This window comes from Limanda limanda, chromosome 8, assembly GCF_963576545.1.
Source record: "Limanda limanda chromosome 8, fLimLim1.1, whole genome shotgun sequence".
Classification (NCBI taxonomy): domain Eukaryota; kingdom Metazoa; phylum Chordata; class Actinopteri; order Pleuronectiformes; family Pleuronectidae; genus Limanda; species Limanda limanda.
In genome coordinates, this window is record NC_083643.1 from 28,972,910 (window position 1) to 29,106,054 (window position 133,145).

General features: G+C 39.8%; 4 protein-coding genes across 6 annotated transcripts in view; 3 read left to right on the top strand and 1 right to left on the bottom strand.

Moving 5' to 3' along the window:
* dnajc24 (DnaJ (Hsp40) homolog, subfamily C, member 24) overlaps positions 1-4,330 on the bottom strand; it is a 6,312-nt gene extending 1,982 nt beyond the window's left edge. For both annotated transcript variants that reach the window (XM_061076182.1, XM_061076181.1), the window contains exons 1-3: positions 4,269-4,330; positions 2,778-2,881; positions 2,107-2,242 (exon numbers count right to left, since the gene is read on the bottom strand). In XM_061076182.1, coding sequence (XP_060932165.1) covers positions 2,107-2,242; positions 2,778-2,879 — 238 coding nt within the window. In that variant the 5' untranslated portion in view covers positions 2,880-2,881; positions 4,269-4,330. The remainder of the gene's footprint in view (positions 1-2,106; positions 2,243-2,777; positions 2,882-4,268) is intronic.
* A 46,356-nt stretch (positions 4,331-50,686) lies between these two features.
* ripor1 (RHO family interacting cell polarization regulator 1) lies at positions 50,687-102,381 on the top strand. Of its 2 annotated transcripts, none has more exons than XM_061077049.1 (24): positions 50,687-50,728; positions 82,787-82,910; positions 86,263-86,415; positions 87,101-87,179; positions 87,950-87,973; positions 88,560-88,613; positions 88,958-89,107; positions 89,328-89,391; positions 90,090-90,133; positions 90,569-90,694; positions 91,069-91,217; positions 91,305-91,437; positions 92,954-93,079; positions 94,284-94,456; positions 94,603-95,314; positions 95,710-95,846; positions 96,940-97,060; positions 97,317-97,452; positions 100,039-100,200; positions 100,286-100,444; positions 100,574-100,770; positions 101,254-101,337; positions 101,526-101,616; positions 102,255-102,381. In XM_061077049.1, the coding sequence occupies exons 2-24, from the start codon at positions 82,813-82,815 to the stop codon at positions 102,350-102,352; spliced, it is 3,270 nt and encodes a 1,089-aa protein (XP_060933032.1). In that variant the 5' UTR covers positions 50,687-50,728; positions 82,787-82,812; the 3' UTR covers positions 102,353-102,381. The 2 variants fall into 2 exon arrangements, with proteins under 2 accessions (XP_060933032.1, XP_060933031.1); XM_061077048.1 differs by lacking the exon at positions 50,687-50,728 and adding an exon at positions 71,705-72,042.
* A 5,775-nt stretch (positions 102,382-108,156) lies between these two features.
* ctcf (CCCTC-binding factor (zinc finger protein)) lies at positions 108,157-121,499 on the top strand. The gene is made up of 16 exons (XM_061077050.1): positions 108,157-108,226; positions 110,942-111,089; positions 111,225-111,358; positions 111,530-111,622; positions 111,808-111,987; positions 113,933-114,145; positions 114,242-114,404; positions 115,849-116,019; positions 116,144-116,277; positions 116,773-116,893; positions 117,085-117,234; positions 117,333-117,493; positions 118,109-118,291; positions 118,403-118,538; positions 118,632-118,868; positions 119,497-121,499. The coding sequence occupies exons 2-16, from the start codon at positions 110,954-110,956 to the stop codon at positions 119,742-119,744; spliced, it is 2,460 nt and encodes an 819-aa protein (XP_060933033.1). The 5' UTR covers positions 108,157-108,226; positions 110,942-110,953; the 3' UTR covers positions 119,745-121,499.
* Positions 121,500-123,158: 1,659 nt separating this feature from the next.
* Positions 123,159-133,145, top strand: part of carmil2 (capping protein regulator and myosin 1 linker 2) — a 51,794-nt gene continuing 41,807 nt past the window's right edge. Inside the window, exons 1-11 of the mRNA XM_061077299.1 lie at positions 123,159-123,186; positions 124,842-124,945; positions 126,961-127,011; positions 127,356-127,415; positions 127,501-127,622; positions 128,775-128,872; positions 129,162-129,232; positions 129,386-129,459; positions 129,550-129,625; positions 130,818-130,906; positions 131,496-131,590. Of these exons, the coding sequence (XP_060933282.1) occupies positions 123,159-123,186; positions 124,842-124,945; positions 126,961-127,011; positions 127,356-127,415; positions 127,501-127,622; positions 128,775-128,872; positions 129,162-129,232; positions 129,386-129,459; positions 129,550-129,625; positions 130,818-130,906; positions 131,496-131,590 (868 nt within the window). The remainder of the gene's footprint in view (positions 123,187-124,841; positions 124,946-126,960; positions 127,012-127,355; positions 127,416-127,500; positions 127,623-128,774; positions 128,873-129,161; positions 129,233-129,385; positions 129,460-129,549; positions 129,626-130,817; positions 130,907-131,495; positions 131,591-133,145) is intronic.

A 133,145-nucleotide genomic window follows, 5' to 3' on the forward strand; every position in this document is an offset into this window, starting at 1 on the left:
GGGCTAGGGTTGCACAGGGCTGGTGCCAATCCCAGCTGATGTTAGATGAGAGGTCAGGTTAACCCAGGACTAGGGATGGGCATTCGATTAAATTGTCTTAATCGATCGTCGGGAGATTTAATGACGAATTTTCGAGTAATCATTAATATTTTTATATTCAAAAATTCACTAGTTATAGGCTATATAAAAATGCAGTGAAAAAAAAAAAAAAAAAACGTGTTTCCTCATTCAGATCTTTATTACAAGATGAACAAAATATGCGCTGCCGTAACCTCAAGCAGCGGAGCCGACAGCTAGAAGCCGGTGCTACTAAACACTAATAATATAAAAAACAAGCATGTTAAACAATAACTTAACCACAAATATATAATACTTAGGTCTGACAGGTTTTGCCACATGTAACTCAAAACGATCAAACAAGGCACCGAGTCGAGAAAGCTTCATAAAAATAACTAGTAACTCACATACAACTTCAGCACCAGCCTACTGACTTGTGTTGAGAAAGATGACATGTTAACATGCTCTGGAGTCAGACGCGAACGCAGCCTGGTGACCGTCAGTCCAGCCGCTGAAACAGAGGACTGACGTCGCCGTGATACACAGGTAGCTCCGTGCTAACTGGGCTAGCCTGGGGAACCTTATTCTCTGCTCGTTGTGCATCGCAGATCCCCCGTGCTAACACCGAGTTGATGCTAGGTTGAGAGTGAGACCGAGAGCAGGATGCTCCGCCATTAACCAGGGTCGGACGTGCGTTCTTCAAGTGGTACATCATTTGAGTCGTGGCCGAGTTGTACTTAAACACAGCTTCGCAGTGTTTGCAGTGAACCAAGTCATTGTTTAATTCTAAATGGTCCCAAGCTAAACTTCGCCGTGACTTCTTCGTGTTTACTTTGGAAATGGTAACACGGTAACTCGCAGGTAACTGAGTAGGTCTGTGGCGTTTTTTTCAAACACTGCCCCCCGTGGTCAAATGTGTAATTACCCAATTAATCGATGAAAACATTATTTCATCGAGGAAATTCTTAATGATCAATTAATCGATCGTCGATTAATTATGCCCATCCCTACCCAGGACAAATAAAAAGTAAAGATTTGGAACAGGAAGTGAAATGGCTTATCAGCCACAAGACTTTAATATATTTTTGTTCACAGACTTATTTTTCACAGATCACTCCTGAGGGAAGAGTCATTATCAAGTTGTACAGTCTGACAGTGATAATGACTTTGACCCATGAATAATTAGTGTTAACTAGGCCTGGGTTTTAATTAGCATGATGAATAATTGCAGCTGCACTAGTGATAATTTGAAATAGGATAAATGAAGAAGAGGCCGAAGCTTTCAGGGAAAATGTACTCATATAAACCAATGGAAAACAAAAACATATTTTATTTCTTTCAGTTTTTTTATCAGCAGGATCCTTGATCGTTGGATCATCTCTCTTGACATAACTGCTCTCTTCTGATTACCCAATCTGTTTCTGTTTAGCAGTTTGTAACTTTTTTTAGTTAAGTGCTATATGATGAACTTTTCTTATTATACATGAAGTATTTGTATATCATACAACTGGTCTGTGTGTTATGCTAGTTGAGACTAATGTAGCCTGGACTGTGCAACAGAGATGAGGAGCAGACTAGAGGTCTAACACCACACACCCAGATTTTGTTTTAAATTTAAAACTTTTCACATCCCAACTAACGCTGCCCTGATCAAGTTAGAACATTTTTTTTGTTTTATACAATTTTTATTTACATTTGCAGTGGGACTTCCCAACACAACAGATTTGAAGTGTTTAATATTGTCTTTTTAGTTTTTCTTAAATTTAGATAAATGGTCTGTGGGACAACATATATGTTTATATAACATATAGTATTTCTCAAAGTAATCTATTGTAAGCTGGTGCATAAATGAATCAAATATTTGTATAAAATCAATCAAAGATTTGTATAGGCACTATTATCATACCCAGCTAGAATTTTAGTGCAGTATACCTTCATAAGGTAGGTTGTCCGCCTACTGTACTGTGTGTCTGCATTAGCACCAAGATTCTCTGGGTATTATTCATATATATTTCCCATGCATTATCCCAGTGAATCATGACTTCCTACCTCTCCTCTGCAGGTCATAACGTCTCCTGGTGGCCTCGTCGCTGAGGATCCTCCAGGCTGCATCAACTTCCAGAAACTTCTTTGCACCAGACTCAGCTTCTGAAGAACACTCACCCCTAAGACGGTCTGGGTGGTACTGTACACATACGCACATACACACAAACATTCATACTAAAAAGGCTGTAATTTTGAAACTGACTTGATTGTTCAAACTTGTGGCTACTGATGGCTCATTAGCTACAGCTGAAATTCAGAATGTGTTTTAACGCTGAACACAGACGTTGTTGGATTTTAGTTTCTAATATTTTACCATGTAATTATGTCTTTATAGCTACTGTGAACAGGATAGATGTGTGTGTGTGTGTGTGTGTGTGTGTGTGTGTGTGTGTGTGTGTGTGTGTGTGTGTGTGTGTGTGTGCGTGCGTGCGTGCGCTCTATTAGGAAATACTTGAGAAATATATAAGAATTTGGGTAAAAAAACCAACTAATTTTTCACATTTCAACAGTAGCTGATTCTTCTTTTTCATTAGTCAGATGTGACTTGTGTTTGGGCTTAGCTTGGACTGCGTCTGTTCCTTTTATATGATTGATTCAGACACTGTAGAAACACTAGTATGTAGCAGCAGGTGCTTTTTACTATCAGGCAGCCAGACAGGTGCGTGGTTGTTTACCTGTAAGGCCAGCTGCTGGTATCTGTGTCTGAGCTGCTGGACTGAGTCTGAGGGGCCGGCTCCCAGGACAGCATACAGGTCCTTCTTTTCTGCTTCACACATCCCTGCTCAAGGACAACACTAACATCACACTAATGCATCAACACAAAGCTCTGCTGACCGAGCTTATGCATCACAGGGTTGACAGCTGCTTGTGGTGCATATATAAAGTGACAACCATCTGTTTAAAACCTGCCTGATCAGTGCAGGGTACAAAGGTCATTGGCCACTATAAATGCACTCCTTTAAAACACAAAGTATTTGTAAATGGCAGAACTTCAAATGACTTTAAAGTAGAGACAATCATGAGATCTAATATCTAAAGCTGTTTTCAGACATAACATGCACAAGAACTCCAGAGACTTTGGTCCAGACCTTCTCAGGTCAGTTTGCTTTTCACAAATGCTTGTACACAACAGCAAAAAATCCGACACACAAATCAGTGCATATCTGAAAGCCCCTTAAGTTACATATCAAGAGGCATCACTTGGTCATTTTACACTCCTTCAATGTGTCTCATATACAAAACAATAAAAATTTCTAGATTTCTCATTTCTTCTTCATTGAGTGAAAAAACGACTCAAAACTAAACCCACATTTACAAAACTGCTGAATGTTTGATTATGACCAGGATCCTATATTTACAGTTATTCACTTTTATCTTCTTTCTAATCGTATGTAATGTCTTTGTTACAAGGGCTATACAAATAAATGTGTTGTTGTTATTATTGTTATTATCATTAATGAATGTGAATCACTGTTATGAAACACAATCATATACAACTTCTAAGTCAGTTCCTGTGATAGAAGCTTCTGAAATGAACGATGTTATATTTAAACGCTCATAGGGCTGATTTTGACATGAGACAAACGTGATCACTAGAAGTTTCCACATACAATTTGGTCGGGAGGAGGCGCAGCGAGATTTGATGGAGCCGCCTCGCGATTCTCTTTCTCTCTTTCTCTCTCTATTCTCTTCTATCGACACTGATTCCTCGACGGTAAACCCCGTAAGATATCTGAATATCTTTGATTTATGACCTAAGGCATCAGGGCTCCATCTGATTGGCAAAATATATGAATCTGCAAGGAAACAATTTATCACAGTTCAAGCTGTCCTTTGCGATACATATATGTTGACAGACCATCACATGCTGTCAGCACGGCCGCCAGGGACAAGCTGGGGCTCAGTATCTAGTTAAATAAATACTTAATACTGTTTTAATTTCACAAGAAGGTCAACAGATGGACATAATAACTGTTAGTTGCCGTCCTTTGCATAAATCACAATAGGAAAATGCCGAAAGTATTAAGTCTACGACCGTGAACTTATGAGCCCTCCGCTTAACGTTCCGGGGTACTATGACGTTCAATAGTGACGTAGACATGTTTCATCATGTCTTCATCTTTCTCTGCTCAGAGTCTCACTTAACTCAAAAACACGTCTCTCACCTGAGATACCATAGTGTGTGCAACTCTATTATGAGTCCCCTTAGAAACAAGCTGTGTTACTGGAGTTCCGCAGCAGACGACTTCCTGTTGATTTTTCTTGTCCTCTTTGGAATAAAAGTTCGACCGAGAATTAGGGAAATATTGGAGAAAGAAATCGGACATTTCGAGAATAAGGTTTCAATTTATTGAGAAAGAAAGTCATAATATTATGAGAGTAAATTCAGTATTCAATAAGAAAAAAGTCATACAAGAAAAAAAACTTAAGCAGCAAGGAGAGCCCAAGCTTGTAAATTGAACTACTCCTGGATTGAACATGTTGAACCAATCTCATTGTTTGTTGAGAAACTAAGGACCCCCTTTGACTATCACTCAGATGTAAGCAATAATAACCCCACAGTCGACCACTACATGTCACTGTGAGGCATTTTCCTCAAAGCCCCTGTGGTTCTTTCATCAAAGAACACAGTTCTTGCACAATCCATCCACAGTCCTGATACTTGAGGTATGATGCTGATGTGAAAAAAGATTCTACACTAAAGTATAACAAGATGTTTCACATTCCTCATTTCCACACTGGGGATAGACAGATCTTCTGATATTAATGCATTATACCACATAGATGAAAATGATGACTAATATAATGACTATATCCTCAAAATCTCATATTTTGGGGTAAGTGCCTCTAACAATTTGTAAAACTACAGGAGGCCCTGATTTTTTATTTGGTTTGTTTTTTTGAAAATTAAAACAAAGAAAAGCCAGTAGTCTCATGAAAATAGTTGACATTATGTTTAAATCAAGATGTGTTATTTGTTAATTTTCCTTTGCCAAAATGTCAAAAACCAATTTCATCATATGTGTTTATTTTTTCTTCCTGTAAACCAGTTTCAAATATTTGATGACTCATTGTGCGCTCAGGGGCACATGCTTATTTTGCAGCCACTGAAAATGCACCGCTGGCTCTAGGTCTCAACTCAACATATATGGCAACACACCCACAAAGGATTTGACCACTTTGTCTTCTTGTGTTGCATCCCTGTCCAAATTATCGATTAAATCCACAGGCGAAAGCGGTGGTGAGACAATCACTACAACAGGAAGTAGGTTGTTGTCATGGCATGTTGGGCTGTTACTGTAAATCTATTTACTATTGTAAATATGTACCAGTCCCAGCTCCAATTCAGTGTTTTTACTGGAAACTCAAGTATGAGGAATCATACAGGACTGTTTTAAGGATTTAACGGACAAGATGAATATTTTGATGTATGGAGACTGGGAGTTTTGTAAGAGTGGTCATTAACATTTCTATCTTCATATTGACAAGCTATTCTTTTTAGGCTACTTCACATATAAGAGCTTTATCTTCCAACGGTAAACTGATCCAAAAAACACTACTATTAAGTTTAAACATTTGTACTCATTTAGCATCAGGACCACATAATGTTTGTCATCTATTTCGTGCGGAAGCTGAGATCTTTCAACGAGTGCAGCAAGATGTTGGAAATCTTCTATCAGTCTGTTGTAGCCAGTGCACTGTACTTTGCTATGGTCTGCGGTGGAGCAGCATTGGAGCCGGTGACACCAACAGACTTACTGTGACAAGCTGATTAAGAAGGCTGGCTCCGTCATTGGCTGCAAACCAGACTCTTATGAAGTGGTGGTGGAGAAGAGGGCACTGTACAAACAGTACTCCATTATCGACAATCACGAGCACCCTCTCCACCACCTAGTGGACAGACAGCGGAGCACTTTCTCCAACAGACTGTTTCAGCTCCGCCTGCTGCAAGCACAGATACAGGAAATCTTTCCTGTCCACAGCAATAGGACTGTACAACTTCTCACTTCTGTCAAAAGGTGAATATTCAAAACCATGAGGCCTATAATTTCTGTCCACACCAAAACTATCTGATTATTCCTGCAATAACTGAAATTTTTGCACATACTATATTCATATTAATTTTTGACTGCACATCTTTTAGTTATATTTATTTTATTTAGTAATTTTCTAAAACAACTACTGTAATTGTGCATGCTTGTCTCTTTAATCATCTTTTGCATTTGACTTTTTGTTCATTGTTCTATGTGCATTGCCCTTGACATGCTGCTGGGATACAATAATTTCAAAAACATTTTGATCAATAAAGTATATTTATCTATCTATATCTTTCTATCCGAGTCATGTACATTCTAACTTTGTCCAAATCAAACAATGGCAAGATTGCAACAAAACCATTGTTTTTTCTGGGAAAACAATGGATGGATAACATGAGATTTGAATATATTCTAACTATGATCTCGGCTTTCACCCTGACCTTTACCAGTATGCCAGCTATGATCATAGTGTTGAATTGCACTGCCAAACCTGAGAAATAGCAGCCAGGAAAGAGCAGCACAGGAAAGAGCAGCACAGGACCACATGCTGGGAAATCTGCCTTGACAATACTGAATAGCATAGATCTGTTAATTGAAATGGGAACAGAATAGATGAGGTGACAAATTGACACCTTTATGATCTGACTTCCTGTCTGTCACTCACTTACAGCTCCAGATCACTAGTGGAGGGGGAGGACAAGATAGACAAGGGGTGACTGACATTGTTGTGCAGTTCATTATTTCTTCGTTTTGTGGAAATTAAGGCTCAATTAGCCATGTGACAAAATATTCAGTGTAACAAAAGGGGGCTGTGGTTATCACTTTATTAATTACAAAGATTTATATTGTGTGATAAAGTTTGGCTTAACTACCCAGAAATGAACCCTGTCTTTACGAAGCTGACACTGTGTCAAAGGTGTTGACCTAACTCTGTGCTCATTTGGAGACTGCATTTAGAGGCAGAGCACTTCAAGACTTGGATAAATCATGTGAAAGCCATTACAGAATCCTTAATGTAAAATACAAACAGCTTTAATAGGTGTGGCGAGCACTGTGACCTTCCCTCTAGAAAACTGAGGCACTGGCAGAGATCAGCTTAATCTCATCCTTCTGCATAGAAATCACAGAAGGTTGGTAGCAAAATTAAAAAGGCAAGTTGTGTGGACAAGGAAAATTGATTATTGGCAGTGATTTCTGATATACCTGATTGCCTGAAGGGTAATTGCTTTGCACTACAGGAAAGAAGAAGAGATGTGTCAAAAATTAAACACTACTATAAATAGTAATATCAATAAATAAGTAGAAATACATATGAGCATAAAGTAATGTGTATGGTCGAATCTCCAGGGATCTGCTCCTTCAAATACTTCCTGGTGAAAGACAGCCTTGGGTTTAATATATTTGGGAGTGTGATAAAGAGTGAAGTTGGTATAAATTTCTGAGCAAGGAAAACCTAATGTAGTATGCAAACACTTTGTCTTATCTACAGAATTATTCATGGCCTGGCTCCTCCTCCACTCAGTGATTTTGTTGGGCAGCAAGAAAATATAAATCAGATAACAAGAGGAGTCAGAAGAGGAACCTACGTCATCGCTTTCAGTCAATCTTCCTCCTCAATTAAAGGAGAGGAAGCTTGGAATTCTGTATCAGTCCACATCCGGGAATTACCATCAATACCTTTGTTCCATGACCAAAGCATCAGACTCAAAGTCAAATTAAAGCTCATGCTTGTCATTGTATTTTCGTTTTTTGATATGCTTCTGAGATGTATAACCTGACAGCGGATTTATAAAAGAAAATCCAAGCAAGTCATGGGCATTTCATACACAGATCGTATCACCAACGACGACATTGACAGCATAATCAGCAACAAGTCGGACGGTTTGGAGAAATGGTGGTGGAATAAATTGGTACACAGCTCAGTGCAGTGCCCGCATGGCCCTGTTACAGGATCAGCAACATTAACAGTAAGGATCTATATATATATATATATAATACTAATTTGTATTGAATGAAACAAATAAAAATATTTAAATGTCCAAAAAGAGTCCAGCACCTATGTGTGCGTGCATGCATGCATGTAGCTATGCGTGACTGCTGACTAGCACTCTCAGATGTAGAGCAGCTGTTCATTAGAAATGTGTGAGCTCAAGAAAACACACTGAAGTTAATAACAGCAATCTCTGGCTCATTAAGACAGAAAAGAACAACCAGGCAAAGACGAAACCAACACACACACACACACACACACACACACACACACACACATGCCCGTCTACCTGCTTGTGATCACAAAACTGTGGTTAATTACAAAAGACAATAAAAATGTGATAAACAAGCAGAACAATGCATGCAGCTACAGCATGTCAGTCAGACAGAATCACTGACCCACACGTTCGATTCCTTCTCTGCACCTCGTCCGACTACACAAACAAATACACACACACATCCACAGCACATGGAGAACAGCTGCTCATTAGAAAGGTGTTAACTAAAATAATAATCATCAACATTTTAAAAAACAACTACATGAAGAGCTCTCTTGTTAACTGAATGCACTGTTGCTGTTATTGTCTATTAATAGAAACAAATGCACACCAATCACAAACTTATTAAGTTAATACTGCTTCATTTAAAATTGTTGTGTTGGACAAAAAGGCTCAGAGGTCTGAACATATCTGGATTCCTAAGTATTACAAAGCAGAGGGAAAAACCCAGGGGTGACCTGATTTTTAGTCTCGTAAGCAGCATGGCTATGGGACGAAGGGATCTCAGTTGTTTGATTCATTACTTCCGTTAATGACTTTTAACTCGCCACATAAAATTGATTTAAATTGAGCTTCAAGTTTTGTCCCATTCTCTTTGTATGTTTCCACTTTTGGATTTACCTGTCAAATAGTTTTCAGAAAGTCAAGGAAATGTTGTGGATTAGGGTTAGGGCTAGGGGTAGGGGTTAAGTGCATTGATAGATCGTTGTTGGACTTTTAGACCATTTTCACCTGCATTAATATACCTTTTGGCTGATCTAATTAAATTTGATAGAGCTTGACCATTACATTACGTTTCATTTAGCTGACGCTTTAATACAAAGCAACTTACAATAAGTGCATTCAACCATGAGAGTACAAAACCTGAACAACAAGAATCGAGCAATTACAATTTCCTTGAAGAAAGCCAAACAAGCAAAATAAGTGCTACTAAATATTGTGTTTATTTTTATTTTATAGTATAGTCAGAAGAGATGTGTCTTTGTGTTTGCGACGGAAGATGTGTAGATGTTATGCTGTCGTAATGTCAACGGGGAGCTGGTTCCACCACTTAGGAGCCAGGACAGCAAACAGTCATGATTTTGTTGAGCATTTAGCTCGCAGTGAGGGAGCCGATTGGCAGATGCAGAACGGAGTGAACAGGGCTGGGGTTTAACGTTTAAACATGTCCTGGATGTAGACTGGACCCTATCTGTTTCGCAGCGAGGTACACAAGCTCTAGTATTTTGAAACGAATGCGGACAGCCACTGGTAACCAGTGAAGGGAGCGGAGGAGCGGAGCAGTGTGAGTGAATTTAGGTTAAAGACCAATTGAGCTGCTGCCTTCTGGATGAGCTTCAGTGGTCGGTTGGCACTAGCAGGTAGACGTGCTAGGAGGGAGTTGCAGTAGTCTAGGCGTGAGATGACCAGAGCCATGGACCAGAACCTTCTCAGTGAGAAGGGGATGTATTCTTCTGATGTTGTGCAGCATGCATCTCAGGAACAGGTTGTTGCAGTAATGTTGGAATTAACGGAAAGTTTACTATTGAGTGTCACACCCCTGTTCCTAGCAGTCTGAGTGGGGGTTAACATGTAGTTGTCAAAGTTAATAGTCAGGTCATGGGTGGGAGAGCCTTTCCCTGGAAGTAAAAGTAGTTCAGTCTTGTCAAGGTTAATTTTCAGGTGGTGTGCAGACATCCAATGAGCGATGTCAGTCAGACAGGCAGAGATTTGTGCTGCTACCTGTATTTCAGATTGGAGAAAAGAGAAGATTAGTTGTATGTCATCAGCGTAGCTGTGATAGGAAAATTAATATGAGTGAATGACAACGCAGAGAGGTCTAGAAGGATGAGGACAGAGGAGAGAGAGGCTGCTATAGCAGTGTGAAGTTGCTCAGAGACAGCAAGGATGGAAGTCTCAGTTAAGTGGCCTGCCTTGAAACCAGACTGGTGTGGATCAAGAAAGTTGTTCCGGGGAAGGAGGAGAGTTGATTAAAGATAACCCGTTTGAATGCTTTGGGAAAAAAGGGAAGAAGAGACAGGTCTGTAGTTGTTTACTTCAGATGGGATGAGGGTGGGTTTCTTCAGGAGAGGTTTTACTCTTGCCTCCTTCAGAGAGTTAGTGAAACAGCCAGTTGACAGGGAAGTGTTGATAAGATAGGTGAGAAAAGCAAGAAGGTCGGGAGCAATAGACTGGAGAAGTGAGAAGGGATGGGGTCAAGGTGGCAGGTGGTAGGGCAGGCGGAGGTTACCAGTATATGAACTTATGAGACAGGGGGGTGAAAGAGGAAAGCAAAGGGGATGAAGATGAAGTTGATGGAAATTGAATTACAGTATGTGGATTTGAAACATGAGGAGCGTATGTTATCAATATTTTTTGTTAAGTAGTTGACAAATTTGCTTGGTAGAAGGGTGGAAGAAGAAGGGGGACTGGGGGGTCAAGGAGGTTGGAAAAGAGAACAGCTTTTGGGGGTTTGAAAATGAGGCTTGAATATTTAGTTTGGTAGAAAGAGCTTATGGCTGCAGAAATAGAGGCAGAGAAAAAGGAGAGATTTTCGCCATTTCCTTTCTGATTCTCACATAGTGGCTCTGTCGGCGCACACCAAGTCAGACAACCACGAAGCTGGGGAGGACTGAGAAAGAGTCAGTTGAAGGGATGGCTGATAAAATAGAGGAGGCCAGAGAGGAAGGAGAGAGGGGGATAATGTTGCGACAGACAGGTAAAGAGTCTGTTGATATGTTAGGGTTGTCAGTTTGTGAGAGTTGGAGAGAGTGGTGTTACAGTGAGGTTAGATATAGAACAATTTTGGTGAAAATATAGTCAAGGTGGTTACCAGCTTTGAGAGTAGGATGGGAAGGACTGAGTGAGCGAGCAAAGGAAGAAAGTAAAAGTAATAGGGCTTTTCTGTCTGGATGTTGAGGTCACCCAGAAAGACAAGTGGAGGGCCATTTTCTGGGATGTCGGTATAGTAAGGAGGACGTCTAATTCTTCCAAGAAATCTCCCAAAGGACCTGGTGAACTGTAGAGAACAACAATTGTTAATTGTACCGGATGATTAACTGTCACAGCATGAAATTCAAAAGACAGTGGGGTAAAATGTGGCAGTAGAGGTATAAATGCACTCAAGATACAATGAGGACTGATTGTGATCCAATCGCACATTCCTAACCCCACATGCATTTGCATATCTGCCACAGCATAAGTTTAGCAAAACTCACATGTTAGATGACAGCCAACTGTGAGGCCCACTTGAGCTGTAAGTGATAACATATCTGTATTTTCAGGTCTTGAAACAAAACCTAGTCTTTTTAGACACGAATATCATTGCACACATTTAAATCACACATTCACAGATCTATGCAAACTCACCGATTTATCTACATATCATCTCCATACACTTACATACAAATCTCATGATACATTAATAGATTTTTAACATGTTTACAAATCTGATTACATACACAGAATTTCTAAATACACATTTGCAGATAACTACATATTCACAAATGTCAGCACACATTTGCAGATTTTTTTAAACATTTAAAAATCTGATTCAAACACAGATTGAGATGTAGTTAGACACAGTTCTCCACACACACATGCACACAACTGGCTATACAGAAAGACAGAGAAAAAGTTATTGTCAAGCTGACTCCACTTGTGCCCTTTTCGAGATCAGGTATAGTGCGCTCATTATTTTATGTATGCAAAGTGTGGAAACTACTCGCACATTAGAAAATTACTACAACAGTCTTTTCTTCCTCAGTGGTGAGGAGCAGTCACAGATAAATGAGCATATGAAGACCTGCTGGAAGTTTGCAAGAATATTGTTACACAATTTGAGCTGATTTTGCGTTGCGAGCAGGCAGCGGGTACCAAGAGAAGGTGCTGGGGGGTGACATGATACTAGTGACTGAAGCAGAGAATTAGAAGTTAGCGGTTTGGCTGTGAACTAGCATTGAAATATCTATATAAGTTTCATGATAATTCATTAATTTACTCACTACAGCTTCAGTATCTTTCAACCCATATGAAAGGACTGACTCAGCACCAATGTCACACACTTCCGGTGAGAGACCCCTCTTATTGTTGTTACTTAGTGTTCAAAGCTGCATAGATCCACCTCACAGTTATAAGATAATACCCCCTTGGTATTTCATAGACATTTGAGGACCCCACTTCACTGCTCTGCTTGTCTACGTGTAAAAGTCACTACACGCCACTGCTTTTGGCACTTTCATATCTCAGCTACAAGCTGATATATATATGATGCAATGGACAGCCAAACATGCTGTGTGCTGCCTAACCTTTCCCTACACTGCTGAGTCCACCCTGACTCACAAAGCCCACCTCAACTCAACTACGCACAAACTAAACTGTAAATGCAGGTGACTGCAGACTACCAGTGCATGGAAACACACTGAAGTGGAAAAATACCTCATCTCATCTTCACCTCAGCTCAGTGCCATGCACACACACACACACACTGTCTGCCCGCCACCTGCTTCACTTGCGTGTGTGTGTGTGTGATTGATGATGGGTCGCATCTTACTGTGCTCTGAAACACTTCACTGATTTAAGCTGCTGAACCAGCAAGAGACTGTCTGTGCATGTGTGTGTGTGTCGCAGTGACACTGAGCCAGAGAAACACAGCTGGTCAACAGAAGTTCCCAGTCAGCTGCTTCCTAAATAAAGTGTTGGCCCACTTCCGAACACAGAGTGCCTGCCAACTATGTTAGCCTGTTGTTACACTTGTGTAGCTCATTGTACATGTTTCAAATTGTAAAACTTCACAATAAAGGAATGTGAATACATGTGAACCATTTTTTAAACATTTAATTTAATGTGAGGCTAAAGTTGGATATTTTCCTAGTTCTAGTTTGGTGCACCAAGTCTAGCTCTCTTTGGCTCTCATAGCTCTTCAAATCTTAATTTTCTCTCTTTGCCATTTCAAGATTAGCCGGTAGATTCAATAAGCTTGTTAGAGCTTGTTAACTATATGGTATGATTTGTAAAAGGGTTAGGGTTAGTCACCCTTGAATCCAAGTGAATGGTTGTGCCAGATGTGATGAAATGCCCTTTGGGCATGACTGATATTTTGAATTCAAACAAAGCAAGGTCATGTGACCTTTCTACATTTGACCACCAAAATGTTATCAGTTCATTTTTGACTCCACTTGAATGTTTGTACAACATTTTATGAGATTCTTTCAAGCCAATCTTAACATATCAAAATAAAGAAAAACATCAATATACTTTGTTCAGTTCATTCTTGAGTCCAAGTGAATATTTTTACCAAATTTAAAGAAATTCCCTTCTGGTATTCTTGAGATATTGTGTTTACGAGAAAGGAAAGGATGGACAGATGGATGGACAAACAACCCAAAAACATAATGCCTCCAGCCACTGGCTTTCTCCAGCGTGGAGGCATAAAATGGCCAAAGCATGTACCATGGACAATATGGTGAAAAGTGAAGAGCTGGTAATAACATCCGTCCTGAGGGATCTGTTTACACTTAGCAGTAAAATGCGTCTTGTAAATGAATGTGCGCAGTTAAGAAAGTTTTTACCAATTTACCAAAATAATCAATCAATGTGTGTTGGACAGAATTTGTGGCGCTGGGTACAAACAAATCAATGTATTGTCGCTGATAAGCATAAAGAATAGTTTCATAATGCAGCAGATCAGATGTCCGCTTAGTAGGTGTTCCTGAAGCACAGGACAGATTTGCATTTACACAGCAAGAGAAGTGTGGCAACATGCGTCCACTTCCTTGTGATCAGATCTCAGGTCACATCAAGAATGCGTTGGGTTGTGTTCAGACCTGAACTTGTCAGAGAGAGAGAAACAAAGGACACATAAGAAACACAAGGGAGGGGAGAACAACACGGAAACTCAAGAAAAAAAAGAGCGGAGGAAAGCAGGTAAACTAGTGAAGTCAGGTTGAGAAAATGTCTATTCTTGGTATAGTGTTATTACAAATTTCTTAACAATGTCACACAGATTTATATATGTAATGTCACGAATGATAACTAAACGCTGCAAGCCGCATTGACATGGTTCCTCAACTGAGTTATACGTTTAGTAAATGTCTAGTAAAATTAAACTAATCTGAAAATAAACAACAAACATTTTCTGCTAGACAGACTTATACGTTGTGGGGAAAAGACAGCTAACGGCAGTTTCTCTAGGATTCTTTGAGCATTCAACTTTATTGTTGTTTGAGCCATGGTTTTGCTACTTGAAGTTACATGAAGCCATTTTTAAGACAACAGGCAATGAGTGATTCTCAAAACATAATGTCTTTAATGTCTGTTACAAGGGGTAGTTATGTCTCATTTGTAGGACTGCGGTGCTTCAGTTGAGCTGAGTTCAGTAGCTGGAAAGTGTAATATGGAGCCTAATTGTATTCAAAAATAGCTTTCTGAACACCAAACATTATGACTTCATCTCTGCAAATTAAGCCTTGATGTTTTTTTCTCCTGTAATGTCACCTAGTATTTTTTTGTAATGTCACACATCTGTGAACGTGTTTGTCCTTTAGTATGTGTGTGTGTGTGTGTGTGTGTGTTGGCATGAGTGTGTTCTCAGATTCAGTGTAACGTGTCAATGTGTGTGTTGAAGCATAAGTGTGGGGCATGTGTATGTATTCATCCATGCAGTGAATTAATTCCAAGTGTGTGTGTTTTGAAGCATGGACTGTATTAATTGTTAGTACTGTATGTGTGAATTCAAGTGCAGCTGAAGTTCATAGAAACTCAAACAAGGAGGAGCAACTTTAAAGCCAAACTCCTCATCTCCAACTACTCCATGTAAACTTTGTTGTAGATAGTTTAAGTGAAGGTGCACAAATGTCGGATGTGCGAATATGTCCATAACACATATTCGCAGATGAATGAAATCGAAAGAAGGATTATTTCCATACATTTGATGATCATTTTTGCTTTTCTAAGAATCCCCCCCTGTGATGTCTTCAATCCACTAGATATTCCATGGAGGATGATACCTAATGAATTTCGAACTACCTGGTAAAAATGCGAACATGAAAATCTAAATTGCACTTTTCTGTGACGATCCCAAATAATGAACCTTGTTGATTTAAATGACCCCATGATCTTTCCTCTAGCACCACCCTCAGGATAAATTTATGTTTGCATGTGTATGCCCACTGATTACCCTATGAATAGTAGAAAGATTGTATGCTCACACATCAGGAGCGATAGTCAGAGTCATACTGTTCGTTTTTACCTTATGTCCTACTCACACTTAAATATCTGTCTGCAGTTGGCAGATTTATCTGATCTGGAGCACCTGTGGCCCATTGTGTGAAGGTTGCATAAGTCTTGCCTGCCTAAGCAGTTTCCCTCACCTTCTCTCCCCAGGCCCTTCACATTCAGGTTTGGTTCTGTTCTTTTAGGTTATCAGCATGTCTTCTTTACACCCTACAACACTTACTTTACTGACTTCCACATTTCATATGTTAACTCTTGATTTGGCATGGTAATTTGTTTTGATTTGGGTTACCAATAAAACATTCTTTAATTGATACACAGGCATGTCTCGCTTTTTGTTCTGGCCACTAGAGCCGCCTCATGACATATGGGCGCTCGTCCATTAAGGTGGTCTGGTTCAAAGTTTGTTCGTGCATGTGGTGGCAGCTGCCACATGGTGTTCGTACACGCTGATCCTTTGGTCCAACTGAGTGGTGGTTTTGGAGGTGTGTTTTGTTAACAGGGCTGAAAGGAGCTTTGCTTTTGCCCTGTTTTGTGGGAAGATACACCATGTGTTCTCTGGTAATTGTTTGTGACCCGATGTGGGATTGCCATGTGCGTTAGTTATCTTTTGACATCTATCTCGGGGGTATATCCGTGTGGTCTATTTGTGGGGTTACCTGCTTGCAGGTATCTTTACATCCTATGGGATTTGTGCTTAATCTATCCACTGCAGAACCACATGAAGACCAGGGGCTGAGTCTTTAGTAAGTTTGGTTAGGCAGTCAGGGGGAAATTCTCTAAGGATGTTGGCCTACAGTGCATGTCTGGCAGTATCGGTAGGTGGTAATTATGGCTTCCTTGTCTGGGTTTTTTGATGTACCTTTGGTGGCAGTTGTGAAGGGCTGTAAGAAGGATGAGCTCGTTCAAATAGCTGACTAATAAGGCATTATGGTTGCAGAGAAGAATCGTAAGGAGGAGATTAGGAGAGTGGTGCTGTCATCTTTGTTTGAACAAGGTGTGTTACAGGAGAAAGAGCTTTGGGCGGCCGCAATGGAACCAGCTCCCATGCCTGTGTCAGTGTTAATGGTAGTGCGGACGGCTGGTCTAACCTTTGAGCAGCAGAAGGAGCTGTTAGTGATGCAGTTTGAACAAGAGTTTGGCGCTTAAAAGTGGGCAGAAGGAAGAAATAGAGTTGGAAAAAATAAGGCAGAGCACTGAAAGAATAAAATTGGAGTTAGGGCTTATTAACAAGGGCAAGGGCCGAAATCTACCAGCCCCTTCAAAGTGACTGTTTGATTACAAACAAACTAATGAAGCACTTGTCGACCATCAGATTATTGCATCTTGTCCCCGCAACTAGTCATTTTCTGCTCAGTTCTCTCATCACTGTGCTCACTGAGGTGGTTTCAAAGTGATTCTCTCTAATTGCTAATCTGTCTCTGAAAGGGGCTGCAGTAAATAAAAGTTTTTGTCTAACTTTCTAATTATTTATCTGACTTCAATATTGTTACTGTGAGTGAATGACCTTCCTTCATATCATCATGACACCGAGAGCTGAGACGCGGAGAATGTCAATTTGATGTTTGATCACTTTGTGCTATGAAGTGGATTACAAATCGTCTAGTGTCCAGCTCCTTGCTTCTATATAAAATTTCTCTAGTACTAAATAACATTGTTATTATTGACCTATGTCTTTCTTATTAAGGGGTAATGGTAAAGAGCTGCTTACAGTTGCAGAACAGTTGCTTAATGATACTAACTGTAACAATTACTTTCAATTTATTGTCAGAAATTAAACGATTTGTCTGACTTGGATATATTAAAATCTGGGTTATTTTTTCAGAATTTCTAAGTGTAGGGACTAAAGCAATGGCTTATGCATGAAGATTTGAGAGTTGTTGGTTCTTGTCTTGCTCTTGATTTTATTTCCCATTCATTCCCCATTTTAGTAGTGACATTTATTTGGAAAATGTGCTGTTTATATTAATATTGTAACATAATATATAGTATATAAATATGAATTAAGGAACATTTATTCTAGGCTCTTGCTTTTTGAAAAGAAAAGCTACATTTTTCATGGTCATGGCCTGGTCATGGCCTCTGTGACGTCAGCTACCAGATAACTGACAAATTAGCTACTACAATATATTATCCCGGCAATTGATTCATTAGATCTGCATGTAAAGCAAATCCAGCAGCTAAAAAAACAACACTTCTCTCATAAAACTGTAAGGCTGACAAGGACAACTTGGTTTCAGCACTAAGATTTGTCCTCATAGTCTGTACACCAGGGTTTGGCAAGTAAGACAGCTATAGGGCAATTTTTCAGAAACCATTAGATGACGGGAAGGAACATTATCAAAGGCTAAAAAAGGCTCAAATGAATTGAATATCAATACACCTAGAATGTTGCTTTGGATATTTACGATAAAAATAAAGAAAGGATCTCAGTAAACGGACTCTCTTTTTTCTAGAAGAAGAAACAGGAGATCTGGCATATGAGTTGTGTACTACATTCGAATGTATTTAAGTAAGTATGTATGTAAGTATGTAAAAAAGCACTAACTTTTCATCACAAAGTTTTTTTAATGTTTCTTTTTTTATCAACCTTTACTATTGAAAAACCTCAAAATGTGTATTTACATGTGGATGGATACGGCTATTGTCTATTTCATGAAGTGTTGCAGTTATGTAAGCTAAGATAAATGAAGAGACCGTTTCCCACCGAGGACCAGTGTTTTCATACACAAACTTTCTGACAGCTCTAAGGACTTTGACTCATTCACAGACTGATTGACACATTCTCTCTTCTTTCTCTCTCCATACGCACACACGCGCGTGCACACACACAGACCTAATGAAGTGTAAACGATATTCTCTCCAGACCATTGCAACAAGAGAGGAATTTGCACTTTATGAAACTGTCGCTACATGTGACACACACACACCTCACAGATTTAAAAGGTGTCATTTGTCCGCTTCAGTAACCAAGGTGAATATTCAGCCTGACAGCTCTAAGAAAAAAGAGAGAGCAGAGAAGAGATGAGCCATTGTCAGGAAGAAAGAAAGAAAGAAAGTAGTTATTAGACCCATACTCTCCCCTCATGGTCATATAGAAAACAGCAGTCTTGTACGTCGTAATTTTATCTATCTATTTATCTATCTATCTATCTATCCGCTGCATTTCTTGGTGGCACTGGAGCATCAGTTGAGAGACAAGCCTTGTGAGCCACGTTTATCATAGAAATTACTTCAGAAGAGGATTTAGCCTCTCAAGAGCTACAGAGTCAGAACCGACTGATCTCATCTTCCCCCTCTCACTCTCGCCAAGCCCTAGGGGGTCCGCGGAGGTACTGCAGGGGGGTCGCGAAATCTTTGGTTGATTAGGCAATTTTTAAAAAAATTTATAATTTTTTTTTTTTTTTTTTTTCACGAATTTAAATGTCTTTCAATACACATTAACATGCATCCAACATATTGTGAGGCTGATTTGACCATCTGCCTGACAACCTCCATCCATCCAAGATTAGATAAGTTGTGTGCTACCAATCAGGGTCCGACATCTCACTAATGTGAGAGTATGTGTGCCATCCACAGATAGCTTGAGGATTCACGGTCTCTTCTACATGTATGTTTAATGTTTAATAGCTCAGTGTTGTATGCAAGATGTACCGTGCATACAGAAAGTATTCAGACCCCTTTAAATATTTCACTCTTTGTTTCATTGCAGCAATTTGCAAAAATCAAAAAAGTTCATTTTATTTCTCATTAATGTACACTCAGCACCCCATCTTGACAGAAAAAAACAGAAATGTAGAAATTTTTGCATATTTATTAAAAAAGATATAAAAGAAATATATATATATTTAACTCACATGCTGTCTATTTCTTCTGATCCTCCTTGAGATGGTTCTACTCCTTCATTGGAGTCCAGCTGTGTTTAATTAAACTGATTGGACTTGATTAGGAAATCATGGGAGAAGAGCCTTGGTGAGAGAGGTAAAGAAGAACCCAAAGATCACTGTGGCTGAGCTCCAGAGATGCAGTAGGGAGATGGGAGAAAGTTCCACAAAGTCAACTGTCACTGTAGCCCTCCACCAGTTGGGGCTTTATGGCAGAGTGGCCGGAAGGAAGCCTCTCCTCAGTGCAAGACATATGAAAACCCGCATAGAGTTTGCCAAAAAACACATGAAGGACTCCCTGACTAAGAGAAATAAGATTCTCGGGTCTGATGAGACCAAGATTGAACTTGTTGGCCTTAATTCTAAGCGGTATGTGTGGAGAAAACCAGGCACTGCTCATCACCTGCCCAATACAATCCCAACAGTGAAACATGGTGGTGGCAGCATCATGCTATGGGGGTGTTTTTCAGCTGCAGGGACAGGAAGGAAAGATGAAAGATACTTGGCCAAGTACAGAGATATCCTGGAAGAAAACCTCTTCCAGAGTGCTCTGGACCTCAGACTGGGCCGACGGTTCACCTTCCAACAAGGCAATGACCCTAAGCAGACAGCTAAAATAACAAAGGAGTGGCTTCGGAACAACTCTGACCATTCTTGACTGGCCCAGCCAGAGCCCTGACCTAAACCCAATTGAGCATCTCTGGAGAGACCTGAAAATGGCTGTCCACCAACGTTCACCATCCAACCTGACGGAACTGGAGAGGATCTGCAAGGAAGAATGGCAGAGGATCCCCAAATCCAAGTGTGAAAAACTTGTTGCATCATTCCCAAGAAGACTCATGGCTGTACTAGCTCAAAAGGGTGCTTCTACTCAATACTGAGCAAAGGGTCTGAATACTCATGACCATGTGATATTTCAGTTTTTCTTTTTTAATAAATTTGCAAAAATGTCTAAATTTCAGTTTTTTTCTGTCAAGATGGGGACTGAGTGTACATTGATGAGAAATAAAATGAACTTTTTTGATTTTAGCAAATGGCTGCAATGAAACAGAGTGAAACATTTAAAGGGGTCTGAATACTTTCCGTACCCACTGTTTAAATATATGAACCCGTGTAATATTTGACTAGCTTAGTATTGAATGCACAATATCAGGGTAGTTATGTTTATACATGGCACTAGGCCCAGTTTAATATAAAACACAATTTTATACAATATATAAAGTAGGGGGTCCCTGCTCCATCTCTCCACCTGTTTGGGGGTCCTTGGAATGAAAAACATTGAAGACCCCTGGTATAGCGTCTTAATGAACCAACAACGATTTGTTCATCTTTCACATTTACACTTACTTTTAATTCCTTATCAAACTGTATTTATTTCGTTATAAGTGTTGTTTTCATCTCTCTATCTATCTATTTATCTATCTATTTATCTATATATCCTTAAATCCATCCATCCATCCATTCGTCTATCCATCCGTCCGTCCAAGTTTGTTTGTATTTCAGACAGAATGATAATCATTGGACAGCCTAATACCTTCTGAGGTTAAATGATTTGGAAAAAGCATTGGCGCCCTCAAATGATGCACATGTCCAAACATATAGCGCAGCCTGTTTGTGTGTTTGTATGTGTGCATGTGAGTGTGTTTGTGCCCTATAATGTTTGCTTGACTGGCTGCATTTTGACTTGACAAGGCTCTTTGTCCTTTTGAATGAACACACACACACACACACACACAGACGCACAGACGCACACATCCACATGTCACTGCAGGAGGTGAGAGAACAACCTTTTAGCTAATGAGTTTTTTTTCATTCCTCACGTATACTCTGGCACTCTCTGCCCCTACAGATATTTCTCCCATCTCTGTCTCTTCTCTGTCAGTCTCAGTTGCAGTCTTTGTCACTCTCTGTTTCTTTTGGATTAAAATAACTTCATATGATATGTGGACATTGTGAAGTACATGTACATTTTTTGTACTTGCTTATTGCCAGTCTGGTCTTTATAAATAAATGGGTCCTTTGATAATTGGTTTGGGAAGGAAATGGAAAACAGAATGATTAGATTGGAGCTCTCACAATGAGCCAATCATTAACAAGGTGCTGTTTATATCTTTAGCACTAGATTTGGCTACCAAACCTTTTAGGTAACAAACAGAATTATGTCACATTAAATTAACTGGCGCCAATACTCTCTCACCACAAATTTGTGGAGTCCACTATTTTTGCAACACTGGGTGCTGACCCAGAGTATGCCGGCAAAGGGCAAGAAACCAGTTTTAAAGTATTTAATGCATTCAGCATCTTTCTTAGCTCCTTAACGATACACACAATGAGTTTTAACAACAAAAACTTAACATACATAAGTGACAAAAAAAGTCATCACTCTTTTGAGTCTCGATCTACCAGGCTGATTGAGGAGCCACAGAAATTGCTCTGTAGACAGAGCTAAGTCACACTGAAGTCAAAAGGACAGATTTCATGACAGGACCGGTCACATGACTCCATTACTTTAGGTAGATCTCCCTCCAGTAACACTCTTGTGAAAAAGCCAAGAGTTCTACAATTTTGATTAGTTTAATGAGCCGACACAGTGTATTGAGTATAATCTGTGTATATGACCTTTTCGATGATGACTGGTCATCTGTTTGACACATCATAAATATTTGATGTTGGCTGACCCGTAAATACATGTCTGTTGACACTGACAAAATGAGCTTGAGAGATGATGGGAATAGAAAACCAGTGTGTGCAGTCAGGCTTTGTGAAAGTGAAATAAGACTGAGAGACTGAAGACATACTAACAGCTCCCAGAGCCTCCAGTGTCAGTACAATCAATAAACAACAGAACTAAGAGACTTGAGTGGTGGCACTACATCTAAGGTCAACAGGTCATTCAAATAAACCGTTTTTTGTTCTTGAAAACATTAATGGCTCCATATTCTCAACTTATTTAATATTTTTGAATTTGTTTATCAATTAAAGGATATGTTTATATTTTTAAATAAATAAATAATAAATGAGCACTGTGTAGTTGTGACATCACCAAATCTCCTAAAAAGTCCAAACATCACATTTCAAGGCATTGTTTCTGAATAGGGGCTGTGTGCAGTTCTTCGTGGATAAAGCGCTTTAACTTTCACATCAATTATTTTGCACCCAGACCTTTTGGTGGAAATCTTACTTTCTACAGTATGTTACCAAAATTAACCCAGTGCAAGATACCAAGTATTATTTATTGATAGATCCCGGACACTTTGACGTGGCCATGGTGTATGAAGAAAGTTCAGTTCAGTACTACTGTACTCTCTTTACCAAATAAAGGGTTGTGGGCATGGTTTGGGCCCTTAGCAAGAGAGAGGCGTTGGTGAACTGGTGCACTGGGAGCATTGCCAGGTGAGTTGATTGGCACAGATGTATGGAGTTGTCTAATCGTGCTCTCCTTTTGAATGCAGTAGCGACTGGACTAAGGGAGAGACAAGCTGCATGCACACAGAAAGAGATAGATCACATTGTTATTGTTTAGTAGCGGAGCTGTGCATAAAGGCAGATGGATCCCACAGCAAACTGGAGCATAGACGAAGTAGCCCCTTAGCTTTTGGGCTGGGGAAGGATGAGTCTATTCAGTTACCACAAAGTGAATAAGATGTCATGGTTTTGATGCTTACCCGCTTTCCTGGGTCGATGAACTCATGATCACAGCTTGCTTTGTCACGACATTGGATTTGACCAATTGTCAAAAGATTGTTTTCTCCATTCCAAACTGGGAGTAACGCTTCCATTTGTCCGCTGTTCCTAATCCATTTACTATCCTGTCAATGGTTTCTCCTGATGCCTGTTGGTTTTCTGTTATTGATCTGGCTAATGTCTTTTTCAGCATTCTTGTTCAATACTGGTTCAGTTTCCAGTTCAAAGAAGAGAGTTGTCAAGGCTATTGTGAATCTCGTACCATCTTTAATGAGGCGCTGTTACGAGGCGACGTAAACTGGCTCGTCGTTATTACCTGCTACTCCTACGCTCAATGCTAGGTCCTTCACATTCGCCCTGCAACATTTAATTAATTCCCTGCGGTGTATGCAGTTTACTTGAATTGTCTGCCTTACTTACCTATGTGTAGGCATACTAACTGATTAGGGAAGGCATGGAGTATTCACGCTCTTCAGCCGAACTTGCCGACATCTTCCACCAGCGAGCTTGGAAACATGACGCAGTATGTTGGGCGTCCCATGCGGCCTCCCCAGGCTCCGAGCTCGGCCAGCTCAGACACTGTGTGGAATGTCAGTCTTTCCCTGACATGTGTGACATGCTCCACACCTAACAGTACACCTAAACCCCTAGAATAAATAAATAAACAAACCTCCTACTGAATCTTAACAGTCTTGAACTATTGGCCCTTCCAGAATGTTCTGCTCTGTTGCAAAATGTTGATGATTTAATGATCTAAAGCACACATGAAAAATGTGACAGATATACAGTTACTTTTCTAAAACATTTAGCCGCTCTAGGTTGTGGTTCCTCTATGTCAGAAACGATATGCTAGAGTGCGTCCAATGGGATTACGACCCGAATTGACGTCATAGTCTCGGGCGTTAGCTAACGCTAGCTCCGGGGGGACAGCTGTCTCCTAGCTCCGGGGAGCCGTCTCCTAGCTCGGGAGAGAGTCTCCGCGGTCTCCGCCTCGACGATCGGCATGTTCTTGGCCATTTAGATGTCTGACGGGTCACGAGCTAACGCTGGGGAGCTGGCTGCTAAGTGGAGCTATGGCTGCTAACTGGAGCTATGAGCAGTGAGCAGTGGGCTATGGGGCTCCAGCTCCCACTGCTCCCACTGCGGGGCTGCGCTGGGGTGCTGGGGCTCTCGCAGCCAGGCTTCGGTCCACCTGACTCTGGTTCAAAACGATATGGTTGCAAGATTGTATCTTCGTCTCTAACACTCAAAACAGGTCAATCTGAGGTAAAAAAAGGTGCTGTTTTAAGTGATCCTTGTGGTATTTTGACCAAATAAGCTACAGACATTTCATTAAGACCCCAAGGAACCATATCAACTGTTGTAAAATGGGCATAATATGGCCCCTTTAAACTCTGTATAAACTTTTGTGATCATTGTTTGATCAAAAGTGAGGAGTCTAATGGAAAATTATACCATTATACCACACTATATGTTATCTCTGCTTTTCTATACTAATTCTGCTTGTGCCCTGCCTCACAGCAGATGAACTCAGTATTAGTCTCCGAAAGTTCTGGACATCAGAGCCACAAATCTGAACTAACTAACTGTGCTTGAACTTGAAAAAGGCCCCTGTTCTTTGTCTTATCTCCTGTGATTTTACTTTTCACTTGGTTCGCACACACACACATCTGCTATTCACACACACACACATCACCCCTTCACCGAATCTGCATAAAAGCCCAAGCCTGCGAAAGATTTATTTTTCATTCCCTCTGCAGAATGCTCTTCGAATACTGTATGATTGTCTGACCTTCCTTGCAAGGAATAGAATACACTGAAAGACCATTATTCTCAGATCTCTTCATTTCAGAATTCTCACCAGGTCAAATCTTCATAACACCTGCAAGGGTGCATCAGATCCGTTCCAGTGGATGGAGCTGATGGTATTTGAGAAGATGAAGCCACGAGCACACAGGTGTGCACACAGTCTATGTGGTGACTGTGTGCTGAAATAATAAGAACAAAAACTAAAAGCTCTGTTTTGTGTTTAGTGCCATGACAACCCATCACAGTAACGTCTTGTGTCACAATGGTCGATTGATAATGATTGTCCTCGAGAAAATGATATTATCATCTAAGTTACTTCAGAACCTTTGATATATCTATAAATGCCAAATAGGGAAGTCTAGCTAGTAGATACAGTATGTGTAAAAGGAAAATATCTGTAGAAAGAAAGTGTGAGAACTGACCTTTGAAGACTCACTCAACATTAGTAGCAACAGTAAAGTAGTGCTTCACTGTCCAGTTGTCTCAAGACTGTTGCCCCTCTGACCTACTGAGGGCATATACATTGTGACAACGGTGTCACCATTATTTTCAGATTGAAAAATGTTTCTTGAACAGGTTTATCTATTATGTATAACCATATCTAGATGTGGTTCAGTCAGTAGAGAAGCAACTACAACATACTGATGTTGATAATTTTATAAGACAGACCTTAGATCTTATAAACACACCGCTTCTAACAACTGGACTCTTGATGTGGTGTAAATAATGGGAAACTGTGGTCTACACTTTGCTTAAAAATATGTTAACAGTATGTTGGCTATTTTCAAATGTGTGTTCAGTTAGTACTTACATAAGTGTACATATTAGAAAAGACCTATAACACCACAAAACACTACTGTTCGCAGCCCTTTGTCTCCCCATATAATGTCTGTGGCATGGAATATGTAGGCATCCATATAAGATGCACTATAAGATACCACAAATTTTACTCTAAAATACAATATACTAAATCTGACTTTTATGCAGCCAGTGCCTCTAGTTATCCCTGCAGAGTACCCAAAGAAAGACAAATATGGAGGGAGTAGGAGAACAGGTGCACATACAGAGGCAGAGTAATGAGGACAAGGCTAAAACTTGGTGGCAAGTATTGTGGTCTAAAATCGGGGGAAATAGTGATAGAAAAGTAAGGAATCAAGACAGATGAAACAGAGTGCTTGATAGAGTGAAGGAGATGGAGGAGTTGATAATAGTGTTTCTGACAGAGGGAGGGAGAAAGGCGAGGTGGAGTTGCTAATAGTGTGTGTGATGCTGGTATTGATCACTAACACAGACAGAGAGGTGGGATGTGACACCATGACCTGACACTGTGGCTAATCGAAAACTAATTCCCTGTCTCCATCATCATCATCTTCATCGACATCCTCACATGAACACGATGGCAGCTGTGAACGGCCTTCGTCCAGTCGCTATTATCTTTGTAAGAACGTCATCATAAGGGAACACATCAAGAAAAAAGTCTAAGAATTTGTTTTAAAACTTTTTCAACCAGCGACAACTTTTAGCACTGTAGTGTTCTATGAACACAGAGCGTCATCTATTCTTCTTTGTGGTCTGTGGAACGTGCTCTATTTTATTTTCATGTCTTTATATTTATATTTTAATTCCTTACTGGAACACATGCAACAACATAAACAAGGCAACATCAACTTCTTCATTCAGTCATTACATACTCTCATACTGATACATTTATAATGTTTATAATATATAAACATTATAAATATAATATATAATATGTATAATGTCTGTAGTTCTGACCAGTGGCTCCATCAGTTATATATGGGAATACAGTGACATCACAAAAAATAGTGTAGCAATACACATGGGAGTCACATGATAGTATTAACTCCCCTCAAAGCTATGGTTTGATTCAGAACTCTGCTTTGTGCAGGAAAATAGATTCAATCATTTGATTTTTAAGAATATTAATGCAAGTTGATATCAGAACTGTTCACCAGCACAACTTGAGGAATAGACACAATGGTGGGGTTTACCTCAAAAGCTACCTGTCTGTCTCCATCTCTCTACTACTTGTGTTTCTATCTGTCTGCTATCTGTCTGTCTCTATTTCTTTGCCATCTGTCTGTCTGTATTTCTCTGCTGTCTCTCTGTCTCTATCTCTCTGCTACTTGTTTGTCTCCATCTCTGTGATACCTGTAAGTGTCAATCCCTCTGCTACCTGTGTGTCTCTATTTCTATATGATATCTGTCTGTCTCTATCCCTCTGCTACCTGTCTGTCTCTACCTGTCTGTCTCCATCTCTCTGCTACCTGTCTATCCACCATATACCTGCTGTCTGACTCTATCTCTCCATTAGTAAAGGTGTCAGCTCAGGTCGATATTAAGCGCGGGTACAAATGGTAACGCCCACCTCTCTGAAAACATCCAATCATAGACCTGATGACTCCCAGCAAACCTTTGACCCCTTTCCATGCTCAGGAGAAATGTGTGTGTGGGTGTGTGTGTGTGTGTGCGTATGTGTTTGCGTGTGTGTGTGTGTGTGTGTGTGTGTGTGTGTGTGTGTGTGTGTGTGTGTGTGTGTGTGTGTGTGTGTGTGTGTGTGTGTGTGTGTGTGTGTGTGTGTGTGTGTGTGTGTGTGTGTGTGTGTGTGTGCATGAGAGACAGTGAGGAATGACAGATTACTGTGTCAATACATGATTTTATTTGCTCGGGGGCAGATTGCAGCTTTCTTGAGTTGAAAAGGTGTTTTGAAGCAGCTCTTTGTAGCGAGGCAGCGCACATACAAACGCTATAATCAGGTCCCTTTATCAGAACAATGTGTGGTCACAGTAATGAGCAGAAATCACAGGGTAAAAGCCTCAGCACACAATCAATACCGACGGCAGAGACAGTGAGAGAGGCAGACAGATGAAAAAGACTTCACTCACAGTCTCAGTGGACAGTCTTTGAGCCCTAAGAGCAACACTATGGGACATTACGTGGATAATTTTCTCTGCATAGTTGCTAATATCATTGCTGATGCACAATTAAAACCTGTCAAAACAACATCCATGAATACACTTATTTATTTTAGTGACAAATTAATAGATTCATAATTAAACATATAGTGACCTTTATTCAAAAATTGGTAATGTTTAGTGTCTGCTCCAACTTTCAGGTCTTTTAAACTGAAGTTGTTCCGTGTGTCACTGTCTTTTTTTACGAAACACCTGGGGCTCTGTAACATTTATTCTCATATTTTATGTATCATTATATCTGAGCTGATATTTTTTGTCAATTTTCTGATTCATAATAAAGATTTCTTTGTCGTAGCTGAATGACCTTTTTATGTCTTTCTTGTACACGGCCAAAAGATTGTCTGTCTACCATATCTCTATAAATTAGGGCAGGTGAAATGCATGATGATACATATTGCTTTTATGCAGACTGCCTGTCTCTATGCAGTTTTGGATAATATGAGTCCACCATACAGGGTACAATAATGATGAAACCTATTATGGCTTGTTTTGAGCAATATTATATTTTTTTTATTTTGGGGGGAAATAACAATACTAAAGACAGTGATATTTGAACCACAGAAGTTAACAGAGATGCCAGAGAATATGTAAATAAGCGGACCAGCAACTGTGGTGAGGAGGAAACTCACCACAGTAGCATAGAAACTCTACGGCCACTAATGTTTTGGTTCCATGCCCAATAGTGTTTTGGTGGTGTAAATGCAGATTTGCAAAACTGCACATACACCCAAGCCAGACTACCAACGTCGTAGGCCCCGTGCTTAGGCTACGTGTGAACGTACAACGCAGAACCATGAATCGGCCTTGATTTAGGAATGCATGCTGTGCAACATTTCAAGCAATACCGTTACAAGGCATACACAGTAGCAGAAACTCACTTTAACAATATTTTTGTCTTGTTATGTATCAGTGCAAGCTCAATGACGCTGACAGAAAGTGCAGGAACTTATATGTTGATATGAGTGTAGTCTGACTTGGACTGGGGGAGGATATCAGTCCTATAATCTTAGTCTTAAATGTTTTTAGTTGTTGTGATGAAGAGAATGATTTCTGTTTAGCTTTATCAAGACAAGTGCAACAGTGCCAAATTTAGAAGGCAAGTGCATACATCCACCAAGGCCCAATAGTCTCCTTCATTTCAATAAGCGGAACCACATTTTTTCAGTCCCCTAAATATACCTGATGTTTTTTACTGTCAAGATCCATGAAATAGTCCCTGGTAAAATTTGTGAAACTGTCTAAAATTCAGGTTCTTTCATGACCAGTGCAGCATTCTTCCACCATGTTCTATGGTGGTCCATCCAGCATGATCCTGCTCACTAACAAATAAACAAACAAACACAGATAAAAAAAACCTGCATTGCGGAGGTCATAAGAACAGAACTCAGTGGCTGTTGAGCTAGCACAATGCTTATGGGAAGGTGAATGAGGTCGAGTAGCGGACAAAGCTCACAGATGACACAACCTATCAGCTTCACCTAGTGGCATCTTGTTTTACTACAGCTCCTACAAGTGACCCAGTGAAGTGGGGTAGTAGTTCAGTCTTTTTGAAGTTACAGTAAAATCTAGTTCTCCAAAATTATCTGAGATTTCTAAATAAACAAAAAATGTAGTCTGGTTTGAGTATTGCAGTTTGTTTTGTAAAGCAGAAGAAACCTTTTAACATCTTTGTTAAAATGTTGATGTTAATCAGAATAAATGCAGTTTAGTATCTGGTTGTGTGTTCGAGGACACCATGGGGCCATCATCATCCAGTTCATTCATGAATACTCTGCAAGGACTAAGTGATATGGTGACCTATATGAGCAAAGCTCATAACATAGTACAGATTCATTGGGCTTTATGTAAGAACATGTTCTTATTTTTATTCTAAATTTCCGTTCCATTAGTTCGTATGGTGAGTTTGTATGAACATGCCAAGTCAGATTCAATAAACATTTATATTTTTAGCGTATTTCAAGTGTTTAAATACATAAAGATGGTTTTAAAACAAATACACAAAGTGAGTGTGAATAGACAGAAATCAGCAATAGGTTTAAAAGAATTCCAATGTCAGTTTTATAAGAGGCTGACATTAAATGGCTTCTGCTTGAGGAGCCCTGTAATGGTTGCTCATTGCTTTACTCTGACTGAGTTGGTCTGTCATCATCCAGGGCCCTGAATAAAAGGAGTACACCTCTGCCTCCCTCATCTGTTAATGTCAGAAGAATTATATGTAGAAACCCAAGGTTATTTAGTTGGTGCCTCTTATAAATCCCCTTTTTTGACTTGTATTAAAAATGAAAACTCTAACACCTAATAACATCTGGCTTTCGTCTGCAATGTATTTATTTATCATTCACTCCCAAGTCAAATGAAGCAGCAGTGGACACAGGATTTTATCGGCTAAGGTTCCAATCTGCTAAAATGGAAACATGACACCTGGGTAGGTCTGCAAATTTGGCAGGCAGCAATTTCAGAGAGCATTTAAGTTAAAAGCTAGGTGTAAATGGTCTCATTTCGAGTAAATTTGAATGTCGGGGCTTGCGGACACTTGAATGACACCACACGAGCAGTATGGAGGCATGTTATGATTCTTCTGTTGTATTATTACGTCTGAAGTGTAGGTCACCATTGACTTCAATTGTATTGAATTTGGCTGCAACACTGTTCACCCCTCAAACTCCAGAAGTGTTTCGTGGACTAAAATTCTTCACCCACCCCTCCCTCGGTATAGTGGTGAGGAGATAGTGAGTGAATTTTCATTTTTCGGTGAACTATCAGTTTAACTGCTATTATTTTTTTCAAGCATTGCGTATCAGCTGTTTTAGAGGTCTTTTAACCAACACAATCTTTAGAACCAAGTTCAACAATTTTTGAAAATAACTGCTCTGTAATTGAGGTAAATTAAAAGCACACAGAAATTAAACAAACATTGTACTTCGAAAACAAAGGATTGTATTAATTTTGTTACCATGATGGGGACCTGAACCCACGACTCCAGTGAATGTCGAAATAAAAATACAAATTATTAGCACAATAATCAAAAATAATAATGAAATATCACTTGTTCAAATCGCACCAAATTCACCACTGCACTTCCCCAAGTAATTTGCAATAGACATGCCAAGTTTGAAGTTGATAAATCCACATGTAGACAGACAGTCAGAGAGAGAGAGAGACAGACAATTGTTGAATTAGGAGATAGATTGTTTTTAATGATGTCTTAACCTTTTTTCATAGGGGCTGATTCTGACAATTAAAGCTGCTACTACCACTTGTTACCGCTCACCAAAAGTTACATAGAAAATTAACAAATGTTCTGAATGAGGAATGGAAATTAAATCAGCTCAATTCTCATTTCCTCATTTCCCTCAGTCTTCTTCAAGCTAAATTGAATTCAGTTCCAAGAGTGACAATGTCTCAGCCAAAATATTATTTTAAGGAATGGGACTGTGCACTGTGACCAAACTTTTAAGACTAATCTTGATACTAACGCTCACAAATACTATGTGTAAAACTAAACAATATTTATATTTTAACTTATTACAATAGCTCTAGAATGAGACTCGGACCAGAATTAACTGTAAAAAACATCAGACCAACAGTTGTAAATAATGAATGTTTATGGCAGAGGAGTGACTGAAGGGATGTTTTGTTGAGATCAGTGTTAATTTTGGCAGCTATTTTTGATTTAGTCTTAGTCTTAGTCTTTTGACGAAAATGCATATTAGTTTTAGTCTAGTTTTAGTCATTTTTATCCTTCTTAGTTTTAGTCTAGTTTTAGTTGACGAAAACAAATTACATTTTAGTCTAGTTTTAGTAGACGAAAACAAATTACATTTTAGTCTAGTTTTATTCACATTTAATAGCCACATTAAACTCCTTATCTTCCCTTCTCAGGTCCAGGGACCCCCTGTGTTGTGTCTACAACTGCGTACTAGTCTAGCTTGCAGTACTTAGGTTGTCCATTAGATGTCCCTCCTATAGGTCTACAGCAGGGGTCGGCAACCTTTACTATCAAAAGAGCCATTTTGCCCCCTCTTGCCCCAAATAAAATTTGTCTGGAGCCGCAAAACATATTAATAACAAAGCTGATAAAATTGTATATAAAGTTATACTATACTAATCTGTAGATTATTGCATTTATGAAATTATAGAACAACAATAAAGAAAACTGTTGACATTTTATTTATTTTTACCTGTTACAACAAAGGGAAACACCAAATGCTTATGAAGAGGAGAAGAAAATACACAGGCAAGTGTAGGCCTACTTTGAAATAAATTAAACGCAGAACTATGTAGGGTTATTTGAGTCATCCCCATATTTGTGGGAAATGTATGAAATAAGAAGTACCCTATTTTGAAATAAATAAAAACATATAGCTGCAGCCTATATATTTTAGTTGGCGTTGGCGAAATGTGAAAACAAAAAGTGAAAGCAGATCAGACCGGAGGAGGAAACTGAAGCTCGGTAGAAACCAACTGCAGCCTCTGCTCTGATCCAGAAGATGCGGCGCTGATCTCAGAGCAGCTGAGACCAGAGGAACTCTGTGTTTTCACTGTTTCCAGTTACAAGAAGCAGCCGGTCAGTCAGCTGCTTCACGTGAACGAGCTCTGATCTCACTGTCTCTCTGAGCGAGTGCGCTGCGGCAGGGGGCGGAGCCGCGGGACCGGAGCGCTACCTGGCAGCACACACACACAAGCACACACACACAGACACACACACTCGCCGCTCTGGGTACTTCATGACGGCCTGATACGATTATGTTTTTAAAAATTGTTGTGACTTAGTCAACCGCCAACATTTTCGTTTCGTCTCGTCTCGTTAACGAATATTAAAATAGATTTCGTTTATTTTCAAAGATCCATTTCGTTACGTCTTCGTCTCGTCTTAGTCATGGGAAAATGGTAAATGGATTTGTATTTATATAGCGCTTTTCTAGTCTGATGAAGACCACTCAAAGCGCTTTACAGTACAGTTTCACATTCACCCATTCATACACACATTCATACAGTGCATCTATTTGCAGCACTTAGTTATTCTATGGGGGGCCATTCAGGGTTCAGCATCTTGCCCAAGGACACTTCGGCATGCAGATGGTTCAGACTGGGGATCGAACCGCCGACCTTCAGGTTGGAGGACGACCACTCTACCCCTCAGCCACAGCCGCCCTAAAAGGGGCGTTAACGAATATTTTTCGTTATCGTTATCGTCAACGAAATTAACACTGGTTGAGATGCCGCCCTGCAGGGGGCAGCTGTGCAGTCAGTAAGCAGGATAAGCACTACATCACCACAGGAGAGGAAAAAGAGGCATGTTAATTAATGAGCTCAGATAATACATCAATAATAGGGAAGCACGTGATGTTACTCAGAAAGTTTATAACAGTAGAATTCTCCCCAACTCAAACACAGTTTTCACTTGCCTGGACCGGAAGAGACCTCTCGGCTTCTCGGCTGAAAAGGGGACTAAATTCATGTGTGTGTCATGCTTATACAGAAGGTGACAGTATTTCACTAAAGATAATATACATGCCATGGATACATGCATTTTGCTTGTTTTCCATATTCCACTTATATGTATTATAGAAAACACACACTATTTACTATTGCTAATACATAAAAAGTATTATTCTCATTAATTTATGACACTACTACTTTTACTACTAAAAACTTGCAACACTTTGCCACATCTTATACTATTTATAGGTTACTAATAACAATGTTTTTAAAATTGCTACTGAAAACAGAAACAGATTTACTCTGTACAACTATATTTACTATACAATACAGACTTTAATTCAATATTTTCAGTTCGATCTGAATGCTTTACTCTTAGTTATGGATGTGTCTGGATTCCATCCTGGCTGACCTCTCAGGGCTGCTCACCTGTTGTAACTGCAACCTGAGTAGAGACGCTAAGCAGGGTGTTTTGTATCAACTCTTTTCTTTAATTTCTTTAATAACTTTTTGCTTTTTAAACACTTAGAGGGAAAGGGCTGTCATGCTCGTCTCTTATTTATTGATTTTTCATCTACTTTAACACAATGCAATCTTACATTTTAACTTGTAGGCTTACAGAACATTTTAACCTTAGTTTTAATCTTTTTTGCTGGATTTTAGATTTTCCAAAAAACAGGACACTAAGTGAATGGATTTTTATCAGATAAAGCTTACTCTTCCACTAGCTCACCACAAGGATGTGTGCTATCTCTTTTGTTTTTTATCCTTTATGCAAATATGTGTCAGAGTTATTTTAAAGATAGGATCATTTTAAAGTAGGCGGATGACTCTATGATTGCGAGTCTGCTTCAGGCAAATGAGAACAGCCATGGATCAGTTGTTGAGCACTTTGTTAAGTGGTGCGAGGAGTCATTCCAACTTAACATATAAAAAACAAGTATATGGTCAATGATTTTATAAAACTTGCCCACACACACCAAGGCACATTTATCTAAGATCAAACTGTGGAATGTGTGCAATCTTACAAATATCTTGGGACTATTGTTGACTCCAAACTGAACTTTGAAGCAGACAGTGAAGCTTTGTGCAAAAAAAGGGCACCAGCGTTTGTACTGTCTAAAGAAAATTTATTTTTTTAATATTGACAAAACCATGCTGACGCTATTTTATCATTTTTTTATTAAGTCTGTTTAATCATTTTCTTTGGTGTCATGGTTTGGTAACCTGTCTTTGATGGATAGAAACAGACTCAGAGTCAGGTTGTGAAATGGTCAAGTCGGCTGATTGATGAGCCTCAGATTGGCCTAGAGTCCCTGTACACCAGTGTTTATTCTAATCAATGCTGCAAATACCCTTATCTTTCTGATGTTCTCCTTAACACGTGACATCTATTGCACTTCTGTCCGTCCTGGGAGAGGGATCCCTCAAATGTGGCTCTCTCTGAGGTTTCTACCTTCTTTATACCCTGTTAAAAGTTTTTTGGGATAGTTTTTCCTTACTCTTGTTGAGGGTTAAGAGCAGATGATGTCACACCTTGTTAAAGCCTGTAAGGAAAATGTAACATGATGTGACCACAATAGGATCATGTTTATTTCCCCTCTGATTGATCATTATGAATCTCATACAATGTAACCTTGATCATGCTGTATCCTGTACTACTGAATGAATCTTGGCCTGACTTTAACTTGGCATTGTTGTTTTCATGTGATCAGAAGATCCCAACGTTTGACATTGTAACAACCCCAACCTGAGTGGGAGGGGTTAGCCAGATGTATAAAGACAAAGAACTGTTTTCCATCGTGGTGCATATTACAAACTAACCTTTGTCGTATGCACCATATTCGAGCATTAAAGGTGACAATACTGTAAGAGATTTGTGTCTCGTTTCCTCGTTGTTAAGTTGGATTGTAGAAATTGCCATGTTAAAGCCCTATGAGACAAATTGAGATTTGTGACTATGGGCTATACAACAAAAATTTGATTGATTGATAGATTGAATGACTTGGAGATATACCTGCAGAACGTTGAACTTTGCTATGAAATCCACAAGAGCATCAGGTGCATGTGTCTTCTGCATTTCATGCTTTTTCCCTGTGAAAGATTGAAAGATTAGATTATTATATTGTTTCTTATGTTGTACTGTAACATGGTTTCATCTAATATTTGCATTGCATTGTCAATAATTAGTCATCACACATTGGATATGTATTGTGTCACCAGATAAAGCTAAATAGAAGTTCCTAACTCAGTACGGGCCTCTCTCCAGTCAAATATTTAATAACATATTTTTAGATCTCATGTTTTCTCACTTGAACATCATTGAACAGTTTGCCCTCTCACTTTGGCAGTTTCCATGTTATATGCAGTTATTGATGTTAGCTCATCGTGTGACTTTGTGTCACACAATGAGCTTACACTCCACGGACATTATCATAGACAGAGACCCTTGAGGGTGAATATACAGTACAAATGACAAAGCAGGATTGAAACAGGTGGAGGCAGGAGGAGCATGTTCTTCGAATATGTCTTTTAATTATGGCATTGCTCATGTCGATTATCGTGTCAGTGTGGTTACACCACTTTCCTCTGAAATATCTCAATAACTTGATTGATCGTCATGAAGGTAAAGCCATTCGATTCTGACTTAGCTGTGTCATGGGGTTACACCATGCCCTGTAATGTTGCATTGCATCATTATCATTAGCTGTAGCATTAGCCATCATGTTAACATATTAAGCTGGCATTCACAAGCAGTTAAATAATTTAATCTTGCTATACTGTACATACAGTTGCAATCAGAAATATTCAACCCCCTGACCTCAATAGACATTATAGTGATGTTGATGAAAGATAATGACAATAAATGACAAAAAACCTCATTAAACATGATATTTCATGGCTTCCGTGCTGCAACTGCCTCCTTTAAATCCCACCAAAGATTTTCAATCAGATTTAAATCTGGTGACTGAGAAAGCCACTCAAGGACGTTCCAGGATCTTTTTCTCAACTAAGCTTTGGTTGACTTGGAGGTGTGCTTGAGATCCTTGTCTTGCTGGAGAGCCATGATGCCATGTACACGATCAGGATTGCTAGTTCCTGCCGCAGAAAAACAGCCCCACATCATCTTTGACCAACCTCCATGCTTGTTGTTTAAATGTAAATAGAAGCAGAGCAGCACATCACAACACAAAGTGCAAGAAATAAGTACATTTCTACATTTAAAGATGATCATTCAACCTGTTTTTTTACCTTAAAGTATTAATTCTAAGTGTAAAATAAACATTTAAAATGATTGTTGAATATTCCACCAGCCGATATTGTTGGACATTCTAATATTGCAACAATGACGTCATTAACAGTACATACGGTGCCAATATTTCGAAAGCCTATTTTCCCGATGAACTCACTATATAGTGCTATAGTTATCATTGTATAATGAAGCAGGAAATAGCGAATGAGTGGTAGATTTCCGACCCAACCTTTGTACTACTGGCAAACAGTTAGTGGGAGACTCCAAATATATTCACCCTCAGTGTCTAAAGGAGAGGTATCGCAGGTCGTTCTTTCTGCAGCAGTGAGACTGTACAACCAGCTCTGCTCCCAGTGAAAACTACATGCAGCACCATTATGGACTGCACTTTAACACTTTAACTCTCAACTGTGCAATATTAACTGTGCTATATTCATATGTCTGTGTTATATCAACAGTTCATGTGAAATCCAGTCGTTGTACATATTTTCACTTTCTATATTTTTCCTGTCTTTACCCTATATATATTAGTTTAATTACATTCATATTTGTCTATATTTCTATTTTTTTTTTAATATTCCTTAAACTTAAGTATTGCATGTTACTTATTACTTGATGATGCCTTTTCGACTCTTGCTTCTGTAATACTGCAAATTTCCCCATTGATGGACTAATAAAGAATTATTTTATATATTCGTAGAAGGGGGAATCTGGACTGTACCACATGCAAGCCAGTGCAGAGGGGGGTTGTAACTACTGCTTAAGAAATGTATATTATATGGGGCCATACTCTGGTAATATTTCTGTGCAGGTTAGGTTTAATGAATGGCTGATGGGCAGAGATTTTTTTATTTTTAGATATTTGTTAATATGATTTATGGTTTGCACAGCTGCATCTTCCTTGACTTGTGACAACAATAAACTAAATCACCAGGTAAAGAATATTTCCTCATGTGCCACCATTAAAGATCATATTTATGCTTTTTACTGCAATATCTCAATAACTAACGACGACCCCTTTCAAGCTGAGACCTATTGACCCCATAAAAATCTCTTTGTTGTCCCCCACCAATGAAATCTGAATGTTATATTTGAGGACATGGTATGCCACTGAAGTACATTCTGGTCAGCCGAGAGGTTGATGTGGTTGTAGAAGTTTGATGATGAAGGAAAGGACCGCGGACCCAATACTTACAGTATAACAGAGTTTATTACACAGAAGTTTCACAGGTCAGGACGAGCTCCAGAGACTCGGAGAAATCACACAGCCAAATGGTGAAGTCTGACTTGCAGGGGTCGGACACACAGTATATATAGAGAGATTGGTTCCGCCCATGACTTCAGGTAAATGGCATCCCCCATGGGATCTCTGACTAAAGAGGGACATGTTTTTGTGTCCGAACATGAAGACACATTGGTCAAGAACATTCCTTCTACTCCCATCCATTAGCAAGTGAGAGGTCACTCTGAGAGTCAAAGGTCATTTCAAAAAGGTAGAGAACTTCTAAGATAAACATCTGGAGGACTCTCTGAGAATGTCTGAGAGTCCAGAAGGCAGGTATCATAAACGTAAGCCCGTAAGCATGTGCACAGATAGACCCCTAGTGGTGCTCAAGCACCAGCCCTTTTGCCCTGGAGGAGAAAAGTGCCCTTCTGCTGGAGCCCAATTTTTTCTTCATTCATCAATAATTAAGAATAAAAATTACTCTCTCATCAATTCCCCCCAATGTGTTTGATGTCTGACGGGGCATTTATTTGAGTTCTTGTGAGCATTTCGCCCCGACATTCTCCGCGGCGCTCACCAGCCCCCGCTGGCCCCTCCCTCCTCCTCCTCCTCCTCCTCCTCCTCATGCAGCTGAGGGCCAAACGGCTGCAGCCACTTCTCCTCTGACCCGCAGCATCAGACAAACAGGTAATGACGGTGTGTGTGCAATCCCCCGACGGTGTTTGGTGATAAATGAACCACAACATTAGCGCCGCTGAAAACATTACGTCGCAACTGGTCCGACGTTTCATTAAAAATAAAAAAAATAAAAACTCAAGAAATCCGTGATTTCAAAGCCTTTCCAGCTGTTTACTGACGTTTGTCATGTTTAATGGAGAGAGAGAGGGAGAGAGATACAGGCAGGCAGACAGACAGACAGACAGACAGGCAGGCAGACAGACAGACAGACAGACAGACAGACAGACAGACAGACAGACAGACAGACAGACAGACAGACAGACAGACAGACAGACAGACAGACAGACAGACAGACAGACAGACAGACAGACAGACAGACAGACAGACAGACAGACAGACAGACAGACAGACAGACAGACAGACAGACAGACAGACAGACAGACAGACAGACAGACAGACAGACAGACAGACAGACAGACAGACAGACAGACAGACAGACAGACAGACAGACAGACAGACAGACAGACAGACAGACAGACAGACAGACAGACAGACAGACAGACGGACAGACGGACAGACGGACAGGCGGACAGACAGACAGATAGGCAGACAGACAGACAGACACACAGACAGACAGACAGACAGACAGGCAGGCAGGCAGAGAATTTAAAGGCAGTTTTACTGTTCTACAAATTAGACAAGTTCACTAGTTTGTTTCATTTAAAATCGTAATTATTGAAATGAAAGGTAGGTCTTAAGTTGAGCTACATGACAGTCTGGTGAGGTATATTGTGGTATATTATTAGTGTAATGCTGCTTATACTTTCACTTTGTCAGAAAACAGTAAACAAAAATGTGTGTGTACTGTGTTGTCAGCTTTATAGAGATTATGTTTGTCACTCTTAATTATTATGCACATCATTGATTTATCTCATTTACAAAATTTGCATCATAATGCCAAGAAAAGAGAGATTCTAAAAGCAGAAGGACAGGGAACTGCAACAAGTAGCTCAGGGTAGCAGCTCTCTTTTATATTGGATCAGGCCATCAACTAGTAAAACAAATGAGGGAGAATCAGTAAGATTTTATTTATTTATTATTATTGTAAATAATTTTGGCGCTGGTTGCCCATTTTTTTGGTTTGAGCACCTGCCCCCCAAAATGTCTGTGCACGTGCCTGCCGCTATGTCTTGTGTTTATCAACCACCTGCTCATCAAACTCCACTGGCAACCCATGGCCGCCCGAAACCAATTCAAGTCACTGATGTTTGCCTGCAGTCTGCTGGGTCTGCAACCACACACTTGAACTCAAAGGACTTAAGCCACTTTTTAGTCAAGGACTTTGCTAACAATACAGAAGATCAAAATTTTATATTGTGAAACCTTACAACTAAAGTAACAATAAATCTGTCACAATTTGAAAAAAAATTATGGAACCAAGAAACAAAGTATGAATCGAAGCCTGACCAGCAGGGTGATACATTTAAAATTCTAAAAGAAGAATGAGGGTAATCATAACCCTCCATTCGCTTAAGACTAACCCTTTCATGATAACATCATCATTGGGGCATTTTCAAGTACTTAGAAAAAGAAGCAGCAAATTTACAAACATGGGACACAAATTTCACATTTGATAGGCAGCAGGTACTCAAACTGAATAGGAACAATTTATTAATTAGAACATTTGTTTTACAGAAAGGATACTGAAAGCTGCATTGCGCTAATTAGGTATCTTAAATGAAAATTGATTTTTGTGTGGACTTCATTATGCAAAAATATGTACCTTATAGTCATGTAGTCATTATAACTTATGATAATTATAATTTCAAGTGGATTTATATTCTTAAATTCAACAGATGACAAACAGCCCATTTTAAGTCAGAGTAATAAAACATTTTGTCTTTAAAATGAGGACAGATTTTCTTCTTTGTCATAGCATAACATATAATATCATGTCAGAGCATTCAGTCTATTTGAAATGCACAAACATTTGAGAGAAGATCAAAGCAAATATGTACCAAGAAAAGGAAAACTGAGACAAAAGGTTGTGTCACCTTTGTTTTATGTTCCTGAAGCCTATGTGTCTATTGCATTGGTGCCTTCGTATCCCACATAAGCTTCCCCTGGACTCCAACCCCCTTTCCTAAATGTATAATTTCTTTTAGCCCCTGTAATTACTTACTAAAGATGGCAGTGAGTAAATGCAAAGTTAGACTTCAAAGGGGTCCTTCAGAGGCTTTCTGGTGGCTTCTGTGGTCCTTTTCCCCATTTTCTTCCTCTGTTCTAATAGACAGTAAAGACAAGGAGTCCAATCATTAGATGGATCATACCCTGTCTGATACAACAGGCACCACTTGCAGTAGTTATAGCTGCGTCTGAGGTGTAGATTGTTGTTGTTGGGGCAGCAGTATTGGTGGCAGCAGTTGTTGTAGTCATTGCAGCAGTTGTAGTTGTTGCAGTAGTTGTAGTTGTTGGAGCAGCTGTAGTTGTTGGAGCAGTTGTAGTTGTTGGAGCAGTTGTAGTTGTTGGAGCAGTTGTAGTTGTTGGAACAGTTGTAGTTGTTGGAGCAGTTGTAGTTGTTGCAGCAGTTGTAGTTGTTGCAGCAGTTGTAGTTGTTGGAGCAGTTGTAGTTGTTGCAGCAGTTGTAGTTGTTGCAGCAGTTGTAGTTGTTGGAGCAGTTGTAGTTGTTGGAGCAGTTGTAGTTGTTGCAGCAGTTGTAGTTGTTGTAGCAGCTGTAGTTGTTGGAGCAGTTGTAGTTGTTGGAACAGTTGTAGTTGTTGGAGCAGTTGTAGTTGTTGGAGCAGCTGTAGTTGTTGGAGCAGTTGTAGTTGTTGGAGCAGTTGTAGTTGTTGGAACAGTTGTAGTTGTTGGAGCAGTTGTAGTTGTTGGAGCAGTTGTAGTTGTTGGAACAGTTGTAATTGTTGAAGCAGTTGCAGTTGTTGGAGGATACGTTTTAGCTGTCACAGCTGCAGAGGCTGAAACAAACAAGAATGGTATCCTTTATTTTCAGGAAATTAAAGAATAGGTATGTTGTTAGTCTTTGCTTTTTTGCTTGTTTTTAAATTAATTAAATTACTCATTCACTACAAGCTGGACTGTCTGAATTGCAGTTAAGTAAGTGGAATTACAACAACTTTTACATTTCAGAATGAAGTTTCAGAATCAGTTATGTAGATTTAAGAAATAATCCCTTTATGTAATACATTTTTTACGATTAGGGTTAACATAAATTAGGTGCATTATTCCGATCATCATCTGTATTAAATGAACTGTTATTTGTAATTGTAGTATTGTATTACTCTGTTTCATGTTTGCCACTACTCTCAGTCACTGTAAATCATAATCTACTATGATCAGATCTGAATGTCAAGTCAAATGTGTGAGGTCCTCAGGGTTTAAGGATTGTTGTGGTTTATCAAAGCTCAAAAATTTGAGGGGTGGAATGAATAATAACTGATAAAAATTGAGTTGATGGAAATGCATGTAAACTAGAATGGATCATTAAAAATCTACGTAAAATCAAAAAAATTAATAATGATTTCCAAAGTTATATGTTTAGTTTACCTCTTTAGTCTGTTTGTTGTAGTGCTATACTGTACATTTTTACAGTATAGCTTTCTCCTCTGAGGATCAATAAATAAGTTATTTAATTATATTAAACATTTAGCGTCAAAGTTAAACTCCTTCCTGAAAGTTGGTTATGGTGTAATTTCTTTAATTAGATTCAAATGAGGCTCTGTAGCTTCTGACAGTATCGAAGAAATGAAAAGTAGAGTTACCTGTGCTGGAGAGCGCCCATAAGAGAGTCAGAGAAAGAAGCAGCTTCATCTCGATGAACAGGTCAGTACCACAGGTTCCTTATACTACTCTTATCAGCAGAGTGATGCTTTATATACTTTGCAGGTATTGAATATGTTTACCTGTGATGCATGTCTAAATACCTCAGGGATTGGGCGTGTTCTCTTTTAAAGTTTGAGCATTTAGACTGTCAGTTCCTCTTTTGTCTGATGGAGAATCATGTCATCACAACTGAAAACACCCTTTTTAATGTCATCAGTGTAAACCTGTTCAGATTGTATTGCAAAAGTAGAAAGTAAAAATACGGAAACATGAACGGTTTTGTGTTTCGGGTTATGTCTTGCATCAGTGAATGAGCACAACTTGATATTTTGGCAACCAGTCTGTCCACTTGGTTAAATAACGGTGTTTATCATAATTTAAATGATGACTGTACCACCTCAGGTCACTTCTCCAACTACACTGTACAACATCAAACAGAAATTTAATGGAACCAACAAAAACTTTCCCAACATCTTAATGTAAATAAAGAATTTCTGTGGATTTCATGTTATGTGTACCTAAAATAATATTCAGAGCACCAAAAACAGCACTATTGAAGTGCTTCTCAGAGGACAAATAAACATAAGGTCTTTTGACTTGAATTGACCACAACGAACAAACTGCTGAAGGAAAACTGCCATTTTGCACATTTGGAGCCAGAGTCTGGATAGCAGCATCGTGGGATTGCAGTGGCAGCGAAGTCGTATCGTTAAACGCACTTGGCCAATTGGGAGTCAGTCTCAGCATCAATCAATTTGTTTCACCCCATTTTTAGAGCAACAAATAACGTAGTAGACACCGCTTACAGAGATATTGGTTTATTACTTTAAATGAATTGCATAAAGCTTCTGTAACACTCACTTACGCAAGCGTGCGCACAAACAGTGTCATCCAACACATGGGTAGACTCAGACTGGGTGACTTTGTAAACTAGGCAATGCATGGAGAGACAGAGGAGATGGAGGGGCTAGCTCAGTTTCGCTCGATTCGATTAGCAGTGACAGAACAATCGTAGAGACACAGAGAGACGCAGTAAATCACTGACAGAGTCAGTAAAACTGTTAATAATAACTATTTTACAGTCCAAACATGTAGGAAAAGACCCAAAATGTGGATTAATTGATCACTATAGCCTTACTTAAACAGCATTTGTATAGGAACAATTCTGTCCCAAGCATTGACCCATAAAAGGTTAATCGCTATATCCGTGATCATGACATCCAGTTTTAAGTGTAAAAGCAAACTTATTGTACAAATAAACACTTGAAAATTCACCAGTGTGATAATAACTACTTACAATCACAGCAGCCATCTTTGACAACCTTTTAATGTTACTTTAACTTTGTTCTTGGGCCCATGTCTTATCCTTTAACACATGCAGTCACAATGTATTACCTATACTGTAGCCAACAACACGATCTTTTGTCTACTCTTCCTGCCCTGAAACCTCTCACCAAATGCCTGAAAGAGTTCTGCAAACTCACGCTGCATATTCATATGTCCTCATGCAGTTGCACTTGCCAGAACATTCATTTATGGATGAGGGAAGTGAAACTAAAACTTCTGCTTTTAAACTTCAGGTTTTAAAACAGAAGTTTATTGGGACATTGGATTTTGACATTCAGGTCTAAAAGATACTTGATAATCCCCCTCATAATGCCAAATCATACAGCCAATTGATTTCACACAATTGATTTCTACTTGAGGTTTTCCCTTAATTTGCATAAATGTTTCAACTTTTTCCCTAAGATTGTAAAATATATTTGTGCATATTTGTGCAACTCAGCCATCACACCTCATTTCGGTAAAACCAGATGTCCATACTTTGTCTCAAGCTCTCTCATTGGCTCTGTGAACTGAGTTGTTGTTTTTAACCCTCAGCTTTTCATGTAATTGATGGTTAAATAAGGTGACAAATGCCAATTGTAGAGCATCCATGGCTTGGGATCCATCTGTATTAAGGTCACTTGTTTTCAATTGACCTTAATACAGATGGCAGTTCTCCCATTGTTTGTTCCCCTGGTACTGGTATTGTTTTGCTGTGTCCTTGAATGTTTTTTCCATCTCTAGTTCCTCATAAGTAAATGACTCTCTGACTTCCTTAAACAACACATATTACACTCAATAGGTATATAATTTTAATTACTTTACAGGCTCTAATGTTCAGAAAACACATGTAGTGTTCATTGCTGCTGCTCTTCCTTTCAGCCTTTCTCTGAAACACTTTGTTCCAGTCTCTTTAAGGACCCACCTGGCCCATTCTATTGTAAATGGTCAACCGCACTGGCCTTTACTTTCTCTGTATCTAGTTTTATTAGGAAGCGTGCCTGACCAGCTGCTAGGCGTGCATTATGAAAATGTGGAGATATATCGGAAATATTGGCCAGGCTACCGATGAGGCATTTCAGAAACTTCAGTATTTTCTGGGGAGGATAGGTGCTCCCGTTATTAGAGACTTTCGGCTTTTGAACTTTGCCAACATTTTCCATTCACAAAAAAATCTAAAACACACTATGGAAAAGAAACATTGAAAAAGCACATCTTTCCTTTGAGATTAACTTTTTTTGAGTGTGTATAACACAATCAGTGACATGTTGGTCACTCAAACGCCACTTCAAGCTTTTACTCTTTGTAACGCATGTGACCGTAGCCCTTCAAACCAGACACACTGACTTGACTTTTACTCCAATAAATAGTTAGATTGTCCATTTGAGAGCGTGACATTCTGCATCTACTTTTCTAACAACAACTTTGAACTAACTATTTATCTATACTAATAGTATTGTATATTTTATTCTAAACACATTTATTTGACCTCTCAAACACATTAAATGATGACAAACCTAGTGGCTGTGGAGTCAGTGGCAGGACAAACGTTAAATGTTAAACGTAAGGCTCAGATGTAACTGTGACTCTTGTATTTGACCTTTAACAGTGGATTTTTCCATTACTTTTAATCATTATCATCCATTGATGAATAAGATTCCTTGTAATCAATCATGTGTCTTAAAGAATTTGATTAAAACACAGTTCAGTTGATGATTGTTCTTAAGATTGTGCCATTTTGATGATGTGCTGTTACGACACTGCCACACCTGTTATTACCTCAGTGAGGCAAATTAAACGTACTGTCCATTTTCATCAGAAACATTTGTGTGTCACACAAACACCGTCACCCACTACATGTGGCCTTGACATTATGTCTTTGTGTATTATCACATTGAAATACCGACATGAATTTCACATGTGGACACATCATAGTTTATATGTGGAGCCTTTCCAGCCATGTAGTTCTGAAACTTTAGGGATTACATGTGATCACATGTTGGAGAACCACATTTAAATTTGTTGTTGTATTGTTATCAAAAGCAGCCATGTCATGTTGTGAACCACTGACTCCTAACAAATGCCAAATTGTATCGCTACAGTACACACCTCTTTTTTTACTTTTTAGATTTCAAACCTTCCTATATTTCTATAATTAATATATCTATATATATTTATATATGTGTGTGTGTGTGTATATATATATATATACAGTATATGTATGTATATCAACTCAATAGTATATATTTATAGATAGCTTCCAGGTGATGTGAACCACTGCCACCTAAACACTGCTGAGTTATATTATTTCCCTAGAGGACACATTACTTTTTGCTTCTGATATTTTGAATAATACAAAATGATATATAGTTTTAGGATCACTGAATTAATATAATTTTTTTTGTCAATAGCTTATGTCTCATGTTAACCACTGACCTCACCCAACCCTATGTGTTGTGTTAAGTATCCTAACCTAACCTTTTATTGGTCTCCACACCTAATCTAACAAACGCAAAGTAGCCTAACCTAACCCAAAGTAACCTTATCCACTCTAACAAAAATGTACCTTAACCAACACAGCCCAACCTAACCTGATTTAAGTAGCATTATCCAATCTAATCATACTCAACCTAACTTAAATCTTAATCCAACATTTAATATAATCGAACCTAATTTAATCTCACCTACCTCTGCTTATATAAAGTTTATCTTTAGCCTTATACTTAAAAGGACTTGCTTTTGCCTACTTTGTCGCCATCTTCTGGCAATTTACAACTTTACATAAGGTCAAGAGAAACACTGACGTCTGTGACGATAATGAAGGGACTCAAAGGGAAGACTTATATCAACAGGGCAAAAACAATGATCCTGACAGGAGTCTTTTCCCTCTTGAGGGTTTGGGGGCAGATGAATTTTCCCATGATGACAGAAACGTGAAGGGGTCAATTAAAAAATCCTGATATTCTGGCTCAGTTCTTGTGCTTATGTGTGCACATAACAGTATAGTAACATGCATTGCACGTGGCTTAGCCAAAGCACATAGTGTAAGGGGAGAGACCACCAAAATCCAGAAAAGATTGCAAGTGTTGTGATTAGCAATCCAACAGGTTATACATATACAGTACATAAGATATACACAACTTTATTATTCATGAACTACTACAATACCTTTGTTGGATAGAAGACATCTGCTCATTGATATTGTGTTATTTGGTGCCGTGACTGGGCTGCAGCTCTTAAAGGCATGCAACACAACATCAGGTAGGGTTTTTATTTATGGTCTGTATTTATATAGTGTTTTTATAGTCTTGATGACCACTCAAAGCACTTCACAGTACAGTTTGTTTGCCTTGTGCACACACATTCATACAGTACATCTATGGACACGTTTTTTTTCTTTGATGGGCAATTTGGGAAGTATTTGGTAGGATCTTGCCCTAAGAATCTTCTTCATGCAGATGGGAACGAGTGGGATCAAACCGAATTTCTGGTTAAAAGGATGACCTCTCTACCCCCTCAGCCACAGCCGCCCTATTAAGAATGAGGACATTTTCCTATGCATCTTCACCAGCAGATATTAAATGGAATTAGTGTTATTAAATAACTACAACCTATAATAGTGGTGGGAAACAGCTTAAGATGCACATGGCTCTCCTTGGTATCAACAGGATGCTATATCACAAGTCACAATTAGATGGCTGAAAAAATAATTATGCCCATATTTTGTGAAAATGCATTTAAGTGTGTGTAATTTCATTTGGTTTTCACATGTTTGGAAAAAGGGCTTGGTGTTCTACTGACCACTGCAGCAACAGCCTGGAAGTCACAGTTGTTGAGCTTAATAGTAAGTGGCCCATGGCTGCATATAGGGGATCTTAAGGTGACTGTTACAAAGAGCTAGTTACTTTCGCAGTGCACATATGAGAGCGAAAGCAGAATGGAGAGTAAATAATCCTATTAAAACTGTAGTGTTCCAGTATTTTAAAATGATAATTGGTGTAAAAAGTACCAGAAGTTACATGTTTCCTTAAAATCAACTCTTTCCTTTTTTTATCTACTCAGGTCTTAACCACATGGAAATTATTACCTTTGACCCTGACACCATGACATCTCTAGTGAAACAGGCTGCTGTGATTAGCAGATGCCTCCCAGTGTTTGTTTTTTAAGTGTATACATGATGTAGAGGTGAACAAACTCAGAGAAACAAAAACACATTGAAAATATACTCAAATATTGTTTTGACATGTTATTTACTTCTAATGCATTTTTACCTCCAGCATTATTCTTTGGTGACTTTCTACTCTATTTCATCATCTTGAATAAAATAAATTTATAGAAATAGAAGAAAAGGAAAGGAGGCAAAGAATATCACCCAGGGCAATGAACAGGTCAAATCACTTGTTTAAAGCTGAGGGGATAAATATGTCAAGTAACTGCAAGGGAAACAAGAGGAGTCAGTATTCAACATGTTTAGCTGAGAGAAAGACCTGCTCAGACCAAAATCGTCTGTCACTGGGACACGACTGAATAGGTTGGCTATTACAGAGTCCACATACTGCAGAGCATGCTTGTCTTAATAGTATGCTGGACACTCTATAGTGTACATGACAAACAGAAGTTATGTGACTGTAAAAAAATCAGACCAAGTTAAAGACCAAGTTAAAGTTTAACAGCAGTCTTTGTGCAAAAATTGATTTAGTTCACACTTATAAAAAAACATCTGTTTCCAAGGTCAAGCATGAAGTTTTTACACTCTACAAACTATTTATTTTAGGAAGTATATACCTGCTTGTTTTTATTTAATACATTTCAGTGCTGCTAATTCACTGTATGAATGTGTGTGAATGGCAAATTTAACTGTAAAGCACTTTGAGTGGTCATCAAGACTAGAAAAGCCCTATATGAAACCATTTACCAAACCATTTAATATTTAAAGGGACTGTAGCACAATTTCACTTTAGGAATCATTTGTGAATATGTTTGATTTACTTGTTTTGGATTATTTTTAGTGTCGGGGCAAATCAACAGAAAAGCACAAAGACTCATTGAATAGTTGAACACTAGAGGACAGCATGAGATAAAAGAAACTGTAACTTTGTACAGCATAATATTAATATTTCATATATGTTATTACGAAAAGGTAAAAAAAGATTGTAAGTTTTTCCATATTACCAAAACGAGTTGTTAAGTTGTTAATGTATACACTTGTTTTACCTCCATTCCCTTTGTTTGACTGGATCGATGATGAATTCAATAAATCAGTCACATATGAAAAGATGCTGTCCCCTTCACTTAGTGATTTTGGGTTAACACAAAGCCTATGTATGGGCCAAAATTCCAGTGAAGAGCAGGGAAAATTGGTGGGTTGGGAACTTGATACCTGGATATGGCAAGTTGAGGGCCATCCAGTAAGAGGCCCTATGCAAAGCCCTTAATGCTAACACCACATACCACCAATACTCAGTGGCTAGTGGATTTGAGAACAGACCACACCATTCTCCCAGAACAAGAGCCAATGATCATATCAATGGCAGAAATCAAATCAAGAGTGTGAAGTATAAAGAGATGGACAGTACTAGGCCCTGACATGATCCACAATCAAATTCCTTGTTCATGTACCACTGTGCAGTGTTAAGCCCAATCATATTTAATCATCTCACTTGTACGTACAGAAGCAAATGTTTGTGTTAATATTGTTGTAAATGTGAATGCCTTGCCTTGGATATTGTGACTTTGGGTTTACTGAACATTGAAGCTGAAGTTTATAATCTGCTGTCTGCATAGGATAGGACCAAATCCTATTTGTCCCATCAGGGACAGCTAACAGGTTAAATCTATTTTGTCTATCAATCAAACTGATAACTAACAGTCCCTCACTGTACACACAGCACCGCGCTTCAACTGCACTGATTAACTGATCCTAATAGAGGTGACCACTATATTGTAAAGTGTCCAGCAGATGGTGGCCTTGCACAACTTAGATGGAACAATCTTTTTTAACGTCTCCATCTCAAAAAGTTCTATAGAAAAGATTGGCCCAATTAACATCTTTTCGATTTAACTCTCAATAATGGGAGTCAAAAGATGATTGGCGCTGTGGAAAAGTGAAACTCAGACATTTATAAATATACATAATATAGCTTGAGCTAAAATACTTCTGAGGTAATGGAAGGTTGTTTTATTACATTTTACACAAAGGCAGGAACAAGAACAAAGGACTGCCTTGAGTTCCTCAACAAATAAGTGGAAATAGATCACGTCACCTCAAAAAGCTGCCCTTCTTATTCTTAATACATCTTACTGCCCATTGGAGTCCATATTTTCTTGTGGATGTGGAATTTTCATAATTGTATTATTATTTAATGTTTTTATTCTGAAACTTATTTATACAGTTAAACTGCATATGTTATTCTGAACATCCATCCAAAGTATACTCAGATAAATATACAGATGAAGAAGATGAAATACCTTTTCGATTAGCAGTTTACAGAAGGTACAATAATATCCTATTCATTCTAAATCCCTCTGATTACTTTTTTACTTGTTAAAGTCGATGCAAATTCGCTAAATAACTGGATGTCATATTTTCCTTGTAATTTACCCACCTCCGATAGTTCACGACCAATTCGCCACTGGAGCCAGTCTTGCCCGGATGTAAGGGACCCCGACAGTGTAGCGGTGGAACAGTTTGACATTTGCATCTGAAAGTGCCGACCGGAAGTTTTGCACGTTGCTCAGCTTGACGCAGCTGAAGTGCCCGCAGCACCGCTGACTGCATGGAGGAGGAAAGCTGCTCCGTGAAGCAGCACTGGGTGATTTGGAGCAGGACACAGTTCACTCACACACCGACGGACAACAGCTGTGTTCGGGACTGTGCAGGGGTTCGTTCCCCGCATGAGCGTCGACTTTTCTCTCATAAGGATTAAGAGAAGATTGGAGTGAGGAGAGGAGCCCGAGCCCCGCGGCGATCATGTAGGCTACGTTAATTCAAACTGTTTGTTGTTCTTTTACATCTCCTTATATCTAACTGCCTGTCTCTCCATATTGTTCACGTCTACCCTGGGTTAGTCAAAGTTACTGCTGGGGTTAGGTTGTTATTACATTAGTACTGGAAATCTCCTCAGTCTTAGTAGAAGTGGCTCTGCCGGCTGCAGTCTTGTCACCCCAACATGTCCTGTCCTCTCGCAGTGTTTCAAATCTGTTCATGGAGCAGGGGACTTCTGGCCTGAGTCAAGTGGTTTGTCAGTTTTTGTCTCTGTCACTCAGCAGCCTCAGTGTCTCTGTCACTCAGCAGCCTCAGTGTTTGTCTCTGTCACTCAGCAGCCTCAGTGTCTTTGTCACTCACTGGCCTCAGTGTTTGTCTCTGTCACTCAGCAGCCTCAGTGTCCCTGTCACCCAGCAGCCTCAGTGTTTGTCTCTGTCACTCAGCAGCCTCAGTGTCTCTGTCACTCACTGGCCTCAGTGTTTGTCTCTGTCACTCAGCAGCCTCATTGTCTCTGTCACTCACTGGCCTCAGTGTTTGTCTTTGTCACTCACTGGCCTCAGTGTTTGTCTCTGTCACTCAGCAGCCTCAGTGTTTGTCTCTGTCACTCACTGGCCTCAGTGTCTCTGTCACTCAGAAGCCTCACTGTTTGTCTCTGTCACTCACTGGCCTCAGTGTCTCTGTCACTCAGCAGCCTCAATGTTTGTCTCTGTCCCTCAGCAACCTCAGTTTTGGTCTTTGTCACTCACTGGCCTCAGTGTTTCTGTCACTCATCAGCCTCAGTGTTTCTGTCACTCAGCAGACTCACTGTTTGTCTCTGTCACTCACTGGCCACAGTGTCTCTGTCTCTCAGAAAACTCAGTGTCTCTGTCACTCACTGGCCTCAGTGTCTCTGTCACTCAGCAGCCTCAGTGTTTGTCTCTGTCACTCAGCAGCCTCAGTGTTTGTCTCTGTCACTCAGCAGCCTCAGTGTTTGTCTCTGTCACTCACTGGCCTCAGTGTTTGTCTCTGTCACTCACTGGCCTCAGTGTCTCTGTCACTCAGAAGCCTCACTGTTTGTCTCTGTCACTCACTGGCCTCAGTGTCTCTGTCACTCAGCAGCCTCAATGTTTGTCTCTGTCCCTCAGCAACCTCAGTTTTGGTCTTTGTCACTCACTGGCCTCAGTGTTTGTCTCCGTCACTCATCAGCCTCAGTGTTTCTGTCACTCATCAGCCTCAGTGTTTCTGTCACTCAGCAGACTCACTGTTTGTCTCTGTCACTCACTGGCCACAGTGTCTCTGTCTCTCAGAAAACTCATTGTCTCTGTCACTCACTGGCCTCAGTGTCTCTGTCACTCAGCAGCCTCAGTGTTTGTCTCTGTCACTCAGCAGCCTCAGTGTCTCTGTCCCTTAGCAGCCACAGTGTTTGTCTCTGTCACTCCGTGGCATTAGTGTTTATCTCTGTAAATTAAAAAACATTGGACTTTTTGGACAATTCATAAGACACCTATTCTACCATTTTGTCATTGCTGATCCCTTTTTTAATCAAAGTTGTTAATATTGTAATTTTGTTTATGTGTTTGGCTACACACAACATCTTTTGCACTTCTGTCCCTGATGGGAGAAAGATCCCTCACATGTGGCTCTCTGAGGTTTCCATGTTTTTATCCCTGTTGATAAGGTTTTTTGGTAATTTTTTCCTTACTCTTGGAGAGAGTTAAGGACAGAGGGTGTGTGTCTAATTTTATAATTTATTAATTAATTAATACTGAATATAGAAAATCTGCAGCTCCTCTGCATCCTCATACACCCAATGGTATGACATTTGACAAGATGTCTGTCTCTAGATAGAGTGACAGCATTCTGGGCATAGCTTTGAAATAGAGCACATGAATTCGTAGTACTCTGCCCTCAGAGACAAACACACAGCCCCCTTTTGATTATGTTCCAAAGGGGAAGGTGGTGGAATCCAAATGTTGCACTAGTAGGTGAGAAAAACCAACCCTGTCAGGCTGACTGTGGGAATGAAACAAATCACAAGAGCACACTCTCTGTTCTGCCCACTCAGAGCCAAGTGAACACCACAGTAAGTCCATTGTGCCACTCGAGGCCTCTCACTGTTTGAGGACCTAATTTAGCTAATGATCAGGCCTGAGCTAACATGTTCCATGAAACGGATACAGACCAGAGGGCAGACACTGTACTCACTCATCTGATTCTCATCTCATTCAAGATGTAGTGTGTTCATTCATAAAGCAAGATGGAGCCACTCATTTCAACCCTGCGCTTGTACACAGAACACAACAAGATGGTTTTGGCTGTAATGTAAAACAAAATGGTAAAAAGTGGAAATAGTTAAACAAGTTGAACAAAACAGCTGGATTTTATTAGGTATGCTTGTCATGTCTGTACTCAGCTTGGAGGCACATTTTTCTCATTCTAACTCAAACCCACATTCTCATCCTCATTCACACTCAGTTCGATCATTTGATTGAACGATTTTAACAATATGATACTAATACAGGCACATGGTGTGCATTTGCATCACACTCTGATCCATTGAACAAGATAATTCTGTGTATACGGGAGGGCAACGAATAGTTAATGAACTCATTCAGTAGTGTTAAAGTAATAAGTAATGAAATATCCAATAGGTAATGAACTGAAACAACGTAAATACATACACAGACAGCTCACTGAATGATTTAGCTGAAAATGACGAGTCCTACACCATGGCCTGCTGTCTCCAGAACACAGGCTAGCTGAACTTCTAAGGAGCGACATGTTAGACAGTGCTCTCTCTCCTCCCCCAGCATTAACATACAGCTGAGGGAATGTAGTAGCTTCAAGAAGAATGCTGTTTGGTAGAGTTGTTCGTGATGAGGGAATTTATGTCAAAGCCACTGAAGTTGTTTTGGAGGATTCTGGTGAAACAACTAGCTCACGTCATGTCACCCATCTGTATGGGGCCAAAAGGGAGGACATTACAATGATGAAACATCTTATTTATATAGCGTTAATAACAAGAAATATAAAATGCAAGTGTTGGGCTTTGTCATTGTTAAAGTTCAGCTGCAGTAAGTTACTGTTATCCCATGACTTACTCAAGTTAGACAGATTTCTGCTAGTGCCTGGAAACGGCAGGCTGCCAGTAGGAGATCATGCATGCTTTCATAACAAACCTATTCAGTGTGGTTCAAACAAAGTCTGGCATACAAGGCATGATTATGATCGGAGCCAAGACACCGACTTAGACACGACTAAGTCCTCAAAAGCCACAAGTTTACTCCACGTCAGCTGGTCCTTCATGATTGGATGGAGATTGATATAAATGTGCATTACTGCAATAGAATATAAACTATTCAACTATTCTAGTTGAATAGTTGATACTCAACTCCTCCTCCTCTACCAGTTTTGTAGCTCTATCTTATAAGATTGCTTTCATTTTAGTAGTCATGGGTAATGAACTCCAATAAAACCTCACGTAAAGGTAGGATCCATACGTGTGCTGAAACAACCAACAACCAACCAACCAACAATTATTTTCATATTCGATACTTCTGAATGTGATTTTCTTAAATAAGTGATAGATATATATATACAAGATCAGAAACTGGTGAAACATGCATTCAGATTGAGTTTTGTTGTTTGACCAACTGTCAAACTCCAAAGATCATGGTGGACTAAAACAATGGTCACAATCCACCATCATCATCCACTACCAATATCCTCGATCACGATCCATATTGTGGGTCAATCAATAGACCTTAAATGTGAATATTACAACTTGACCATTTTATTTGTATATGGCTGTCTTGATAATGCACACTTTAGCCATGATTGGATTTTCAAGCATTTAAAATGTATTTAGCACTTATTGTATTTATCAACAAATTTATTTTATCAAAATTCTTGTCAAATAATTTTTCAATCGAGTAATCAATTAATGATCCAATCCTTTCAGCTGTAGGAGGACAAATAGGTGCAAATTTTTTGCCACTGGGCTAAGACAGAATGAAGGAGGTTCATTTGGCCATGCTAATGAGCCTGCCCAGTTGGTATGCTATGTTGAGGTTGATGTGGAAGCTGCCAGTCAAACTTTCGACCAAACAAATGGCTTGAGACTTTTAAATGTGTTTTAATTACAACCGAATTGTAGTGCAATTGGTTTGAAGTCCAAAAGCAAAAGTCAGGCCAGAATTTAAGCTTCTCTCTGAAGCTCTCTATTTTTCTTATATTAACTGCTCCTGTAACTTTGCATGTGAATATCTCATGTCATCATTAAACAGGAACTCAGCCAACTTTCAACCCGCTTTGTATTGTTACAATATCGATTGTATATTCGGAGAGGCGGTGGACTAGTGGCAGAAACTTGGACTATGGGCAGAAAAGGTCTCTGGTTCTTCTTTAGTTCGATTCCACGGAGAAACAACAAAAAGACGAACCTGGATTGATCTGTCCAGAAATCCAAGAGGATTCTCCCTACCCTGTCTAGTGCCCCTGAGCAAGGCACCTTACTCCCCTAACATCTGCTCCCCGGGCCTCCACATTGTTGGGTATAGTCGGAACGTGAAGGGGACAGGGGAATAGAAACATCCTGGTCAAACTCAAACAGTTAGAACAGCATCTACAAGGTAATAATTCGATAGATAGGGAAGAATAACAAATTCGAAGTCTATTAAATGAGCCAGAATACACTGTGGAGGAACTACAACGTATGGAGGAGGAAGAGGCCATCCCTGAGAGTGAGGCAGCACCAGTCCACGTCTAACAAATTATCACACAATTTTATCGTTGCCTTAAAGTACGGCTTTTTAAAAATGTTTTTTTGTGTTCTATTATGCGTGTTTTTAAACAACACACCAGCTCTGTTGCCTCAAAATGTCCATCTCTATCCATCTCGCTCTCTTACACACGCACACACAATCCTTTGAAGTTAATGACTTCCTCTGGTGGAGTACACTTCCTTAAAAAACTAGACAAACATCCAATTAGTACACACAATTTCAAACATGGAAACACACACACATACACACACACACACACACACCACACGCACACACACACACACACAGACACACATCGACACACACACATGCGCGCCAGTGTGGACCGTTAAAGTTTTAATAATGAGAGTTAAAGACTTTGGCACTTTAGAGAGAGAGTGTTGTGAAGCATGTTCTATCAGTTGTGTTTTGAGGTCTGGAATATTTTTAGCCTGAAATGTGCAGGCTAAAACATGTCCTGTTTCAACTATAGATTAACTGTAGGTCACTGTCCCACACGGAAACTCTTAAACTAATGGTAAGATGGCTGCATTATGTTAGTAGAAAACCTTTTGAAATCACTTTTCTAGTCTTGGTGACCACTCAAAGTGCTTAAAAGTACAGTTTTACATCAACCCATTCACACAAACCTACATTTACGTGTATGAGCAGCACTGATCTCTATGAGAAGGGGCTGTTTGAGGTTCAGTATCTTGCCCAAGTACACTTCCGCATTCGTAATGGGGAAGACATATATACTGTCACAATTGAATTAGGGGTAAAAAAAACTGCCATCATATAGAGTAGAAGACATGATGTTGTTTTTATGTTTCATACACATTTGTCAGGAATTCTCTCCTGGAAGAGGAGCATAGTGTTGCACTTGGTTTGCTTGTTTGTATAAAGAAAAAAATAGTAGCAATTAAGAGGGAAGCCAAACAGTCACTGTGGGAACTGGGTTTGAATTTCATGATTGAGGTAGACCTGACCTGTGTCTTAGGATGGATTACCACTGAACATGGAGCACTTTATTCTAATTCTTACAGGTCTGACTGCCAGCTGAGGATTGTCAACACTTACAAAACGTTGCACTTGGTAAATAAGTTCATATAACAATATTATTCAGTATCATAAACTACAGATATCAGGAGTCAAACCAGTTACACCATTTGACAGGCATTATCATGGACACTTGTGTTAGCGCACAGCGTTGGTGTGAAGATTTCTTAAAGAAATGCTTACAATTTAGTTAATTGATCGATGTTTTCCTGGGGTCATACCATTCGACATTTGAAAGGATGTGTTATTGTGAATTTCACCTTTTTAAAGGTTCAGTATGCAGAATTTTGGGTAATCTAGTGGTGAATTTGCATGTTCAGATACATTCCCCCCCATCAGCCCTCTTGTAGAAGCCATGCTCATATGAACCCACACTGCTGGAAGCTGACTCGCTTGCTTACTTCACACTATTGTCTCTGCTTCAGTAGTGTATGTTGCTCTGGCTCGTGAAGACACAGTTAGAGCACTGGCAGGGTGTGTGCAGGCAGGCAATTAAGTTAAGCTGCTGTCAGACATGCACTGAACTCTGCAGTTCTGTCGTATTTTTTCCGGAAGACGTGCATGTGTCAATGCAAATGTCCAAGTAAGATGCTAGGCACTCTCTGTTGACTTTCTCTGCCTGGCCTCCTATAGTTTAAAGTCCGTAGAAATCCAGGAGAAGTCCATGTGTGAAGACTTGGCGATCACCTGCTGGATTCACCGCAAGTGAGTGGGGGTTATGATGACTCCTCTAACGTGTGACAGACGCAAACAAAAAAAAAATAAATAACTACTCCGGTTGAAAAAGCGATGACACACACATAGAACACACCGACGAAGATGTCATGAGAGTTTGTGGTGATAAGAGCTGACACCGGTTTCTGTGTTCTGTAAAAAAAAATCACGTGATCTCTGCAGCAGAGTTAATATGTCTCTTCCTGCCTGCCTCTGCCTGCTGCTCCTGGCTGTATATAATAATATTTCATACTTGCACATAGGTAAATTGCATCACAATTTGTCTCATATGGCTTCGTTGTCCTGTTATTTGTCTATTTCTGTACATTGAGCAACAAAAAAAAACGAGTCAAATTCCTTGTATGTGTAGGCATACATGGCCAATAAAATTGATTCTGATTTGGTGCTAATGTGAACCTCCAGCCGCCAGAAAGGCAGGCTCCGTGTAAACTCTGTTGCCAATTCTCCGAAATTTACCCGCAGGTCATGCCTGAAAACGGCTTAGGTGACAGACAGGTATGCCAACCAACCATTTTCAATTGGTCAGAATAAAATGATTGGTCATGTTTATAGTCCTCTAAGGACACAGACACTAGCTTATTTTCTTTTTTTCCCAGACTACTTTATTTATTGATGGCCAACTGGACGGGAAGAGGATTTCAACAGATAAGATACTTTTACCAACTGCAATGACTATATTGTGACCATCGAGTATAAATTGTCACGTGAATGTTTTAAGCCGTCAGCATGAAATTCTCTGAGTTTCACTTCTCTCGCTCTCTTCTCATTCCCCTCTCAGAGCAGACTGCTCACTCCCCCTCCCATCCAGAAAACTGTCCTGCGCGAATGCGTATTTTTGTATCAGGCGAAGAGGGAGACTCAGAGTGTGTGGAGAGAGAGGGAGAAAGAAAGTGAAGAGTCCCAGCGAGTTTCGGTATGGGGGATGGCATTTCTGTAAATTGTCTGAAGAAGTACAGTGCAGAGTTTGGTGCAATGTGGATATGCATTATGTTCTATATTAATAGAACATATAAACAAGCAATCTGCTGCAGTCAGTAGGGGCAGGGCAGAATGCTAACAGTCAGTCCTAGGACCATTTTCAATATCTCTTCTACGTAATTGAAAAATCTGTAGCATTGATCATCAACTGGGGTCAAAACCGTGGGTCAAAATCAACGCCAGAACATTTGGATAATTTAATAAGACTAGAGAAGGTCTATATGAATACAGACCATTTAAATTTGAAAAGTTGTGAGCTAAAGATTGTATCATATATAAATAATTTATAAATCACATACAGGAATCAAATTAAATATAATTTAAACAAAATTAAATTGAAAACATTGAAACATTAAGATCTTCATTGCAGATAAATCAGGTAGGATGAACACAATGTTTTCTATCTTCATTCTTCATCCACTGTTTATAAAAAGCTTTGCACACAACATCTAGGTAATAAACAATAAAAAGTAATTGTATTTTTTAGGCCTGTTTGAGGAAGCACTAATGCCTAGGAATAATTCTGAGGTATCTGGGGAGCAGGAGCACAGGGCAAGAAAAACCGTCCATTCCAAACAGGAAGGTGCACAGCAGGCACTGTTGTTGTAAATTGAAATAGTCATCAATCATAAGTGCACACGGGTGGAACCTTAAAAAAAGCGAGACTGAAACTGGATAACTGTTATTATCCAACCTCAAAGTTCTACCTACTTGAACTCTGACTCAGTTAGAGTATAGTGTTTGTCCATGTAGTGAAGTTCTGTACAGAGTGACTCATAACTGTGTGTTGTCCTAATGACAGAGCTACTGCAGTAATCGTATATTGCACTGGCTTAAAAAGCTCTTCAGCCCTGTGCTGACCTCCAGTCTATCTCGTCTTCCAACAGTAATTGTATCTACAGGGAAGTTTAGCCATTGATCTGATGGTTGTTATTTTCAGCTTTCGTCCTGCAGCTTTTACTGTTGAAATTCCAGTAGCCAATTCCCTTAAAGGCTTTTGCTTTGAAAAGCCTTTACAGGAAGTGTTGAGCCTGCATTAACTTAGTAACTTTATATCTCAGAAGCTCTGCCCCTCATCTAGCTCATGCTTGATCACATTCTTCTTTGAAACTTGATCATTCACAGCCTGAAGTTTAAACAATTAGTAATACCCCCGCTCATCTGAAATTTTGCAGTTTTGCATTGGCATCCCCAAACATAGCTTTCATAGAGTTCGGTGAATCTGTATGCCGAACATGACCGAAGGATGATACAGTTTGTCATTCAGCTTTCAACATGATCACAAATCTTAATCTCCTTAAAACATTTGCAGCACAGACTGAACATCCTGACCATTTTTTTTTTTTTTAGATTAGCATTAGTTTTATATAGGTGTACATGAGTACCTGTACCGGTAAACTGATTGTATGCCACTGTTGTTGTCTCTTTTCTTCTCTATCTCTCTCCCTGGCCTCCTCTCCACCTCTGGTAGTGTCTGCATGATGCAGATGGTTCAGGTAAGAGAGATTATCAGAGGATTACTCTCTAGGCCTTTTGCCTGTAAGACCAAAGCCATGGTAACAGAAAGGGACAGAGACAGAAGGACAGGAATGGATGGTGTGGACTGTATATGCAGCCATGCATCCTAATGCAACTAACATCTAAGTAAGTGTGTGTGCATGGCACCTTTGTGAAGTAAGTTTTGAGTCTTGCACTTACGGAGTGAAGACAATTTGGGAGAGTGAGGACATTTGGGGCGGTACTCAATTTCTGACCATCTTCCAATGGAATGTTTTTGGCTTAAGGTGTGTTTTCAGGGTTAGAATTAGGTTTAGGTGAAGGTTAAGGTAAATGGTTAGGGAATGCATTATGCCAATGAGTGTCCTCACAAAGATAGAAATTCAAGAACATGTGTGTGTGTTTGTGTGAGAATGAGTTAAGGCTCCTTTATGCTTCTTCGTCTTTTCTAAAACGGACAGATAGGACCGCCCTATCCGCCGTGAAACGCCCTCTCCGAGCGGCTCGGAGAGCTTTTCGTGCACCTCTGATTTTTCTAACTATCCGTGTTTATTTCGGAGACCCCACGGACAGCCCTTGGCTATGATTGGTCCGCGGACGACATCATTTCCGTACGACATCATTTCCCTATGACGTAATTTCCGGATTTCACATTTCCGGACCTCAAACTTCCTGCTTCACAATAAACACAAACACAACTACGATTCTACGATTAATGTGACGTGTGTGTTAAGCCAGCGAGTTGTCCGGCTGACGGTGGCTCGTAAGTGTGCACGGTCACATACGGTTATAAAAAGCTTTCAAAACGGCGCTAGCGGGCTAGGCTAGCGGGCTAGCAACCATGCTAACTGCGGTGGTAACAGTGCAAAAACCCGCTGTCACGACTTAAATTCCACTGCTATCATGACACTGTTTCTACAATACCGTCAGGTTAGAAGCAAACACTGGGTAGTAGTTAGTGTCGGGAGTCCCTGCTGACTGTGTGTGGAAGCTGGGGGGGAAGCTAGCTAGCTCCGTGTAGCTTCAAGCTACATGATGCCTCAAGCAGATTCAAGCTGTGGAATCAGCAACACAGTTTGGAAACAAGACCGGGGAACCGCTGCGCTAAGAAACGATAACATCAGCATTTTGACCCGCTGGGTGTCACTTTATTTAGTTCTGTTAGTTGCCATGGTTCAGTGTGTGGGAGACAAGCCGACAGAGGTAAATAAACACACGTGGACTTCTTCTTCCCAGAAATGGGGTAGGCTTCTCTGAGCTTGTCTTCCGTTGCGCCACCTATGGGTTTGGCGGGGAATTGTTTTTAGACGGATAGTCGTCGGAAAGGCATAAATCAAAAAGACTCTCTGGTCTTCGTGCGTCCCTCTCCGAGAAACGGATACGTAGAAGCATAATGGAGCCTTTAGTGTCCCCACAAAGATAGAAGTACAAGAATATATATGTGTAGACAGCACAGAGGCGTGCAGTGTGAATGTTTGTGTAATCAAAACCTTTTGTTAGGTTATCACACCACCAGTTCCTCAAACTTTAAACATGTATAAAAGTCATATTTGTACCTGCTTTCATCCATCACAGGTTGTTTATACAACCACCGCATGCTTGGTGAGCTAGTGAATTTCGTGAATCAAACTAAATCTTTGTGTAGACTTCTACCTTCATTTATCAGCATCAGCAAGGGGAGGAGGACAGAGGAGATCACTGATTCATTAATCTTCATTGTTTTCATTTCAAGAATATTATTTAGTTTATTGCCCCTTTACATCTGTTTCCATGGAGATTTTATTCCGTTTATATACTGTATACAGACTTGTCAGATATGTCTCTATCAAAGGGGTCTCGTTCATGTGGCATATATTTGAAAAAACAATCCACGTGAGCTAAAAGCATGGTGTTTGAAGTGCTGGTGCCAAATACTCCAGTGCCTTCTTTTCAGTGAGGTGTCCAATTTTGTTCAGTCTTTACCTGACTTTAAATAATCTGGGTTTAAGGGTATAGTAGTCTAAATTTACTAATCACAAGATTAAAGGGCCCATATTGTACACCTGTCTGGGATTTAATTTGAGGTATTGGTACCCCTAAAAGGATATATCAGTGGTTAAAAGGCTGCAATGTGTGTTCCCATGTCCTCTCTTCTGCCTCTCTCTGGTGCTCCAGACAGAATGTTTCTTGTAGTAACCCAGACTGGACAAACTAAACACCCTATGAGTTTTTATGAAAACTGAAGGTTACCACAGGTCTTCTTACTTGTTTGGAAGGGGAGGATGAGGGGAGGGGTATTCAGCTGCAACATTACACTTCACCACTTTATGTCACTAAATTCTACACACAGCAACTTTAAGACACTGTATGTGAACAAACTAAATCTAAGAAGTTAATTAAAGAATAGGTTCTGGACTAAACTTTCTTTGCAGGTTTTCAGTGAATCTCTATATAATGAGAGTCCTGATGACTGACTCCACTGGTATGTTACCTGTGAGGCATGTGTAATGTTATAAACAGGTTGTGGTATGATTAAACCATCAGTTCACCATTTGCTCTGTCTCCTTACCTTCCCATGCAGCTTAACTTTCAAGGTTTTCCATGAAGGGTTAACCTAATGACACAGTTTCTGTAAGTGCACAGTCTTCACACTGGTCCAACAGGTTAGAGTCTCACACACGGTCAATAAACACTGTCAGACAGCTGAATATCTTTTATGCCCACATTATATTTCCCCTGCACGGTAAAATGTAGGCACACAGACCAACACTGATTATGTACAACCTAGAAAACAGAAACTCTTTTTTGAAACATTCAAGTATATGACATGTTTAGTTGTGTTAAAAAAAACTGTAACAACTCGAAGACGTAGCTTCAATAATCCATTCTATTTTAACACGAGTATTAATGTAGAGGTTATTTTCATTGTGTGGCTCGCAACCATATTGCCTACAAACTAGTAATTAGCCTGCTGCACTCCAGTGACAGTTAAGCTGCTTATTGGCAAGCTGGAGATTAACCAGAAAGTCCCCACTTCACAGGGGTCCTTACAGACACAAGCACGCACGCATGCACGCACACACACACACACACACACACACACACACACACACACACACACACACACACACACTCACACACATACACACACACACACACACATACACACACACACACTTACAGAGCCAGTCATGTGGTGCTTAGTGAACAGTCTGTCAACTCATTATATAACTACTACTACTACCAGAATGAAACATGATTTGAAAAACTATTTTGTACTGTTTCGTCATTGCTTGAGAAAATCTAGTGTTGACCACTCTGACCACCTTATAAGTCAAGTTATACAAAAGTGTGACTGCAGAACTGACTAGGAAGGAGATGGCCTTTTAGTATACCTGTTAAAGTAAACTAACACACTTCCTGTTCTGTTTCAAAGTAAAGGCCTGCAAACAAAGAAAAACTTCAAAATTAGTTAATGCACAAAACCAAAGCAACAGTACAATTTTGAACATAATAAAACATCTGTAGAGAGGTGGACGACTCTGCATCGATGCAGTGACTGAACATTATCATGTATTCCGCTACGTTCATAGTTTCAGCGGGTTCACAACCATTGAATAATTATAAGACCGTGTTTACCACGTTTCTTCTGTGTTTCTTTGGATTCTTTAGAGTTTCTGATACACATCTTTAAACCTGCTACACAACGAGAGATGTAAAGTGACGTGCACAGACAGGACATCATTGTTAAAAACTAAATACATGTGATTATCGTTTCGTGTGAGTGTGTGTCCCCGCTCTTCTCTGTCCCTCCTCACACACAAACCGATAATCACATCTATTTAGTTATTAATCGATGATGTTGGATCATGACTCCGGATTGTTCAGGTCACTTTAACTCCTGCAGACAGAAGTTTTTCCCCCAGATTATGACGCAACACAGTGTTTTAACTTCATTGTTGCAGAAGAAGCAACACCCCATTTATCCAGGAACATTAATATGAATTCTACAGGTTTTTGTAAAGATCAGTTCTAAGTGTGATGATTAGAAAACATCAGAGGAGCAGAGTCACTTGTTGACCAGCAGAGTAATACGCCTAAGTGCAGTGGTGCTGATTATAGATATGATAAGATAAAAAATACAACTTTATTCATCGTCACACCAGAGAAATTTAGTTGTTACACAGTGCATGCGCACGTCGGAATGCGGTGCAAGAGAATAAAGTACATTATATACATCTTTTCACTGTAGTAGTTTGTATGAAATGCACAGGATGAATGTACAAGCAAGTTAAATATGTTTTGAGCATAAACAAAACGGCAAATGGCACTTGGACAAGCAGATGTCAGATTTTAGCTTTATTAATTGTATTGTATAGTTTGTTTTGTCAGTAACTTCCCCAAATCAAATAAAGAGATGCCTTAACTTTGATATACCACCCTGGACTGACTCCAACACAGTAGGTGCTTGACCTCAAAGTAATGTTAGGTTACTACTGTAGGTTGTTAGCCAGGCATATTTATAGCCTCTCAGAAGATAAATACGCTGTTACATTTTGTACACTTGTGATTGTATTCATGATGAAAAGGCTAAACAAATCACACACCCCTCAGGCCTCGTGTAGTGGAACCTGCCCATGCAAGGTACAGTTTTTGATCTATGATTAGACAATTGGTGTTAGATGACAGTTTGTGCAAATAGTCAGATTGCACTTAATATGAAGCATGTGGCATACTTGATTATACCTGATCATGTTTGATATTGCCAGACTTTCGGCATTTGTATCCTCTATAGAATAGCTGCAAGAGATCAGTTCCACGGGATACTGCATGAGGTGAAAGGGCATGGTGTTCTAAAGAAAAACCTGAAGTTACTTTATCTGGCAAAATTACTTTTCCCATTCAGCAACATGACCAGCAGGGGGTGAGACAAGCAGCTCACGGAGGCAGTTAAAGGGACTCTTACCTTTGTTGCATTTTTACACTTTTTTTGGATAAGGTTAAATTGGTATTAAAAGGTAATGACACTCTAAAATGCAAGACAGACCCACCAGGAGTAAAAACAAACAATTATTTCACTCTCATAATATTTAGTGAAAACTTCAACCAATAAAATTCTTCGGACCTTATTGGCCGACAGACCTGTCTGTTTGCTGCATGGACATGCAGGTTTTCCGTCTGCTTCTTGTGGCGCATTCGGGCCCGCGTCATCAAGGCATGTGAATGTAAATGTATATAACTTACCGAATCCATTGCTTTGGTAAACAAAAACTCACGTGCGTGCGCGGAGGCAGTAATTGTAAGTCTGCTTGTAAATAAAGTTTCTTCAAAAAAACATCGCAGATGGGAACGAGGGGGTGGGGCATTGGAGGAAGGCGGGATGATTTGAATGTGCTGTAATTCTCAAATGCAACAAAGGTAAGAGTCCCTTTAAGGTATTATACCCAGAATTTACCCTGATTTGTTTAAAGATTTGTATTTGTTTCTTTGAGTCATCACACACTGACAAACACATAAATGTAAGATTCAGGGAGACATACACTTTCTGAGGATGTTATTTTCTTTATCGCCAAGAACAAAAACCAACAGTTCTTTCTGTGAATCATCTCTTTCAAAGTTGTCTTACTTTCAAAAGAATTTTGCAATAGGTAGGATCATACAGCTCATTGGAGCAGGCTGTAGGATTTGCTGTACTTGTATGAAAAAAGAAAAGTAAATCGTGTAGCCAATGTAAAGCTCCAATTGATTTTTTCTTTTGCCCCTCTTTTGATCCATCTGGTCCAAGCAAGTCGAAACAATCTTCAGCTAAAAATAGAGCCGCATATTTCTTTGTTTGAAAGTTTAACAAAAAACTAAATAAGCACCAGAAAAGTTTTTGTATATGGTCTTGTATTTAAATAGCGCTTTTCTAGTCACACACACACATTCATACAGTGCATCTATTCGCAGCACTTTGTTGTTCTATGGGGGGGCCATTCAGGGTTCAGCATCTTGCCCGGTTCAGCATTCTCTATTCCGCGGGCAAGATGCAAGATGCCCGCGGAATAAAGAATGGTCAGAATGCAGAATGGTCAGACTGGGGATTGAGCCGCCGACCTTCAGGTTGGAGGACGACCACTCTACCCCTCAGCCACAGCTGCCCTTAGCCGTATAGAGGCCACAGATGTTGGAAAAATAAATCTGTTATGACAACATTATCAGAAGTACAAGTAAAGATGTGTCCGCTCAGTATTTGTAGATCTCTGATCTTTTATGTTAAACTTTGCTGCAGACAGTGCTTGCTGTACTGCCCTTGGAGGTGCGGGTGTTGATTAGAAGTGTTACCTCCATATGCTGCCACTTCATTATTTTCAGATTGACCCATAGATCTTTTTATGTTGGATTTGTTCTTACTGGGCAGCAATGCAATTCTAAAAATATGAAGCAGGACATGGTGGAGCCTTAATAACAATCCCTGGACGGAGGATATTTTTAACCAGGTCACTTAGACACTGAGATGGAAAAGCTTTGGTGCTTTAGAGGGTCTGGCAGGTGGATTTTGCATGTTGGAGAAAGAGAGCTGAGTCCAGCTCAGTTTAAGAGGAAGGGGTTAGCCTGGTATAGCTGTGAAGTCTGAGAACTGAAGCAGTTCTAACAAACAAAAAGTTTAATCTATTCATGAAAATAAACCATTTTCAGAACCGGTTTTATACAGGGAGGAACAGTGGCGGCTGGTGACATTTTTTTTGGGGGGGGCTCACTTGGGCGGCGCGGTTTAAATAGCCCACCGCAATGAGAAAAAAAAAACTGAGGTTTTGATTAGAATATTAAAAAAAACATAGCTTTATTTCAATAACATACAGTGCTCAACACTATCCAACAACAATAACCTGTTACTAAAAAAGGTGCCCTGCTAGCGTTAGCTTCGGGACCGGACCGGCACCTCCGTGCACCTCCGGGGAGCACCTCCGGGGACGTCCCCGGAGGTGCTCCGGGACCGGACCTGCACCTCGGTGCAACTCCGGGGAGGTCCCCGGAGCACTTCCGTGCACCTCCGGGGACGTCCCCGGAGGTGCTCCGGGACCGGACCTGCACCTCGGTGCACCTCACATTTAACTTAAATGTGACCAAATATAATATATTAAGTGGTTTTTGACAGGGGCTTACGGTCTCCGGCACACATTTAACGCTTTAAAACAGTACATTTCTTATTAAATTATTTGATATATAATGTTTTTTGACATTTTTTTTAATTTTTTTTTTCATCTCAAAATTGTAGGGTGGGCGGCGCCCCAGCGCCCTGTATTGACAAACCGCCACTGGGGAGGAACATGTGAATTGGACAGGAATATAGTATGTTGCTGTGCAACATATGTATGTTATGGTAGAAAATGAACTGACCATTGTGGTAGACAACTCAGGTGGCTGTGTTTTACTTTCGTGTCATGCTGTGCCAGCCTCCGTGAATCTTCGCTGTAAAATTTTCTGGATTCTTCTGTTTATGAAATCCTCCCTTTCACCACCACCCTCTCTGTCTCTCTGTCTCTCCATCTGAGGAGGGAGAGACACATAAAGAGGGGGGCTCCCTCTTTCTTTCTTGAAGCATTTAATTTAGACACTAGTATTAAAATTCATGACATTCAAATGGTCTAAAAAGTCTTAATTTGAAACTTGTGTTCATTTATTAATTCGTCTTGCTCCTTAAAAGGCAACCTGCCTCCTAAAAATCAAGTACTACAACTAAACTACGACAGAAAATGTAATTTTTGTCGGAAACACAATTACTGGCTGGATCCCCATGTTGAGGGGAAACGTATTTTTTGAATGAATTAAGTGCTACATTTTTTTAATAGAAGCAGAGACATGAAGTGCTTGGAGTGGTTATTGGGTGATTAAAGAAACTTGCACCAGAGACTGGGGTTCTTATCTCGAGGTCTGTCTGGTTAGGTTTAAAGCAACAAATGTGCTTTTTGTAAGGCATAGGTTTAAGGTTAATGGAAGACAGTGGTTTTGGTTAAACATAAATTAATAAGTTGTGGCTCAATTCACTGTGGCCTTCTTTAGCATGCTAGTATAGGACAGGATCTTTATTTGGTCTTTTCTTTAATCTAGTACTGTGAGAGGCTAAACAGAACTATAAAACACTTGAATGACTCTACAATGCACTCTACAAGTTGATATTATAAGATCTGATAATGTAACAGAAAATAAATCTATTGAATAAGAAATCAGGTAAAGAAGTGGACGATAAGGGCAAGTCAGACAGGTTACAGAAATTAACACAAAGATAATGTGGCAGTTGGAAAGAAGATGATGTGAATTTGATTGTTTCCTGGTTTCAAAATATTGATGTATTTTCAAGAGGTGGATGGAAATTTAATATACCACTAGAGGGAGGGTTCAAAACCAGCTTGTTCATCACTGTCCTGCCACAGGATGACACTGTCTACCGTGACAAGAAGGAACTGTAACTGTAAATAATATTTTGCCTTTCAGGAAGTTTCAAGTTGGTGCAAGTTGATTTTCATACTGTACAGAAGTAAACTAAACTAACTAGTGGTTGCCTGAAAGGAAGGACAGGATTTTTGAAACATGTTTTTTTCTTTGAAAGTGGTCTGTAGTCATGGATAGCATGAATCAGCATAGAGAAATTAGTAAAACACACAAAATCACTCTTATACAGTTCAATGTGGATTAAGTTTTCTGTGTTGCTGAACGTGTTTTTTCAAAGCCAAGAGCTTCAGCCAGTGTTAAAAAACACTGGTGATAACATCTGACTTTTGTCATTAGTTGTGAAGGTTACAAACAACATTCATTTGTTCAAATGATAATGCAATACCCTTGGGTTTTTATCGACTCCGATTGGCAGTGATGTAAAAATTACACTTGGTTGGTAATGCAAATTTTCCCTTTTCCACCCTTTGACATTTTTCAGAGACGACTGTAAACGAACCAGTCATCTGGCAATCATGATGCTGGAACCATAAAGTGCATGGCAGCACCTGATTCTTTTACAGTCTGAGCTACAAACACAATGACACGGCTGTGCTAACAATGCAAGGCATCCTACCTAGGTGCTGGTTACCATGCAGGCCATCTTAGATTTTGCTGCGATCAGAGCTGCAAGAGTGAATTAAGTGCTACATTTATTAATAGAAGCAGAGTGACATGAAGTGCTTGGAGTGGATATTGGGTGATTAAAGAAACTTGCACCAGAGACTTGGGTTCTTATCTCGTGGTCTGTCTGGTTAGGTTTGTGTTTGTGAACAACAGACCAACGCACAGCTGATCTGAGCCGATTAGAGATCAACTGGTCGATCATGATTGACGGCCTGAGTTGGCAATCACTGGGTTAGATGGACATTACCCCTTCAACACACAGATAAATTGGACACTACCCCTTGACAGCCATGTGCACAATGAAGGGGTAGGGCCAAGTGATAGTGCAAAGGGGTAAATTTGGACAGGGCCTAAAGGCCGGCGCATGCTTCTGCGTCGTCAGGGGCCCGCAGGCACGCAGCTGTAACGCAGGACTCGTTGTCATTCATGGTTCTCCAACCGTTGCGCGTGTTGCCATGCAATTCCCCGCCAGAACACTAGGCGCAGTAATGTTTTTTGTCGAAGTCGGCTCATCTTCGTGTGTTGCACGAAGAAGAGCGATTTATTTACATCGCCACAGCGGCTCCGCAGAGCCTTTTTCTGGCGGAAAAATCCGCCGGTTAGTAACGGGTTATACTAGTGGACATAGTGTCGGATCACTTCTGCCAAGTGCTCTTCTATCTGGTCCATATTCGTTCTTCTAAATCTTCCGTGGTTTCCGGGCATGAACCGGAAATGCGACTCCGGAAATGATGTAGTCAGCAGACCAATCACAGCCCTCGCGGCCGGGTGACGCTGGCGGGGCTTTGCCGTCTAGTTAGAAAAATTGGCCGACACACGTAAGGACGTAGGAAGGGCCGTGAGCGGCCCGGAAGGGCTCTTGCGTCTCCGTTCCCATGAAAACGCATACTTGGGAATGTTATAAATTTTAAAGATACCAAAGGTAAGCCTGAGGATCCTTCACAGCCTATCTGCAAACTATGTAAAAGATGTGTGCCAGTTAAAGACATGCAGAGCACCAATTGTTTTGCACACACACATGACTTCAGCATCTCTCCAATACTGCAAAACGTCCTCAAGTTTGCTCCTCTAATAGCACAGGTGCTCTTAGCCAAGACGCATCTCACCAGCCCACAATATTTTGCTAAAGGCTTCAAATACAGGGAAGGCAGAGCAAATTGGAAAGAGTACACCATGGCTGTTACAAGGTATCACGCGAAGGTGGCGGTCCAAATTGACATGGTTGAGAAAATAACTCAAAGATATGCTGGCTACGTTGGAAAGACAATACGATTTGCCTCGGTGAAAACACTAGAAAATGAATACTGCCATCCTTGAGCTTTTACAGCCGGCTGAAAACAGATATTGGCAGTGATTTAAAATACAGATAAAGTTATGTAATTAAATATTTCTGAGAGTGTTAAAAATGTATTTAAGATAATAATTGGATTTTTTTCCCTCAGCTGTTATAACAACAGCAATGTGTGTCTCTGCTAGTGTAACAATATCACAGCGTCATGTTCCATCTTGTCTTTAATGTCACAATCCAAATCATATCATTAATTTTCACTACTCTTATAAAGCGCAGAGCAAAGTTTTGGTGAGCAGACATAAGGATAACAGATATGCGTGTCAGGTTCATGGAAAAGAGACAGCAAACATGCAGAGGGCAGACATCCTGCTCACCCAGAAACTTGTTTTAATTCATATCGGGTCCAAATTCTTCTATATTCTATAGATTAATTTGATAACATATAATCTTAGTTCTGAAAAATGATTCTCCATCATGCCTTCAATAGACAATCTCATCGCCATTTTGCACAAGCTTGCTGTAGTTCCTTGGCCCTTGACAATAAACATGAAAAGTGGTTCTTGAGATTTGCGTTCCACGGACGGATGGACAGACAGAAAAACATACAGACAGAGATTTCTGGAATTAGAAGATAGTGTTTTACATGAACATGCTCATATTTTTGTTGAAACAGAACAGATTCCAACTGCTGAATCTAAACATGAGTCTGCCATTAAAAATACAAAAATAAACACTTTTTGAGTGAATATGAATATGATCATTCAGTTTTAGCATATCGGAGTTATGTTTCCCTTTGTGAGATTTGGGAGAGAAAAAAAGTTGTGGCCACAAGATAATGATGCATAATGATGAGATACAAATCAGCTCTTTACTGACAACACCAGGCGAACTGAATTGAAGAAGCCTCTTGGATGAAATGAAACTTTTCCCTTAATCACATGATATAGCCTCTACAAGCAGCTTTAGTTTGACACACACTGTATGCACTGACACTGAACAGGGCAACATTGTGGTGGAAAAGTTTGCAACCACTTGTCAATAAAACACAGGCGTGCACCGTCCACAAACACATTCATTTAGCACTTCTGCACTTTTCTATCATATGTCCCTTTCTCACAATGCTGGCACAGCCCAAGGAAACTTTGGTACAACTAAACAACAAGTTTATACAAGTCAAAGTTCTATATAATCTTACTAGTATTGAGGTATTCAATGACCAGGCAAAGATGAAGTATTATCACTGTGTTTTTATGTTAAATTATTTACCATTATTGATTTTTTTGTATGAATTTTATTAATGTTTTGACACCCAATTGATTCTTTAAAAATAACTTACTGCATGTCTGAGAAAAAAGTTGATATTGACTTTTACTGTGGTGGGAGGATGTTGGGTGAAGAATTATGTTGTGTTTTTATCTGTGTGGTCAAAGCGATTTGTTCAATAGGGAGGGCAGGAAAAACTGGTGATGTCAGCAGGGAAGCGAAGGGAGGACCGCCTTGCTTTTCCTTTTCCCTCCTCCCTTCCTACCTCCCCCAACCCTCCCTCCCCTTCCTCGTCTTATCAGTGCGGTAGAGAGAGCAAGAGAGGGGATCAGTAGGAGAGCGGACAAAGTGTTATCAACTGTGACAGTGGAGATGGGGGAAGCAAAAAAGGAGAAACATACCCTGCTAGAGAGAAGCGGAGTGAACTAAGAGAGAAGACAGACGTAGTTATTCCTAATGCTCAACAAAATAAGAGAGACAGATGTAACAGGCAGTGACAAAGTCAAAGAAAGGGAAGCAAGAAATCAGAAAGTATACGGACCCAAGAGTCAGTCTGTTGGCAGTGAGTATTGAGCGCTTGTTCCTGGAACAGGGTGGGACCATCTCTAGGAAGACTCAACTTCAACCACCACATCGACCATGTACAGTGGATATGGAGGTATGAACCTGTGCAGTGTGGCTCAGTGAGACAAGCTCATCTCTAATCATTAACTCAAGTTTGTCAGGATGAACTTGTTGCTGGTTAACATGTGTGTAACTTATTTTGAGTTGTTGGCCAAAGACCACTCTTAACACCAACAAACCAATAAATTCAGTAAAGTTCAGTGAATAGGAATTCGTTTATTTTCAGCCTTTTCTGTAAAGACCATGCTTTCGTAAAAAGAGCAGACTGAATCCTCTAGAGCAGGGGTTTTCAACCGGGGGGCCACGGCCCCCTGGTGGTCCGCGACGGCATTGCAGGGGTCCGCGAAAATTGCTTTGATATTTCAACACATTTCCAGATTACTCTTGAATATCGTGAAAAAATCTGTAATAAGAAAAATATGTCTAAAATAATATAAAGGTGCTGGTGATCATGAGGTTAATCTTAAGTAGTCCTCAATTGTTTGGGGGGCGGTGTGGCCTACGGGGTAGAGTGGGCATTCTCTAATAAGAAGGTTGCCGGTTCAAACCCCACTCTTCCCCATCTGCATGCCGAAGTGTCCTCGACAAGATGCTGAACCCCTAACTGGCCCCTCATAAATGTTGAGTGTACTAAAAATGTAGGTCGCTTTGGACAAAAGCATCAGCTAAATGACATGACATGTAATGTAATGTTGTGTGATATTGTATGATTATCATTTTTGACATATTCTGCATTATTTTGTCACCTTCCCTCTTCAGTTGTAGCCCCAGTTTATGTTGATTGTTATTGATCACCGTTACTTTAACGTTCTCTCAACATGTCAGCTACATGTCTGTACATTTAAGTCATGAACGTTTTATATTGATGTACATATGGTTCTGAGATGCAGTACAACTACAAACTGCATTTTAATTTTGTTTTCAATTCTTAAGCACTGAAAATTAACTGGATAATTACATTTTTCACAGATTTTTCTAGATTTGTTTGAGGTTTTTAAGTAGACATATCTACATTTGTTTGAGGTTTTTAAATAAATCCAACATGGAAAACCAAATGTTAAAACTTCCTTCTATCCACATGCACGCACGCACACACACACGTAGGCACGCACACACATGTAGGCACAACAGTGGGCCGCAAATTAGTTTCTAGTCAGAATGTTGGTCCCTGGGACAAAACCAGTTGAAAGATTGCACAGTCTAGAGCAGACATGGGCAAAGTACGGCCCGCGGGCCATATACGGCCCGTTGGGCTTTTTAATCCGGCCCGCCGAACTTGTCCAAATTATTAAAAAAATATATATATTAAAAAAAAAAAATAATAATAATTTTTTTTTTTTTTTTTTTTAAACCATCAACTTAGTAGGCCTTAAATGGCACGTACTTATAGCACTTTGTAGTTTTGCTTTATTCAGGAAGAAATCTTACTTTCTTGATTCTTGTTGTTCTGGGTTTGAACCCTCGGGGTTGAATGCACTTATTGTAAGTCGCTTTGGATAAAAGCGTCAGCTAAATTAAATTTGCCCGGCAGTGTGGTGTATAGGGCTTGAAAAGGCACATGATCTCCCACTTTTTCCCTTTGCACTGTGAGCCCTTCTGTAAAATGAGAGGATCAAGGAAAAGAAAAGTGGACAATGAGTGCCGAGTGTTTAACACGGAGTCAACAACAAAATACTTTTTCACTGAAGTCAAATCGAAGGCTGTATGCCTGATATGCTGAGAAAGTCGCAGTTTTCATGGAGTACAACATCAGCCGTCACTTTGCTACGAAGCATGCTAACTACGCTAGCAAGCAGTCAACGCAAGAACGGGTGGCTGCAGCTCAGAGGTTGGCAACTAATTTACAGACTCAGCAAAAAAAAAAATTCACAGACAAACTGCGATTAAAGAGTCATCTACCAAGGCATGTTTTTTGGGGGGCATTCGAAATAGCAAAGGCTAGCAAGCCTTTCTCTGAAGGCGAGTTTTTGTTAAATGGCCTTGCAAATAAGTGCTTTGCTACTTGGTAAAGGCCAAATCCTTTCATGTAATGATTTTTCCATGTCATTTATATTAGTTCACAAAAACACTCCATCCATCTGTTCCTGGCCCGGCCCCTCTGTCAAATTTTAGAACCCAATGTGGCCCGCGAGTCAAAAAGTTTGCCCACCCCTGGTCTAGAGGATGTGGGGACTGATTTGGCACACAAATAAAGACAGGGCAGTCATCCTAATAGAATTGATGCTGTGCAAAAACTATAACTACAGAGGTGAACACCTAATTTCCTGGCAGATGTAAATAATCCTTCGTTTGGGCTAATCTCATAGAAGTTTTTAGGCAGTTAATTTCTTATCCAATCTGACTGGTGACTCTATACTTGATGTTTTTTATTTCTCTCTGACCATTGAATGTGCAGTTGTGACTCTCTTGTTCATTTTAATACAGTAGGATTCTGATGTTATCCTACAATAACTGCCCAAGGGGATAGAAAAGATCGCTACTGAGTGAGTTGAGACTTTAGTGGACCCTGCTTGATGTACTTTGAGTATTGTGATTTATTATTATTATTAATATTAATATCAATAATACTTATAATAATATGATTTCTACCGAGACAATTTACTTCCTTGCAGGAGGAAAAAAATATAAAAGAAAAAATTGTGCAACATGTCTGGTAAAATGGTTCATTGTTAAAATATGCTAGAACATATACATAGTACGTTTAAATTGCTCCCAAAAAATAATATGTCCTAATCCATCTCAATCTGTGGGAGAAAAAGTGACTTTCAGATTTTGAAAGAAAATTTAAATGTAATGAACACAGTAAATACTATATGTTAATATTATCAATCAATCAATCAATCAAGTTTTATTTGTATAGCCCACATTCACAAATAACAATTCGTCTCATGGGGCTTTAACATTGTGTGACATCCTCTGTCCTTAACCCTCAACAAGAGTAATCAGTGCACAATATGTGTCTTGTCAAAACATTTTCTTCAAATACAAGGAATCTTTCAAAAATGTCACCTATCCTTCCTTTACACATGATACCAGTGAATCATAGCCTTGAAGTATGGGGACATTCAACAAAAATACAACTTAGCCACAAAACTAGACATCATGCCCACTGCTGCTTACAGGGCTAAAATTATTTTTTAGACACTAGTGTCCTTTTCCTGGAAATGAGCAAGCATCGCTGCACAGTAAAGCTGTGGGGTTATTCCAGTGACTCAGTATAGCCATAAACTGTGCTAGTCTTTTCCTGACCCTGCCCTCGTCTCAGGATGTTACTCCCTCTGGTGTTTCCTTCTCCCACAGTGCCTGGAGCTATGAAGCTGAACTGTATGTACAGTATGTGGGGTTGTGTATGAAATGTGTGGGAAATCATGAACATCAAATGAAGCATCAATGATCTTAGGAGGAAAACAAAAAACTGAACCATCTGTCACTCTGATAAGCATGCAGTATTGTCAGTGTCTACAGTTCACCAGGAGAAACCAATTAGCTGTTTTTTTCATATTCTGTAAACTGCCCTTGTCTCTGCTGTGGTGGCAGCAGGGACCCTCATTCCCCTCATCTCTTGTAGTTCTTGGCTGGAAGCGAATGTACCTCAGTGTTTCTTATCATTAACTGCAAAATACAAACATTTAATCAAACCTAATTTTTACACCGTAATCATCTTTAGGTTAAAGGACTCAAAAAATACAAATATAAAGACTGAAATTAGATGCAAGATACCCGTACAAAACCATACAGGCACAGTTTGCTCTAATCTGTGCCTTAGTGGTTTCCGATTCATCTACTCTTCATTTGTCTGATAGGCTCTATAAGTGTTGTTTTCATGGTACAATCGATGAGTCTTTCAGGTAAAATATGTGACTCGTGCAGGCTTCTGTTAATATGGAGCACAAACTGTTAATGCACTCTGGACTGTACTGTGGTACTGAATTTTTTACATTTTTAGTATAAGAGTAAGTCAGTGATATTCAGTATGTCTGACTTTGCACCCATCCGCCAACTTCTACAAATATCATTAGCCAATGTTGCCTCAGCTTGTATGTTAAGCCTAACTGGATATGAAAATATTTTTTTTGGCGACAACTGAAAAGCTTACATTTAATCATTTTACATTTTATCAGCCAATTGAGACCGGAAGACCACAGGCATGTGTGTGTTCTTTCTCTCTCTCTGTGTGTGTGTGTGTGTGTTTGTGTGTTTATGTGTATTATTAATTATTTTAGAAGCTTCAGTTACAATTTCCAGTTTTTGTACTTTTGTTTTACCTTTCAAGATTTACAGTGACTGACATTTAGTTTGACAAAAGTTTCCTGTTGTAGTGAACAATGTCCTGCACTTTAAAGCTATTACATTTCAGTTGTGTATAACTTTCAAACTTAATCATTGTCAGGGTGTTTTTCTTCAGTTTGAAATAAGTATATTAAATTGCAAGGATTGATTGTAGTTGTGGTCAGAAGTCAGAAGTCAAAATTGAGAACTGAGAAATGATTAACCTGAGCTGTTAAAAAAAATCTATGTCAATAACACAGGAATTATCCATTCATATTGGTTTATGTCTCAGTTTGAATCTCAGGGATATCAGCAGCACTTTGTTTGTTGTCAGATGTGTGGAAATTCAAGTTGTTGTTAATTGTGACGTGTGTCTGAGTGGCTTGCTGTGTTTCTGAGGACGATGGGCTCAAACTAGCTTCAATGCCAATGCTCCTGGTGCTTTAAAAATGAAGTGAGGTGTTATTTCCTGTCTTTGTTGGCACCATTTTTCAGCATTGTTAATGATACACACCATCAGTATGTGTATTTTAGCAGCTCAGTTATTTTTGAAACTATATCATCCACAACAGGTCTAAATGCAGACAGGCAGTCTTTTTTAAGATGAAGGTGGTTGTGAATGTTGGAAGAGCTCCTGTCTGAGCCTCCTCAGTCCAAGCTCTGCTGCTAACACAACAACACTTGTTGTGGACTGTCCATTCATGAAGGACTGCTAAAGTATTGATTAGAAACACTAACCTATCACTAATGTGTTTGGTTTATAGTCTAGTCTAGTCTAGTCTTTGTATCAAAATTTGAATGTTGTTACTCATCTGTGGAAAAAGATTACAAACTTTAGTTTTTATAACAAATGGCTTAGTGTTTGTTGAGTAAACTTGCTGTGCTTTGTGTGTGTGTGTGTGTGTGTGTGTGTGTGTGTGTGTGTGTGTGTGTGTGTGTGTGTGTGTGTGTGTGTGTGTGTGTGTGTGTGTGTGTGTGTGTGTGTGTGTGAACGGACGGACATTTTTCCAGAATGGTCTGGGAGAGGGAGGCCAAAGAGCATCAAACAATAGGCATGGTGTCACACACTGGCTCAGCAGAGTGTGTGTGTGTGGCACAGAGCCACAGTCTCACTGTTTATATGAGAACATCAATAGCAGAGGAGATGGTGTGACTGGAGTCTGTTGTTTTCATTGGGCAGGACAGCATCTCTGTTTGGATCAGGTATGTTTGGATTAACTGATGGACTTCTGGATAAAGTAGTTGAAGTTTAAACGGAGCCAATTGATCATTGAACTTGGATGTTGGCTGAATAGCCAATGAAAGTCTGTTATAAGGCTGGAAATAGGAGGCAGGACAGTGGGTTGTGACGGGGAGAAATGTGCCATCTACCACTGGCCTGTCTGAACTGGGACAGAGACATGGCGTCCCATCAAGGTTGGTGTTTTATTAGGGTGTAGGGTTACTTAACATAACACAACTCCACAGTTAGGAACATTTTTTCATGGTTGAGTAAATTTTGATACAGCAGGTAAACAAGAGAAATGCAGAAGATAACATTTTTGTCATTTGTTTTGAAAAATGTAAATATTAAATGGTGGGTCACCGGCTGCAGTTCATGTTTGAACATTTTTTAATATGTTACTTTTACATTTACATATTTTAGAGAACAAAAAAATCTTCAGCTTACTCTCTTGAGACACATGTCTATAACAGTTGATGTGTACGAAGCAGGAAAACAGTTCTGTGTTAAAAGCTGCATCCGATCCATGTGCAGCTTCTGAGATTAGCTGTTTAAGCTGTTTCATTTTTATTTAAATTCTTTAGAATCGTTGACACAATTTTTATATGATAATCTTGAGATATTTTTCATGTACTGGCTTCTGTATGCAGCATCTGTTTAGCTCTTTTATATAAGATTAAGACGTTTCATAGATATACAACTAGTTTCCGTCTGACATGGTCTTCATTCTTCCGTCCAGAGCACACATTGTTTAAATAGATAATGCACCTGCACCTATCTGAGAACCCGGGTGTGTTGGTCCTAATACGAGGTGTGGTCAGGTGTCATTTTATCTTGAGGCAGCAGAAAAAAATTGACCAACAAAAACTGGTCTAAAGTCAGTGCAACATCACTTAATTGTCATTTTAAGGTCATATTGTCAAGATAGTAAAATCCACCTGCGTAGGCGGGTGCACAACACTCAAATTCCCTGCTTTTTATACACAGATGATCTTCTTGTCTGCAAATTTACAACCGTGGCAAATCCACCATTATATCTCAGAACACCAAGGTGACAGCCTACCGGGGAGATGCCACTCTGATTGGTTTATTTCACCAAACACACCCATTCTTCACTAGGGACTTATTACAACCCTTTGAACCATGCGCATTTTTTTCTGCTGTTAAACTAGAACAAAATTGATTTGGACATTAAATCCATTAATCATTATCTCCTCACCGCTATGCCGATGGAGGGGTGGGTAAAGTGTTTGAGTCCACAAAACACTTTTGGAGTCTCAGGGGTAAACAGCATTCTAATACAATTGAAGTAAATTGTGACCCACTCTTCAGACTTTAAAAAAAACTGAGAAAAAACATACCATGCATCCATACTGCTCGTGTGGTGTCATCAAAGTGTACGCAAGCCTCGACATTCATATTCGACTCGAAACGGCATAATTTACACATTGTTTTACAGTCCTTCTGATATCCTCTCTGGAGTCGCGTTCACATTATCACGGACACACTGTAAAACCGCACACACTCGAATGAATTTGAATATGAATGTTGGGCCCTGCGGACACTTGGATGACAGCAGTATGGATGCATGTTATGTCTTTTTTCTGTTGTTTTATTACGTCTAAAGAAGAGTTCACTTTAGCTGCAACACTGTTTACCCCTGAGACTCCTAAAGTGTTTTGTGGACTGAAACACTTCACCCATCCCCTCCAACATCATAGTGAGTAGATGGGTGAACTTTCTTTTTTACATTTAAATATCCCTTTAAATCTCTGAGTTATTAGTTACGCAAAGATGAACTGCCTTGTCAACAACCCAAGACGATTTATCTGGTGGCTGATAGTGGCTGATTGTGTTGGATCCAGTATGAGCCAACATTTACACCTGCTTTGTTTGTGCACTCGATACCTCAGACAGGCTCAGCCCCTCTCTCAAGTGTGTTTTTTTCCTGTCTGTCACCCTCTCTCACCCACTCCTCTGTCTGTGTGACTATTCAAACTAGGTTAAGTCAACAAATCCATTAAAATATCGAACTGGTTCTCACACATACCTTCATAATGATTTTCTAAGGCGGAAGTAACACAAAAATCCCTGTATGTAACATGTTGTTATTCAGAATAAATGTTTCATGATTAACATTTAAGTATTATTGTGAAAATTGTACAATCAGTTCACTGATTATAAATACTGCTAAGTACTCTGTCCATCCCTCGCGATTTAGTTGAACTCCACCAGAACTGACCTCAGCCCTCAGGACTATCTCCCTTTGTTCAACTTCCTGTCAGGAGAGGCAGTTGAATCTGACTTCCTGTAGGATTGTGACATTTCCTGTTCTGACAGAGGGGTGGGGGGCGTCATTTTGCAAATACTTTTCAGCTGTTGGAAGAGACAGGATACAGGACAGTGGATAGGCCACAGTAGGAAAACCCTAGCTGACAAAAATCCACCAGTGACTGAAGTCACAATAACAAAACACAGCTTCAGGTCATAGACTTCACATGATGGTTAAGGCCACAAAATGGAAAATGGAACAGGGATGTCCGCAAAATGTTGCCTAGACAACAAATAAACATTTGACATAAGGTATCCAGATAGTATTCACTGGTTTTACCTAGTACTAAGAGTATGCCCAATAACACTCACTATATCAGTTGTATATGCATGGGCTTTCACAAGCAGCCTGGAAACCTACAAACACAAACTGTCTATCAGAGCTGCCACTGCGTTTTCGAGAATCCAGGTCTGTGCATTAGAATCCAGGTTGTGTACTTAGTTTTTGCCCCAATTAGATTGTATGGAGAATATTGTGTACTAGACAACATATTGTTCATGAATACACTCACATTGCACGGGCACAGCCTTAGTAGTCTTAGCAGCCCCATAATGCGGTGACTGATATGCCGAGAAAAAAAGGAGCTATCTCTCCAGAGAAAACTGAAGCTTAGAATTTTTTTGGTTTATCTTGATCTGTGTGAAGAATTGATAATACCAGAGGTTAGATTCACCAGGAATTCCAATCTAAAACTCAGTCAGTCTAATGCAACAGTCCTGTAATAACTCCCCTTCTAATGTTCAGTTATGAATTTGGCTTTAGAGAGGTCATTTTGGAAGAAAGTGTATGTGGTGCTGTTGGACGATTTGCATTGTATACAGAGATGTTTCTGTTATTTATTTAAGTTCTCGGGTGGACAAAATAATAGAAACATCAGATTCAGCACCAGCCACTTCATCATCCCAACAGACCATGAAGTTGACCTAATGTGCGCAGAGGAGTTTTAACTAGGTGTGCATATAAACTGTCAACTGAGTGTATGTTGCACATTGAACACAGTCAGATTTCTATCATATGCAAATCACTATACAATGGTAAACTGACTACATTTATGCAGCAATTCTCTGGTCTGAACTCCCACTTAAAGCAATTTTCATGAGGAGTCACTTTCACCAATTCACACACACATTTATAAGCACCACAGGTCCCCATGGTATAAGACAAAGATCCTGGACCTTAGCATGGTGAAAATTCACCTGCTCAGCATATAAGTGAGACGAATTCTGGATTTTCTTGAACATTGTGCAGCATTCTGAGCATAAGTGTGTTTCTCTTTGGCTTTGTGTGCTCAGTTCTCTTCAGACGTTACACTTTGAATTGGAATGATGTGACACACATGAAACTTTCCTATCTCTGCTATGGTCCATGAATTAAAACTTGATCATACAAAGAATGCTCATGCACACTGGGGTAAACACTTTGGGATTGTTGTAAGGTTACAATGTTAAAGCAAGGGCGACTGGCAGCACCATGTACAGCTGTAATAATTCAGTACATCCCTGCAGTTTTTGTCTCCGAGCTAAACAGTCAGCTGAGAATTAGATTATTAACAGGCAGTTTCAGTCAACCTGTCCCTCTATGTGAGGGACTCCGCCAAGGAGCTTATTCATAATTTGTTGTTGTTGTCTGTTTTTTCAGCAGCCAAGCTATACAATGCAGAAATCAAGTTAGAGAGGTCTTATGTTATTATGAAAAGTGTTGAAAAAAGTGTTGAAAAAAATGTTGGTTCATTAAACAGGCAGGTCAAATTCAGTAGATAATGAATGGGAAACACTGCTTCGACGTGCTGGGATTCCACATTAGCCTTGGCAGAGGTGTGCCATTCCAGTTAAAATAAAACATAACAGTGTCCTGTATAAAACATAACACAACTTCTATTTCTTGCATCCACCAAATCATGAAAGATGCAGGGTCCAGTACACAAATTCAAATGAAGCCATGTTTGTATGTGGGTGTTTGTTTGTTTTTTGGGGGGGAGGGTCATATCACATCATATCACCATGTCCTGTACAGCCCTGAGTCTAGATGCTATGAGGAGCAGAATGTGACGTGGCGTTTACCGTGACATCATACTTCACTGTCACTCTGTACTCACATGACTGATATATATATAAGTGTGACTCCAGACATGGAGCTGGATGCATACTGTCAGAACACAGCTGCTCGTTTTTCTTGGGCACTTCTGGTTTAATATATTATTAAATGACTCACTTTAAGTTATACATTCGAGAAGTATCAGTTATATTAGATTATCTGCTGAATAATAAGAACCTAAAACACAAAGGGAAAATAAAAGTACATTTTCATATGTATGTGATCACACAGATATTATTGCTAGTTGCATTACAGTGAAATATTGGAAGTAAATGAAAAGTCAAAGTAAAAAGCTTTCATGCTAACTCTGAACCACAAGCCAAGAACAAAAGCTTTTTATTAAATTACTTACAATTTAAAAATGCTCCTAAATCTCTAGAGTAAATCAGCAGTGGCTCAGGGGATCAAGCAGGTCATCCTCCTACCAGAAGATCGGTCGTTTGATGCCTGGCTCCTCCAGACGGCATTCCGAATTGTCCAAGGACTGTGCCTGAGGCTGTGTTTTGCTAAACGTCAAGTTTTTTACACAAATAAAATTATTATAATTATATAACCTTGTTTTTTTCTGATCCAGATATGCAAATCAGATGCAGGAGCACCTCGACAGCGACTGCAAAGCTGATTTGCATGTGACTCTAATATCCCTTCTTGGATTCCAACTGAGACCCTTGTATTGTCTTTGCTTATTTCCTGTCCATATCCACTGTCAGACTTGAACTGTACAAATAACTCCTCAAAAAAGTTTTTTAAAGTTATAGAGTAAGGATAGCTGTGTTCTCAAATGTGTGTGTGATTCATGACAAAGAAAATAAACATGATTGGTGTGTCCCCAATACTCGTCTTTTCCTCTGCTCTGAACAGGGAGTCCGTCCCGAACTCTCTCCACCATGTCCCTGTCCGTTCGCCCAGTCAGACGCCTCACCTCCAGATCCATCACTAGGAGCCAGAGTTTTACTGGAGTCAACAACTACGACAAGCCCTACAGGTACACACATACACTCAGTGTGTAAGTGTGGAAATTTACTTTTTGGTGTAATATGATTTTTTTGTCACAAACCTTTCAGGGGTAAACAGTCACTACGTTTACATGATGGCATAAACCCGATTTCGGCTGAAGCCCGGTTTCTCTATCCATGGGGGGTTAACTGCTCTATCTCAGGGTACATGGCACTGAGAAATTCGACTCTTGTCCGAAAGCATTTCATACCCCGCTACGATAGGTGGCGCTGTTTTCTTTACAGCTAGTGGTGACTACCAACAAAAAACAACAACAGCCTTCAACTCAGCATGCGAGAAAGATGACGAACGGAGAGCAAGGTGAAGCTACGTCCCTCTACATGATGTTGTGCATGTTTACTCTAGGAGTACTGCGAATGCGAACGGGTCACGGCCAGGGAGGGAGGGGGGGGGGGCAGGATCTCAAGCATGCGCAAAGACGTTATCTCCAGTTGTTGTCTAGCTTCCAGAGTTACATGCGCGCGTTGTCCGATATACAGCCAAATCCGATCTACTTATCTGGGGGTGGTTATCCGACTTCAGTCGGACACAAGAAATCTAGATTTGTGGAGTTACATGACATGGATCTTCGGTTGAAACCCGACAACGCCAGAAATCGGGTTTCAATCGGACACATGTAACCGCAGTGAGTGTTGCAGCCGAATCCAATACAATTGAAGCCATATTGACCACCTCTTCAGGCATAATAAAACAAAAGAAAAACCATAAAATGCGTCCATACTACTCGTGTGGTGTCATCCAAGTGTTCGCAAGCCCCGACATTCATATTTGACTTGAAATTAGTTCATTCACACCGTGTTTTAAGCGGAAAAGTCCACTGTTAGTGGCTAAGCTAGCAGACATAGCCACACGAACGTGAATACCATGCGTGCCCTTGGGCGAGAGTGGGTGTGGTGAGTCGATAATGACTGAACATTCTTTTTCTGTGAACTATCCCTTAAGTCCAGTATTTCACTTTTAAAACCTCTTTTTACAAATGAATTGTGTATATACACTACCGTTCAAAAGTTTAGTGTAACTTAGAAATTTCCTTATTTTTCTGAGACTGGCCAATAAAAAGAAAAGATTGATATGGGAAAAGAACACAGACATTGGACAGAGGAAGATTGGAAAAAAGTGTTATGGACAGACAAATCAAAGTTTGAGGTGTTTGGATCACACAGAAGAACATTTGTGAGACGCAGAACAAGTGAAAAGATGCTGGAAGAGTGCCTGACGCCATCTGTCAAGCATGGTGGAGGTAATATGATGGTCTGGGGCTGCTTTGGTGCTGGTAAAGTGGGAGATTTGTACAAGGTAAAAGGGATTTTAAATAAGGAAGGCTATCACTCCATTTTGCAACGCCATGCGATACCCTGTGAACAGCGCTTGATTGGAGCCAATTTCCTCCTACAACAGGACAATGACCCAAAGCACACCTCCAAATTATGCAAGAACTATTCAGGGAAGAAGCAGGCAGCTGGTATGCTCTCTGTAATGGAGTGGCCAGCGCAGTCCCCAGATCTCAACCCCATTGAGCTGTTGTGGGAGCAGCTTGACCGTATGGTAGGCAAGAAGTGCCCATCAAGCCAATCCAACTTGTGGGAGGTGCTTCAGGAAGCGTGGGGTGACATTTTTTACAGATTATCTCAACAAATTAACAGCTACAATGCCAAAGGTCTGCAATGCTGTAAATTGAGAATTCTTTGACGAAAGCAAAGTTTGAAGAACGAAATTAATATCTCAAGTAAAAATAATTATTTCTAGCCTTGTCAATGTCTTGACTATATTTTCTATTAATCATTTATCATTTGATAAATAAAAGTGAGTTTTCATGGAAAACACGAAATTGTCTGGGTGACCTCAAACTTTTGAACGGTAGTATTTACGTACAAAAAATCCAAAAAGTGGACAGCTCTGAGTTCATCAGTTCACCTGTGTCTGCAGTGACCTTTTGTAAATAAACACAACATTTCTGTTCACAAAGTTTGTAAAGACTCATAGTCATAGTTCATCGAAACAATAGCTGACTTAAAGCTGTCCGATTATGATAAGATCACCTGAGACACAGGTTATTAGGCCCACAAACTACCTAAGCCCTTATCAGCCATTAGATTAGATTAGATTAGATTAGATTTCTTTATTTATCCACACAACGGGGAAATTCACTTGTTACAGCAAAAAGAGAAAAACAGAATTTAAATAACAGTGCCGAAGCAACATTATTAGTGTATATGAATTCCTGTGTTATGTACATACACAGACAGCATTACCACAGATGTGGCACTTATTCTAATAGTAGTTGTTGCCTGGCTGCACTACCCTACATTCACAATTTGTTTCCTGTGCTTAACAAGGTGCAAGATCCTCTGCTTTTAATCCTCAGCAAGAGTAAGAAAAAACTGCCAAAAAAAACTAGAAACCTCATAGAGTGAGGAATCCCTCTCCTAGGACGGACAGATGTGCAATAGATGCACATGTCAACAAAATCCAAATATTTACAGCATTGGAGACGAGTAAGCCTGAATTCTTGAATTGCATTGATAAAGGGTGATATGGTACTATGAGCTACGGTATGATGGTGCCATAGGATTCAGGGCTTTGTATTGTAAATGAAAAGTCATCCCTCTTCCTGGTCTTCTTGTCAGGACACGTGCTGGCAACATGGTCAAGCTATATAGCCTTTAAAGACTTACTGTTGGAGTATACAATCAGTCTGGACATAAAAAAAACATGAAAAAATGTTATGCAGTTTTTTTGAGACTGTGATTTTGAAATGTTATTTGGGTAAAAAAGGGGTAGTCCTTGAAGTTTCTTTTGAATAAGATTTTAAAAACAAGATTAATTATGTGGTGCATAACTAACGTTAAAAACATTGTATTCAGTGAAGTACTATTTATTAATGTACATAATTTTATTTATTACAAAATTACAAAATAACTGTGTTCTTGGGCAAGATGCTGAACCCCGTATTGCCCTCATAGAACAAAAAAGTGCTGCTAATAGATGCACTGTATGAATGTGTGTGTGAATGGGTGAATGGCAAACTGTACTGTAAAGTGCTTTGAGTGGTCATCAAGACTAGAAAAAAGGTATAAAAATATATAAACCATTTTACAAGAAATGCTTCACAATATGTTACTTGATGTTGTTATATCATGTAACATCCGCTAACATCTCTTATAAAAACAAAAGACTTTAATTTCAACAACAATAATTTCAACAACTTAAAGTCGGTACATCATGGAGAGTATCCCCTTCATTACTGATTATTAAATGTTAAAAATATATTTTTGAGTGTCATGTTTTCATGTAATGAGCTGGTGCTGCTGATGTTGCAGGAACCTCTCGGTGTTCAGCACCCCAGGTCTTTGTAGAAAGCCCAGCAGAGCCAGCAGGATGTTCACTATGTCCACCAAGTCTAACCCACCACCAAAAGTTCCACAACCAGAGCGACTGGATCAGGTCTATGAGGCACTGAGGAAAGGCCTTCAGTAAGTACACACACACACACACACACACACACACACACACACACACACACACACACACACAATATTGCAGTGACTTATATTATTAGTTTAGTTCTAGTACTGTGCTCCCACTCTGACTATTGTCTAGAATAAGAAGAAATTTCATCATTTGATAATAAATCCACCTCATTGGATTTTGTAACATCATCAATTTCGGTTAAGAAAGGTTTTCACAGACTTCAAACGTATATACATGTGTGTCTACACTGAAAAGGGCAAATAGTGGGTAACATGCTAACATAAGGCTTAGAGATCCCATTAAAGCCTTTTCACTCAGCCATAACCAAATGTTGGATCTTTATTATCAATAGCTCATTGGTTTGAACTTAAAGGATTAGTTTCACATTTAGGAAAAAAGTCTAACTCACTTTGTTTACAATAGTTAAATGATAGTATGATTCTGTCTGTAACTGTTGTGATGTAATACCTTTTGATATTTTGGGTTTAATAAGAGAAATATTATGACCTTTGGTTACTGATAGCCCTAAATTATCAAATTTGTAAATTGTTTTAGGTGTCAGGTGGATATGTCATTTCCTGATGAGCAGAACAATAGGTTAACCATCAGTGAGGCATAGTCAGGTGCAGAGTTAAATCATGTCTTCTTTGTGTGTGTGCGTGTGCGTGTGTGTGTGTGCTTTCTCAGGTCTTACCTGCATGTTCATCAGATGGACTTGGACAACCTCAGCAGACAAATCAAAGAATCAAAGAGGAACTCCAGACTGGTACGTCAAGTCTGCTTCACAGTCTCCTTTTGTTGAATTATTTTTTCACTTTTTCACTTTTGGGTGAGAGTGTTTTGGCATGTTGATAACGTAACACTGTTTTAATCTGCACTGTAAGCATTCTTGACATCTTGGTAACTGCCTATAATTTTTTTGTTCAATAATGGCACGATCTTCGTTTATATTGCTTCCTTATAAGCCCTTCTTTCACTATGAAATTCTGTGTGTCAGTGGGACTGAAATTTCACAGAAGGATGAAGTCTTGATTTACAGATCAAAGGAAGGTGCATCTGACACTGCTCAAGCTGAACAGAAAGAGGGTAGCTCCTACAAACTTCCTGGTAGCTATGGGTAGTGTTCCAGAGGCAGTGGTGGAATGACAGGAAAGACACAGAGAGAGCCAGTAAAAACCTAGTGACTGACTGTTGACCAAAGCAGTATCCTATTTGGTGCTGTCCTGGTGACAAATCCATAAAAAGGTTCAAAACAATCATTCAGTGGACATTATTCATTCTAGAGCAGAAAGTAACTGAGCCTGTCTTTACACAACCTTTATTATAGCGTAGAGATCAAACTTTCGTGATAAAATTGGGATTAGCCAGGGCTGATAGTGGTAGCTTTGTTGCGATCGTCTTTTTCCAACAGTAAAACCAGTTGGTGATGCTGGAGTAGATGTTTCTACTCAAACATAAGGACCATTAAACACATTGTGCTGCCACTTAATTAAAATGTGAAAAATACTAATAACTTGTTGCTTTGTTCTTCCTAAGGGTTTCCTGTATGAACTAGACAAGGTGAGTTACTATCAGTTCTTCTATATTTACCTCAGCTGCTGAGAAGCTGTACAACAGCTCTATTAGACAGTCTGTACCTCTTTAAACTATGCATTCAGAATTTTGTTTTCTTTTAATTTCTATGGATATCAACCTCAGCACGTCACCGTGTGTACCAGCAGTCTTGATAAATTAATAATTATTCCCACAGCATTAAGTGAATGAATACAACAGTCATGTCATAGGCACCACTCTGCTCCCCTTACTTTCTCTTCTCTAACACTTCTTCTGTCCAGTCACTTTTACTGTTAAACTATCCTCAGCTCATCCTGCACAGAAGCTTCACATTGAAGCTACACAAGCCCCCCGCAGCTTTGGCGGACTTTTAATTTGAAACTTCGTAGTTAAACAGCAATCCAAAAAAGAAATAGATTCAAGTAATAGTGTGTTGTATTGTGTATGCATTTACGCATTTTAACCCACTGCATTGTATTAAATTCGTTTGTTCTTGGAGCCTGAGCCATAAATTGACTTTGGTTGATACAATGTGAGCATAGTTCAGTCGGTGCTGATTTGTGGGATGTGACTCTGTGCTTCACTCTCACAGCAAGTTAAGGTGACTGAGAGGTACATAAGACGACTGGAGTTTCACCTCAGCAAGGTAGGACCACTTCCATTCCTGACCCCATTACCTGTTCACATGAGTCAGTCAGTCAGTGAGTTAGTCAGTCAGTCGGTCAGTCAAAAAGTGAATCAATCAGTCAATAAGTTAGTAAGTCAGTCAGCGAGTTAGTAACTTAGTCAGTGAAACAGTCAGTGGTCAATAGAGGGTTTTTTTTGAAAATGCGCTCTGCAGTCCTGCTCTATAACACAGAGAGGGCTCCCGGACTGTCACCCTGACCAGACTCAGTTGTGGACAGTTTTGTACTGATTTCGCTTGGCCTCTCTTTCCTTTGCATAGGCGGGAAAGATGAAGTGGGTAAACTGTTGGCCCTCTTGTTACAGATCGAGGAGTTATATGAAGCATACTGCCTGCAGAGGAGACTCCGGGATGGAGCCAACAAGATGGTCAAGGCGTACACTGCCTCTCTAAGCAGTAAGGAGGCAAGGGAGAGCTTAACAGAAGCCAACAAAGGCTACAAAGAGTACACTGAGGTAAGACAAAGGACTGGAGAGTGTGGACATAGTATTCAAATCGTTGAGAGAAAAATTGTTAATACATATTTATCCTTGCGGGAGATTTATACTCTTCCTATTTAAGAGTAATAGGAGATAACAATTGCACAGTTAATGGGGATGATATATAAAATAAATGCCCTATAGTTGAGGCATGTTATTTCCAATTAATTTAATTTTGTCCTAATCCTGTCTTTAGAACATGTGTGTGTTGGAGAGTGAGTTGGAGAACCAGCTGGGGGAGTTCCACATTAAGATGAAAGGTAAGAATGTAGCATTCACGGCAAGCTCTCCCACATGTGTTTACTGTTTCCTCCTTCCTTTCATCCTCCCTTTTTGTATGCCTCCGCGCCGGTGACAGCCAGCCGAGCTGTGTCATCTCGGGAACACCTTGAGAGAATTTGTTTTAACTTGGCCACTCCTAAATACTGTTAATTCATTGTATTTATGCAGCAAGATACTATGTTTAGGCTTTCAAGCACCATGATGTTAGAAATGGGATTCAATTGATTTTATATTTGTTTTTTATTAACCAGAAATCAATATTGACCTATGTGAAATTTGTTCAAGGGGTAGTCGAGAAGGAAGACTACAAAATAATTCAGTTCAGTTATAAGGGGGGAGCGAGTCGCTCACCCAATTTTCCCCAATATCTCCGTTTATATGGTCATAATGCACTGTACTGAATTTGGTGCAAATCTCATGCATAGTAACATTATAAGTACATTATTAGTAGTCCCTTAAAATTAGATATGCACATTAAATCCTCCAGTATTTTCCTATATTTGGCACATATCAATACCAGTACCCCAGTATACCTGTCTAGTAATGTTTGGATTGTATTAGCTAATATCACAGTAAATAATTGTTTTGATTTTGTTTTTTTATATCACATAATAATAATATTTTTGAGTCTATGAGAAACATGTACATACAGTATCTGTCTCTGGTTGTCTTTCAGGTCTGGCTGGATTTGCCAGATTATGTGCTGGTGACCAGTACGAAGTGAGTGTCTGGCTCTCTCTCTCGCTCTCTTTATATTTTTATTGTTTGTGTGCCCATCAGTCTGTGTTTCACATGTAATGTTCTTGCACAGTGATGGAAGGGCGAAAGGTTGAACGGTTCCTTGATGACCATGTAATCTTTTAAACTTTTAGTAATGCCTTTGTTCGCTATCTGAATTTGATAAAAAGATTGATCTTGATGTCTCCATTTTGTTTGACTGACATTAGTTTAGTTGATTTGTGTCCAGTTTTCAATAGTGTGTGTGTGTGTGTGTGTGTGTGTGTGTGTGTGTGTGTGTGTGTGTGTGTGTGTGTGTGTGTGTGTGTGTGTGTGTGTGTGTGTGTGTGTGTGTGTGTGTGTGTGTGTGTGTGTGTGTTGTGGTGTGGTGTGGTGTGGTGTGGTGTGTGTGTGTGGTGTGGTGTGTGTGTGTCTCAGATCTTTATGAGGTACGGTCGGCAGCGGTGGAAGCTCCGAGGCAGAATAGAGATCAATTCCAAGCAGGTGTGGGACAGTGAAGAGATGGTGCTTCTGCCACTCGTCAATGACTTCCTCTCTGTGAAGGTCAGTCCCTTTGGATGTTTTCTGCCTATCTTTTACTGGTTTTATTTTCCTTTAGACTTAGTTCTGATAGGTCAATGAAAGCATTGTGATCTGGAATACACCTTATGAATTGGAATTGCCCATGCATTCTTCATGTTGTCCTTGTGTTTCTTGCGATAGTAAATATCTTTGTGGCACGATTCTGTTGTCGCTAGCTGGCTCTCTCTTTTGCATTCTGTTTACTCAACTGAGAATAAATTATTAAATGGGGTGAATTAGGTTAAAGAAACATTTTCAGTGGGACGATAATGTTACTGCTTCCACTGAAATAAAAAACTATACACTGGCCGAAGACGATAGTAGCCTGATCAAACTATATTTCTGTGGTCTCCTAGGTGACAGAGCTGAAGAGCTTAGCCAATCACGTGGTTGTAGGAAGTGTTTCCTGTGAGACTAAGGATCTGTTTGCTGCACTGCCCCAGACTGTTGCTGTGGATATTAATGACCTTGGAACTGTTAAGCTAAGCCTCGAAGTCACCTGGAAGTAAGTTCTTCCAACTGAGCTGTCAGAGTATTGAACAGTGCACTGAGTGTTTGTGTGTATTTATTGTTCGCACCCCCCTTCTGTCAGTCCTTTTGATAAAGATGATCAGGGGTCAATGGCGAGCTCTGTCAACAAGGCCCCGACCGTCAGTAAGAGATTCTCAACAATCTTCAACCAGAGTCCCCCTGACACGCCGTCCTTACGTGAACAAGCCTTTTATGTGAGTTCTCCCATATTCCTATTTCTTCTTCCCTGTAACAAGAGAGGTATAGACAACTGATAAATTATCAGGCTGTGCCAAGTAAGCTGAGTTATAGATTTCAGGTGACTGTTGTAAAAATACATTGAAGAAGTAAGCATTTTAGTCCATATCAAAGAATGTATAACCACACTTCTGGAACTGGCTGTACACTCATGAACAGCAGGACAGTTTAGTCACTGTAGGGTGAGTTTAGGCAATAATCTCTGGTCCCTAACCAGCTCTATTGCACTTAATTCCACCTGCTGCTACCCTGACATCCAGTCTCTGCCTCGGAGTCTGACCAGGCGGCAGCATTGGCCACTGTTGGACATCTTCAGAGACACACTTAGCCAGAGCTGTTCCTGTAGTGACAAGTCACCAACAAGACAGCCCACTGCAGTAAGTCTTCGTGGGGTAGAACCCAGTAGATTGTAGAAATGTAGATCCCATTGGCTTATTGACTAGTTATAGTAATGATAGTGTAGTACATTAGAAATCTAGAACAGTAGTCTCCATTTGTTTGAGCCTCATGGAGCCATGAGGTATGTACAGTATTCATGGTTTCCAAACAGCTAAGCAGGTGATTTCAGTGACTGTCAGCCCAGCTCCAGTTTGAGAGTAGGAATAGGAACTCTGCTGCTGTAGTGTTTGATCAAACTGAAGGTCTGCACACATGTGACTTCTTTCTGGCCAATAGAGCAATTGGAGCCCCTCAGACAGACTAAGACTGCGTTTATCAATGAGTCATTACTGGCATCATGCTGTTCTCAGTTTCTTTTTAAACTCCAAGTAGTGGTTTAGATAAACTGGAGTAACTACTGGTTTGTTTCTGATGATGCTGCCATGTTCTCAGATCTCAACAGTTACTCTGGTGAGTATGATATTATTAACCTTGAGAGGCTGCTAGATTTTTTTTACCAACAGGAAAATTATTAATTGTGGCCAAACCAAAGTGGTTCAGACCAATGACTGTATAAAGATGGATGACATGACAGCAAAAACATCTCCATCGCTGAGCTCAGCCCAAGGATTCTATGTCTTTGTGTCTCTCTTGAAGGTATAAGCTTGAGAGAGGAGTTCACAGCCCACCTCCTTTCAAACCTATATACGCTGCTCAACGTGAACCTGAATGTCACAGTTTCAAAAGTTACTATATCATATTCTCATCGAATTGCAGCAGTCAAGTGCTGTTAGACTATCTGTTGAGCTCTTTGTTTGAAGCCCACTGACCATGTTCAGTAACCTGACAGGCGTAGAAACGGCATAAAAGTATTAAGCAGAAGGAAAAGCAGTTGCTGGATAATAAGTAGGCACAGCATATAAATCCTTCAGTCACTTATATCCTCCAACATTTTGTTGGCCAACCCGATGACACTATTGCGATGAATTTTGCATCTGAATGTGTTCACCTATATAATCAATCCTGTTTGTGTTTGTCCACTTACTACAGTTTCTTCATCTGTCCAGCCTTTTAAACAGCACTCCTCTATTTTAGAACATGCTGCGTCGTCATGAAGAGTTAGAGAATGGAACAGCGTGGTCGAATTCTTCGGAATCCTCTGATGACTCCTCTAGTCCTCAGCTATCTGCAGGAGGTCCACGCAACGCGACACATCATGAGGTAACACACAACAAACACTGCACACTAATCGGGATTCTATGTAGCTCTGAAACATACAGTGATCTGTATGCAGTGGCAGCTGGTGATAACATGTATTTGGGGGTAGCAACTTCTTTTTTTGGCGAACTTGACTTAAACAAACTGAAGGCAGACTCAACTTAAACAACACAACATATATCACTCTTCACCTGCTGCTGAATCTGTAAATCTGGTTGGGTCCTTTATCATATTTTTTTCTTGTTGGGTGGCTTTTGTCAAGAAATTACTGGATTTGTCGAAGTTCCCCTGAAGCCGGTCAAGTCGTGGCAGAGGTAACTTAGTGACGACGGATGTACCTGAGACAATGTAGAGGGTCGACCAATCACATTAGATTTAGAAAACGTAGATCAGTTCCTATTGGCTGTAAATAAAAGTAGGTGTATCCGGGGCACAGAGAATAATTATGTTTAACATTTTTATACAGGCTTTTTTGTCTCAGGGTGTTGGAGGGGGTGCCCCAGGGCCCCATTTGACATCACGTTACTTTACTTTACAGCCCAAGAACGCTTGACATCTGTCTGTGAATACAAAACAGGAGAGAAAAGAAAAAAGTAATAGGACAAAGTAAGTTAGAAATAAACAGAGGTGGTGCTTGAAGATTTTCTGAAGATGTTGAGGGATTCAGCGTTGGGTATTTCTGCTGGGAGAGAGTGCCAGTGGGAGAGGGCAGCGACACAGAAGGCTTTGTCTCCAAAAGTTTGCAGTTTGGTGTTGGTATGGAGAGCAAACTCGAGACAGGAAGAACCCAGGTTAGCCATCTTTCTTAGAGTGGTTCAGAGAGTTGGTGTCATACAAACAAATCTTTCAGCTCTAAGGACTGGACTAAGAAATAAGTGGGGAAGAGGTGAGACTACTGATCTCCTTTACTATCTTTGACCCGCTGAAAGCCACAGCGGTGGCTCAGCAGGTCGAAGTCTCCTAGGGCAAGATACTCAACCCAAAACATGCTGTATATACATGCACTGTATGAAGGTTTGTGTGAATTGATGAATGGCAAAAACTGTACTGTAAGGTTGAGTGGTCATCAAGACTAGATAAGCGCTATTTAAAAAGACCATCTACCATTATAATCTTTTCACTGTAGAACCAAGTTGTGTTTCTTTACTGCAATTTTGCATTGTTTCTCCTGGTGACTCCATGGGTTCATATCTCTATCGCTCTCTAGGCAGTGGTGGTGACACCAGAGATTCAGCCAACTGCAACAGAAAGATCCTCTCCTCAGCCTGACATCTCATTCAGCCTCAGAGACTCTTCCTCCCAAGCTCCAAAATCCACCTATATGGTATGCTCCGTCAGTGAGGTTGCCAACACCACCCATCACCAAACAGAGATCAACAGGTAATATTCACTTTGGAGATTTCCTTTTAATTCCATTCTACATTCTCATACTTAAATATCGTTAAAAATACACAGGGATGAGTTAAAATGCTTGGTATTTTGTGTGTTCTATCAATAATTAAACTGATTTATGAACTCATTCACAGAGAAGAGGACAAGGGGACAGCCACTGTGATGACAAAACCTGACAGTGAAGAAGAGGATGCAGGGAAACAGTCTCCCACTGCAACAGAGGATGGGTTGGTGACCAATAGCCTCGCCTCACGCAGTTACTCGCGCTCTCTGAGCCACATTAGTGAAAGCAGCGCTGATGGTATTGTGTTAGCTGGGGAATCAGGGGAGGAGATTTCTTTGGCCTCTGGGATCTCCATCAGTGACATTGAAACGGAGCTGCCCAGCAGAACTTCTGAGTTACCTAGATCTGCTGCCACAGACACTGACATGTCACCGAGGAGGCTTGATGTCGTCAAAGAAATCACAGCAGTGAATGATGTCACAGATCAACATCCAATCAGGTTGCCACAGGATACATCCAGCTCTGTCCTCACATCATTCTCCCCTAGGACTGAAGGAATGAACTCTAGGCCTCCATCACAAATGAACACACTCCCACACCTTGAGTGCAACATAGTCCCAGAGAGCAGGGATGCGACATATTTAGCCCGGCGGGTGTCGGTAGAGGAGGAGATGCCATGTGAAGATGCAGATTGTCTGTCCAGGGAGGGTGATGGTCCAGTGGACTGCGGGCTGGAGGATGCCCTGGCAGTTGTAGTTTCCTCTCTGGATGATTACAGGGGACAGTTCCCTGAGTTACAACTACTGGAGCAAGAGCTGAAGCTGCTGCAGGTGACACTGAAGGTGAAGACAGAACATGTGTGCCAAACAAGAGATACTTACAGAGTTAGAGTAACTTTAACTACACTCAAACAAAGTACATGCAATGTTATAGTCATCGAGGAAAGAATACAGGTACACTACAGTAAACTGTTTTTGGCTTATGTATTATACACATGTTTTAAATATGTTGTTTTTGCTACATAAAGAGCAGGATATTTAGAGTCCATATCCCTTAAGTGATGTCACAAAATGTCATAAATACACACACAAACACCCATAAATACAAATATACACCATGCATACATCTATTTTTTACATGCACCCTGGGTGTGCTGTGTTCTGTGTACATCTTAAGACATAGCTGACAACTGATACAAAATCTAAATATTGACATGTGTGTGTGTCTGTGTTTTTAGGGTGGAAGGCACAGCCGTTCACCCAGTGTGGTTAGCCTCACAGTGGAAACAGCTCTGGGCAGCTTTGATTTCCTCAACATGTCTGACTGGGAGGAAGATGACGAGGAAAGGTGTGACAAGAGGAACAGAAATGTCAGGTCAGGTTTGCTCAATGAATGATGAATGTTACTCAAACACAAAAATCAACCTTCTCATGAGCACAAATTCTGACATGAACACATATTACATACATGGGTTTAGCGTAAGACCTCCTTTTGTGTCAAATAAATAACCTAATAAACAACCCTGTCATTGTACAACTTTATTTGTTGAAGAATCTCAGTCACTGCAGGATCTTGCAGCCATCTAGTGGAGCTTTAGGGTACCATCACTTTGCACAGCACAAATGTTGTATGTGCAGCTGTGATGTGAAGGAAACCTCACGCACTCTCAGATTTTTCACACAATATCATAACCACCTTGAAATATGACTTCAATATCACAAACAATTTGCCATCATTTATTCACCTTTTAGTGAGGTAATTTAGTTTCAAACATTCAACACTAGCAATGAAAACTAAGACTCTCAGCCATTCTAGATGTTCTGCTCTAACTGTACTCATGCACAGCAGTGCAGGGTGTGTATGCAAAAATATTGTGACATTTGCTTATTGGAAAGAGAACATAAGCCACAGTAGGGAACGTCACAGGTTTGTTCATAAATCAAGAAAGAAATTTAACCTGACGATGGCACTTAAGGAAAGGCTGAGGGAGTTACTGCAGTTCATCATAAGGAGAACTCCAATGTATGAATCAAAATTGGTAACATTTCATCTTATGCTAATTGAGATATTAAATGTCAATGTCATAGTAGCATGTGTAAAATTCTTTGGTGAAAAAATCAACATGTTTGTAAGATATCATCTTCATCTAGCAGTGTGTCAGCAAGTGTATTGGGCTGATTGTGATAGTGTTGGGTTATTTTGGGGCTAGTTGTGATTGTCCATGGGGCTGGTTTTGTCACACACACCTGGCCACCCTGCTGCTGTCTGTTAACCTGTTTTGCTTAGAGCTTCGTTTTTCACCAAGGAATGATCACCTGAAGCAAGCTGAACTGATGTGTGTGAATTAAACAGTAACAGCGTGTGTGTGTGTGTGTGTGTGTGTGTGTGTGTGTGTGTGTGTGTGTGTGTGTGTGTGTGTGTGTGTGTGTGTGTGTGTGTGTGTGTGTGTGTGTGTGTGTGTGTGTAGGTCTCTGCAGGACAGAGGCTGGGACAGCCCCTCCTCCCCCACCCTACCCCTCACTACAGGCTGCACTACACTAGACTGCTCCCTGGTGGTCCACTTGAAGAACTGTAATGCACAGTTGCTGGTAAGAGAGTCAAGAAAATCTTAAATGAAAATCTAAATTATAAATGTATATATGTCTTGTTAAAAACAAGTAGTATTTGTGATAGTTTAACCTGCCATCACAAAAAAATAATGCTTCAATAAGCATATGCTTTTTACAAATCTTGTAGAAATAGATTTAGGAAGGAAACAAATTATAAGTTTACTGTTGTTTGACAGATGGTTATACATGACTGTACCTGTCATATGTAAATTGATACATGGCACTATGTGTGTAGCGTCTGGGTATGTTTGGGCCTCTGCGCTGTGGAGAAATGTACGCCTTAGACCGACTGCTGCGAGAGGCTCGAGTGCTTGAAAACATCCGTCGTATCACCAAGGACAACCCGAGACGCCTCAGACAGCCTGATGAAGGTAAGTACTAACTAGTATCTGTACACTGGCTCTTCTGTGTCTGTTTGTGTGTGTGTGTGTGTGCCATCACTTTTACGTGCACAAGTACAATCACAGCACCATAGACGGTGCGTGACAAATGGAAACATCAGTACCTGTTTACCTCGGATTCCTCCATGTGGTTTGATGAAGTGTTGTTGCCCTGTGACATTCAAGGACGAACCAACTACGCATTCAATTTAATTAATCTTCTTCAATAAGCTGCTTGATGACAAAAGCGCAGTGACTCATTACCTCGATTACAGTACTTGCTGCTTGCTATTTGATGAAGTGAACCTGGTAGAATATAAGCTAGTAATACATATAACAGACCGCTGACTACACTGTTGTCTATAGTGTTGGCCCTTTTTACCACAACTGCAGCAGCTGTAGGATCAAGGACTGCAGCCCTCAGACGGATTAAACTTCATATCACTGCACAGAGCTTTAAGATGAAAAAAATAAGCATTCATAACATGCTCAACCAAGCCTGCATTGTCATCTATAGTTGTTATTTAATTAATGTTCATCTGGACTTTCATAATGGAATAATCCAATCCTTAAACTAGTCTGGCTTTGTGAATGGATATATTTGACATAATATGACCCTTCTCAATGCAATATCTAAATTTGGTCACAAAAAATGGCAATTTACATGTCAAATACATTGGATTTAACAATTATACATGGTCATGCTAATACATTTCTTGCTTAATCTGGTTAAAATGGGATTACATCCACGGAAGGGGTTTGTATAAATAATTATTTGTAAGACATGTTGGAAACATAAAAAAAAGCTTCTGTGCCTGATGCTTTCAGTATACTTTTACTGAAGCCTGTAGGGTTTTTAAATGGCTTCTGAAAACTCCTCCCACCACCATATTGATATAATGCTCATTAACTGATTTGGCATAGTAAGGAGGTATACAAGACATGTAATTGCTTTAAATGTTGTACTTCAAGTGAGCGCTATGTTAAGTTATTTAACAGTAGTTGTCCTCCTCATGAGTTCTGCTCAGTCTTTAAATCGAAGCAAGACATTTATTGTGCGAAATATTGTAAAAATGAAGGCCTGCCATCATCATGCCCGAGGTTGAATAGTTTTTACTCCCTTACCTACAGAGTTGTTTCAGTCACCTTTCAAGTGAAGTGCAGCACATTAAAAGGATAGTCCATCTAAAAATGTACTCATTATCTTCTCACCACTATGCTGACGGAGGGGTGGGTAAAGTGTTTAAGTCCACAAAACACTTCTGGAGTCTCAGGGGAAAACTTGGTTAGGTGAGAATCCAATACTATTGAAGTCAATAGTGAGTCCTTCTTCAGATGTAATTACAAAACAGAAAAGCCTCCATTCTGCTCCGGTGGCATTGTGCAAGTGTCGCGAAAACCTGACATTCATATTCAATTTGAAACTAGGTCATTTACACCAATAGCATAGGGGTGAGTAGATAATGAGGGAATTTTCATTTCTGGGTGAACAATCCCTTTAAGTGCCTTCCATGAGAAACCGTCTTGAAATGTTTTTCTCTATAAATATTGCTGTATTTGTGTCCAACAATAGTTACTACATATACCTCAGGTTGTTGTGTACCGTTAATATTATGGTTTCAGAACAATGACCCATTCAGAAAAGTTGGTTCTTTGGCACAAGTTACAAGGTTGGGGTTAAATTCATATTGTCACAATATATTGTATATATATATATATACAATCATATTGATGGGATATTGAGCCCTTTATGGGTAAATGGTGCCACCATTAAAAACTGATATGAATGACAAAAAATACCATGTTATCAATTTAACAAAGGCAAAAATGTATATTTAAAGTAAAACCATATATATGTTTACTGTTGTGTACATGTACTTGTGTTTACATTCAGCTATTTGTGTGACTTAATAAGGTTTTCATTACATTAACATTTTAAAACTTGTATCAGTGATCCAACAACAACGTGTAACAGTGACACAAAGAGTTTGTGCACATGTATGTATGCATATCTATGTTTGTGTGTGCGCACGAGTGCTTGTGTGTGTATGTGTGTAGTGAACAATCATCTTAATTTACCCCCACCTCACTGGCTCATTTGACCCCACAACCACTATTTTTACAAAAGTGTTTCAGACAGAAGCTCAGTTTAATAGTTATGTAAAGTTTAAGCTACAAAACAAGGTAATAAACTTTAAATTAACATGAAATAATGTCAAAAACATCTCTATTTTAATTCAGATACAAGAGTGATAACTTTAGTAACATGATGAATTCCCTTTGCAAGAATCTGTTATTTTGCTCTGGTTTGCTCACCACTCTCTATGTGCTTCAGTCAAAGATGTAATGTGTATTTGCGACTACACCTCCTGAATTTCGTGGTCACATGATTACGTACTTTTATGGTAACCTATCGTAGATACAGGGGGTTGCTCATCTTACCCACTAGCTCGACTTACCCCGTTCTCCCCTACAAGTATTAGTCTCAGGCTGCATATGTTCCTGTGAAAAAGCACTAATACGTTTCCTTTAACTTTTCCTCCCTTTATACTCCGTCTAACTTTCTCTCCTTCACAGTGATACCTCAGTTAGGCCTGTGCCTGAGTGCTGTGTCACTATGGCAACAGTGTGTGGGGCAGGGCAGCAAGTACAGCGTCTCTGCTGAGGACTTCCTGGATACGTTGTCTACAGCCTTCTCCAGCATACTGCCAGAGATGGTCAGCAGCATGGCTGACAAAGGTACAACAACTTTGTGTGTATTTGCATGCACGCTCAAAGCACAAGTCAGAATAGGTGGCATGTTCACACGTGTGTGTTTGTCTAGTGTTCCTGTGTCTGATTGAGCGAGTGCTGGATCAGAGGTTACCACGGCGAGGCAGCAGCAGAGATGAAGTGATGGTGACGTTGTTCCAGCTCTGGAGTTACGTAGAGGCTAACGGCTTCAGTGACATGGAAACACACATTACTGAACTGGCAGAAGAGGGTATCTGACACAAACACACACACACACACACACACACACAAACAAACACAAACAAAGAAAGGTAAATAAGTGCAGAAAACATAACTTCTGATTGAATTGCAGTAATCATTGATAACCTTCCTTCACTAGTGTGGTTGGTGCAGAGGCTGGCATCGTCTGACCTGGACGTGATCGTTCACACTTTGCGGCGTCCTGCAGAGTGTAGCCTGAGAAGAGAAGGACTTCATGCTGTGGCAAAGTTACTGAAAGACCCACGAGGCAAAGTGTCAGCATCGGCCAGCTCTGTACTGAGAAGCCTGGCTGCCCAGCCAAGACAGAGAGAACAGGTGAGTGAACACTGCACGTTAGTGGCAAAACACTTACTATGTATATTTTAGATCTCAACTGTAATTTGAATGACTGAATACTTCTTCTGTATACTGAGATGTTAAGTCTTTGTTTATCTATGTCAATCTTATAACTTTAAACCTTATGACCTCTCTTTAAATGATTGATCTCCCTTGTGTCATATTGATGATTCTGTATTTGAATATGTCACTGACACCATTGTGGAAGGCCCACATGCAAGCAGGATATGTTGATAGTGTAACATTATCGTAATTCTCATTTTCAGCATTATTTGGTTGGTCTGCCGTCCTGCATATACAGCCATACTGTTTTCCTTAAGATGAAAAATAGTATTGATTGGGCTCTAATCATAAGGTGTTAATCACACAAACACCTTAAATGTAACAGTGTAGAAAGTGTACTGCAGCAGCCTCAAACTGGACAAATCAAAGACATGACACTGTGAATGTTCTCCCCCTCAGGCTTTGGTCAGCTGTCTGGAGCTGCTGGAGGATGAGAAAGTGGACACCAGAGTGTGTGGATGCAAGGCCTTAGCTTGTCTGAAGGTAGAAACATATAGAGACTTTTATCCTAACCTGTTCCAATCTCGATTTTGGGATAATGTTGATCCAGTTTATGGTATAAAAGTGGTAAACAACAAGTCATAAGATCTTGTGTGTGCAGCTTGTTTGTACTGTGTAATACAGCATGGATTTCTCCCATGAACACTACATTCCATATGTTGTCATTGCAGGCTAAAGAAAGTATCGACCAGTTAGTGTATCTTTGTCGGACAGACAAGGAGGAGGTCCGAGATGCTGCCAAACAGACGCTGCTCGTCCTCGGTAATAACCATCGGATTTGTCAGAATGAGAGAATCTGCTTTACTACAATGAATATAGACACAACATTAATAAATAATGAAAGCACATTCAATACATGCACATATTAGTGAAATAGCTTTGCCGACTGCCGACTTCATGATAGATACTGTGGATATGAAAGTTCTAAAATAGTGTACTTTGGGACTTTGATATCTAATAGCTGTTGATATGTAGTGTATGGATAATTTATTTATCTAAAATTTTCTTAAAACTGGCAGTTGTGATGATAAAAGTAACAGAAAGCTTTGTTGACAAATAATTCCCTTAAATGATGTGGGTTGAATGGGCTCTGATTTAAAGGTGTATTTTTATTCCAGTACATGATGCACGTACTGTTTCTTATGTTTACAATTATTGTAAACATGGTGACTGTAATGTTTCCTTTTGGTATTTTCTTCATTTCCATTCATATTTTTATACCATTTATTCACATGTCTGTGGCATAAGACAATAATTAAGACAGAACAAGAAACGTATATCTTTCTTGTTGTCTTTTTTTCCAACACATATCTCTTGAGCTGATTCATTCATTCTTTCATTTGACCATTCTTTTATTCACTTTTTCCATTTGTTTTGGTGTCATTCATCCTGTGGAGCAGGAGAGGAGGGGAAGATGGCCCACAGACATGTGGAGACGTCTCAGGACAGTATACCAAGACTCTTCGCTCCAGGAAGCATGGCCAGCACAGCGTTCTAACACACACACACACACACACACACACACACACACACACACACATATATCTACCCCATTACTAACACTGGAAGATCAAAAGACAAATACAATATGATATAATGATATACAGTATATACACTGACAGAGAGGAGCCATATCCAAATTAAGAATGACACCTTGGCTTAATACTCGGCAAAGATTTACGTAAGCTACAAATCACTGTATTTTATATCAGCCTGTGATAAATACTCCAAGAACATTGGTTAGACTGAAAAGATGCTGGGAAGAATGAATAGTGTGAGCAAACTGGACAGGAGGGATGGATGAAGAGAGGAGCAGAAGAAGGAAATTGTTATGAGTACAGGGAATAATTTGTTGGCATTGTTTAAAATCATATTCAACTCAGATTACTGGGCAATGTCTTTCCACTACTGTACTTTTCATGGTCCAAACACATATATATACTCTTTTGAAATATGTCAAGAAAAGACAACTTTATAAAGCTTTATCAGATAATTACTGTTTTCACAGCTTTCAAATGCCAAAATAACTATTTAGTTTCTTGTGATTTGTGATATGAAAGTTGTATTACTTTTACTTTCTTGATAACTTTTGATTAGTTACATGGTGAACCAGAAGGCATACACAAAATAAATATTCCGTTCTAGCTCTGCATAAAACTACTTTAAGCTTAAACTGCCGTGTTTACTTAAGAACTGGAGGCTGTTTGTACTGTGCTGCTCCAGATGAACAGTTTGGTCTGTAACATGTCTGCAAACTCAACATTAATGACACTAAAAAAGGCTTTCCCTTACAGCTCAGCCTTCACTGTAGCCACCAGCTCTACCTATGCTTGTTGTTTTCAAGTTTTGCCAGATGGCTGTGGAGACCTCTCTAGTTGTAATCAAGATCACTTTAGACCACTTCAGTCGAACGATGTGCTGGTTTTGAGACAGAGTCAAGGGACTGATGTAGCTCATTTTAAATGGGGATCCAAAAAATTATTTAGTCTATAGTAAGCTTTTAACTACTGGATATAAACCTAGTTGTCTAAAATGAGGACAATTTGTTGTTATGTGGAAAATACACTATGGAGAATAAACTTGTCAGTGACATTGTAGAGCAGTTAAGGTGGCAGCAGAACTGCAGGCTGCTGTGAGGCAAGAACAATCAAAACACATGCACGACTGAGAGACAACTGGGAGCATGTTTCAAGACCAGTTCTACAGCACTGACTTGCAACATTGTTCAGAGGAAATCATCGTCCTCAAACCTGATCATGAGTGTATGTAAATTGTGACTATAAATGTTTCATTTTATTCTCAAAACAAAGACATAAAGTGAAGGTCCACAGGGACAGTAATATCACTATGGAGTGTTGGATCAAAAACAGAAACAGTTACTGTTTGCTGTAATTCGTCTCTCTATCTGTTATAGCTGTGACATAAGTGGCATTGCTGCACTTAAACAAACCAGATGGCATAGCATATTGTGACACTAACTGGCCTCACTCATAGGAGGAGAATAAAAGGCATTGCTAGCTGCGTCCTCCTGGCTGCATCCCATTACCTCCCTGACACCACTCTTAGAACTCTGTTCTGTGTCTGTAGTTTCGACACGTGAAAAGTAAAGAAAGGGATACTGGTCCTAACTTTCAGTCAGAATTCCATTGTGATAAACCTATTTGCTAATACAGAAAGTGACAGACAAATGTGTTTGAAAAATTAACAAAGGTGGATAGAAAAATTAAAACCCTGCTTACTTCCACTCATCCCCAAACCTGGCTAGTCTCTGCATGAAGGTGGTGTGATGGGTATTCAGTGGCTAGGGTGGTTTCAAATGCTGAAACACTTTGTGAGGCACACTGAGGCCCCAAGAGATACAAACGTCCAGTCCTTGTGCAAAAAATACATGCCTCAGCGAACATGAGGTTAGCAGCCTTCCCTCTGGTAGCACAGCAAAGACTCTTATTTTACTGCATCGAAAAAGAGAAACAGGAAAACAAAGGATACAGTAGATGCCGAATGCAGCAGGCAGCATGTTTCAACTAACACACTCACAAAGATAATCCATGTCCCACATCTGCTTACACTGGTTTATTAACTGTGAATCGTCTTCCACTTAGGAAGATCCAAATGAAAGCTTTTTTACTCTGTATTACAGGCCTTCATGTTTAATGTTGCCAACATACTGGCAACCGATTAAGAAGAGAATGAATCACACTGTAGTTCTGTATAAAGCTTGAGACTGTTTCTGCACAGAGAATGGTTTAAACAATACAGTGCCATTGCTCTTTACAATTATCATATACCTTATTCTAAATGAAAATACATGACTTTATGCCACTGGGATTTATTGTTTTGTGATTGTAAATTGTTTTTATTTACCAGTCTTCATTTGTTAATGAATACTTTGTTGTATGAGATGCTGTTAAAAATTATGACATATACCTACCGTAAATGAGGCTGCAATCTGTCTGGAGTCACTGTATTACTGTGACAGACTGCTGTGGGTAACCTGTTGTTTGAGAAGGTAAATATGGATCACTAGGAGAGGTTTATTCAAGTCCAGGATGACTTCCGTTGAAAATCAGGTTAATAACAGCTGAAGCTCAAACAGTTATTCACTGATTGTATTTCAAGTTAACTGGTCCCATAACAGTTTGTTTTCACAATTTAGCACATATAACATCCTAAAAGCATTTAACATTTCACAGTAAATACACTAGTCATCAAACAAAAACACTGAAGACCAAATTTTGTCATTTTAGAACTCAAAGTGATCACATCTGTAATTTATCTGAGTAACTAATATCTGCAGTTATGTACTGATGACTTCATAATTACAAGATAGGCCTGTCATAATTGTTAACAATTATCTCATTGTTGGTGTGATGGCGAAAGCTTGTTTCCATTCAAAAGAACTCTAATAAATCTAGCTTATTCTTATATTTTTAACCTGACCCTCGGGCAGTCACACAATATTTTTTAATATTTTAAACAGAGCAGAAGGTAACGGTGCCATGAGGGATTATCAAATAAAATTAGGTCAAGAATGTGGATTTTTGTCCATGGTAAAAATAAGAACAAAGTTACAGAATGTGATGTTTAGGAAATGTTTAAAAAAAGATAGAAACACACTGATATCATTATAAATATAGTGGTCTTAACAATTGAAGCATCATAACTTTTTTTTCTCATAGTCCAACAGGTTACCCACACTGAGTTTGACGTATGAAAATGCCAAAATGTCCAGCCCTGTGACTCCAGTTGTTCTGTTTCTTGTAATCCTCCTTCTATCACAGCAGTGTCACTGTGATCACAGGTATCACAGTGACACTGCTGACAGTGATGCTGCCATTCTGCCTTTTCTTATTTCCTGAACACCGTTACTGTAAGGTCATCTCAGAAAGACCACTGGTGATATCATTACTACAGTGGTAGTATATAGACGTGTCCTGGTTGCATGCTGTGTATTAGTTCTATGATGTAAAGATGATATATTAATGTTGACTGTGCATTGTTCTGGAAGTTAAAGATAAAGCAAGATAAATTAAGCAAATAATATGTAGGCTAATTACTAGTCCATTAAATTTAATCTAAGAAATAGTCAATGGATCCATGCAAATGTATCTCTTCTGATGAATCGTAATATCTCAGGTGACACAGGAGCTACTTTGACATGTTGCTCAACTAACTTTAAAACAAAACATTGCCATTAGCTTCAGCTGTTAGCATGCTGCCACACCAAGCTGGTGAACAACATTCTAACTTTGTGAACATGTTAGCATGGTGATGTTAGCATTTAGCTCAACTGTACAACTTCAGAGTCACCAGCACACTCCTTTTTTTACCGTGGTGTTAAGTTTTCATATAATTTTTTATTTTCTTTCTGTGTAACAACAGACTAATTCTGACTGAAGACAAGTTTTAACTAAATAAATTTGATTGAACTGTAACCCACATGTTAACCATGTTTTACATTCTACATGTTTCAAACGGGAGTTAGATTCAGTGTAGTGTATGCAAACTGGACACGTCTTTGGCCTTCAAGCAGTTCCTTATGTTCAATGTGCCAAACCTTAGTTAGATGGTGTCAGAAACACTGCAGTGTACAGACAAAACAAATCAGCAGTAACTCTGTTTGTAAGGATGAAATCAATCATCTTTAACAGAAGATAGGGACATGTCTTAAAATATGTTTTCGGTGAAATCTGAGCTTGAAGTCAGAATCCTTAGATTCCTGAATAGGTTTTAAATCATCAGAATTTGAAAGGAAACACCAAAAAAAAACAATATTCTGGCATTTAATATTTCAAACTGTGCACCTCTATGAATTTTTACATATCCTTAATGTATGCAGTACGAGTGCATTTTTTTTTTTAAGCAATAATGAATCATTGTTTTGTTGTCTCCCTAAAAATAACAGATATTCATATATTATTTTCAGTTAGAGGGAGGATGATCAGACAATCTGACTTTTTTAATACAACATATTACAAGCTAATGCAATGTAAGAGATGATAATATAGGTCTGGTGTCATGGGGAACTCTGACTCACTGTTTGTAAATATGATTGCTACCACTGTATGCAATGTATTAACCACAATAAGATTATATAGGACAGAAGCAATCTGTAGCTATATCTCTGCATCCATAAAGCACTTTGCAGTGTTTAAGTGCCTCAAGGCTTGATAGTAGCAGAAATGTAAAATGACAGATGAAATATAAGGTAGATCCTTTATTTAAGAATGAAGACGGTGTGAAGCTTGAGAAAAACACTGTAGTATATATTGTACAGTGCTGCATATATAGGTTTTACATATGCTAGTGTTTTTTGTTTTTTTTATTCTTCCACAAGCGTGTTCAATTGTGCAGCATTGGACTGTAAATGTTCTAATATTCTTTCTTTTTTCTAAAAAGAAAAGTGTCCACGTATTCTGGTGTCAAATATATACAATCTATTAAAGGTGTGTTAAAAATAGTTGTGTGACTGTGTGTTTCTCAACTGTATCATGACCATGACATATACAACTCAAAATAATATTCTGGATAAAATCTGCCTGGCACTCCTTTTTTGTAAATCAGTTGTCTTAGATTGTGAGAGGCCACCAGCAAACTGTACACGTCCTAAAACAGTGAAGCTCCCACAGCACACCAGCTGTTAACAGCTGGCTGTCCTTGCTGAGAAATATCCATTTGTACCAGATAGAACAAAATATAATTCAACTTTGGATGGCCTATGAAAAACCGAATGCTCAGCTCAGATATGCTGAATGTCAGGTCATATAAGTGTTGGACACAGGATTGTAGATTTAAACATAACAAATCTTTCGAAATGCACTGAATTAAGATTTCTTTGGACTTTAATCTTTGTCACTTTTTGCACTCTTACACTAACAGATGTGACTTAAAGCTTCACAGTAAATATGAACCATAAACCAAAATTATACTCAAATGCCATGACATTTAACAGCTGCACTCACCTCCTTTTGAATGTATTGCTGTATTTATTTGGTTTGAAGTAAATATCATTTCTCATAAGGTTTTTAGTTCCTATCCTTATTTGACTGTGGTGAAATTGAACATGTCCGAGGGTCGTGAAAGCACCCTCGTTCCCTCCATTGTGACATATGGTCTTCCATGTATTCCAACGGGGCGCCCCTCCTGGCCAATCAGGGTGTGTGCAGCGGCTTCGACACCACCCCCCAGCGGCCGCACAGGCGCACTGAGCTGCCAACTGCCATTTTGTGGCAGAGGCTACTCTGCTAAAGCGGGAGAGGGATTAAAACAAACTGCGAAGAAGCCTGCGCTTCTCAGCAGCCTGTCAAACTTTGTAGCAGACACCCTGAGCGGTGGGCCTTGTTAAAGGGGAAGAGAAACACACTAAACACAGGTAAAGTACCACTACTTTTCTGATAAGGGGGAGTTTGCAGGATCTTTAATCGGCCTCTAGGTGTCACGATGGGGCTCTGGGTCCGGGCACTCGTTGGAGAGTGTTTGTCTCCCTCTATCGTTATTGAAAAAGCCGTCAAAATACGTTTAATAACTGAAGTTCCAACAAATTATTATACAACCCGCTGTTTTTACAAACATCTGTGGAAATATCGTCGAGAATAAGTTATGGGCACTTCGTCGCTCTGGTGGGAGAGTTTAGGCCAAGGCCTCCATTTTCTCGCTTCTTTGTTTCCCGTCTTTACAGCCTTGACGACATGGAAACTGGCGGGTTTAAGTTATAGCCCACAGCTAACGTTAGCTTGTTTGAATCAACGTACGTAAAGTATCTTACTAAACACTTGTATGCACATTGGAACACAACTACATGACCTACAGCACAGCCATGTGTACCCAGGAGATGTTTCGTTGTGTTTTGCCACATGACATTATTTAACTAGACCTTTAGTGGAAGACCCATGTAGCATCTGAAGCTAGCTAAGAGTTAACTAGGTTAGCTCAAGGCCCTTTCCCACCAAGGACCCTCAGTAAATGTTTACAGAGTAAGTGTCGACAGCAGCGAGGTCCCCGTCGGTAACCGAGTCACATTTTTGATTTCGCATTTTCTGTAGCTGATGCATTGAATACTTTTGAAATATTATCGGTAGCGGAGTATACACACGGAAATGGTACGGATAGGGCCAACGAGGAAAAAAGGAATGACGAAGCATTGACAGCAAAACGATCCTCGGTGATCCACTCAGACCTAACACACGATGTGTGCTCTCCAATCGCTGACTTCTGCCTTTAACGAGTATTTCTCCCTTTTCCCTGGTCGCCGTGGTCGGGATAGTCAGCTGTTGTTGCACCCGTCGCCCGCTTGTCTCTTATTCTAAGCCCACCTAGAGCCTCATGGCCACAGCTATATATTACAGCAGAGAGCTCCCTCTACGACTCGGCTTGGAGAGCTACAAAAACACCGCTGTATAAACTCTGTGCAAGGAGGGGACAGTTGCCAGACTGGACACTGAACGTCTCTACCATGTCATGGTGGATATGTTGTACCATATGTCAAACGATCTATTAAGGCCTGCACCACAGCCTCTCTGTCTTAAAACAATTTAACAACATAAAAATGTTCTAAGTGTACAAAAAAACTGAAGACAAGCAGATGTTATCCATCAACACAAACATGTCTGTGCAGCTGTGCCCGTCTTTGTCACTAATGTGTATATATAAGGTTTACATTAACAATTTTTTTGTATTTAGTCCATTAAAGGTGGAATTTGGGTTTTTAGCCCAAAACACCTTTTTTCCAATTCATAGAATATCTCCCCATGGTCCTCCAGCAGCCCACTCTGTTGAAGTGATTTAAAAATCCAGTGTTCCTACACAGTCCTGTATCTGTCAAAGTGGAAATAATCAAAGTGGTTTAGAAAAAGTCACATCACTAACTCATTAAATCTGTAACAGGGTATTTGTGCTTTTGACGAGAAGAAGGGAATGGGAGGGAAATTAGACAATGTGAGGATTGACCACATGCTAACAGATAATGCCCGTTTAAAGATTATCAGGGAAAGGGGGAGTCAGAAGAACAACATTTAGCAAACAAGGCACAGGATCCATGTCAGACTGGGTAAGAAAATCATCCCTGACTTGCTGTAGCTGAGCAACATCCATAATGACAGGCATATAGAATGGGTCGTTGGGCTTTTGTTTTAAGATGTAGATGTCGACAATACATTGATCAGAGTGAATGTTCGGCAAAAAACTGACTGTTTTTCCCTGCAGATTCAAAAAGAATGGCCACTAAGAATTTGAGCTTTTGAAGAGTTGATAAATTATTTCAACGCCTATGATTATTCATATCTGCCTAGGTAAACCAGGTGAAAAAAATCTGCTTTAGACATTCAGGTTCTGAGAACAAATATCAGCAGTAAGCTTATACAAATGTTGTGGGAGTCTCGGTTAATCACTCTGGCTTCTTTTAAATACAAAGGAGATCTTTCTCCATATTAAGATGTTGAAACTAATAGGCACTATGTTGAAGGATTCCACTTGTGACATCACTTGTTATCTCATAGTTGACATGATCAAAATGACTCAGAAATAAAAGAATACAAAAGAGGATATAAGCTGTATGGACTCAATTCATTTAAGAGTGAATGTATCAGAGTGTGTTTATATTACACATATTATATAATTTATCCAAAGTGACTCAAAATAGTTGCATTCAACCACCAGGGTGCAAACCATATGTTGACATATTACCCAACCCTCTTGTAGTTTTACAGGCAGGTAGTAGCCTGAAGCTGAAGGTGAGCATAGTGTGATGAAGACAACCTTTAACTCTGTCAGAGATGTGATGTGTGTTACCACATCAATCATAATTAATCGCATTCATACTAACACATCTGAAAACTTAATTTGGTGTAAACAGGAAATGAATACTCTACTCTGTAGTTGGTTGCTTGGTTACAGAAAATTCGATGAACGAGGAACAGCAATGGTGAGAAGTATGAGCAATAAGGCACAGCTGTTACTGACAGTAACCTTTAGTTACAATTCCTTGTCCTTTTCAAATATAGAAACAAAATGTCTAAGGAAATAACTTAGAAGCTGGGGTGTTATGCAAAACACTGCATGATGATGATTTTTCCACAATCTCATATTTCAGAACCAACCCAGCATGGATGCAGGGCCATCAGAGGGTGTAGGGGAGGTGGAGATACACAGCCAGGACGCCATGGTTGCTGACCTCCTCCAGCAAGCTGCAGAGGCTGGGGGCGTGGTAGAGGGACAAGCTGGAGTCATCCTTGAACAAGGTTCTTCAAGTTGGGCATGATATTATTCTACAGTTTAGCTGTTAAAAGAGCAGATCATATCATACATCTAAATTGCATGTTATCTTTTGGAGAATGTGGTCAAATATTTTGAAACCGAGCAATGTTGTGTTTCAGGTCATGGGGAAGAGTTGGTAGCAGCTGCCCAGCAACAGCTAATGGAGGCCGGGGTTGGTGTAGAAGATGGACCAGGTGTTGAAATGATGGTTATGGACTCACTGGACCCCACTTTGCTGCAGATGAAGACTGAGGTGAGGTCACTGTTAATGACCTCTGTGTTTGATTTGACATAATTGTTGCCCAGTCTGAGATGAATAAGGATGGGGGCTTGTCTCACAGTAACTACTTTGTTTTGATGTCTGTTAAAAAGAAAATCACCTGGTTGTGAGGACAGTGTGTGCTGCATCTCTGTTTACTTGCAGGTGATAGATGCTGCACTGGGGGGGTCATCAGCTGGTTCTGCTCACCAAGCAACTGTAACAACAGTGGACCAGACTCAAATCATCACACTACAGGTAGGTGTTCTTTTTAAACCACTTCCCACCATCATACGATCTCCAGCAGTTTCATTTTTTCTGTGTGCTGTATTGAGACCATCTGCATTTACAAGCTGTCTGTAGACCATTAACTCCCCAGTTAATTGATTTCCTGTACATTGCCCAAACATGAGAGTTGATCTCTGGTGTCTTTCGGTCCTCAGGTGGTTAACATGGAGGAGCAGGCAGCTTTAGGCCTGGGAGAGCTGCAGCTGGTCCAGGTGCCAGTTTCTGCCACCACTGTGGAGGCCCTGCAGCAAGGCACCTTTGTTGACACCACTGCGATGCCAAAGGATGGAGACCCAGTCATTTGCCACACCCTACCACTTCCGGAGGGCTTCCAGGTACAAAAAAACTGCTTTCAGACATCCGTAGATTCTCCCCTTTTTCTCCAGAGAAGATGTATGTGTGAACGCAATGTCCAAGCGAGAGCATCCACATTATCTGCAGACTGTGTCCTCCTGGCCCTGAAGTACGAAGTCCGCAGAAAGTCTGGAGAATCTGATGTGAATCCACGGCATGGGGTTCCCCTCTGGATTCACCGCGAGTGCGTTGGGGGGGTTGATGATTATTCTAACACGTGACAGATGCAAAAGTGACGAAAAAAATATGTCTCCGGGTAATAAAGCACAGCCGAACACGTAGAAGACACTAACAGAGATCCCAGAGAGTTTGTGATAAGCGCTGACGACTGTGTGTGTCTTGTGATCTCTGAAGCGGAATAAATGCATTACTTCCTGCTGCACCCTACTGCACCACCTCTTGTCTGAGTAATAAAGAGGTTTTGTTGCTGACGTGAAAGTGTCTGTGCACAGAGCCTCACGCTGTGTTGCTGCATGTTGGAAAGGCAAACTGTTTATAGAGTCTGCACCCAATACTCTGCACTATCTGCAGGTCATGTCTGAAAACAGCTGAATGGACTCACTCATTGTTCAGGCTTTAACGTAGACCAACTGGGGTACAATCAATACATATGCATGCGGGTACCTGACAGAAAAGAACTTCATTTGAATCTGTTACTGTTAGTGTAAAGTAAACACATTTTTACCTTTAACATTTTTGTAAGACTTCTAGCACAGTTCAAATCTGAAAAACTACTGTCACTATATTTTTAAGACCACAAAAGCACATGGTTACACAGTAAAACTCCCTTTTCTACCTTCTGATAGAACTGTGACTGATTTATCACTCATTTATAACAACATATACACAAAGTTAGTAAAATCTTTTAAATAAACTACAGAAAAAATTATTCTCAAGTCGGATCAGTTTGTAAGATATATATTATCCCTGCTGAGAAGGAAAAGAAAACCTTCATGAATGTGTATAAATCACTAGTTCATTGCAGGTGAGACGCAGGTATACTGCGTATACCCACTTATGATCGCCTATGGTATTTATATGATGTAACTAAAGACGAGGTTACATTGCTGTAATGATTTAATAAAGGTTTCTGACGAATAATAAGAAAACACCGTATAAATTAACACGGTAGGAAATTTACATATTTTTTAGGTGGCAATTTTTACCCCCACTGACTGAAATCAAGGTGCATTTTTAAAAATTATGGGGCACTTTTTGAAACTTACAGTGAGTTATTCTACTTTCTAATATAATAATTGTTCATTCCTTGCTATGGCTGCTATTACATTAGCATTCCTATTATGCTATCACTCGGTGCCCTCCAGAGCAGGTGCACTTCTTGCTTCCTTCATGATTAACCCTGATTGGGGCTCGGTCTTCTCTGATTCTTTCGGGTATTACATATATTGTTAAACAGACTCTATGTTTTACCAATGGAAACTTGGTTGATACAGGTCTTGAGTCCACAGATTCAGGAGGAGCCTTGAAGACCTAATTCAAATTTTTACAGAAGTGTGAGTAAAATGCACTGAAGGCTGTCTCAAAGAAAGGTTGTGCTGCAACGCTGGCAGCCTCAGGTGGACAAGCACAATGCCCTACATTTAATTAGCTTCATTTAATCTGATACCAGCCCTTATTGCGTCCCTGGGCTAAACTAAGCATACCTATAATATGCAGTGGCTTCAGAAAATTAAGAAACTCTTTTACTTTGTCATTATTGGTTATTGAGTGTAGATTGTCGGGCAAAATGGCACTTCCATCCATGTAAAGTAAAATCTACTATGTCAAAAATGTGACAGTTTGCAAAGAAGTGAAAGGGCTGATTTGAATTCATTTTGGAGCATGATTTCTCTTTTGAGCTTCATGCTTGTAGAATAAAACCTGACGAACAGTTGGTCAACAACCATGATTGTGTTTTATGTATAGGTAGTTAAGGTTGGTGCTAATGGGGAGGTGGAGACAGTGGAGCAAGAAGAGGAGGGAGGACAAGGCCACCATGAAGAGGAAGAAGAGGAGGTGGGGAACCAGCTGTTGGAAGAAGGGGAAGATGGGCCCATTCAGACTCCAAATGATGACCCAAACTGGGCTAAAGATCCAGACTATCAGCCTCCCTCTGGAATTTTGAAAAAAACTAAAAAGGTTAGATAAGTTAATGTGAAACTCTGTTATTAAATTGGACTAAGTTAAAATAGTTTCTGCTGATGATACAACATTTAATGAGATGCTTTTTTCTAGGGAAAAAAGAGTCGCCTGCGTTACGCTGAAGGAGATAAGGATATGGACGTCAGTGTCTATGACTTTGAAGAAGAGCAGCAGGAGGGCCTTCTGTCTGAGGTCAATGCTGAGAAAGTGGTGGGCAACATGAAACCACCCAAACCTACAAAGATCAAGAAGAAAGGTGAGAAACTGTTATTTGCAGGAAACTGCCTCTGCAAACCTTTGACAATAATGTTTTTTAAAAGTAAAGTATTAGTCATCTTTGCATGTCATGGATTGTACTCATCACTCAATTGCCAACACAAGTAGCTATTCTATAATCTGTGATACAGTGGAGATACGACAATTTTTTTTTACCAACAATGTCTGTAATACGTTTTTCTGTATATATCAGTTTTTTCTCTCAATCCACAGGAGAATTAACAGCAAGAATACAAGCCAATCTCGCTTATAATGAATCACAATTACAAAAGGACGCCAACAAAAAAACACGTAGCATTACTCATGTTGATGTGTACTCACCTTAAAATGGTTAATGTTATGATCTGTAACAGGGTTTATGATAAGGTTGAACAGTTGACATGCTCTGCTCACCTTCAGTGCCTCCTTCACTGCTTCACTTGTGTGAAAAGTTAACAGATTTGTCGTAGTTAAAGAGTAAACCAGCTGCCCAGTACTTGATGACCATCAGCCTTATCTTTGTTTGTTACTTTACTGTCTACGGTGTAGAAGCTAAAATACCTCCTCATGTAAAGACTATCACACTTGAATTTATTACCAAAATGTAGGGCTGGGCGATTAAATGATATAGATAATTATTGGGATAGAAGTTTTCCTTGATAGCGATTTAAGACATTTTCGATATAACGTTTTTTGACAAACAACACAAACAGCCAATGATAATGAGCATAGTGCTGCGCTGAACCAATCATGTGGCTGGAATAGAGTACACCCACATCAAGTAAGGTGGACGAACACAGCACAGAGCAGCAGAAAAGCAACACACATTCTAATGTTAAGGCTCCTAAAGAGAGTTGGACGACTCCGCATCGTTACAGTGACAGAAAATAATCGTGTTTCCGCTACGTTCATAGTTTAAACTAAGCTATAAACAGTGCTGCTCCAGGATCAGACATGCGCTCATTAAAAATCCGGTAGTCCTGTCTCGGAGTCTCTGTTGGAGCTTCCTCCTCACTCCCCCTCTGACCTGCTCTCACTTTACACTTTAACAATAAACACCATCACTGATCACAGTATGTACATTATATACACCCTTTCATTGTAGTGGTTTGTATGAAATGCTACTGTATAAGTAAAGTACAGTGGCACAGGATGAATGTACAACCAAGTAAAATCTGTTTTGTGCAAAAAACCTATATATATATATACGTGTATATACATACATATACGTGTGCAAAGTTGTTTTCAGGTTATTTGATTTATATCACGATATATATCGATATCGACTGATTAAAGAAAATACTGTGTTAAGATTACATATTGCCCAGCCCAACAACAATGCATCATATTACTATGTGATTCATTACAATTGATGATAAAGTCTTTAATATAGTTGTCAGGCAGTGGGATTTAGATTTTAACATTTGTTGTTTGTTGTGTTACAGGAGTGAAGAAGACATTTCAGTGTGAACTCTGCAGCTACACCTGCCCTCGGCGCTCCAACCTGGACAGACACATGAAGAGCCACACAGATGAGAGACCACATAAATGTCATTTGTGTGGAAGAGCCTTTAGGACGGTCACCTTGCTAAGAAACCATCTCAACACACACACCGGTATACACTAACACCCATCTTCATAAAAACATGTGCTTTGTTTTAGTTTAACAGGAGTCATAAGAATGTTGTTGTTTTTAACTCCATGCAAGAACAACTTCCATGTTTCTTTAAATTTATACAGGAACTCGTCCACACAAGTGCACAGACTGTGATATGGCTTTTGTGACTAGCGGAGAGCTGGTTCGTCATCGTCGCTATAAACACACACATGAGAAACCCTTCAAATGCTCCATGTGCGACTATGCCAGTGTGGAGGTAGGATGTGCTGATATTTGCTTGATGTTTAAGTTGTGAATGGTAGATGGTTTGTATTTATATAGCGCTTCCTAGTCCTGGCGACCACTCAAACTGGTTTACAGTAGAGTTTGCCATTCCCCCAGTCATACACACATACATACAGTGCATAGCAGCACTTTTTTTCTATGAGGGGTAGACTTCAAATGGGGAAGAGCGGCCGACCTTCTGGTAGAAGTACGAACGCTCTACTCCTCAACCACTGATTTTATAGTTGATTTCTGTTTATCGTAGCTCATACATTTAAACCTGTCGATATCTTGTCATTCAGGGATGAAGATGAGTGGAAGAAAAATTCACAGTTGTGTAGCCAGCAGCAGTGGAGGAGGGAAGTTACTATGTGCTTTTCTAACAAGTTAATCAGTTCTGTTTCAGGGTCCAGAGCATGGCCTAAAACGGCAGATGTATTGTAAAGTTGTAATGTTCTGTGCAGTGACTATACGTTTGTCTGTGTAGGTGAGCAAACTAAAGCGTCACATTCGATCCCACACTGGTGAGCGTCCATTCCAGTGCAGTCTCTGCAGCTACGCCAGTAGAGACACGTACAAGCTGAAGAGACACATGAGGACACACTCAGGTAGGACCATGATAAATGTCCCTTTAACAAACCCCTCCTCCATTAATTGTGAACCACAAACAACTACTAAAGCAAAATGTTAACGTGTTACCACTGAAGTTCTGCCATACTATTGGATATGACATTGTTAAAATGTATACTTTAGGTAATAACAGTAATAAACCAGTGTACTTTTTAAACCGTCTTTCCAGGAGAGAAACCTTATGAGTGCTACATTTGCCATGCCCGTTTTACCCAGAGTGGAACCATGAAAATGCACATTCTGCAGAAACACACGGAAAACGTGGCAAAATTCCACTGTCCACACTGTGATACGGTTATTGCACGTAAGAGTGACTTGGGTAAGATAATCAAACAAATGCACCATTCACGCAGTTGACTTTGGCAAGCTGTTTCTCTTACAACCTTTTTTTATTTTGTTAACCTTGTACACCTCCAGGTGTCCATCTTCGAAAGCAGCACTCGTTTATTGAGACTGGAAAGAAGTGTCGTTACTGTGATGCAGTCTTTCACGAGCGCTACGCTCTGATCCAGCACCAGAAGTCCCATAAGAATGAGAAAAGGTTCAAATGCGACATGTGTGACTACTGCTGCCGCCAGGTCAGTGCTTTATCCAATATCTTATCAATCTTTATGAATTGATATGTAGGGTTGCCATTTTTTCTGCAAATATGTAATTTGCTTTTTGGATATCAGGTGTGTGTGACTAGGAATGTCACGATATAAAATTTGGGTGCAACGATTATTGTCAGAGGAAATATCACGGCTCCACGGTTCTCACAATTATATAGTTTTTATAGGAGATGGTCAGAAACACAAAGTAAACAAATTTTTCCTCTTACTGTGAACTCCTCCGATCGAGTTTTATGGCCAGCATTGGTGAAAATACGTTACGTGAGTTTCCTCTTCTCAACTAACGTTTCAGTTAAGTAGCTCGCACACAAAAACAAGCGCAGTGCACTCACAAAACATGACGTGACTCGCGAAAGGAAAGATGCCATAGTTGGCATAGGTTGAAATAAAATTCTTACAGTTAAGAAACCATGGCATTATGAAACTGTGGTTATGGTAAAATCGGTATTCCTGACATCCTTAGTTGACACATGCCACCAGTTAGTTTTTTTACCTGGTTATTATTTAATGTGTACCATGGCCACCTTTAATGTTATCTAAAGGTTTTCAGAGCTCTGGTGTTTCCTATGCTGCTGAATACAGGAGCGACACATGGTGATGCATCGTCGAACCCACACTGGAGAGAAACCATATGCCTGCAGCCAGTGTGAAAAAACCTTCAGACAGAAGCAGCTGCTGGACATGCACTTCAAACGCTACCACGACCCCAACTTTATCCCCACCGCCTTTGTCTGCCCCAAGTGTAGCAAGACCTTTACTCGCAGGGTAAGGATACTTGTTTTTAGCTGTAATGCATCTAAAGCGTCTTTCCTACAGGCTTCAACAAAGGCTTGTATGTTTTAAAAGTCAACAGTGTATAACAGTACATTCTCGTAGAACACCATGGCACGCCACTCTGACAACTGCAGTGGTGAGGTTGAGGACGCTGAGAACGGAACTCCTACCCCAAAGAGAGGGAGAAGAGGAAGAAAGAGAAAGATGAGGAGCAGAAGAGATGACGATGATGACAGTGGTGAGAATTTGATGTTGCATGATTGCCACAAAAACTCTGTTCACTCAACTCAGAGTACTACATCTGTCTTTGTTGTATCTCTCTGTCATTCAGAGGAGGATCCCGTTGATCCCGATGAGGAGGAAGAGGGTGAGGGAGAGGAAGAATCACCACTGCTACCGGAAGATGAGGACCCAGAAAGCATGGAATTGGATCAGGCCCCTGCCGCCATCCCCGTCCCAGCCCCTGACGAGCCACCAGTCAAGAGGAAACGAGGCCGACCCCCTAAGAATGCCCCTAAGCCTCCGACACCTACCAAGTCAGTCAGAGTGGCTGCCAAGACAACGGCTGGTGAGAAGACGGACACGATTTATTAGATGCCAGTTGATCTCAAAGAGCAAGAGCACTATTTGGGAAAACTAAATGTATTTAGTCTGGCAATAATCAAATGTAAAAGCACATGTACAATAGATACGAGATGATTAGTATATTTCTTTATTAGGTGTGGTTAGAGCTAGGGCTGGGCGATATGGCCTAAAACAAATACAACAATATTTTTATGCTAAATTTCGATACACCATATATGTACAGATATTTTGAAATCACTGTATAAATGGGAATGTACGTCTTCTGAAGATATCAGTGGCCCTTTTGGCTTAAAACACAGTGTAAATTACTTTGTTTCATGTTGAATATAAATGTCGGGGCCTTCTGATTATTGAGCGGCTGTGGAACATAAAGGGAACTTGTTCTCACTGTTCGTTTCCACTGATCTTCAACAAAGTCACTGACCGGCTGTAAATGAACGCAACTTGCATCTCACAACTACGGTGGCCTTGAGAGCTCAACGCACCGCAAATCGCCCACCCATAGTTACAACCATTATGATTCTTCTGCACGCTGTTGAGGTTATGAGCTGGTATTGTGTCTGTCATAAGAGAGCTTTAGTCAAACTTGTCCATCTTGCTGTGTTTTGTAGCTGCTGCCATCATTCAGGTGGAGGATGAGAGCACTGGAGCGGTGGAGAACATCATTGTGAAGAAGGAAGAGGGTGACACTTCTGCAGCGACACCTCTGGAGCATGGAGTAGCTCTGGCGATGGAGGGGGTGGGGCTGGAGGGGGAAGGGGTGGAGACTGTTGAGCTGGCTGTCAATGAAGAAACGGCAGCTGCTGCCGCCAATGGCGATCTAACGCCAGAGATGATCCTGAGCATGATGGACCGGTGAACACAACACGCAGCCACACACGTGTAGCCAGACTATGTGTAAAGCTAATATTTCCACATCCTTAGCCTTCACCTCATGTCTCATCTGTATGTGCTTTTAACAGCAGCCATGATCGCGCCTTTGGAGTGGCTGCACAAACTGGTGACAGCAAAAATATCCATGCACAAAGAAAGGAAGCTGCATGTAAATACTTCCACAGTAACTTCACATCCATGTATGTCAACCTGCTAGACACTGAAGTTTGTGAATCATAAAACCCACACACAGACACACCCAATACCAGATCATGTGTCATCTCATATACATCTAAAATATCTGCTCTAAATTCTTTTTTCATAAGCTGAATGTCTATTGAATGAATCATTTATTTCGCTAGTTGTGTCTACACAAAGCCACATCCTGTGTCAATCCTTACCAACGCACTCTGCAGTTAATGTTCAGCAGGAAACCACCTCCTCTGTGTATGTTGCTCTGCCGCCATGTACAACTGTCATGTGCTCTTCCCTCACCACTTAATTTTTCTGCTCTCTTGCTTGAGTATGTTTCAGAACATTTTGCGAATCCCTGGCCTTTATTTGTTTGTATATAGATATTGTATGTAATTTTTTCCTATTGAAGATCAGGATATTGAAAGAAGGATCCTTCCTTATAAATGAGAGAGGCAGGTACATTAAAATGAACAGAGCGATTCATAACTGTGGTACATCTTTTAGCTTCATTCTAATGGAAACATGCCCTCAGTCAGATCATGTACAGTACATCCTTGAGATAGCTGCTAAATTAGTTATTTTTGAACTTTTTTCTATTTTTCTTATTCTTATTACTGTTGGGGGCTATTTATAACTCACAGTTAATATTCTTCTTCCTCCCTGTTTGAAAAGAACAAAGACAGTTTTCATCACATTAACTTGGAGCAATTACATATAATCTTGATGAAATATGTAACTGTAATTGTGGGTTTGAACATTCCAAAAACTTCAATTAACATGATATTATTTCAATGCATTTGAATAGTCTCACTTGAAATAATCAGCAGTCACAAACTCAAGTTTGTACACGGTAATTATCAGCCATTCTAAAACCAATCCATGTTTTGTTTGGACCAGACTACCTTGTGAGTCAGTGTGTCCCTCAAACACCACCCTTTCCCACCATAATCCATAATGTGGCAGGTGACTTTCATGTAAATACATATTTTAAACTCTTATTCTTTTTTTATTCTTTTTGATTTCTTGTAAATCATTTTAAAGTTTTTAAATCGCTGATTGGAGGATGTGTTTGTTTAAAAAGTACACTGATCTTCCCTGTTATGTTGTAAACATGTCAGAACCAGCCTGGGTTCTTCCTAACCAACCAAAACCATCTTTGTATTCCCTTGTTCAGAGCCATTTTTTGCTTTGCTGTTTTACAGTTTTGGTTTGTGGCCATTGGGTAGAGGTCACTGGGTTTTTCTACAGGTTGATTAATTATGAGAGAAAAGGGTTCTGAGAAAAACCAACCTCCATGCATCATATTGACACTGTCACTTGTCTAGCAATCATTAAGCAGCATCAGTTCTGTGACCGCAGGACAACATGTGTTCTCAGTCATGTTGCAGAATTCTTTTTTGCTTGTTTTTTTTTTTCAGAGTTGAGAGAACAGAGATTATAAAACATCCCTGTTTAAAGAGCTAGAAAACAGAAGAAACCTCTGTCATGTTGAAGCTGAGACACTGTACAGCTGATGAAAAATAAAACCATACTCATACGCCTACAACTGCTGCATGCTTCTGTCTTTCATTTAGCTAGAACAGGTGGGAGGAGCAGTCTGTCGAGGCCCTTCAAAATGCATGTCTTCTGTTTTCCAGGTCAGTGCAGAAAATTGACTGAAGGGAAGAGCTGGGTGAAATGAAAAGAAAAACACTGTCTTTGAATAAGCACATATTCTTGGTTTCATAATTTTAAACTGTTGTACACCATTTATCTGCTACTTCAATGACAGGTCCTTTCTCTGTTTTACTGAGGCGGGTCATACAAAACCGTGCCTACCATTGGTGCGTGAAGTTCTAATAAAAAATAGCCCAATGGGGGAAATAGGTTATCTACAAACAACACAAAGTCCTGATCGGGCCTGTATTCTAACCCAAACATTATTTCCTATTAGAACCCTTTGTGAACCCAGCACTTTCTCTGGTCCTCAGCCACACATCCAGTACATTTGATATGGGTAAAGAAAGTCAAAGGATAGACACATTTTCTCTGCTGGTATGAATTAGGCAGTTACAGTGAACACAAAATGTCACCACAGCATATAAAGGTGAAAACAGCCTTTTATTGACATGATTCCGCTCATGAAGCAAACATCTGAGTCGAGGAACAACAAAATTCACTTAGTTCTATGAGAAATTACTTGAAGCTCGGAGTATGCAGAACAGCTGTAATCCAAAGGATAAAACATTTCGTAAGCAAGACAATAAATGACAATGTTTGAATAATGTCCAAATGTTCCAGCCAAAATATCTAATCAATGAAAAATAAAATACTCTTATCAAATAACTGAAGTTCAATAAACATATGTGCTCCATGAAATATTGTAACTTGTATTGTAGGTTTTCTTTCTTCATTTCAGGGACGAATGTCATATGTTTTACTCTGCTCTGATTTAGGGTGAGTGTCGGTACACCCTTTGATTAAAATGTTAGTTATGTGAAATATGATGTGTTGTTTAAGGTCTAATCCGCCAAAAGTTAGTCGTAATTGAATTAAAGCCATTTCAACCAGCAACATTAAAATGTCTGTAACTCATCCAATGATCTGTATAAATAATCCAATATGTCTATTTGTAGTACAACGGTGTGGATCAGGGACCTTTCTCATGAATACATCTCAGTGCTTAAATTGTTGCACTTTAATACAAGGTGGATTTTTAATGCAGTAAATTTACATTTAATGGAGGATATTTAAGTTATGGCATTCGAATGACAATTAATCAAAACACTTCCAACACAAGGTATGACATTTATGTTTGATTTATATGCATGTTGGGACCCCTGGTGGTTCCATGTCACCTACGCATTGTCACCCTGGCTGTTCATGTACCACAGTACTGAAGTGTACAAAGAAGCACCTGTTCATCTCACACATCAGATTCTCTGACAAAAGGTTCTTCAACCACTCTGATGTTTTAAGTCAGCTTTTTTCCAGCGCAGTGTAAACTTTCAGGATTTGTAACACAAGTTTGAAACTCAACCAGACTGGTGATTTCCACAGTGTGGGAGGTTAGACTAAGTAACTGCCTGCTCTGGCTTTTCTACCTTCACTGCTATGGTGACGCACAACTAGGAACAGGATGTGTGTGTATGGGTGGATTGGTACAGAGGTTGATCACAGATGGATGTTTGTGAGTTGATACCAGTGTTTTACTGAAGACTACAGGATGGACTCCATCTCTCAGAGCCTGCAAGGTAAGATTAACCAGCTCTATTATCTTAGTTAGAAAATAGAATGGAAAAGCCAAAGTGCCACAAACGATTCTGTATTGGTAAATATTCTCCTTCCTTAAACTTTTAATGTTCAGTTTGTGCTGAAACGGTTTTACAGGGGTTTGTCTCAGCCAGCCTATTTATATCAGTAAAAGAAGGCTTTATATTGGAAGAATCTTCTTGTTTTGTAGTTTATGATCTTGAACTTGCAGACACTTTTTAAACATTACAAGTTTAATGGCAAAAACAACAATGAGAAAAGTTCACAGAACTATGGAAAATCTTTTGAAACGGAGGTGAGATTGTGTAATCAGATGTGAAATAAATGTGTGAATAGCTCATGCTGCATTACATTTGCAGCATCAGAGACAGAGCATGGTTAACAACCCCCAGTTGATCTGGTTTCACAGTCTCCTGGTCTGAATACGTGAGCCTGTTGTTCTTGTAATCTGACGTTTGCTGCTGAGGCTTTTCTGATAACAGATCAACATTTGTTTGTTCAGAATGTGTTTGCTCGGGTCAAAAGATGATGGACTGACGAAGGACTTAACATTACTGTCTGTTTTGATGCTGATAGAAAATTAATATGGTCCAGAGAACTTGTCTTGGCTATAATCAGTGTGTGCACAGCAGAGATCAGCCATTTTACCTCTGACTGGGGAAACCGGAGGGTGGATTGGTCTAATGTGCTCTCCAATGATGTTTGGATTCCTACTGTCCTTATGACTACGGTCTGTGTAATACTTTGCTTTGTAAGATAAAAGATATTAGTTTTTTAAATTTGGTTGATGCATCAACACTGAGTTGGCTGTTTACTTAGTAAACATACAAATTAGCGAGTTATCTTGAGGAGGCCCAAGAGAAGAGAGAAAAAGATCTCTCAATGGAGTCAGTTTATGTATATTATGCATATATTCTGTACGTGATAAGTTTGGGGTTTATTTTCTAGTTTACCCTTGTTTTTTATATGTACTAACAGAATCTTTATAACAGAGTTTGGAAATGAAGTGCCAAATGTATCAGCATGACATAGAAATAAAGTATATGTAGCTAATATATGTATGAGCATATATAAGGTGGGTGGATAGGATGTGTTTATTAGTGTTCAGTATTTATCAGTTATAATAAAAACCTATTTAAAATACTGTCATGTATTCTTTGTTTTAACAGCAGCCTCCTCTCAGTGTCAGAAAGAAGAGTTTGAGTTCTTACAATACATCCTATTCAAATGTAAAAAAACATGCTAAATACATAATGACTCAAATTAGCATTACAGGTTATAGATAGAATTATAACATAGCATTTAAGACAAAAGTCAACTGAATGAATTCAGTGTATATCAGAAACATGTGAACAAAACAAACAGTGTTCATCATGACACTGTTGTTTTTCAGCTCCTTGTTTTCCTTTCGTGTCATTAAAGGCCAACATGTGGAGTGATCACATGAACTGTAACACGTCAGGACTGTGTTGTCTAAACCCACTTATTTTAAACAGATGGTAAAATCTGAGCACCCCCCCCCCAGTAAATATGGCTGTCATAGCGGTGTTCATTGGAATGATGAAGGTTCAGCAGTAGTCATCACGACAGATAGAGTTCAGGTGACAGTGCTCCTGTCTGTGCTCCTTGTAAACAGATCAGATCTCAGAGCTGCTGAAGCCTCACAGAGTCTGTCTGGTGATGCCTGTTGTTCTGAACAACTCCACTCAGACATGTGGGAGATCGTCCGACACGTTTGTGGTGAGTCACGAGTAATGAATGTTACATTTATGATTTTTTACTGGGGATGGAAACCAGGTATCTGTGTCATCATGACAGGTTGAATTCTGGTTTGGATCAAACCAGCATCACTGGTGAAAGTGTTCACTCATGAAACAGCTTTCCTTCTCTCCCTGTCTACTTTTTTGTGTTCAGTGCGTAAGGTTATGTATTATGAGCCGGTCCTGTTTAACCAGTGTTGTAGCTCCCTGCGTATGACTTACAGTTTTTCTCGATTGCTTAAGCACGATTTTCAAAACAGGGCCCGGTGTTTCAAAACACTACACACAATTAGCACAACCACACACCCAATCAGCAGAACACCTCAGATCCTTTGCAAAATGAAACACTCTTGTAAATACTATACACTAATTTATCAAAACCATATTTTTTTACCATATGAAACACATACGCTTCATATGATTGAATTCAGTTTAAGCCAATTACACACTGCTGTTGCTAACCTAAAACACTTTTAGAAATTCCAGTTCTCAGTGATTAGAGTCCTGTAAGTGAGGTACACAGAGAAAGTGCAAATATACAATGAATTCACCAAACTCTACACAACACCAATGCTGCAGTCTCATGAAAATAGAATTTGATTCTCTCCATATACCCAAATCAGTCAACATGTCAACATGGAGAATCACAACAAAACACATCCCAGTTTTCATGCTACTACAGCAGTGTGCATAACACTGTAAGCTCAGCAAATATCAGACAAGCAGAAAATTCTGTATCCAGTTCAGGTTTCAATGAGGGGTACCTGAACCTGGGGCCGGAAATCGTAAACCCTCCACCGCCATGCCGAGAAAAACTCTTTGATTGGGTTTAGAAACGGAGAGTTTGGTGGAAGGTACAGTACTGTAAACTGTGGATGGTGTTGAAACCAGTTCTGGACCAGAACAGAGAGGTGGAATGACACATTGTCCCAGATGACAATGTATTGCATCTGGAGCATGTGGTTTACTGCTGTGACGATATGTTGTGCAATTGGTCCAAAAATGTGAGAATGTGAGGTGTGTTGTAAAGGCCCTTATTGGCGTGACGGAGGAGGACCCCATTCTGTGTAATCGCAGCGCAAAGGGACATTGATTATAGCCCCGTAGCCAATGGTATTTCTGCCTCTCCTTGTGCTTTTGTCAGGTTGAACCCTGCCTCATCTATATATATGAATTCATGCAGGATTTCCTCAGCATCCATCTGTAAAACTCTCCGAAATACAGTGAAAGACAAGATTGTGTAGTTCAGCATAGGTCTGGTATACAGTACATTTACATGATAAAGGTTACGTGTGCAGTATGCAACATCACAGTGCTAAAGTGAACAATACATCCTTCCACATACTCATGCTGCACCCTTCTCCTCCTCCGTGGATTCCCCCTTTCACACTCACTCTTCTTCTTTTTTGTGCACAAGCTCCATTTTGGTTGAAGACAGGTGAACTCAGCTGCTGCTTTTGTATAGTGCTTAAACCGGATTGGTGTGTCTACAATTAAGCATTCATGTGTTTAAACACCTGATGGCCGTGTTTAACCAATTGGCTCATAGGGTGGTCATTTGACAGTCAGTGCTTAGGAATTGCAAGGAAGTGACATCTTCATATACTTCTGTGTCTAATGTATACAAGTGTGTTTAGTGTTTTGCAAATCACTGTGTGTATTGTTTTGCAAAAAGTGTGAAGCTGACATTGTGCTTATAGTGGTGCAGATCTGGGCTCATGTTATGCCCATTAAGTGTAAGGTTTTGATAATTATGTAATACTTTTGATTTTAGTGTTTAAGCAATCGAAAAAAACTGTTACTGTGAATCTGGTTTATGGTCTTTTGTTCAACTTGAAGCCCTGTGTCAAATCTCATTCTAAAACCTGACGTCACTACAAATTAAATAGCAATCCTGGTACAATACAGTAGATCAAATGTTGGGGGAGCTCAAGGTCCATCCCATCCCATAACTACTGCTGTGTCTCTTTCTCTCCAAACCTGTCTCTGTTACAGGTGCTGAGTCTGTGGAGAGGTTACCTGGTCGTGAACAAGCAGCCTGTCAGGGTAAATCACAACTTAAAACATCCGTAATGAGGCAAGCTAACTGTTAGGAAGCAAACTATCATGACTTGAAAGAGTGTTGTTGCAGGGAGGTAAAGGCAAAGAGGGCAGATAATGTTAAGCCCCACAAATTTCTAGCCTCACTCAATATATACAGTTCATCCAGAGCATTTTGTTATGTTAAAGGCTCATGGCTAAATCCTTGTGCTGAATGAATTTCCCTCATCAAACCAATGATTTGACAAATGTGTGTGTGTGTGTGTGTGTGTGTGTGTGTGTGTGTGTGTGTGTGTGTGTGTGTGTGTGTGTGTGTGTGTGTGTATGTGTCTGTATGTGTATGTGTACAGGTGGAGAGCACTTTCAGCTACATGGAGGTTTGCTCCATCCACATTCACGATCTCACAAAGGTACAAGTGAAGCTCAAAATAAACAAGTGTTTTTACTGACAATAAAATACTAAAACACAGAACATATGTACTGTGTGTGTTCCAGATTGTGTTGGAGACAGACAGGCAGACTCTGTCTTTCAGCGTATGGCATGTTGAGGATCTTGAAGCCATGGTCGCTCACATGACTGTTTCACTGAAGAGGATCTTCCCTGATTCATCCCCAGGGTGGGTCTCGCTCCACAACCTGAATGCACAGTAACGAGTACATAATCTCCAACCGGAATCTGAATTGATATACTGTATCCCACTGTTGGGTCCTTATATAGTCTGAAAAATACCAAACTGTTTACTGAAAATGTCAACATTAAACACAGTCTACAGACAGTGACTGCACCCATTTGGTGAAAGATGATGGAGAGCACTGTTTAACACATTGTTCCATGTGTGTAGACGTTACCCATAAATATTAAAGATCTGGTGACTATGAGCATAGGATTCACATCAACCATCGAAGGAGTCCTGTGAGTTATGTTAAATACATGAATACTCATGTATTCTGGTACAACCTTTGAGCTGTGTGCATCTCAAAACATGAAGACATGAAATGACCACAGCACACATACGCTCACATGGACAAAACTTATTGAACAATTCCACAGTCCACTCTCAGGACAAAAGTTTAATTAGCAATGCTGCTTGACACATGATGGATTTCCATGTACAAAATCAGTTTCCGTTAGGATGAGTTGTATAAGGACTGACTTTCCAACAGATAGATAATCATCAGGACAAAGTTTCAGTTTGTCCAGTTTATTACCAAATATCAACAAAATCACAACTGTTTGCTGTCCTGGCTCCTAAATGGTGGAACGAGCTCCCCAATGACATCAGGACAGCAGATAGTCTACACATCTCACTTCACAAACTACTAACATATATCTTCTGACTTTACCGATTTAGTAGCACTTAAATGGCACTTACCTACAGCACTTTGTAGTTTGGCTTTCTTGAAGAAAAATTTTACTTTCTTGATTCTTGTGGTTCTGGGTTTGTACCCTCATGGTTGAATGCACTTATTGTAAGTCGCTTTAGATAAAAGCGTCAGCTAAATGAAAGGTAATGCAATGTAATGTAAAATATCTGCAAAACTATAGACATTGTGTTTTAGTGCACAGGGCTAATGAGCAAATGTTACCATGGGTGAACATTGATAACATTATAAATCTGCATGTTAGCATTTTCCTGCATGCTTGTTAACACGATGATGTAAGCATTTAACTTAAAGCACTATCTGTAGCACATCCTCACAGAGCTGCTAGTATTGCTGTTATACAGTCAGTGATACACACAGTGTGTTTCCTGCCCTTCACTCCTCAGAAAGCTATTAAAGACGATTCCTGCAGATCTCCAGCAGAGACTCATCACATTGACTGCTGCGATAGAGGAGCAGATGAACAGTCAGCCTGGCTGCTGTGGTATGAACTTTTCATTTTAAAGTGTATGAGGTCACATGTGAGGTTGAGATATTTGTTAACTTTAGCCTGTGCATCTTGTAGAACTGTTGCTTTGGGCATTTCAAGTTGCAAATGCTTTTTTGGACCACAAGGTCTTTTTTCACACAGTCTGATGCTCCTATAGATTGTTCATTATATATCTCATCAGGTCCTCACAGTTTAGTTGAATGAATGTTTGAATCAAAAGGGAAAGTTTCTGTTCTCTTCGCACAGATGATGATGAGTGTGTGTTTCAATGTGTGTTCCTCAGGAGGATTCTCTGATACCTATGCTGCTCTATGTGATTTCAATGAGATGCCATTTATAGAGGAGATTCAGTGGGTATGTCACTGCTGTATTCATACTAATAATTTTCATAAATGTAAAAATGCAACACATGCTACTTAAATGTGCTGTTTGCTTGTTTAATAGAATTATTCAGGGACCTTTTAAAGCTTGTTAGTCCCTGTGTATAATGGCTATCTGCTTTGGCAGGATGTTGACAACATCTACTCCACCCACAACTGGAGACAGTTCAACCTGCACGACTTCAGCCACTTAGACAGCAGGTGAGATCTAACTGTCTCATCCAATCTTACTTCACCTCATTCACATACTCTGTTTAAATCCCCCTGGTTTCTCCTTTCCTCTGCTCTCAGAGATTTGGCATTAGCAGTAGCAGCTCTGTCCTTCAACCACTGGTTTACCAAGATCTACTGCAAAGATCTCAAGATGGTAAACTCTCTTCTGTTTTTAGATATCTATGAAAAGATGTGAATTCTTGAATCAAGGCTTTTTAGAGGATTTCGTGCAAAGCATGTAGATAAGTCCATGCTTAATTCATGCAACCCAATCAGGAGGGTGGAGGCTAAAATTGTTTCACATGTACTAATCCCCTATCTGTGTGTGGTCAAATGACCAACAACCAATAAACACTTTTACTGCCTCCTGTCCTCACTCTTCCGTCATCTGGCTGTGAACCAGAGCCAATATCATCTATAGGAAAGAGTTACAAAACGAAGGTCTCTTGGCCAAACGCAGCAAAAGTGAGTTCAGTTTCAACACACATCAAGGCGCTTCACAGTAGAGCTCTGAAATGTTTAGTGGCAATTACAATGACGTAAAGTTTGTCTGAATTTAGAAGTTAGAAGTTCTTGGTCATCCAAGCCTTGATGTTTTTGAGACATTCCTAAAGTTGAACTAAGTGACTAAATTCATCAGTCTTCATAGATATATACAATTGGGCGTCATCTGGGCAACAATGGAAGTGTATGTGGTGCTTTCTGATGATGTTGCCTAAGGAAGCATATATAATATATATATAATAACTCCATGAGTAACTTGTGTGTGCATGGAAGATGGTAAATGGTAAATGTTCTAGTCTTGATGACCACTCAAAGCGATTTAAACCAGCCTAATGCTGTTCTTTCAATCCCTACATGTTGTTCCAGTCTCTGTCAAAGAATCTTATGATCTATGGTTTTTCCAGGATTTGTAAATGAAGGGTAGGTCTGATATGGGTCTATAATTAGCTAAAACTTCTTTAACAGGAGTGGGCTTTTTAAGCAGCGGTTTTGTTACAGCTACCTTATAAGCTTGTGGTATGTAGCCGGTTAACAAAGACATATTAATCTGATATAAATGTCTGAACATATTTTTTCATTCAGTTCACAACCAGTTTACTCTCATTTCACATTAAGAGCACACAATCCGGACAAAGTAGTGCCATTACCGTGTGTTCTCCTGCACTTTGAAGAATTTGACATCTAAAAAATGCCGCCCCAGGGAGCCTGAGGAACTTATTGTGACTCTTTGGGAGATGCATTACCAGATTTGTCAGCACTGATGAGAGAAAAGGGCATAGACATTTACATTGAATGGACATGTGTTTGAGATTTTGTCTTGCTCTCTGTCTTTGTGCCTTCAGTCAGTAGATGTCCAGAAGCAGCTGACTTTCCTGCTCTCCAGGTCTCCCAGTGTGGAGGAGCTCTCACTGGAGGCCAGTGGACTCAAACTGTGAGTTTGTGCATGACAACAATGTAAACAAACACTTCCATCAACAAGAGTAGAGGATGTTAGAGTTAGATGTTTCACATCTTCAGGGATGCTGCACAGAGATTCAAAGTTAAAGTTGCTAACTGGTTGTACTGGTTTGGATGGCCTGATTAATAATAATGGGGATGAAATTACACTTTAACGGAGGGCCCTCAGTACTACCGCAAATACATGTCATTCACCTGCTATCTGTAACTTCCCATCAAAAGTCCACTCTTGATAAAGGTTCAGGACTTACAGTACAAAGTGAAGTTTGGACATGTTATTCCAGTTAGGATGCAGTCATCCCTCTGACAAGTTTTACAATCTCTAACTATGGTGTCCTTTTGTAAGATTTGCAGTAATTCTCTCTGATGTGGCAGATATTTCTGGGTAACAATCTGATGTTGTCTGTGAACTGATGATATGACTGTGCACATTGACAGACCAAGAAACACACCACAGGGTTGATTATAAAGAAACACTGTTAGTCCAAAGAGTCTGTCTAATTTAAAGTGTACTTTTTAGGCAATGATGAAAATTGAGAAAGATCTTTTTTATTCTGCCGCAGTGACTTTGCAGTCAAAATGGCCGCTGCCCTGCGTGAACACGCCTGCTCTACCCTGCATTCCATCAACCTCTCAGACAATCCAATCGAAGACAAAGGTGGGCTCATTATATATCACATCTGGTAGTAGCATGGTATCAGAATAGAGCGCAATGCACAATGCACTCTCTGTGGGAGGCCTCTATTTTCTTTGACTCATTCTCTTGGAATGGGGTGAAATCATGTGATTATGTTGCCAGGTTTTGCTTGGGTTGCAAGTACAGTAAGAACTTGAGTAAAGTTCAAATTTCAACAGCAGCACAGGCAGCACCTGTTCGGATGTCAGGATGGAGGAGAGAATGAGCACTGTGGTGTGCAATCACTCTGTTCTGTATAATCTAATGTTATCTACTAACCAGGACACAAACTGGAGAAACCAAGCGTGAAGAGACGAGGCAGCTGGTGAAATAAGCTTACCTCAGTGTGTGTCTCAAGCAAGAAACTGCGATTGTTTGTTGTTTTGATGATTGCTCCAGCACCAGACGTCAGAAACGGACACAATCAAGTACTGAAACAGCATGTATGTGTGAGTCAGCAAGTGAAGCTTTGTCAGCCAGTGAAACGGCCTGCTGTACTGTTTAACTGGAAGGTCTTCATCTTGAGCTTCAAGCATGCAGCTATGGGTCAGTTCACTAAAATTACAAAAAAAGTGAAAAAAGACTACATGTAATCAATTTAAGGAATGCCATGCAGTTATTCTGAAGTTATAAGTTTGATACAGTTCTCGAAAGACAGTGTTGATCAAATGTTTCTGAAACCCTTTCTCTTTTCTTATTTATTGAAATACTTTTCATGTCCCAATAGCCATCATTAAGTAAAGCACAAAAAAACAAAGAACAGAAGTAATGCCGGTGTCTTTGGCACTCGCAGGACTGTAATAAACTTGAGCCTTCATTCGAACTGAAGGAAATGATTGGCTGGTGTATTTGTCTGTTACTAACCAACCTTTCTGCCTCTCACTGTGTATGAGTCTTCACAATCCGGACAGCAGACATACACTGTTGAAGCAGGCAATCGCCAGGAGTTAGTGAGGGGGTCAAAGAGCATTCGGCTTCCATCAGCTGTTAGTCAGTGCACGTTCCTGTGTTTTGGGGGCGTAGCTCTGACGAGAAGGCTGACGGAAGGGGTTGGGATGTATCAGTTGGATGTTTTCAAAGTGTAGCCTGCTCTTGATAGCTTTGCAGGCCTACCAGCTCTCATAGACTGTGGCAGAGGAAAGTTTGCTCAGAGTAGTTCCCTGACCTCTGAAGCAGGAATCAGAAGTAGAGAGACATCACTTCTGCTGCAGGTCCAGATAAACAGAGAGTGATAATATAACAGATGCACCATTAATACATCATTGCTGCTGTACAATTAATATCTGCTACATTAACATCAATAAATAAAGTACACTCATTTTAGTGGTGAATCCATATTATGTTAAATCGGTTTTGCTATTTGAATAAATACAAAGTGTCTTCTACAACATTCAGTACATTTAATCAAGGCTCCTTTTCTATTTGAGCTGATTTGTTATCTTCAATTCCATGAACCATAATAAGGATTTTTAATAGGAGTCTGTTTTAAAGTGTTTCTTTGATATTTAGTCTTGATGCGTTTGAAGTTTTTGATCAG

Excerpts from the sequence above, each read along its gene's own strand:
- ripor1 (XM_061077048.1), top strand. Across the intron at positions 94,457-94,602 it reads CACCAAACAGAGATCAACAG|AGAAGAGGACAAGGGGACAG; the intron begins GTAATATTCACT and ends ACTCATTCACAG. Across the intron at positions 101,617-102,254 it reads ACAGACGCTGCTCGTCCTCG|GAGAGGAGGGGAAGATGGCC; the intron begins GTAATAACCATC and ends CCTGTGGAGCAG.
- ctcf (XM_061077050.1), top strand. The coding sequence starts at position 110,954 with ATGGATGCAGGGCCATCAGAGGGTGTAGGGGAGGTGGAGATACACAGC. Across the intron at positions 114,405-115,848 it reads TACAAAGATCAAGAAGAAAG|GAGTGAAGAAGACATTTCAG; the intron begins GTGAGAAACTGT and ends GTTGTGTTACAG. Across the intron at positions 117,494-118,108 it reads GTGACTACTGCTGCCGCCAG|GAGCGACACATGGTGATGCA; the intron begins GTCAGTGCTTTA and ends TGCTGAATACAG.